This window comes from Amblyomma mixtum, chromosome 7, assembly GCF_055824585.1.
Source record: "Amblyomma mixtum isolate Tamu chromosome 7, ASM5582458v1, whole genome shotgun sequence".
Lineage (NCBI taxonomy): Eukaryota > Metazoa > Arthropoda > Arachnida > Ixodida > Ixodidae > Amblyomma > Amblyomma mixtum.
The window spans coordinates 40736437-40876484 of record NC_143018.1 but is presented as its reverse complement, the minus strand read 5'-3'; the positions used below and the strand labels follow the sequence as shown (position 1 = coordinate 40876484).

At 46.7% G+C, this 140048-nt stretch overlaps 1 protein-coding gene and 2 long non-coding RNA genes across 3 annotated transcripts; 2 read left to right on the top strand and 1 right to left on the bottom strand.

Moving 5' to 3' along the window:
• Window positions 1-40730: 40730 nt before the first annotated feature.
• On the bottom strand, window positions 40731-77522 carry LOC149335774 (uncharacterized). The gene is made up of 10 exons (XM_089554004.1): window positions 77517-77522; window positions 66753-67119; window positions 58801-59256; window positions 47669-47779; window positions 46524-46730; window positions 45529-46020; window positions 44708-45001; window positions 43695-44021; window positions 41992-42312; window positions 40731-41234 (listed from the first exon to the last, which is right to left on the bottom strand). The coding sequence occupies exons 1-10, from the start codon at window positions 77520-77522 to the stop codon at window positions 40987-40989; spliced, it is 2829 nt and encodes a 942-aa protein (XP_089410130.1). The 3' UTR covers window positions 40731-40986.
• A 1181-nt stretch (window positions 77523-78703) lies between these two features.
• Window positions 78704-81871, top strand: LOC149335773 (uncharacterized). The gene is made up of 2 exons (XR_016284102.1): window positions 78704-78842; window positions 81424-81871. It is a non-coding gene; the product is annotated as an uncharacterized LOC149335773 (long non-coding RNA).
• A 14770-nt stretch (window positions 81872-96641) lies between these two features.
• On the top strand, window positions 96642-129725 carry LOC149335772 (uncharacterized). Its single transcript, XR_016284540.1, has 3 exons — window positions 96642-96754; window positions 97546-97658; window positions 129354-129725. It is a non-coding gene; the product is annotated as an uncharacterized LOC149335772 (long non-coding RNA).
• The last annotated feature ends 10323 nt before the right edge of the window (window positions 129726-140048 follow it).

Genomic DNA, 140048 nt, shown 5'->3' with positions numbered 1-140048 from the left:
AGCGAAAAATACCCAGAGAAGCAACCTTGGAGTCAGGTGGGCCACCCAGGTCACGTGACCATGTGGCGTCAACACAACCTGCCCACCGGATAGTGAGCAAACTGCCCACCGTGGCAGGCGGCAGTTAACTAACGATTGGTCACTCGGGATGAGCAACCATGGGTCGACTGAGGTCCGCCGATCAAATCAAATCAAATCGTCTTTATTTCTTTCTCAAGGGGAAAAGGGGGTGACGGGTAAAAGCCTCATGACTGCGGCTTGACAAAGCCCGGCCCCCTCTATGTACAGTTCGGCAGTATTGCTCGTGCACATACAGAATTAAATTTCACACTTCCTCTCAGACCTAAAATTTTGCACCCTACAGAACAAAATCACTCCAAATGAAAGCACATGCAGTTTTAAATACATTCGAAACACACATTCTAGAACACATCAGGTTTTAAACATAAAAATTTCAAACACACTCAGATTAAAAACACGTTCAGTTCAATAATTTTCAATTTTTTAAAATTCTGGAAAAGACGTTACCTTTAGTGGTAGCAGAAATTAAGACATTTTACAGCAAAAAAGCACCAATAAAAAATAAAAGGCACCAAGAAAAACACAAAACGCAATCATACAAGAGAATCATGTGATGTTGGCTGCAAGGAAATGTGCATGTAGCTCTCGTAATGACAATTTTTCCGGGAAGGTATCGATGAGCGCAAGGCTATTTAGAAGAATAGCAGCATGATACGAAATGGACTGGCGACCGTACTCTGTACGACAGTGAGGCACCACCCATGCGTCACTATGACGTGTATTGTAAATGTAAGTGCGGGGGCAAAGGTTTAACAAATTCAGGATGCTGTGATTGCACGCCGATACGGATGAGCGATATGTACAAGATAGACGGTAAGGATAAATGCATTCCGTGGGAAGAAGCTTATAGCGCAAGAAGTAATCGGAAGTGTGTGCATGACAAGGGACATTAGCAATAGCACGCAAGGCACGTTTCTGGCAGATTTTAAGTTTCTGTATGTTTTCTTTCGTTGTAGTTGACCAGACTAAATGGCAGTAGTTAAGTGTCGACAAAAATAGTGCGTTATAAATTAAGCGTTTAACTGTTGTTGGCAAGAAGTTGCGGTGTCTGTTTAGTATCCCGCAAACCTTATTAAGTTTGTTACAAAGCCCATCAACATGATTGTTCCAAGTTAGAGTTTCCGATAATGTTACGCCAAGAGTCTTAATTTCATTAATAATGCTTACCTCTTCGCAGTCTAAAAGAATTTTGCCCTTGATGTTTACCTTTGTGTTCTTAGTACGGAAAAGAATAGCTTGAGTTTTTTTGGTATTCAACCGCAGGTAATTTGTTTGCGACCAGTCTCTAACTAATGATAAAGCGTGATTTGCCGAGCAGACTAGATCATCAGTATTTGCCCCTCTGAAAAACATAGCAGTATCATCCGCGTACCCAACCCATGTAGCTGTGTTTAGAAGAGAAAAAATGTCGTTAATATAAACAACAAATAGCAGAGGTCCTAGAATACTCCCTTGCGGTACGCCGGAAGTGATGGTTCTTATGTCGGAATTATGATTGTTATTGCTGACATACTGGCACCTGTTTTGAAGGTATGAGGAAAGGAGACGATTTGCACTACCGCGTATTCCGTAATGCTGCAGCTTAGATAATAAGGTTACATGATGTACGCAGTCAAATGCTTTCGTGAAATCAATATACAGTCCTAGTACAAGTTCTTTGTGTTCAAAAGCGTCAATAATGAATTCTTTTTCTGTTAATAGTGCCAATTCTGTGGATTTGCCTTTCAGGAAGCCATACTGGTGCGGCGAGATAAGTGAGAATTTGTTTAAAAAGCTGTAAAGGCGTGTGTGCATTATTTTCTCCAAGCCTTTTGAAAATATGGGTAGTACGGAGATGGGACGATAGTTATTTATGGCATTTTTATCACCCCCTTTATGTAGAGCTACCACTTTTGCAATCTGCATGTTCTTGGGAAAACTGCTGTACTCCAGAGCTAAGTTGTATATATTATTCAGAACAGGTGCGATCAGGTCTAGGATATATTTCACTGGGGCAATCTGCATGTCGTTCACATCATGTGATTTAGAATTTTTTATTGTCTGGAATGCAGCAATGATTTCAGTCTCAGTTGTGGGGAAAAACACCATACTGTTACTAACTGCACTTGGTCCAGGAAGTGGGACAGAGCTTATTGCTGGTTTACTGTTTGAGGTGCCAACACTAATAAAATGGTCATTAAGCATATCAGATAGCTGTTTGTCAGCCACAATGTTATTACCCACACTCAAACTGGTGAGTACAGCTGGGCTTTTACTTCGAAGAAGACTGTTTAACCGCTTCCATAATAAATCAGGGTTTTTAATTGCATCACTGAACTGCGCCATTAAGTACTGATCTTTAGCCTTCTTAAGCTTCTTTAGCCTTCTTTAGCCTTCTTAAGCTTATGGCAGCAGCTCCCATCGCAGGGCAGTGGCGCATCGCTTAACCTCTGCTCCACTATAACAGGAAAAGTATGCGGACTACCAATGATGCACGAATGCAAAGTAGAGAATGATAAGTTCTGCATATAAGGGAATTAACCTATTACGGTATTGCGTCATATCCTTAAGGCGAAGCTTACCTGTCCTCTACAGTTTTTTTCACAGAGTTGTCGACATAAAACTGAATTGAAAGGAGAATTTGAGTGTATCCACAAGATATCCTTACTTAAATGCGCAAGAAGCAACGTATGTGACAACATATTTTTGGGTGTTCTTGTTTGTTTCCGCGATTTCTGCATAAAATTCCGTAAAGGTGGAAAATGCCGCTTATTTTCAGACTTCACGTCTTTATTCTTGCGCCCACGTATTCATCTGCGGGAAAGGTAGCCTGCAACTTCTGTACGGAATGAAAGAGCGCTACTGCATCTGAACACTTTATGTATTCAACGCATATGCTGCCTCTAGGTGATAAGAAGCTTAACGTCATCTTTCAGCTACACGTTGTTGGTTGTCTTGCGAAACATACAGCCGCTTTCAACTAATGCTCTTTTGTAAAGAAGGCTTCAAGTCTTCGCATGTGTTTCGTTCCCTTTTCTGTCCGTCCGTGTTTCGTGTGCGCTGCAAACACCTACAGCATGAAAACCCAACTAGCCCAAGAAAAGACAATTCTTCGCATCTTCTCGGTGTTTGTTGTCCGAGGGCGCTATGCTGGTCTGCCAGGAAGCAGATTGCTTACTAGACTCGATTTTCCTTCTTTCGGGAATGCCGTTTTCCCACCAGCATTTTAAAATGTCGCGCGCGTGAGGCTTGTACACGTTGTTCGGCATGCTTTAAAGTTAAACTCTGTCGGATTTTGGTCTTCCTCTTTAGGTCTTACATCGGATTACCGTGCTCCGCTAAAGTGATTTCATGTTCTTGCGGCAACACCACAGCGCGTTCGGCTTGTCGCAATTTCGCAAACATTCCGCTGCGAAACCAGCGCGTATTGACTTTCCTTCCTCAACAGCGCACATGTTTTATATAACCACTGTGTGCAATATAGTGACGTTCGGATTGGCTTCGTTTCTTGATGGGGACATTATCACCAACAGTGCAAAAAGGAAGCGCGAGCGCAGTCGTTGATGGCGGTGGCAGTCCGGAAGTGACGAAGTATGCTGCAGCGGCAACAAAATCCGAAACTTAAAGATGTTGGCTCAAAGTTGGATGATTATGCACTTAATTCACTTAGAAATCCGTTTCTAGGTTGTTTTGAAGCATATAAATAAGCTTCCACAATTGTTTTTAACCAGCGTTACGATGCGGATTATTATTTCTTGAAAGGTGTTCAAAGCAGGCAGGCTAAATTACGACCGTTCTTGAAAAAAAAGTTCCAGCTGCAGTCACAGTTGTAAACTGTCAGCGCGCTGGCGTAGATTGCTTTTTGGACCCAGCTTTACCCTCCTGGTCAACGCGCAGCCCCCCCCCCCCCCCCCTTCCCCCCCAACTCTCCTCCCTTATCTCTCTCCTCCCCTCCTCCATGTTTGTATCAGCCGTGAACGGTATTGCCTTTCCGCAGCAGGCAGCCGACACTCACGGCTCGCTCCGCTGGCCCATCACCCGCCTAACGCAGCGTCCGCCGAAAGCAGGGCATTTAGGTTCTCGAGAGAAGCATGCGAAAACCGCAGGCAATGAATTTCCGGGGCTTCCGTTCCCGGAGGCAGACTCATCTGCTGAATACGGCTGCGAGAGCTGTACGCCGGGACCCGGCCGGCGATGGAATCATCCTAGTGCCGCAGTGCCGGCACCAATACGTAAAATAATTCTGAAATCATGCTTGTTAAAGAAGGATTCTTGCTTAAAAGCACCAAGAAAGTTCAAGTGCAAGTGCGCGCTAATACAGTTTCCGTTTCGATATTGTTACGGTGTTGATATCCGCCTTCCGTCTGTTCGCTGTTATCCGCGTTTTCACCCAAAGCTGTTCCCGTCGACTTCATTTGTGATGCGTTGTGCTTCCACTGCGGGAACTGTCTTGTCTCCTCCAGGTGCGCCCTGGGTGGTCTGGACGAATCCATCGACCGTAAGCTCTGTTGGCGTACTTGAGCGCGGACGGAGCACTCGGATCGTATCGATCGGCTTCGCTGGCGTCGCACGCCCACTGGAAAGCTTCTCAGGCCTATCGCACTCCTCACACGCGAGCGGATCCTTTGGTAAGCGCGTCTCTTTGATGGATAATCTCGTCACACTGAAAGCGTCCATAGTATCCTCACGCTGTTGGTAGGGCTGTATTGCACTTGAAGAGTGCCGCGGGTCAAGTAATTTTTTTTTTGTTGTTTTGCGTGGAGAAATGAAAAAACTTCGTATCCACCAGCTTTCATTTTGCCAGCGCAGTACAGTGTAAACTTTTGGTATAAGTACCGATTATATTACTTATACATTTTTAACACGGCAAGAGGCACAACAGGCTGCTGAAGAGTCATCAACAGCATTCGCTTACAGCGGCAGTTTCTACACAGTACTAGATTAACCGTCGACAAATGTTTTGCTGGATATGCTTAGCGATTAGTAGTGAGCGCTCTTGTCCTTGGCGTTGTTTTCGCAACGAAAAGCGTTCGTTTTCCAACTAGATTCATTGGTATGTAATTGTTACATGTGTGCTTCGATAAGTGGCAACTGTAGCGGCTTTGTTGGTGACTTCCACTTAACGGTGACTTTGTTTTCAACTGCGGTTCTTCACCTTTTCGTAGTGTGTAGCTTATTTCCCAAAAGATGAATATACATGGGGGGTTTGGCCCATCATAACTTTGGTTGAACTAAAGACGAGACGCTGCATTATTAGAGAAAGAGCAGCCACTTATTAACTTCCGTGCGAAGTGTTTCAGGCCTTTCTGTAATGGCTGTGCGCGTTAAAGTTTTCACAGGCAGGACACCGCTAACAGAAAAACACGCCGCCATATATAGAATAGCGGTAGGCGATCACTTCGTTTCTAATTCGCAACTACGGAAAACGTGACGTGTCTGGCAACACCACACATCATAATAAAGCATGGAAGTCGTATCCGGGTCCTTGTCGGCAGTTTCACCTGGTACTGTGCTTCGATTTTGAGGTTGTGCTATGGAATCTCGTTGCCTTGGCGACTGCTAGCGGATTATAGCGGCCAAACCCCTTGTGCCTAATTGGAATGGAGAACCATGCTGCTGACGGCGCCGAAATCAACGCCCTGCACAGATCTGTACGTAGAGAAGTCAGGATCGCACTGACAGCAGCACAGGATCGCAGTCAAGTTAGAATGCCTCTCCAGAGAGCCCGATGTGTTCGGAGGCCAGTGTAGAATCCCCATCGGTTTTTGTTAAGGTTGCAAAGCTCTCTATGCAGCATTCCGTCACTGCTGTAGGCAAGTAGCTTTGCTGTTTTCACCTAACTGACTCCGCATAGATAGACAGGCACTTTCATTTTTCTTCAAAGGTTGCTCAACTACTTAAACTACACTCTAAACACCAATACACCCATGTGGGAGTAAAAAAAAAGAAAGGGTTCTTCTAGCCCACTCCTTTCTTTAATTGGGACAGCGCTATAGGACAGCTTACTTTATTTTTACTCCTTTCCGTTAAGTTTGTACTTAAAGAGAGAAGCAAGAGAAGATTGTGAACAAGAATGCCACGGTCTTTCGTTGAGATTTAAAGCGACACTGAAATCAAATAGAAGTTAACCTGTATCGTAAGATTGCGATTTTCTAAGTACAAAGAGAGGTCTTTAACTAAAAACAGGCCTTTTCGCTAGAAAAAATAAAAAATTTGAAAGGCTGGTGTCGCCACCCCCGGCCCTTTTTGCAACCATGCTGTTATGAGCCTAGAAATATTTTTAGTGCGGATTCTTGAGCCTAGGCAGCAGCAGAATATCTAAATTTAATTTTAACGGACATGGCTGCGCGTTCTGCACCCAGAAAAACATCCACATTGAGAGTAAGAGCCACAGTATAGATTTTTACAGAAAAAAAAAAGTAAAATAAAGTTTCCACTTGAGTCCGTTTCGAAGCTAACGTTTAGGGCAGTATCAAAACAAACCTCCCTTCAGAGGCCGGTAAATGAGCTCGATTCACATCCAGGCACGCGCCTCCTTTATATTCCGCAAACATTTTTTTCTCTGCTGTCAATGCGAATGGTCCATTAAAATATTCTTTGCTGTTTTTACCAAAACTTTATTTTCAGCGTAGTTATTCTTCTCACAAATCATCCTCGGACAGAGACAGCCTTTCGAATGTGGGTTTTAGAAGCCAGTGACATAGGTAATTTAGCTAGCAATGAACTCGAAGGGGAGCCTTGGTTTAAGGGAAATCTAATTAAGTGTGGTTAACGATGATGGGAATTAGGCAAAATCATTGAAAATGCATTTATTTATCAATTTATTTCCTTACCGTGCTTTAAGTGCGGGATGTTGCAAATTGTTTTTTTTTATTTCCCTATGACAGACAAAATTCAGTCGATAGGCACAGAAATTTTGAAATAGACCCTAGTTCAATACAGCTCACGTATCTATTACACCGGTACACAGTAGGCAGGAACGCTGGAAACTGCTCACGGGTTGCGTTTGTGTTCGAGGTATTTGCAGAGGTCCCGTAGGGCAATATAACGGCTTACTTCAGGCTGGGATACTCCGCCGACATAGAGAACGGCACCAAGTCAAGGAAGAATCAACTTTTGGCCGCCAATGCAAGAGCGGGGGCTAGTTGGTGCTTCATACTCATCAATTCGCGCTACACACGGAAACACAAACGGACGAAGCGCAGTTATTTCCTCGGCACCCAAAGGAATCTATGATGCGACGGAGAGGAAGTAGAGTCACTGTACTGAATATTTCCCGCATTTGTTGTCCAGTGCAGTTTTAAGAACTGAAGCGAGTTGTCTGGTGTCCTTTTTGTGGATGCCGAAAATGTACTGCAGGAGTTCGAACGATGGTCATCTCAGCGAATGGGGCAAAAGAAAAAAATAAGTCATAAGCATGAGGAAAACTTCACAAAAGCCATAAAGGTCTTGGGCTGTGAAAGACTACCAGAAAAATGCTTTTTTTTTCTTATCAACGTTGTCTTGCACCTCAAAGAAAAGCGTGAGAAGCCAATTTTTTTATCGGTTGCGTCGACGTTCTACTGCCATGACATTAAAGCCTCATAAAGCATGTCCCATTGGTTATAGAGAAGTGGCATCACCAGACCGAATAATTCACAGCGGCAGAAGAAAAGTGACGGAACCGGAGCGGATAATCACATTCGCTGGAGGAAAGTGACGTCACCAGACAAGAAGTCGCGTCACTTCCGGTAATGGCATCAACAGCTTATAATGCTATTACTTTGCTAACACGTAAAGTAATAGGGTGACACTGGTAATTTTTTATCTTTTTATATTTTTCTTGCGGTCAGTTGGTTATATTTCAGAAGCATGGTTACCCCATCTTCGAAACAAGTGCGGCCGATTCTCACCCTATTCTCCATTCATATTGCCACGTATCATTGTAATGTCCGTTCGTTCGCGCAAGGCCGCACGAAAGGGGTGTTATCATTTTTGTTTGTGACGCGAGAAGCGACCGGACTAATCTCGATTGATCACAGCCACGAAGAGCGGCATCCACGTGTTTCCAGATTACTCTAGATGATCTCGACCTGTTATCTCGAAGTTTCCTTGCCGGCTTTAAATTGAACGATACCGCGAACAGCGGGCATTCTTAGTTCGACGACTGACGAGCACGTTTGTTGCTTACGCCGCCGCCGAGTGATTCAGTTCTTTTGCGGGCGCAAGTCAGCCCAAATAAAGAGCTTCGTTTGCAAGGCTTGCTGCTGTTTTCCTGACTGCTGGATTGCCGTCACTACAACGTGACAATATATCCACCACTGTATCTGGTATGAACGACCACTAACTCGCTCAGTTTTGCTTATTGGTCTTCATAATATTTATATCTTGCCAATTTTAGCGCCTTTAGAACGACCACGCCGACGAACAAAAGCGAGCGCGGACGACCGTGAACAGTCGGTCGATTATTATCGAATGCAGAGTTTAATGGTTCCTCTTTTTTCCCTTTTTCTTCTTCTGACAACCTTGGGTTTTGTACCATTTTTTGCATTGTTTTAGAGTCTGGCTGCTTGCTTTGTCCTTCTCAGGTTTGCAATGTTGTTCACCGGCCTCCCCACGTGGCAGTCGGCTTCTTTGCAGCAAGACTCAATGTGCGGTGGTGCATACTTTACAGGCAAAGGCGAGGTTGTATTGAGGTTCTGGCATCGTCTTTTCCTACCGTTCTGTTTTGTTATCAGCTAACCACTAATAGTGATTTTCCTCCTGGTACCTAAAGCACAGTTAGGTACCGTGAGTTAGTGCAGGTGTTATTGCATTTAGTATTAGTAATACTGGTAGTAGCAACAGCAGCAAAATTCCTCCCAGTAACTTCCGCAGCCTCGAGATCTAAACCCTCACCGTTATTTTAGACAACCTGGAATGCACCGCTATCTGTATTTCGACGTTGTGTTTTCTTCTGTTTTCTAGAGAGTTTTATTTCAGGAATAAATAATTACATTATTATGATCCAATTTATCAACGCCACAAATAAAACAAAAACTAGAAACATTCCCTTGTGCTCCTTGGTTTCGGAGGCACTTGGCTGCCTTCAAGATATATGCATATCATAACCAGCCCCTCGCCTCCCTTCACTCGTCTACTCAGTAGAACTCGGTTCAGTGCGCTGCAGACATAAAAAAAAAACATCTAATAGCCTCGAGAAAAGGCTTTGCTGACAAAACCGTCGTAACTAAAGAATGCTTTTGAATACGCGTTCTCCTTGAACGAACCATACTTCGCTATATAGCTTTTGTATATTGCACATTTATAATTCCGCCCAAAAATGGCCCGTTTTCATAGTTCTTGTTGAAGTTTTTCTCGTCCGTGTGCTCTGTGATCCTTTTTTATTCAGAAGACGCAGCAAAGAAGTTCTCTTTTTTCGCCATAGGTTGCGATGGCATCGCTCTTACAGCAAAGATGGTTCGGCATTTCTGAAGCATTTGAAATGCAAACTGTTATTACTCCCCTGAGGCTCGTCGTACGGTTACCGTGCATCACAGATTGCTTGACGCGAAAAATCTTTGTTCGTCGCATATAGTGGCGTGCGCTGGAGATTGCGCCAGGATGATAGGTGAAAAGAGACTTACGCTAGTTGGCCAGAAACGAAGGAATGCATGTTGAAAACATGCATTCCCCGTCCCAGCATGCTTTCATGCGGATGGAGGCGCAAAGCCGCAGCTTTCATCACCTAGCTTGTGCGCAGAGGAACTATAGCTATGGACAACACTACAGGAGAGAATATATAGTAAATGCATGGAAAATAGAATAAAGTCTGAAAGTCTTAAACAATCGCTGCAACAAGGAAGAAATTTATTATGTGGTTAATTATTAGAGCGCTGGCAGACAAAATAATATTACTTCAAGCCTGGGTTCAAAGTGCTCCATATACAGGAATTTACGGTAAACTTATATCAATTAAATCTCTCCCTGACTTTTTTTAGGGGGTTGTAAAACGTGCTACTATAGCTTAACTGGAAGTGTAGTGTCTTTAGCTTCGATTATAAATAGAATATGAATATTTTATACCCATCGCCCTATTTCGCCTTTGTTCACGGAGGTGACATTGTACGCGATAAAGCCGTTAAAGGCTCAGTGCAAGGAAAGAGCGAGCACCGCTTTCATCCTTGTATCGGACGTCAAATGCAGTAGTTTTTATCTCTCTGTTCACTCATTTAAGGCCCTCTGAGTTACTTTATATAACAAAAAAAAAGAGGTCTAAAAAGCAAACAAAGAAAAGATAATAAAAAATGACTACTACATTCCTTCGGCATGAGTCTCCTTACCTAATGTGACCTGTGACCGGACAGCCCAGAAGCACGTACGAGCCAACCACTGAACATGTTTTCCTTCTCTTACTAACCGCAGAGAACAAATGTTTCTGGCGACAGATGTGAACGACGCTTTGCTTTTGGTAAGACTTCGCATAAATTAGTGCAAAAGGATGTTAAGAAACAGGTGATGTTGATACGTTTGAAAAGGAAATTGTGTGCATTATTCAAGTCGAAGTTTCGCATTTAGGAAGACGATTCTGGCTGAAAAAAATAAATGAGAGAACACACACGCCATGAGCACACAGCCTCTCATCCCACGTCATTGACAAGCCCCCCAAAAAACTCTTATAACAAGGTTTTGAAAACAGGCAATAACGTCACCCACCGTAGGGTCTGGTCCTAAAGCTTCCGCACTGTCTACTATTGGAAAGTTGACTGTTTAGGAAACGAGTTAAACGATTACAAACGTTTCGAAATAGTTCTATGTCGAGAGGCGCATAATCTTAAGGGTTCGTTTCAAGTGCAGCTTTACTGTGTACTCTTTTTTTTTCTGTCATACCCATGCTCGAGATCGATTGTTTCGTGTTGTTTAGTTAACTTTTACAGAAACTGCGTCTTCGTGTGTTGTGGGAGTGTCCTGCTTTTCGAATTCAAGTCGCTTCGTTGCAAACGAAAATCACAGCGTGTTCACAAGAGAGCATATAACGCTGTAAGACGATCTAAATAGCGCAAGAGAAATTTAATAAACAGCACTGTGACTTATTACGGTCTTTTTTGCTGCTGCTATAGTTTGCTCAGGGCCTCTGAAATATACAAAAAATTTATTTTCATTTGAATGCTGTCTTCTAGCTGACATTGTTTGCGAGGTTGATACCGCAAGGGTTAAGAACAACCATCGGTGATTATCGCGAGTATCAGTTGTTAAAAAAAGTGTTAAGAAAGCTAGAAGCTTTGTCGTCTAAAAAAAATTGCGTTGCGCTTCCCTACAAGTCCGTCTTTGTGGCCGACGTGTGTGTGTGTGAACCCGCAATGATGTATGTCGAAAAATAAGCAGGAAATAATTTATAACGCAGTTTCGTACCTTTTCTCGTTTCCTAAATTCTCTTTGCTATACAACCCTATGTAATATTATATATGATGATATGGGTAGTAGGCAGCGAATGCGTCTCATGCTGCGTGCAGAATAGAAGAGCTAAGAGCTCGCCTTAATAAAGTCCTGAGGACAACTAAAGGAGACGCACAAGCATAGCTTTTTTTCTCTTGAACGTCGTTTTTTATTGCGGTTTATATTATAATCATGAAAAATAAATACGTCACCATTACTTGAAATTTCAATCTTTTTATTTCTCTTCTTTCTAATCCCCCACCGTAGGGAAGCCAGCCGAAATACTTTGCCTTTCTCTGCCTTTCTCTGTGTAAAAATGAAAAACCTTCGTTGCTTCCAAACAGCACACAATTTGCACTCTGTTAGTGCAGTTTCATGGTCTTCATACAAACAAATAATCCCTTTCATCGCACTTTTTTTTTTACCTTAAACTTGCAAAATTTCATTTGTTTTAATGCCAGACGGCTTTTGCGGAAAAAAAGACAAAAACATTAACTGGAAATGGATCAGAGGGTTCTATTACAACAGTATTTTAAAATGATCTCGGGCTCATCATACTTTATACAGGAATGATTCTTGATACACTACATAAGGTCGTTGGTAGAATATTGACGTATGAAGAACAGGTACATTAGCATGTATTATACAGCTTGAATGCCTTAAGATCGCCCGATATTGCCTTTTATTATGCAGTGCATAACAAATTTAATTTATTTCGGGTTCGTGTTTTCGCCGACAAGTACATGACAGGCTCTCCTCCAGTCCAAAGTAATCCCCTCCTACGCAGGTTGTATAATGCAGAGCTGTCCTTATCATGAACCTTTCTTTTCAATACAAAGGGCCTACTCCCATCCCGCCCTGTCGAGCCTCATGATTAATCAATGAGGGTACACCGAATGACTGGAGGTCCGCGTTTAACATGCACATTTAGCCGTTCCGCAAAACGTCCTCTTTAGCGTAAAACGCAGTCGTCCTTGTCGCTCAGGGTCAAAATACATCGGGGATAAATAATACTCCTTCCTTTCTATTTCTTCTTCCGTTATTTATTTATTGAGCGCTGTTATTCACACGCACTTCTGTCTCATAGTGGCCTGCTCCAGAAGTGGGTACAGTATTCACAGAATATTGTATACAAAAGACGGTTGTTCTCTTGCTTACTTATCGAGAAGCTTTCATAAATGTTTGAGAAATTGAAGGCATTTGCAAGTCCACAAATGCTTGTGCAGGTCAAGGAAGGAAATATCCAAGGAAAGGAGCGAAGAGCGACGCGGAGGCTGTATTTGAGTGTTTGTGGTAGAGAGGGGCGAATTTTTTCTGCGGAAAAAAGTTTCATCCAGTGAATCCCTTTTAAATTTATTTTACAAAGACAAAAATACGAACTTGCCTCTGGTAGATAAGGGCAGACAGATGGTTTGAAGCATCACGAGATATTGATGTGCTGCATCTAAAACCAAGCATTTTACTTATCTTCTCCTTGTGTTCTTCGCGATATTCAATTCATCAGTGCGGTTTTCGGAGCTGCTGCTTTGATCCCTGTGTGGGCTAGCTCATTCTGGTTCCTACACTCGCCATAGTCTTGGCTGAAGGCGTCAATTGCACCATCATCATGAGGTCGACGTGTTCATGTGACAAGCATAATTAACACGCATGCGTCATTGAAATCGATTACACGTGGCATTTTGATCAAGGCATCCAGTATCGACGATAGATTACAGCGGTGGCATAGCTGTTTGATCATCCGCCTTGTAGGCTGCAGTTATGGTGTTCGATTCTCTTAGCTGCCGGGAAACTATCCATTGAGTTTATGCGTTACCTTTGCTTCACACTGGGGAAAATGAATATCTGCCCTCACCGTGTACACGTCAGAAACAGGTTTGCTGTTGCACTGTTTGGCCGGATGCGCGAAAATCATATTATTATCATGAGCATCGAAAACAGGTATAGCCTGTTCTACGTTCTGCCTGACGCTCCATGGTGGCTCAGTGGCTATGCTACTTGGTCACCAAGACCGAAGCCACGGCTTATATCGCCATGACGGCGACCGCGTTTCGGTAAAGAAAAAGCGCCTTTGCACCCGGAACCAGTAGTGGTTCCGTATATTCACAAGGTTGCCCATCATGTGAAGAAAGTGGCAAGCCGACACGGCGTTCCTGTGGTGTTCTCCGCACCGAAGAAACTCGCCCAACTTTGCTCACGCATTTCGTGCGCGGAAAAGAAGAGTGGCTGCAGGAAGAAGCACTCAAAGAAGTATGTCGACTGCTGTTCCGGTGTCGTTTACGAGATACCTTTGACCTGCGGTAGGGCTTACATAGGCCAGACTGGGCGGTGTGTCAATGACCGGGCGGGGGAACATTTGCGGGCGTTAAGAGGTGGAGGGACACATTTGGCAGACCATTGTGCGAACTGCAGAGCGTGCGAGCCGCGGCTTAAGGAGATAAAGATACTTGGCAGTGGTGGTGATAAGACGGCACGCGAATTATTAGAAGCCTTTCACATCAGGAAGAGGGGGCATGACTGTGTGAGTGACACGTCAGTTAATCTTGTGCAGGCAGAATACAGATATCTTGAGCATACATTGTGAAATGACGATGTGTTTCTTTACTGCGCATGTCTCGTTTTATATATATATTTTCGCTCTCTTACCTGGGAATAAATCAGATGAAGTTAGCGCCTGTCCTGTGTGTTTCCTCCTCTTGTGTGCGTGTTCTTGGGCGCTTAAATTCATTTTAATATAAGATATTATTATATATATTACAAAAACTGCACAAAAGCGCCAGTAAAACCTCATACATTCAGATGATGGGAGAAAAAACAAAGTAGGAAAACTGAGCAAATGCTGCACGAAGCAGTTTCTGTCTCATTTCCTGTACCTTAGAAACGCATTAGCGAAGACGTGGAATTATGCTCGTTATTTCGGCCACACTAACTTCGAACCGCGTGGTGAAAACATAAACCGTGGTGTCTTTTTTTCTCGGCACATTTTGGTTTCATTAGAGGTAGCGATAGATGAGAGCTGAATTTCTTGCTCGTTATCGCTCGCCTGACATTCTCCTCTTTAGAGAAACAGCTGCACAGAGTAAAAACATTGAAACGTGGATGCCGCTCATATTTCATGGTAAGGGATGGAAGTTCCAGCGGATCGCGGATTTTATGAGTTCGGGTAAGAACGAGGGCATTCGCTACACTACAAGGATAGAAATGGCGCTGTGATCGGCTCATCCACTGCGGAAATGCCGGCAAATACGAACTATCTATTTGGCTTCGCCAATAATTACAGTGCAACGTGGATCCGCTCCATAAATACGGCTTTTTCTTGATGAAAACCTTGAAAACTAGACTTTTAATTCTAAACATGCAATTTATACAGTATATTTTGCATGCATGAGATATTCCACAGGAAGAAATTGCTCAAAAATAAATGTTTATATCACGTACATTGGGGAGCACACAGTTTTGATGAAACCTTTCAAGAAAACTCAAGAGAGCTGCACATACCCGTGACTGTCTCGGAGTACGGGTGTTTTTCATTGTAGTTTGTATCGCGACCAACTAGTCATGATATGTAACAGCTATTGTGCTCTATATTTAACAAACATTAATTTCGCCGAAGCAGTGATCTCGAGGTCAATTCTATGTTTTCAGCCAAAAGTTAGCCAAGGCAAAGCATGAAGTTTATACGTACTAGCTTCGCCGTGGCGCATACTGTGCTGTTTGAGAAGCTCGCATAAAAAGTGGTGCTCCGTTTTCACCTATCTAATTTCATTAACTTCAAGCTATAAGTATGTGCTATCCTCGAGCTTTTTTTCGCCTTAAAATATCTGGCCAGGAACGAAAAGAAAAGTTGTACACCTGAAGCCCCTCTATTCTAAAAGCGCGAAAAAAATCTGCACTCTTCAGTTTAGGGCCATCTAAGACATGAATAAAACTAATACATATTTAAGCCTAATAGAGGTAGTAAATACTGAAAAATGGTCTAGACAAGCTTTTATCTCGACGAGTTTGTGAGGAATGAAGAAAGGCGTCTGTGGACTCTTCTCAAACGTTGGAACACGGCCCACTTATAAGAACAACTGGCGCTTAAATTCATCAATATTTCATGGGAATGGAGACGAGGAAAATGAATTATTTTCAGATGTGCGCCCCACGTGGAAAAAACTTTTCGGGACTCATACATTTCAATGCCCACGTGGCAACCTACTTCCGTGCAAGTTTTTATTTTTTTTTTTGCAGTAACGCGAAACCGGCGATAAAACCCCTTGCATGCCTCTTTATTCTGCGAACTGCGGTCGTGACGAAAGTAGAGCCGTAATAACGGCAGCGGTGGGCTTTCAATCCCCATTCTACAAAAACATTTTGCACGAATTCAGGAGATGTTATTCTGCCTACTCCACGCTCAGAATCTAAATATAGAAACTGCAGTGGTCGTCACGCGACCTTTATAAATATTTTGTTCCTTTCTTCTTGCCACATTCTTGGAGGTGGTCGAATTGTGTTCGGTGTTTCTTTTCTTAATTTTCACTAAATTATTCTGTTTATGCATTTTTTTCGTTTTTGTCCTTTCGCCTCATCATGACGCTTGACGGCTAATCAATTTGATCGGTATGTTCGATTTATATGAGTCTGCGGAAGCAACAGGTATCATAAATTGGCGCTGCACATCAGCGTCAAGTAGCAACACACACACACACACACACACACACACACACACACACACACACACACACACACACACACACACACACACACACACACACACACACACACACACACACACACACACATATATATATATATATGTATATATATATATATATATATATATATATATAAGGAAGACGAGGGGCTCGTTATGTATATTAGAGAAGCCAACAACCACAGAAACCAAGATATTCTACTGAAAGATCTGACAGCCGTCGCCCTAGCTCATTTGGTAGAGCACTGGACGCGTAATTCAGAGGTAGTGGGTTCGGTTCCCACCGGCGGTATGTGGTTGTTTTTTCTTCTCCTTTTCTAATAAATCATCTTTAAAAAATGATTACACTATTATTCTCCCATTGATGAACATCACAAATGAAAAAAAAAATTAAAGCCACCAACTATGCTCCATGGTTTCGCTGACTTGGCTTCCGTCATAAACGAGGGGATGGGAAAAGGTGCTCATCATGACAAACATGACGGAAGCCAACCACCACCCAAGTCAAGCAGCGCAGAGGATGTCCTTTGCTTTAGTTTCCATTTTCAATGGAGATAAATACAAGCAGAAAAAAACAATTACATGCCACCAGTGGGATCCGAATACACATTTTACACACGAACACATTTTACTATTATCATTCCGTCCAGATAAGAAAGAAATAGCTATCGGTCAGCCAATCACAATTGGCCATTCATTGCTTAATATTCATAAACCCCTGAGAGTCCTCATGCACATCCTGGCGCATTGTTACAGCGGTTAAGCGATGCACCCCGGACGTTTTCATTTCCGCTTCTCCACGCGAACACGTGTCCTACGGGACGGGGCGACTGAGCAGGCACGACGTGCTTATGCGGGTTGTATGCCTTGCAAATAGAACGAGGAATGTCGAACGTACAGCCCTCGAATCTGCATTCGGAACCACGGAAGAACCGTTTGTTATGCAGGAGCGGAGGGCCAGTCCGGGACAGTAATCGTGACAGTGCAATGCCAGCTTGCACGTTTGCCTCGTTCTGTTCTTCTTTTCTGCGCCGAATTCCGCGTCTCTGCCTTGGGCTGCTGTGTTACTACTGCCGGTGGCCTTGCTTCGAAATTCGCTGAGCTCAGCCTATAATTAAAGCTGTGTTTACACGCAGGCTTGTGCAATTACATTTATATTGTATTATTCTAAATAGTGTAAAAAATTTCTGGTGCTTTAGCTGCTGTTAAACCTAGTAAGACGCGATAGCTTCATATGTTAAGCTTGGTAAATCTCTTTATTCACCAGAATTATTTGTTCAGCGCTACGCACTACTCCTTATATTCACAAGTTATGACGTCATCAGTCACGTGGATCACGTCATGTCACGCATGCGATGACGACATGACCACCCTCTTTCTCTTTTGACCGTGCCCTTGGGTACCATGGGGTAGCACACTATAGTAACACCTTCAGCTCTTCATGGTTTGACTTTTGACTCGCTTCAAGGTCAAAACTGAGAGCCCGACGACCTTGGCCTAGTGAAGCTGTCGCTTCAAAAAAGAGATAACCACCTCAATATTTCTGGAACGCACCTCGAAACAGGGCATGAGACAAAAGTACTGCGAAGTCGGTCTCTTGCCTTCGGCTTGGGGTCTGTCTCGCTGCACTACAGAAACGTCATCACCCCATAACAACTATACTAACTGCCCGCTCTGCTACAGGTTCTTTCATTTTTAACGGAACCTATTTTGTTTGTTCTGGCGTTTACTGTCTCTTGCTTTCTACTTGTGTTCTCTCTTGTTCAGTTGCAGGAAAAGTGTGACACCTTGCCAATGATTCCAGCTCGGCGCTTGCACCCTCTGGGCACTAGTCCACCACAGGGGGTTAGTTATTCTTGTCTGGAGGTTGTTTCTCGCGGTGACCCTATGTTTTCTGCTTCGTGACTTTCAGATTTAAAAAAGCAGGACACAAAACCGGGTGATAGTTCTGACTTAGGAAAAACGAAGATTACGTCAGTTTATGACAGAAAGTAGCAAGTGGAAAACAGAAAGAAACAACGTTTCGATTTATACTTGCTGGCAAGGGGATGTGCAAACAGCGACTTTGTTTTGTATGTGCATACTTATTAAGAACCTATGCCGCCACCTTGTCGGCATGTTTTTCAACAAACCACACAGAGACATGCACAGACGCATGAGCAGAAACGGCAGTACTTGCTTTAGACGAACCCGTGATGTTTCCGGCCTGGGTCATTTTTGTGCTGGGACTTACCGCCGAGTTGTGGCGCTGATCGATTCCTGCTTCAAGCAGGAAGGAACAAAAACCGGTGGCGTGCTACCGTGCCATTCTGGCCAACACAAGATGAATTGATGTTCCAGAGGTAGGGAGGCCAGGATGGCGGGAAATTTGTTTCTTGCGCCTGAATTCCTGCCCTTACCACATTCTTGCGTCCGCAGGAGAGACACAATTCGGCACAGTAGCAAATATTTCCCTACCTCACTCCGCCTCCCTCCCCCGCCCTCCCCTCTTCTGTTCATCATCGATCGCACACCCTCTTGCACAACTCTCCAGGCAGGGTAGCTTCTTGTTTCGGACAGAGCCTTGGGAGGCAGCAAAACCTTAGACCTTATTCAGTCACAGTCATCAGTCAAGTTGGGCGCTCTGCATGAGAAAGCTAGGAACCCTCTAAATACTCCCAACTTTAGCCGCGTCCTTCTTATTCATGAAAATATTTTTAATCTGTTTATTTCATGCCATTTGATTTTGCCTTATAATACAATTTTTGTTCACTTAGAGCTCTCTCCGTGAGTTTAAAGAGTGTCGTTTGCCAGTTCTTCATATCGTATTTCTTGTCATCAATGGCTAGGTTCTTTTGAAATGTCATGTAGATTATCAACTCGCCTTAGTTCTGTTATCAAGACCACTTTAATTCTGATTTCTTGCGCGAAGTAAGGAAGACTTCTAAATTAATTTCTAAAGTTTGAGAAAAAACTTCTGGCGCTTCATGGTTTCTTCTCCTCAAATATTGCTCTATATTTTATTGGGCTATCGTATAGCAGATAGTCCTGCGTCTTATTTTCTTTTAGATATTAGCTCGAGCTGTGTAAACGCAAAATACAGTCTCAGTATATTTACGCTTCTCTTTATTCTGCTTACGACTCCTATTTCTTGTGCCGCGTATAGAATTTTTAGATGTCTCATTGACATCCACAGGTAACGTTGGTAATTTCTAAATATTGGCTTTCATTTTTACATATTACTTGCGGCGGCCTCTTTCGAGGAAGCTTAAGTTGTCAAGCGTTAATAAAAACCACTGCATCTTAGAAGAGTTAGATTGATTGTTATAACGGAGGTCTTCTATGCAGAATTTGTAATCAGGCACCACAGCAAGAGCAGCCGCATGGTCGCTAGATTTATTTTTTTTTCTTCTTCTTTTTTTTATGCCGCCTCTGGAATCTGGTCGCCATGTTGCTATGTCAAATCCGAGACATTGCTTTCGGAAGCACGCTGCTACAGGCACAGAGATGCTGCGACGGGAAACAAAGGGATAGAAATAGGGATAGGGAATCGAATATAGAAATTTGCCCCTTTTTCTGCTATACGAGAGCACTTCGGGGGACAAATTTTGGAATGTGAATTTTCTCAATTTTTTCCCCTTGCTCCTCTGCCATTGACCCTCACCGCCTTTTACATTTCATGCAGCGCCGTATATTAGCTTGCTGGTTATCAGTGTTCACATTAAAGTCAATAGCGACCAGCGGAGGAAGAGCGGAAAATTGAAGCAGGAAAAGGAATCGTGGTCCAAGATACGACCGCCCAGGGATGCTCTGACAAAAAAAAAAAGAAAAGATTCTTGGCCTTTTAGAGCACTCCCGATTGAGTGTACAACCGGCGCACTCTCGGCAGCACGAGTGAACCCAGCATGCTCCATGAACGCGTTCAGTGAGCATCGAGCGCCGGAGCGCTGCGGAACTACAACGATACAGGACAGAAACCCAAGGGACCTAACACGTGCTTCGGGACTTGCGGCGCTAATTAGGGCACCGCGAGCGATTTGGAGCGACGAATTAGAGCGAGGTTTCGACCTTCCTAATCAGGTTTGCGTGTTTCGAGAGGGACTCAGTCGTTGGATGATGCAACGAGGTACGCGCAGGCACGCCTGGTTGAATTACCGAAAGATAAACCTTTGTCTCCCTGGAAATTTAGTTGTTTGGATTGGAACATGAAAATTTTTAACGTTTTGGCTTACACTATATGCTCTTCCTCTCCATTATTAATACTCCTATTTGGGTTAAATAGTATGCGTCACTAAAGAAAAACTAACTGGCTCGTTATCAGAGCCATCCGGTGTCCTCATACAAGTTGCAACTGCTGTCTCTACCGCTTACGCATTAGCAAGGCCGAGATTATCGTCGAGTGACGGGACCTGATCACGACACAGAGAACAATTAAGGCTTTGTAGTGCTGAAGCACCTCCAACGAAGCTGATAGAAACGACGGCTAGCAGGCAGAAAAATAAAAGTATCTGCTTGCTTCGTTTCTTGCTAGTTGATTTAATTGTCGGCGTTAGGCCTTCGACACGCGAGGTGGGCGCGCTTAATTTAATCTTTGTGAAGGTTTGCAGGTGCGGAAAAAGAAATATGCATACAAGGTTCCCCAAAGTGTGGAAGCTACTTGCAGCGCTGCGGTGCTCAGAAAGGAATAGGAATAGCGCTCCTTTATTGCGCAACCAGCCACTTGGCCACTGTCGAGGGAAATTTTATGCTCCCGAAAAACGTGCGAGAAAGCTAACTCGGCAAAGCAGCCTCACTACAGCTGTAACTTCCATCCTACGGAGGTAGAGTGACATGTGGGGGCCTTTCTTTTTTTGGTAACTTTTAAACCGTTTATGGCACATAGTGGGTTGAAAATAAATGATTCATTGATATTTGGCGCATCCATGCTTGCTTACTTGTAAGTTGTCTGTATTTTTCGAATGCCTGTGTGTTGTATAAAGAAAGAAAGCTTTGCAAATGTATACCAACTCCCTTGTTTCATATATGTTGCCAATGTTCTCCTTCAAACGCTCGTGCAGTTCTAACTTTGCTTATGTCATGGAGTACTTCCAAACTCCGCACTAAAATTTTACTGTCGTCGCGGCTGCTCACCCAAGTGCTGCCCTTAGAAGCAGTGTTTGGAGATGAAAACTGCGCGTGCCACGCAGCAGCCGCTGCAGTTCTAAGCAGCAATGAGTTATTCGAAGGCGGCTATGTACTGGCTGGGTTCATTCTCTTGTATGGTTAGGCTGAATACGCTTTCTAATTGCGCTTCTGCATCAGCAGCATAACACCAGCACCTTTTGTCGAAAGTGCGAAACTCCAGCACTTTTTCCCCTTAAAGTGACGTCCTCTTCAAAGGAGTTTTTCTTTTCGAAGCTCGCACTTCACGCTGCCGCCACAACAAAGGCAGCGCTGTCAGTGTGGTGAGACCTTTGTCCCACGCTTCATTCCGGCTAAAAATGTCTCTAATGATTGTATTCTTTGAATTTCCCTGCTTTTTAAGGAGCTCCTCCCCAACAGTGTACTCAGAGAAGATGATGTCGCGTCCGGTTTAACTTCAAACGCACCTGTGCAGGCTTTTGTGAGATTTGCGTTATGTAGCAAGTGCATGAAGGGAAAGATGTACCTCCAGACTTCAATGCCACACTGATCTACGGCAGCGGCTGTCCAATAGCCTCCTTTCGGGGAGGGGGTACTTAAGTCACGCTATGGATGGGAGTGGAGTTGGCGAACTCTCTAAAGGTTCAATTACGCGCAACATAAATACCACCGAGAGTAGAAGATTAGACAGCCGCCTCCGTCACTCAGTTGGCAGAGCACCGGACGCGAATTTCACAGGATGCGAGTTCGGATTCCATAGGTAATATGTGGTTGTTTTTTCTGCTATTTTCAAATCATTTATCTTTCAGCGATATTCGGCCGCCGCGGCCGAGATCCAGCCCGCGTCTTTCGGGTCAGCAGCCGAGCGCCGTAAGCACTGAGCCATCGCGGCGAGAAATAGCGATATCGTGCTTCATGCTTTTTTGGATTTTGCTTGGCCGGCCCTGCGTTTGGTGCAGAGCTGGCAAATGACTGAGTTGCATGGCTCTCAGCCCTGATGCCAAAGGCGACAGCTAGCAACGGTATACGGCATAGTATGTGTCAGGAGTGGACTTTTTGCACAGCAGGGCTCGGGACACTTTGCTGTCCCATTTTAGTTTCCGTCTTCCGCTTCTGTGCATTTATTGTGTCGCCTGCGGTCTCACGTGTAGCCACTTTTTGGAAAGCATGTCGTGTTTTGAGACCAGTGCGTGCTACAGTCAACGCACCGACAGACCTGCCCTGACAACCAAGAGAAACCACACCACATAACTAGAAACTGAACATGCGCAAAGGGTTTTACGAGGAACCATGAGTTAGTATTCTATGATTTAGGGGCTGGGCCTGCGCTGCGGGATATGCGGGAATAGGCGGAAGCGCCTATTTAGCGTCAGTGTTAATGCCTTCGCTTGCCTGTGCCAGAATTGTCATTAAGTATATTGTGGCGAGAATCGTGAATCCTCGTAAACTTGGAGTAGGAACTCAAAGCACGCTAGAGATTTTGCTCGCGTCTTTGCCTCAAGGAACAGACACGGAATCTAGAATTTCTGGCATCGATATTTCTTTCCAGCACTCAGCAACACATAATATTCTGTACGACAATCGCCTTCTTTTTATTTACGACAAAATTAACGCCTTGATAAGTGCGCTGTACTAGCCTCGTGTCAGAAGATTCAAGGAGGCGTAGTGTCTTATACGACCAAGAAAAGGAATCCGAGCAACGCATGACGCAGTCTCTCTCACTGCGCATAAAGGAAGAGGGCGAAACAGGGCCACCTTGAGCAACTCTATTAGACTCTAGAAGTCAGGAATATCACTGCAAGAGCTTCGCTGCTGCTACTTGTGTCCATGCCTTAACTATTCCAGCACGTGCATTTCGTTATGCAAATGTGCTAAAGGCGCTCACCGCCGACGCCGAGCAAGAAATGTCAGTAACTGGAGAAGACATCCATTACTTTACTAATACACATAACACTTTACTAATACTTTCACCACACGTTACACGTCATGATTAGAGCGTAGGAGGATATTTGCATACCCGAATGATGAGCAACACCCTGTATGCAAATATACAGCCCAACATGCCGACGTGAGCAATAGCGGCTGGAGGATGTTGCAATCCCTGCACTCATGGAACAAAATTCGTTACGAGCCATGACGGCTGCAAGACTGGTACCTGGGTTAACAAAGAATGTTCCGGCAACTCTTTTCCCTAAAGTAGACGTAAATTATTGAAGAGATTATGGTTCTTCGTCTAGTGCCTACCAAAGAGCAGTGGCCGGGAGCAGCACGTGAAATGTGCCGAATCAGTTCTTCTGTTACAAAACCAATTCCCACTACTTCTTGCCAGTCATGATTATGGCGTGAGCATTGGTGTTACGAATGTGTTTTAATGCGGCTGCAACAGGGGAATGCAAATGTTGTAGAAAAAAAGTATAAAATAACTGTGCTACGTAAGCGAAGTAAACATAGCAGCAAGGAATGCTTCTTCTTTTTGTCGCGAGCATTTCACGCCGTGTTTTTTTTTTGTGCTGTGAATTCTATTTCGAATGTTATAGAAAATTACACCACGCTAAGAGTATATTACGGCAGCAAAATATTGTGAAAGCTGACGTACGTTTAATTTTTGATGACGCGACATGCGTCATTAAGCTAATGAAATGATATACCGGGCGTTTCAGCGAACACGTTCAAAAATTTTGATGAATAGAATTGTTTGGGTGAAAATACAACTTTTCCGGTAGAGTATTACTGGTGTTGGCGGACACCAGAAAACTGGTGAATCGTATTAAGTAGTAAGCTAGTTAACTAATTTGTAATAATAAACTTTCTAATTATTTGAGTTACGCGCATAGCATCAATTAAGTATTTGTAGCCAGTTGTTAGTAACAGCCATATCAGTTTTAGAATTTCGAAGACTCGATTATCCTTGGCTCGAGAAAATTTGGCTTTTTCGACTTGTTACGTGCACTTTTGGGGTTGCTTTTCCTGCATGCTTTCGATGGCGCATGCACTTTTCGCACGGTGTAGCCGAGTTTTTTCGAGCCACGCAGCGAGGGTTATCGCGTTTTCCAAATTTAAAAACTGATATGGCTATTACTAGCGACCGGCTACACATATATAATTGAATCTAGGCACCTAACCTAAGAGTTAAAATGTTAATTAAGAAAAATTTGTTAACCAGCTTGCTACTTAAGGCGATTCACCGGCTTTCTGGTGTCCGCCAACACTGGTAATACAATGCCGCAAAAGCTGTATTTTTACCTCAAAAAAACCTATTTTTAAAGTGTTCACTGAAACACCCGGTATATCTACTCAACATTATGCTTTCTCACTTTCTTCCGTATCAATGTATCTGTGATGTACCTTCTTTGGTTACATTTCTATAGGTGTGCTTGTCGGTGAACTTTCATGGTGCTGAAGGTGAGCGCTGAGTGAAGCTCTTATTTTATTTTGGTGTTCTAGAAAAACCTTGGTTTACATGTTAAAATAGCAATAAAACCTTGGTAGCGGACGCTGATTTTTACAGCAGCTCAGAAAAAGAAAGTAAAGCACAAGTTGAGGCGAGCACTGCCCACGTTTAGACACGAAGCACTCTGCCTCTTACTCAGGCTGCCCCGGGAAACGGGAACAGGAAACCAGCGCGAACTTGCGACGAGACAGCGTAGTGGGGAAACCCCATAGTGCATAACAATGAGCGGCCTGCATTGCATTCTGATCAGCCGGGAAGAGTTCTGAGCCAGCTGTCCAAGTCGATACGGACCCAACTTTCGCGTGACAACCATATGTGGACAAGGCCTCAGTTGTCGACCAGTTGATAATGCGAAGAATAAAAACAACAACATTGCACAACGTTGATGTTTCACTGTGGTTGTCCGAATCGAAGTTTTTGTGGCTCCCTTTTGCGCCACTGAAACGGGAAGTTCTTGCGGTTCTTCTCTTGCTGGTGGAGACTTGACATCCACAAACGCATTCTCACCCACGCCCACGCAAGCCGACACGCACGAGCGCAAGATTGTCACAGTGACCAGGGTTGCTTCGCCGATGCGGACGGACCTCGAATACTATCGCGGACGAAGTTCGAGCTGGGAAGGACGCGCGGCAATAAGAGAGCAGGAAGCGCTAAGAAGCGGTCCCCTCCGCGTTAGATTAGTGGCCAATGAAAGCCGCAGCCTAGTTTAGTCGATAACTTTTTTATTGGTTCCTGTATCACCTGTCGCTCGTCGAAACAGCAGCTTCTTCGCAGTGAAAACGGTACGAGCGGATGCTAACTAGTTTCCCAACGACTTCAATACTTAAGCCTGCATCAATGTCGTATATGAGGAAAGAAATTTAAAGACGTAATATAATGATAAGCTGGTTGCAGCTTCAAGCCCGAAACGGTGTCTTGGTGGAAGCAATAAAGCAGCATTAACTCAACGGACGCGCGCTGATAAAAATTTTCTTTCCTCCTGGGTTCTTGCGATGACTCCGTTTTTTCTCTTCGGTACTGACTAGCAAAACAACTATTTCTTAGATACCATAATTTCCTTTCCCATAACAATTATTGCTGGGCTTTAGCCATAATTTCCGCCATCGACCACGGCTGTAAAAATCGGCTTCACATATTACGGCGGCTACTAGTGCTGATGTCACACAATTTAAGCGCGTTGAGAGACATTCATGATTTGAAAGTGCAGTAGTCCGGTGACGATGCCGACAGAGAAACAAGCACGGAGGTGACATAAAATAGAAAACTGTTTCTTCCCTGGCTTCTCTTCAGTGGTGATAGTGACACAGACGCATGCATTATAAGGACTCCAGGTTTCATCGCGGCTTTCGCTTCTCCACGTCATTTATCCGAAAGACAGGACCTTCCAGATTATTCCTGTGCACCTCCGGTAAGGGCCTGGAGATTTTTGTTAATATGCACGCAAGAAGATGAACCTGCTTTGAAATATCTGAAAGAGGCGTTACTGCACATGCACTACACAAACGAGCAGAAAGTTGAGAATGTTGCTTACCTTCAGTTTGTAAACTGCGCTAATACAAAGACAAAAAGCAGCTACGAAGATAAATTGGCGCCACTATGGATAGGTTTCAGTACGCTCTACACTTTTGTATGACTCCTTTTGAGTGCTTTGCCCCCTTTCAGTATTGTAAATGTTTATTGACCTCAACTTATGCTTTATAGATAAATCGACTGATCACCAATGTCTTAAGCTGAGTATACTAGAGTCTTTATACTATAAAGAAACGAATATCTGAATTCACGTGGAGTATATAGAGATTGTTGCGCCTCTGGCTCGCCATTTAGAAGTGATATTCGTAGTGTCTCGAATCCACAACTAGCCTAGAGAGACGTATGGGACTGAATGCGTAGCGGGTAGAAAATCTAATAAACTAGAAGTGTTTTCCTTCTTAGGTTCTTCGACAAAAAGAACAAATGACTACGACCAAGGCGAAGAACCCGTGTCTGACAATCGATGTAACCAGACAATTACTCGACGTAATGAGTTTTCTGAGAGAGCGCTGATGTCTGGAACAAATGAGGCGAAACCGCCAACCCTACGAAGACAAGCCGTCCGCAGAGTCGAGACCACAAGATCGATGGCGTCATCGGCTCCCGGGCTCCTTCGTGACAGACTTAAATAATGGCCGGATGGTGAGCTTTAATCCAGCTCTCTGGAGAAAGGGACCCTTTCCCAACAGTGTGACTCACTAGTAGAGCACAAAAACGAAAGAAACAAAAATCAAAAGTGCGCCGAAATCCTTATCGTTACGCCTGGTTTTCCAGCTGCGATTTGATCAGCTTCGGATTGATATCAGTGCTGAAGGTATCACTCCTTCGGAACTTATATGCTAATTCAGTGTAGTCGCGTTTACCGCGCTTTCATCGAAGCGATGCAGTGCAATGGAACTTGCCGCCAACTGATCAAGCTTCACATTCACAAATATCCCTTGTCGACGGGTGTGTAGTGGTCCTTTGGATCCTGTTGCGCATTGGTTGTATTTGCCATGCCGAGCGTAATCAGTTTGCTCATGCGCATGAGATGGTCGCGAAGAGCCCTCATACGAACAAGAATGTTTGGTAACTCACTGTCCCCGTCCAATGCTTGATGAACACTGAAACTTGGTATAGATTTTTTTTTAGTTGCCCGAGGAGCACCGTGGGCTATGAGGGTGCCGCAGGGGAGGGCTCTTAATTTTATTTTTACCACTTGTAGTTTTTTAAATGCATTGACGTCGCAGAGCACATGGGCTCTTGTATGCTTTGTTTTCTTCTAGATACGTTAACTGGGGCAGCAAACAAACCTGTGAACTCATTTTTAACAAGCTATAACGTCGTAACGACTGAACCACGAAAACACCTCGTCGTAAAGCTTCTTGAGAACAGAGAAGGCTTAAGAGGCTGCGTTGCAGGCTTAAATCGTAGAGAAGGCGGCGCTGCATGTGTAATCATGCAACGCCGCCAAATGCGAGATAAACAAGACCGAGCTAGTAGGCCTAAGTACTACGCACAGCAAAGAAAGTATACAGTCCCTTTAATTGCGATTATGAGCTTGTTTCCTACATTTTAATAGCAGCGAAAAAATAAAGACCACTTGATCCTCTTAAAACTTCTGTGGATGTTTACTTTACGATTTGAAGGATTCGAAGTTTCAGACCAAGTACCTCGACTTTTGTTCCATGCTCCTATTTATAGCGCTCCAAGTATGCAATTAGGCAACAAGAGTACTGCAACGTGGGAGTTGTGCGACTTAACCGCTGAAAGCACCAAGAACAGACTCACCGCGTCCGCAGTAAAGTGCTATATTCCTCTCGCTATGCACGCTTTTGAACTGCTATTTTGGTAAAAACGTACGGGCTGAAAATTCTGATTATTAGCGTTTTCCGCTTTTGCTAATCTTCGGGTTATCAAGAAGACGTTTGTTTTCTCTTCGAACGCTCTTATAGTGCCACTCACTTGCATTATTATGTCTTCAGTAGTGGTTGAGATGTCGGGACCGGAACGAAAAGCACACTAATCCAACTCGTCTGCGCAATTATGGGCTTCCATTTGACAGCTCACGGCAATTCAAGAAAGGAAAAGAAATTGTCACCCCAAATTTGATTAAAAGGTTGCACTTTTAATAACAAAATATTGGCTGATGCACCTCGTCAAAAAAAAAAAAAATGTCATTGGTCCTGGATTTTTGTCTTTTTTTTTACTCTTCACCTCGAGACAACCATTTGTGTCGTTCTTTGTACTCTCCCTCTTAATGAGACAAATGGTTGTCTCGAGATGAAATGGAAAAAAAGACAAAAATCACGATCCAATTTTTCAATTCTCTCAAACTAAATGAACGGCTTTTGCCCTAAGCGGAAAGTAAAATCAAGCGTGCAAACGGCACCGCCTAGTTTCGAGGATTATGTACTCCTGTACTCAGCGACAGCAATTCGCTTCCTGTTTTGTGCAATAAAAAAGGCAACTCCTACGAAGTCTACGCCCAGACCATGAGCAGTTCTTGTAGTTGCGGTGTGACCTACTGAAACTTATAGGATGAGATAACCACTACAACAAGAAGTAGCGAACTACTTAAAAGTGCCCCTGGAATCAATTGGAGTTGACGAAGGCCTCAGCGCATTCGCTTAATCTGAGCAGAACACTCAGGCGTGCGGAGCTTCTGCGATGAGCACTCGCCGCGTTTGCATAAGCTGCGCGGAGCTCTAAGCGTCTCGGATTTGCGAGATGGTTGCGTTGCTGGGTTATAATTAAGAGTGACGTTGGCTCGACAAGAGGAAGTTAAACTTAGAATGGAGGACGGGTTAGCTAACTGCACGTCACGAGAAGTGTCTTACGGCAATTTCCTTGAGCTCCTGAAACTTTCGCCTAATCTCGTGGGAGAGGATTTGGGTCGTCGTCGCGTTGCTAATGGCCGCATTCCGGTGCCGCTTCTCAGAGAGGGCCGCTGTTTAGTACACATTAGACATCGAAAACAGGCGCGTTAGTGTTTACCTGGGGAACATGCGCAAACGCATCACGGAAGCTCAGACGTTCTAACGTGCACCCTTTTCCTCATAAAAACAAACGAACTGTGTTTGTTAACTACATTTCACCCTACCCTTAATGTTATTAAACTAGACCTTTCTTAACGGCACTCGGAACTCGGCAACCCCACTGAGTTTTATAGCGTTATTTCATAGAAGAACAAAAGCTTGCTGCCCTGCAGTCAATGCTGGCGGTTCTTGTTGTGACACATTTTGTTCGTGCACAATGTTTGAAGGGATTTTTCGTGATCAGTTGACCTACACGAATGAACCGACACAGCTCCAGAGTTGCATCCTTGACACGCCGGTCATGAGCGATATGACCGATTCAGTCATTGTTACCGGTGGACATCTGGTCCATGCGGCGGAAGAGCTGCTTTACCTGCTCAGTGTGCACCGTCACGCTCTCTTTCGGACTCTGTATGCAGTATGGCTATCTGGTGAAATGGGTCCAGGCAATCCTTGGTCTCTTCACGGAGCAGACCGCTGAAACGTGCCGGACCCCGCGGGTTGGGGAGCAGTACTGGATCGGATGATGCCGGAGCATCGACTATGACCCTCCCTACCCTTCCTGTTGAACCATTAAATAGGATTCTCCAGCAGTCCTCTGCGCTGGACGTGGTGCGCGCGCGAATATCGGGAATACTTGGTCTGTAGCGATCGTAATTTTACAGCATACTGCAGAACACTGAAAACTGCTTTGTGTGTCCGACAGCACAGTTCCCTGTGCCTGGTGAACGTTCTTTGTAGCTTGCCGGACGCAGCTTCTGTGTCAAGTGCAACATGAACATTGTTTAAGTTTCTGAAGTACACGGCTCTGATACGAACCCTCTGAAAGTACAGAGCCTGTTTGTGATAGCGCCAGAGTTTCTGCGCACATATATCGATTAATTTCCCACCGTAGTCTGGAGTAGCGTGCCTCGTTGACTGCCAAGCAAACATCTCCAGTTGTTACGAGAAAGTGTGAAGCTGACGGTGCGTGTGTGCGCGTGTGCGTGTGCGTGCGTGCGCGTGCGTGTGCGTGCATGTGTGTGCGTGCGTGTGTGTGCGTGTGTGTGTGCGTGCGTGTGTGCGCGTGCGTGTGTGCGTGTGTGCGTGTGTGCGTGCGTGTGTGCGTGTGTGTGTGTGTGTGCGCGCGTGTGTGTGTGTGTGTGTGTGTGTGTGTTTGGTTTGGTTTATGGGGTTTAACGTCCCAAAGCGACTAAGGCTATGAGAGACGCCGTAGTGGAGGGCTCAGGAAATTTCGACCACCTGGGGTTCTTTAACGTGCACTGACATCGCACAGTACACGGGCCTCGAATTTCTCCTCCAAAGAAATTCAGCCGCCGCGGCCGGGATCGAACCCGCGTCTTTCGGGCCAGCAGCCGAGCACCATAGCCACTGAGCCACCGCGGCGGCTGTGTGTGTGTGTGTGTGTGTGTGTGTGTGTGTGTGTGTGTGTGTGTGTGTGTGTGTGTGTGTGTGTGTGTGTGTGTGTGTGTGTGTGTGTGTGTGTGTGTGTGTGTGTGTGTGTGTGTGTGTGTGTGTGTGTGTGTGTGTGTGTGTGTGTGTGTGTGTGTGTGTGTGTGTGTGTGTGTGTGTGTGTGTGTGTGTGTGTGTGTGTGTGTGTGTGTGTGTGTGTGTGTGTGTGTGTGTGTGTGTGTGTGTGTGTGTGTGTGTGTGTGTGTGTGTGTGTGTGTGTGTGTGTGTGTGTGTGTGTGTGTGTGTGTGTGTGTGTGTGTGTGTGTGTGTGTGTGTGTGTGTGTGTGTGTGTGTGTGTGTGTGTGTGTGTGTGTGTGTGTGTGTGTGTGTGTGTGTGTGTGTGTGTGTGTGTGTGTGTGTGTGTGTGTGTGTGTGTGTGTGTGTGTGTGTGTGTGTGTGTGTGTGTGTGTGTGTGTGTGTGTGTGTGTGTGTGTGTGTGTGTGTGTGTGTGTGTGTGTGTGTGTGTGTGTGTGTGTGTGTGTGTGTGTGTGTGTGTGTGTGTGTGTGTGTGTGTGTGTGTGTGTGTGTGTGTGTGTGTGTGTGTGTGTGTGTGTGTGTGTGTGTGTGTGTGTGTGTGTGTGTGTGTGTGTGTGTGTGTGTGTGTGTGTGTGTGTGTGTGTGTGTGTGTGTGTGTGTGTGTGTGTGTGTGTGTGTGTGTGTGTGTGTGTGTGTGTGTGTGTGTGTGTGTGTGTGTGTGTGTGTGTGTGTGTGTGTGTGTGTGTGTGTGTGTGTGTGTGTGTGTGTGTGTGTGTGTGTGTGTGTGTGTGTGTGTGTGTGTGTGTGTGTGTGTGTGTGTGTGTGTGTGTGTGTGTGTGTGTGTGTGTGTGTGTGTGTGTGTGTTGACTCTATTTTCCTGGCGAATGCTAACTAGCGAAAATTGACCTGGAATTGGGCGTAGTCGCCATTTACTCGACGACAGCATTGCATAGTGGGCTCTGCCAAAGACATCCTATAAATTTCCAATAGTTTTCGATTTCAGGAGCACTTAAGACCTGTGGGCGGTATATGATCAACAAGTCTACAGGTTGTGCCTTACCTTGACAGCCATCCTGAAATGCTATACTAGGTGCCACAACTTTCTTCATTATAGTGCAAGCTAAAGCTGTCGAGCTAATTAGGAGGACCATTATATTTAGGCCCTACATACCTATGAGGTTCATCCCCGAAAACCAAATCGGTTTAAGACAATAAAACGAATCGGGCTTTGCAATATTTTATGCTGAGGCATGTTTTATTGAATGGCGGGACAATCAAAAGCGAACAATATAAGGTATTTTAATCTACGACAGTATTTATGTGCAAAATAACTGACGAATGATAGTGCTCACTGCAGCGCCGATAATACATTTTAGGTGAGCATAGTGAACTACCGTTAGTTCAGAAATGGCAAAAAAACTGACTTAGAACTTATATGTTTAACTTAGAGGCATGAAATATTTAACAGTATCGAAAATTGGGAAGAGGAGGAAACGTTAGAAAGCACTGTTGAAGAACAACCTAACCCCTCTCATGAAGAATTGTACTGAATAAAGTGCCAAGCAGGCCATGAAGTGCAAACATTTTGGCGCTTCAGAAAAACCGTCAAGATCTTGGATATAAACATCACAAACAATATATAGATAAAAATATTTTTAGTCTCAAAACATATACCTGAATTTCAACAAACAAGGGGCTCAGAATGCAGAATTACTTTAATTTTTTTTCCTTCGCAATAATTGAGGAATTAAAGTTGAAGTTCGACTACAGAATTGATGCCTGCTGTCGTTAGAGAAAAGGTAAGATAAAAAATTAAGCGTTTTACTTTTTATTACACTTCATTTGAATCACGAATAGGTCCCATAAATGTATTTTTCAATTAAGCGTGCCTCGGTACAGAGATGGAACCCATTTACCGGATATTACTTTAATACTTTAGTGATTACAATCCCTGTTACGATCCCAGTTACGATCCTTGATGGGATTGACAGTATCGAATAAATAAAAATAAATAAATTGTTTTAGATCGGATCTAAAGCCGAGTAAATATTCCCGCTGATACGCTCAGCAGGGTGATATCCACTGCGGAACAGCTATTACAGGATTAGGTTAAATACTGTCGGAAATGAGCACTGAGTTCCCGAGTACCACATAGTTTCATACTATCACCATAGAATAGCTGCTTTAACAAGTCTCCCCTAGACGCAGGGACCAAACTTTTTATTTCTCGCTAAAAACGCAGATACGGAAGTAGTCATGGGCCATCACGTCGACAGCAGGAAATAACGCATGCTGCGAGGTTGACACCTGCGTCCACTTTTACCCGCCCGACGAAAGAAGGTGGCAGTCTTTCGCCTTTGAAAATGGTCTAGTCTTCCTATTAAAAACTACCTAAGACACTTTGGATATTCTAAAGTGTGCTTGGCGAAAGCCTTGTGGTCAACCCACTACATACAACATGTTGTGCATGATGCCCCAGTGGAATGGCCACAGTGTTCGCCGATATCCCTTTGAGTTACCCAAAGGTGCTTGTAGTAAACGAGGGACTCTCTGGGCCGCTCCGGACCCATGCGTCTCCCTCACTCGACTGCAAGGAGACGTCTGGCGAAGGAGCGGCGGTGCAGCTGCCACCACCGACGCGCGCGAGCTCGTTCTACCGCTACTGTGTGATGTCACGGTTGTTATGCGCAGCTGTTCACCCCATCGGCGCGCTGGTTGCTAAGGAGGGGAGGAGGTTGCGCCGCTGCGCGGAGGAGGGGCCACAGTTGGCACGATTCCAGCCCACGGATGGACACCACGAGCATGAGCCGCTTTCGAAGAGTAAACCAGGAGCACAGGTCACAAGGAACTTGTCCTTAAAAGAAAGAGTTCGGTGAACTTTCGGCGGAAGGGCAAATTTGCCCTGCGATAGTCATAGCAGTAATGAGATGTTTTTGTTCTACAAAGCGTATTGGTTGGCAGGAAAGCATTTACACATCAGTCAAGACAAAGCTTCAGGAGGGCATGTGGCTCGGTATGGTGGTGCAATCTTAACGAAGTTTTCACGCGTAGTAGTAGTAGTAAAAACATTTATTTTTACAAAAGGAAGAGTTAGGGAGTAGGGGGTTGGGGATAGGTAGCTGTGGAGCTCCAGTGGTCGGTCTTCCCTATTCGACGATCCCGTTGGCCTCCGCAGCTGCCTTGGCCCTCGTCACCAGCATAAGCTGTGTGCTCGGGTCGGAGTCATTCAGGAGGTCCTCCCACTGCTCTAGACTAGGGCTATTTATCTTTGGTAATAAAGGGCTTTTTTCACAGCACCAGGTGGCGTGGTACGTTGTGGCGTAGCCCCCACACCACACGCACTCTTTCGCGTATCTGTTCGGCCACATTTTATGATACATGGCTCTGCTTGGGTAGGTGTCTGTTTGTAGTCGTCTGAGCGTGGTGGCCTGCTCTCTGTCGAGGGTATCCGCCGGAGCCGAGTACTTCTTGCGCGCTCCCAACAACGCCTTCGTTGCCTCCCCGCAAGATTCTGGCGTGCTGAAGGGTTCCACCGGCAAACCCGCCCTCCGGTTTGTGAACCATCGGACAACGGTGTCTGCCATGAAATTTCCCTTAACCCCAGTGTCAGGGACCCAAATGATGGTGTGTTGAATGTTTGTGTTGTTTGATCCATGTCTGTGTTAATAAGGGAGTAATTACTCATTGACGTCCACCCGAGCGCAGCCATACGGCTACAAAGGAAAGCTATACAGCTTTCTCAGGAACTTCGTAGTTAAAGAAAAATTCGTCCTGGTCCGGGGTTCGAACCTGGGACCACCGCTACACCGGAGCAGTCGCTCTACCAATTGAGCTAACCGGGACGGCAAGCTTATGGTAGGGCGAGAGCGAATTGATCAATAACTCGAAGTGGGAACATTGTTGACCAAATGTTTTTAGGGGAATCCCCCAAGGTGGAGTAGATTTCTAATAAGGGAGTAATTACTCATTGACGTCCACCCGAGCGCAGCCATACGGCTACAAAGGAAAGCTATACAGCTTTCTCAGGAACTTCGTAGTTAAAGAAAAATTCGTCCTGGTCCGGGGTTCGAGCCCGGGACCACCGGTGGTCCCGGGTTCGAACCCCGGACCAGGACGAATTTTTCTTTAACTACGAAGTTCCTGAGAAAGCTGTATAGCTTTCCTTTGTAGCCGTATGGCTGCGCTCGGGTGGACGTCAATGAGTACCGGTGGTCCCGGGTTCGAACCCCGGACCAGGACGAATTTTTCTTTAACTACGAAGTTCCTGAGAAAGCTGTATAGCTTTCCTTTGTAGCCGTATGGCTGCGCTCGGGTGGACGTCAATGAGTAATTACTCCCTTATTAGAAATCTACTCCACCTTGGGGGATTCCCCTAAAAACATTTGGTCAACCATGTCTGTGTTGTTTTTGCTCGAAGAGGATCCTCGCGGCTTTTCGGCCGATCCTTCCATCTCTGTATGCCCTCGCTGCAGCCTGAGAATCCGTCGCTATCCAATAACTCAGTCCCTGCCGATTGGCTTCAGTCAGGGCTAGAGCTATGGCGATCTCTTCCGCTGCTTGTGTTGTCCTTGTGCGCACTGATGCACCAGTAATTATATTCCCATTGGCGTTAACTACTGCTACCGCCCTAGCGTTTTCCTTCGTTCTGTACTTGGACGCGTCAACATACAGAACCGTCTGTTTCTTCTTTAGGAACCTGTCCAACTCCAATGATCTCACCGCCCGTCTTCCTTCGTGGTTCTTTGGGTCCATGTTTCTGGGCATTGGTTTAACCAAGAAAGTGCTCCTAATTTGGCTGTCAATGTCTGTCTTGTCTTCGCCCTCTGCCGGGTATCCTAGCTTTAGCAGTAGTGCGCGGCCAGCGGCTGCTCTTTTAAGTCCTTCCAGTTGAAATCTGAGCATGGTTTCGCTGTGCTCCTCATAGGTGCCGTACACCCCCATGTTCATCAGCTTCTCTGTCGAGGCGCAGGTCATGACGCCTAAGGCTTGCTTATACGCCTCTCTGATGCATGTTTCCATTTTGTTCTTTTTCCCTTTGTTAGGTTCTAGGTACGTAAGCGCGTACGTCATCCTCGGTATGATGAGCGCAGAAGTGATCCGTAACGCATCTCGCTCCTTCACCCCTTTTCGCTTGTTCGTAATCCGGCTTAACATCCTGTATATCTGTTTCGTGGAGTGTTCCAAGAGCTGGATGGTACGGTCCCGTTTGCCTTTCTCCTCCCAAGATGCGAAGCTTATTTGTCCTTCTTACGGGTTGTCCATCTATCTCTAATTCTATCGTTCCCCTGTCCTCTTTGTTTTTGTGAAGTCTAATAGATTCTGATTTTTCTGGGGAGCACTGAATCCCGCTAAATAAAGCAAATTAACCGATCTCATCCGCCGCTCTTTGCAGTATTTCTTGCTTGTTTCCCGTCGATCCTTTCGTCGTCCATACTGTTCTGTCGTCCTCATTGAAATGTTAAAGAGCAAAGGAGTGCGAAAAAGACAATAAAATGGAAGCACAGCCTGTGCACGTCAACCAAAGTATGAAGGAGTACTTAGTCAACTGTATTTGCCGCCTCAGTCACAAAGCGCTATAATCAAAAGTCTAAGGACAGAAAAGCGCTCACTGTTGTGCCGGTTGGCAAGCACTGGATGAACAAAAAATTGCGGTTGTTTAACATCGCTAAACCACAGGCAGGTATGTGGCGGTAGGGGTGGTGGTGCTGCTGGAAACATTTATTACGAAGGGACAGGAGGTACGCTTGGACCACCACCGCTTGGACCATTGCTTGGACCAACACCATCACTACTAGCACTAGTGACCACCACCGCCATGACCTGAAAGCGCGATTTTGTATCCGCTTATAGGAGCTAGTTATGAGCCTTTCCTTTTCTGAAATTTAACGTGGTGTAGAACGTTGTCAACGCCGACGCCAATGAAGCAAATGAACGCTGGCGGCCTATTGAACCAAAAATTGATTTGGGGGAAAGGAAAGCGCAGTATCTGTCTCACACATCTCGGTGGACACCCGAACAGCGCCGTAAGAGAAGAGATAAAGGAGGCAGTAAAAGAAGGAACGAAGAGGTGCCGTAGTGGAGGTCTCCGGAATTATTTCGACCACCTGGGGATCTTTAACGTGCACTGACATCGCACAGCACACGGGCCTCTAGAATTTCGCCTTCATCGAAATTCGGCCGCCGCAGCCGGGATGGAGACCTCGTCTTTCGGGTCAGCAGCCGAGCGCCGTAACCACTGAGCCGCCGCGGCGGGGTGATTTTTTATAGTCGTGACGTCACAGTGCGCAAATTTCAAACGGGGCCAATTGTACTTTGGCTAGTAACCATGCAACCAATTAAAGGGATGGTATAGTGATGCCCCAAGTAAAAGAAATAAATAAAGAAAAGTGAGTAGCAAAGAGGTCTAGTTGGGTAATCGAACCAGGGTCTCCGGAATGCGAGACGACCACTCTAACCACTCCGCCATGCCAGCTCTTGTTTTTTTCTGTCATGGTATTAAGGCGAAAGCCTTTAATGGCTCATGCTCGCGGCGTCCGCCCTTGCGCTGAAATCGTGCCAACTGTGGCCTCTCCTCCGCGCAGCGGCGCAACCTCCTCCGTAATTTCCTTTCCTCAAATTTATTTTCTTCACTACGAGCCCTCTTTCTGTTCCTTCTTTCACTCCCAAAGCTTCCTCCCTTCCTCTGCGAACGGATGACGGGTGTCCACCGAGAGATGCGAGACAGTTACTGCGTAATTTCCTTTCCTCAAATAGAATTTTCATTTTCTTCACTACGGCTCCTCTTTGTCTTTCTTCTTGCACTTCCGCTGCCTCCCTTCCTGTACGGTGCGGTTCGGGTGTCCACCGCAACGGTTGCTACGCAACGGCTCTTGCAGCCTCTACAACTACTAGTATTAGTGGCAAGAAATTACAAAGCCATTCATTGTGCTGCGATAAATAGAAAAAAAGAAACAAACTTGAATAAAAGCACCTTGACGAAACAATAACTCACCTCTTCGCTTGTACGTGAAATATATTTACCGTGACCACACTGGCAGACTGATGACTGGAAAAGGCGGTAACAATGGCTGAAAGAGCAAAACTCTAAAGAAGTTTGAATAAACTAAGACATCGAATGTTTTAACTGCTAACTGGTTCCACGGCCTCTTTTCTTACTTTTCTGGATCTCTGCAGTAATATGGGAACTAGTTGTTTGAGCTGTTGCTCGAATTGAATTTTCCGTGAGTATGCAGTAAACGGGACTGTAGGAAAACAAAACAATGGTTAAGCTATACGGCGCTACGTTAACATAATTTCTGGGGGAGTTACGCAGAAGGACGATGTTCCTGAAACAGGAACAGCTGGAGCTTATAGGAAAGTTCCTGACGATGAACTCTGTAAATGTGACGTAAGCTGTGCAGGTAGCTGGCGGACAGGGCGCGTTGCCTTACTGTGACACCGCAGACGTGATTTCCAACCAAACTGCAACGATAAATAACGCCGTATTCAGGAAATATATCATTAAAACTTGCTAATAGAAGGGGTGCTGGTGTTTCTGTGCATAATTTTGAATTTGAAGGTGTCAGTGAATTTTAGTCGGAAATAAACGCTTTTCTCTTCGTAAATGCCATATTCTGCTTTCAATGAGAGGTGCATTCAGCTGTGAAGTTCCCAAACGAAATAGGAAAGATTTCGATGATGCCCTTTTGAGGCAGAGGGGACACTGTGACCAATGTGCACGAAGAGCACTTAGTTTGCAAGATGAGAAATTACTGAAGTGCTTCAGTCTTTCCTTAAGTGCCCCTTAGTCGAGTGTGGAAGGTACTAAACAGCAGGGTTTCCTACTTTCCATTGTATCATCCCTCTCTCTGTCTTTCAGAAAAAAAAAAGTTTTAAGAGAAAGAGAAGCAAAGAAAGAGAAGAGAAGTCAGCAGTAGAGCGAGATAGAGAGAAATAAATAAAAGTTTGTATTCACAGTAAGAACTATGTCGGACAACCACGCCCCAACATCCATGCGAAGTTGAATGGACGCTTTTCCGTAGAGCATACAGACACACCTTGACGTGAACCATACGCTTGACGTCACATAGTGACATCAAAAGTAGCGTTATGGGAGCAATCCTCTAAAACAGAAGCCCATAGCTCTCCCCATCCACACCCCGAACTGTTTGCAGAACCCGGCCACTTTAACTCTGGCCGTACTGAGCCTAAAAAATCCTCCTCACACCCTCCCGTACGACGCATGTCACACCGGACGCCTGCCATAAATGAGTGGATGAGCGACCACAGGGGCCATACTTGATACGCGGTCGCACCCCAACTGAAATGTTTCGTATGAGCCACTCGTATGGAATTATGGCAATATGGAGTCCATAAAGTATGGAAATATCTATGCAAATTCATATCTTTTCTAGGTGGAGTCTGTAAACATTTCACGTAACTTCTTTACAATTTGCATACAGCGCACTTGACCTCATATGGATTCTCGATGTGCTTCCATACAGGCCATACCGACTCCATATGCTCCATACCGACTCCATATGCTCCATACTGACTCCATAAAATTTCTTATGGAAACATATGGAATTACGGAACTTATGTTATGGAAACTTTCTGTAGGAATGCGTAGCGCGCGCCGTGCGTGGCCTAAAATACATACACCCCGATTGCACAAAGTCCTTACCTAGGTTTACTACAGAATCTGACTATGATTCTGTTTTCGCACCACGTTAGCTATCACTGAAATTCGGATTACCGAAAGAATAAATGACTTGTGAATATTTCCTGATTCTGGCTTATTAGTGGCTGATTCTGTTCGATGCGTCCATCGCAAGCTCGCCAATCGGTTTTGTTGTCCATCAACCAATTTTTATCGGCATAACCGATCTACCTGACCATTTGCTTCTTCTTACACTTTCACAACAGCATTGCCATGCCTTTCATGTCCAAGCCTTTTGTGCTGTCGTAGCCGGCATTCTATCGCTCGTCCGGACGGCCACCTCGTTTTAAGCTGGAGTGATTTAAACACAATCTCAGCCCGTGCACAGCCCAAGAGCAGAATTAAAATAAGACCAAAACCTGCCAAAGAGGGCGAGTTGCGTCTAGATAAAAAGTCAGTTTCTCATCGAAGTAAAGCAACGGAAGAGAGGGAAAGAGTCGGTCCTATTGAGGAGGTAAAGAAAGATCAGAAAAGGCAGTGAGCCCCTGTGTCTGGTATTGACACGCGGAAAGTTCTGCCGTCGGCCCAAGGCCAAATACAAAGCAAAGGCTGAAAACCTCACAAAACTTCCTAATGCTGCACCAACAGCAGGAACACGTTTAGGACAATCGACCTCACGAAGCCTTTGAAGGGTCAGAAATGCTCGGTGCCTGCGACCTGAGGCGTTGTGGCTGGGTCGAAGATGCTCTCAGTGATGCTGGTTGTTTCGTTAAGGCAAAATGCATTGATCGGGGAGTTTTTCTGAAAGCGGTCTAGCACAAACATTTTGCCCAATTTCACGCAGAAATTTATAAATTTCAGAAAATGAAAGGATAGTTGCTTTACAGCGCCGATTGTAGCAGAACCAATGAAAAAGGTGAGGGCGGCTCTGGCATGCTCTTAGCTCGAAGGCCAAGTCTGGCTCTTCTACCGAGCAACGCCAGCAACATCAACTGACTGACTCCTAAACTAGGCACCCCGAAAACACCAATCTCTTGCTCGAAAACGTGTCAATAAAACATTTTCGTCACAACCAGCTTACTATGCCTAAGCTGTTGATTCCATGTTGGGGCCCACGGGACCCAACTATTGGTGATTTTTCTGAAAGTGCTAAATCTATCGGTCAGACTTCCACGGAATTGTAACGCGGGACATTGCTTCATCGTTCTAAATATGGACTGTCATTGCACCAGTAGCAGTCGGCACACATAGCCTGTCGTTCACTCACTATTATAGTTCCGCAGTCCATTAAAGGGTATTGTTGGTTTTAATAAATACAGGTTTAAACAACATTTCCAACCACACTCGCTGTCCTTTGTTTATTGCGTCCTGGAGAGCCCGACTTAAGCGGCGGCCCAGAATCAGTAAGGTTGTTATCGATGTCGACGTGGTCTGTAGAGGCGAAACAGTCGGCATCCTTGAAAATGCACAATGCTTGGTCATGTAAAAGAGCTGGGCCTGTTGTTTGGAAGAGAACACAAGACACGGCAGAGAGGAAGTAGACAGTACGGAGGGCAGTCCTGGCCACTTGCTGGCCTCTGAAAACGGTGAGAGTCCAGAGGAGGGTGATGAGCCCTTTTATATCGGCGTATCTTTGTCGGCCTTTGTAGAGCCCACGTATCCTCTTAATTCACACTCAGCTGATTCCAATAGAAGAGAGGTAAAGCTTATGGTCTCGCACTGGCTCCGACTTCTCGTCTTTGCACGAGGCAACAGGGCCGTCGGTCTTGTCAGGCGGCCGTCGCGGTTTTCTGTGCCGTCTCCTGTGGGCGCATGCGCAGTACACACTCACGAGAATCACCAGAGTGGCCGCGAGGCAGCAAACTAAGACGACCATACTCGTGGTCAGCGTCCAGCGTCCGTGCTGCGTGGTTCTTTTGCGATCTGCAAACAAATGGAGCCGCGCTCATTAGTAATAGAGCCTCGGACGGCTCTGTAGGGGCCTTCGAACCCGCTTCTCATATTTTGTTGAATTTTGCAGTTAAATCTCAGATAGCTTCGAGAACGTTAACAAAAAAATAAAACCACTCTTAAGCTTTTTGCAAGCTATTTGACGCATTATGTCCTTCCTGCAAAATCAAATCGATGCAATATCTTTGCATTAGACATGCTGTCAATATGAATGGTGGCGCTTGGGCAACAAGTGGCAGTATGAGATAAACGCAAATAACTAAGTAAGACAGTGTTAATAACTGGATTATAACAGGTGGTTATTTAAAAGCAGAGTGGCTAGCGTGGTGTAATTGTGGCTATCTATTACGTTATATGATGTGTTCTTCCACTGACACTAGAATGCCCTTAAGTTGCAAGAGTGCTGAGGGTTCACTGAATCTCAACAACCATAATTTAAGCATGTGGAAGCGGTTAAATAGAATTTTGTAGGCAAGATGTATGCTTTTGCAATTTTTGTTTGTTTTTTGGTGAAACATGTGCCAGCGTTTAAGACCCTGCATACTCTTAAGACAGTAGGAACCCTGCGCAGGAGAGCAGTCAGCAGCCAGGTAGTTCTGGAATTTTTTGCTGCAGCCTATGTGGCATCATTTAAGTCATAATAGCAAGCGTCTGGGCTCTTGGTATTAGTCGAGCGTTAAGCAAAACAAAACCAAAACAAATAAAAACGAACGCTTAGCCAAAGGCTCACCTCCACGTTCTATGAGGGTCTGTGCTGAACTGAGGGTTCGGACGTATGTGCGGTATCTTGCATCTGGAGGCATCCGAACCACGACCAGGTATTCGGTGGAAGCGCGAAGTCTGTTGACAAACATGGGACCCATTCCTCGGCTCCAGAAGCTGCGCTCAGAGCGGTTGCCTCTCCCTGCATCGAACACTTCTACGCGTAGCCGCTGTTGCTCCCGGAACGTCGTAGTCCTCGTGTCGTTGACAACAGGCGTCCAGCAGGTCAGGGAGAAAGACGAGTCCGTGTAGTTGCCCACGCTGCATGTCAGGCCCGAGAAGCCGTCGCCTGCAAGGGAACCATCATGCGCCATCCCTCCTACTGTGATACTAGGAAGTAATCGCCGGTGTCGCGTTCAAAGCTTGCTGAGTCAGGTGGGTGCGACGTACCCTAAAGAGTGCGAACCTAATATTCGTCTTAAATCTTCCTTTGCCCTTAACGGAAACTCGGCGCCTTTCTTGCCGCATAGCCCTCTTCTCGAACCAAAACCTTCTCTCAATACAATCTTCGCATAGCGCTAAAGAGGGCTTTTATTGTTGGGACTCAGTTGCTTGAGTATTGTCTTCAAGACAGCTTCATATAGTGCTTCGCAGTGCTCTTACAACACAGGAGCATAACGCTAGTACTTGAATTTCAGTTTTCTTTTCGTGTATCAATGCTTCTAGACGAGGCCATAGATATGCTGTAGTGTATTTGTTGGGAACAAAGGTGGGAAGCAATGAGCATGAGCAGGACAATATGAGATAGAAAGGGAGCGAATAGCAGATCGTTTACGAGTGATCGGTGTTGGCGGCATGGTCTCTACGCAAAGAGCTACCGAAATGGTTGTCTTTTTGTTTTAAAATGACGTTGCCTTGGATGGAATATAAACTCAGCAAGCGCGCCTAGCGATACTTCACAACACGCCAACATTGCCATCCCCATCGCTAGGGCCAATGATGTACTAAAATGTGTACATGGCGTCCGTTGTTACTGACTTTACTGCCTTGCGCTCCTGTCTGTACTTATAAAATGCGAGCAAAAGTCCGGTGGAGCTCCAGAAGGATGAAGCGGATTGCGTCCACTCATGATAAAATATGCGGCTTCTCTTGTAAATATTTTGTAATAATATGCTTGTTAAAGTGCCCTGTTCTATAGACTTTCAAAATATATTCTTTTTTTACGCCATATGCATGCTCCTTCTACTGGCCAACTACGTTTGACACAACAGCCGCGGAACGTCATTGGTTGGAAGCGTGACGTCATAGTCCGTCGCCATTAATCACACTGGACCTGGCGAAAGAATCGATCAGAAAACAACTCTTTGCTAAATATGAACTCTCTGGCGTACATTCTCACAAGAAAATCTTAATATTATTTTGTTTGTAGTTACCAGTGCACGGTTTTTGGCACATATGTACGTTGCGATCAGTTGCGTTCGTATGAGAAAAGAATGGTATAGGAGTGCACATTGGCAGCTGGTGTTTATACAACGTTTCCTGTGAGGTTCGCTCATGCAACTCTGTCCAACGCGGCCTTAAAAATCACTTGGATAAGTATCCAGTATTACCTGCGTCTTATTTTTTCATTTTTTGTTTTGCGAAACTACTGTATGTCGTACCACTGAGTGCTTTCCCTGACAAGAAGTGAAGTATGCGATTAAGGGGAACGCACAAAGGAAAGAAACTTACTCCTGTGAGCGAACTTGAAACGACATCTCTTCCTCTGCATTCCCACGGCGTTTTCAGCCCAGCATGCGACAGTGGCGTTGAATAAAGAGGCATTGAAGATTATCTCCAGGCTGTCAACATGTGTCACAAGGGGTCTGCGAAATTGCTTCCCGTGTGGCAGCTGTCCTTGGTCGCTTGACGCTGCGGGGGTCTCCGTGCCGTTCTCGCTCAGCCAGAAGAAACGGAGACCTTCCTTGGGGTCGGCACGGACGTTGCAGGTGAGGTTGACGGGCGTGCCTGCCTCCGCACTTATAAGGGGCACCTCTGTCCTGTCACATCGGGGCGAATCTGCGCGTCGGGGAAGAAACATTGTATGCCGCACCGCATGGCCCGTTGTCTCCGCAAAGCTAGCGAAATTTTGGAAATTTAAAGCAATCATTGGACAAAATGTTGTAACATCTTGAGTTGATCTTTAGAGAAGGCCTGTACTTCGCGTGAGAATGACGAGAGGAAAAGAAACCAATGGAAGGAAATGAGAGAAAATACAAAAATAACAGCAATGTATACATGATTACAATACACATAAAGTTTATAATTAGAATCAATAAGTGGGCAAAATGTTTTAACATCTTGATATGACCTTTAGATAAGGCGTGTACTTCGCGTGAGATTGACGAGAGGAAAATTAACGAATGAAAGGAAACAAAAGGAAAATATAAAGATAAGAGCAGTATATACATGATTACACTGCACATAGAGTTTATAATTTAAATTAATCATTGGACAAAATGTTTTAACATCTTGAGTTTATCTTTAGAAAAGGCCTGTACTGCGCGTGAGAATGACGAAATGAAGAGAAACAAATCAATAGAAATAAAAGGAAATATAAAAAAGGACCAATATATACATTATTACACCGCAAATATAGTTTATAATTTGGTAACAATGCGCGACGAATGCACGAAAGAACAAAATAGAAGCTTTTAAAGTCACTACGCATGCTTTATGCTTACAGCTCTTCTTTCACTACATACATCGCACGCGGATGGGGAGCGGCTTGCTTTCGACCTTCTCGCCGCCACTTCCAGTCGCAGTGCACGTGTAGTTTCCGCTGTGTCTGGGATCTACCCGGCGGATCACGAGGTAGCGTGACGTCACCACTGTGTCTTCGGCTGTTTCTGTGCCGAGCTGGCGTCCGTCTTGACTCCAGGTGACATCGCTGACTCGGGAAGGCGTGACGACTGAGCACTCCATGTACACATCGGCGCCCTCGGCGATGCGATTGGCGTTGATACCGGTACCTAGTCTGATATTCACTCCAGGCTTATCTGCGTAATGAACAAGCATGTGCAACGCAAAGTGTATCAGGAGTGGTCAATGAACTGTTGCTCTTTAACATACGCGCACTGGAGCAAAAAGAAACTTTGTCCGGGTAATGTACTTCAAGGAGCGACTAAATATGTATATCTAGCCGCCATTGTAACATAGCTGATTTTTTTTTTTTTTACGCGGCGTCCGGAAGAAAAAATGATTTCTTGGTTTCGTAGTGACGGTGTCGGTATGCCATTTCAACAGTCACAAGTCCAATGTTCGGCTTTTGCCTGTGGTTTTTTTTTTAGATTATTAGAACACCTCATGCACGCCTTAGTTTATGCATCACTTGTACATGAAGCATTTTTCCTTCCTTTTTTTCACTGCTTCGTCCCATCTCTCAAGGAGGAGTTCAAGTACAAAAAGTAGGGTGGTTACCACACCTTTACAGTCCTCTTAAACTTCTACTTTTCCTCGGGCCTCATTGTTTCTCACAGTCTGCGTCAACCTTTATAAACGTTGTGACCAGGGGCTGAAAACTTACTTGAGATATTCAGAGTAAGGTAGCGACGGACCGCACCCCTGTCTTCACGCAGGTAGCCATTGGTTGCAAGACACTCAAGCTGTTTTCCCGAGTTCTTCAAAGCCGGCAGGAGAAGCACGCTGGTCGTGACGCGGCCTTCTGTTCGTGTGTGGCTGAGGCTCTCGTCCAATAACCGTCCGTCCAGGAACCACGTGACGTTAGCTTGGGGCCGACTTCCGTTCACTTTGCATTCGAAACTGCTGGGAGCGGGAAAACCCGCATCCCAGTTGTCTTTAGAATGTTTATTATTTGGTCGGGAAGTCGTAGAAAGGTCGTGTGACAAGGCTGTTCCTGAAGTCTCCGCTGTTATTACGGGTAGAAGTGTCGAAGCCTTTGTCGGAGACACAACCCCCTTCTCGAAACCGGCCGTTGCAGAAGCAGCCAGCATCACCCATCCGGAAGCGTCGTTCTTGACCTGAGGCCAACTCCAGAGCACAACGTCCCTGGGCGCTACTGGGAAGGGCGTGTCAGAAAGAAAATGCGTAGATGTTGATGCTCAATCACTTGGCCAGAAGCTTTGAGCCTTTTGTTGCCTTTTAGTTTTTGGTATTAAGATAAGCGCGCGAAAATCATCCACAACTAGATAAGCTAACCCACCAGCACGGTATCTTTATCCACGATGGAGCAATAGAAATGGTGTCACTCGATAAATGTACAACTGGAGAAAAGCTCACCTAATACAACCGCTTGTTAACTGAAGCGACATGAAATTCAGGCATTTGATGATCACGTAAAATTTTATGTACAAATCACGTCAGCGGTAGGCTTAACTACGTTCTGTCACAGAAGTGTAGTGAAGCTGGGTGTTTTAAAATATTTGAAGTCGGGCACTGTTCAAGCATACTATGACGATAGTTTTCAAAACACCGGACGCCCGCGTTATTCTTTTAAAGAGTCGTGTTTCGTCTACGCTGCTCCAGAGTGTCACAATGGGAAAGCCGTTTGCACGTACTTACGGAACATGTCGAGCAGTACCGAACTCTCCGCGGGCCGGGAGGCTTCGCTGGTAGCCACGCAGCTGATGTTAGCAAACAAGTGCTCTCTCTGCAAAGGGCCCAACTCGAGGATGATTTCGAGCCCACCACCAGACGACTCCATAGTAGGTAATGACCGGTTCAATGTCTTGCCATTTAGCCGCCATTGCAATGTCACCTTGTGATCGGCTGCAGGAGCAAACATCGAGCTAGTTACACAAGGTTCTTTTCCATAATATGCGGCACTGATAACATCTAATACTTTTCTCTGAAGAGCTGAAAGTATGACTTCGTGTTTCCGAGCTTACAGTAATCTAAATCTTCGCCACAGACTTGACCGATACAATGACATTGGGACTTAGAATATTGATGATGAAAGGAATTTCGTAATCGTCGCAGTCCTTAAATAGCTCAGTGCGTTGCCTACGTTAAATGTACTTTATGTAGGTCAGGAACAGTGGCATAGCACAGCTGCCTAGTTATGAGACCGGCTGAGAATACTGCCAGGTGAGAGTAAAGCTTTTTTACTCTTAGCCGTTGGATGTGTTTGTGGGAGTTGAGTAAATTTGGATTTGAGATCATTCTGTTCTTTGAGAAATCAATGTTAATAGGCGTGATACTATAGTCCAAAGTGATTTCGCAATTTTCTCTATCAAATGACGCATTTTAGATTCTATGCTATTCCGCTTAGAGGCAGGAAAGGTCAACCCACTGAAAAGTATTTAAACTAAACCCCGTTTTCCGGCTTACTCCGCTGCGTCCCAGCAAGGTCAGGTATGGAAAAAGTCGGTAAGTATAGCACAAAATGCATGCAATGCTACAGACCTGCAATTCTAAGACGTGTTAGGGGAACAAATCTTTGTCTCCAAATTTATCGATAATTTTTGAGGTCTTACTCGCTACCTTTTCTTAACTGGCACATGCTACGGACTTTGCTTTGAATAAATCCCAAGGCGACTCAAGATGTCACGGCCTCAAATATAGCCGTTATGATTGGGTGAACTAGGTTTACCACGCTTGCACAATGGGTCTCAAGTAAATTACAGCTAACATATGCTGAATAAAGTTTCAAAACGCACTGTCAAGCGAAGAGGTGTTTATAATAAAGATAAGGACTTCCGTCTCACCTGAACGCGCAATACACTTCAGTTTCAAGGTGTCTCCTTCAGCGTACGGCCCAGCCGTTTGGTTTAATACAGTGCCATCTTGTTCCATGATTACTGGGGGAGGCAACGGAACTGCAAATGAGAAACAACAAACCTAAATGCCAAACCTCTTTTTTAGTGGTCTGGTTTTGGTGTTCTAGCACTAAATGGGTCAATAGCGAAAAAGCCGTGGTGTGCGGGTGAAGCCTCGGAGTGACTCGGGTATGCTCGGGTAAGTTCGGAGGAGCGTCGCGCCAGCTGCAGTCAAGTGTAGACCGGGTATGAACATGAAGAGGGAGAAACGCGGTTGCGTCTACGTGAAGATTCAAGAATGAAGACGCGAAGGATGAATTCGCCGGTGGAACGTACAGCGCAGCGAACGCTAAATCACTGACGAATCCGGTCCTTTGACAGATACCGAATCCGAGAGAAGTGCACGGTGAGCTCTAAGGGCAACGCAAAAGAAGAGAGCGCCAACGTGAGTCAACCGTACCAGCGGATAGAGCGAGGCGGCAAGCCGAAGTACAGTGAAGAAGAAAGCATAACCGTACTAAACAGGTTGGGGAGACAGATGAATCGCGAGCAACGCGAAACAGACTGAGAAAGAAGTGGTAATGATTAAGTTGACGGTGGAACGTGCAGTCTCTGCCCCCCGATTCTTGGCCGATCCCCCAGTATAGGTATGTGCCATCTCTTTAATGGCTAACAACAACGACAGCAACGTGCAGTCGAGAGGCGTGTACAAGTGGCTTCAGAGATCACCCCAAAAAAAAGGAACGGCGACTCAAATCGCAACGAGCAGCTTAGGCAGCTTTTCTCAAGAGGAAAGCCCCAAGAACATTTCAGTGCAGCACGAAGTTTTAAGCTTATAAAGAGATAAAGAAAGGTTAATAAAGCGGAACAAAAGCAAACACGCTATCTCACATTAATCCTATTTAGATTATCTACGTAAATCTGGCGCCAATTTTCTTCATCCTCGAAGCCAATAAACTCTGGCGGTCTCTACACAATGCATCAAACCCATGAGTACGGAGGATGGAGCCCTGCGCCCGCCTCCTATTCAGGCAGCTGAAGAGCGAGTAGAAAAAAGAAAGGGGGGGGGGGAGGTAGGGGGAGAATTTTATGCCTTAGAACAACGTCGATAGCATGCTCGTCTACTGAAAGTCTTTCATGCACGTGCCGCAAAGTTTAGCGATATCTTCGCCATTTATGCCTTCCAGCACTGCTTCCGGCTTGTCCGTCGTGGTGCCTATGAAATAATGGAGCCACGACGCACGCTTTCTTTCTAGCCATCATAAAATAATGGCTTTTTAATAGCCCAGTTTCAGCGTGCTGCTGGCGTGAAATCTCCCTGGCGTGAAATCTCGGCAAAAACTTGCAACTGCTATTAAAGTTTTATGCCTTCTACAACCATTAGAGATCAATCTCGAGGTTGTTTGGCCCGTTAGCGATCAATCATGGGTGTGTTATTATATGCGAATAGAAAGAACAGCACACAATCTATCAATCTCAGGTTCTGGGTTAAAAAATTTAACAGGCTTCCGACGCGTAGGCGGGTGTTTGCGTTGTACCAGAGAAGCGGTCGTGAGAAAATATCTGCACTGGAAGGAAAACGACGCTGTGTGTTAGCGTCCGCCACCGAAGCAGTTTATTGCGCACGGTTACTCAGAGGTGGCTGCGCTGGCAGCGTGTGATTATTTGAAATGACCTAAAACTTTCAACCTGTATCGTAGTACAGTTTGCATGATGCACACGATCGCAAGCAAAAAATACAAATGTTTTTCTCCTCCGGAAAGACTCGGCCGTTACGCTTCCAATGTTGTTTTTTTCGATTAATCGTTTTCAGCTCTTCCTAGTACCTAATCCTGCGCATAGTACAAGAGCCAGCAGAAAATTTTATTTGCTTATTTTTCTGCCTTGATGCCAAAATAGCGGCTACCGATTGCCTCAGATATATGCCGCAAATAAAAAAATAGAAGGAAAGAAATCATTGACATCAATACAGTTTGCTAGTGAGAGCGGCCGGTGGTGGTGGTACTTACACCTCTTTTTTTTTTCAGCGAATACAGTAAGCAGGGTCTCCAGTGCAGGTAGCCTCTTTTTCACTAGAGCGTTTCTTCGAATCAATGAATGCGTCCGTTTATTTAAAAAGGACGAATCCTTTTCCGCATTCAGTAGTTTTCCTTCAACATGCGAGTGTTCCTCCTTGAAAGTGCTAATCCTTCATTGGAGAAGGATTGACAGCTGGCCGAGTTGATAGTTGGGCGAGTTGGAATTGGTAGACGACGGACAAAAGCAGGAAGACAAGCTCGTCTGTGTTGTCTTCTTGCTTCTTTTCCGTCGTCCAGTTCGCGCTATACCACGTACAATGAATTATTCCTGCATATATGCAGGAGGAAACAAAAGGAAGAAATTTTGCCAAAGTATGGTAGCTCCGTGAAAGAAGTGCGTCATGGAGCATGCATTAATGTGCCGTAGCGCCGTGCCTGTCCAAACTTTAGGTGATCTGTCATTATTTAGACGGAGAGGCACGGGCTAGTAATTCCCAGTACTAGCACTTCCCAGTGGTTATCAGACCGTTAAAGTTAAATATGTTCTTTTTTCCTTAACGTTTTTTTCTCTGTTGGGCCAAGTAGCACTCAATTATTACGCTCCTGGGCATTGCTTAAGTTCTTGAGACCAGAACATAAGCAGGATGATTCAAACTCCACGGCGCAACACATGCTTCCAAGCGCAGACACACACAAACTTATGAAAAATCCAGACAATTATGAACCTTAGTCTGGTTGAAAGGTGATATTCTTAGGAAGGCAGATATGGTCTCTTGCGTTTCAACCAGCGAAAATCGATAGTGGTTCCTTTTTTTTTTCAGTTCCTTTGCATCGCGCCTTGAGACGGCGGACGAAACAACACTCTCAATATTCTGTGGGGCCTGGTTCTTAATACCTTGATCCGCTTACGTATTTCCCGGATGCTTGGTATTTTGTCACGTCAGTCTGTGCACCGGGAAAACGAAGTTCACATGCTCTGCCGCTTCCCTTCGACGCGCATTAACTTGGATTTGACGCGACCGTCATGCAGCTTAAGGCTTCCGCTGTCCGCTTACAGGGCCCTGTAGAGTCAGTCCCCTTCTCCTTGAGTAGTGCGTTATCAAACACGTAGTTTAAAGTAAAGTCCGCTGCAACCAAATTGAACGCAAAGCGCTTTATTTTGTTGAAGTTTCATGCAGACCTACCTTGGTTTACTTCAAGCGAGAAGAAAGGTGGTGCTATGAAAACTTTTTAGCGGCAATCTTCGTTGACTTCAGGGAATACGCTCAGGACGTGCATGATTCAGCTGCGCCATTCTTTTTTTTTCTAACAAATCTCATTTAGAGAAGCTCGAAGTAAAAATGCTGATCCAACTTCTTTCGTCCATTTTATTTTGTGGAGCCCACATTTGGAGACCAAAGCGAACGGTTAAAATAAGACTGGGGAAGTTGGGGCAAAGACAATGAATGGGTACAAAACAAAACAACTGCATCAGCTAAGGTGCTGCTTGCCACGAACAATTCAGGGAAAAGTTTTCCCCGCCGTGGCTTTCCAACTGCCACTTGACTTTACAGCATGCTCTTTCATCCGCCGTTAGCATATGATCCCCAGGCTGCTGCTCCGTCGATGGTCCCAGCATGGTCAAAGGGACAGGTAAGCCAGATGCTTCCCTCTTGGGATACTCCCCAACATATTGCGGGATGATCTGGCGACTATGTTCGGTTGGACCACATAGCCTAGCGGCTTCGTGCGCCGCCTTACGTATGGCTGGGTTTAGCCGCTGTCGACGTTTCTTCTCTCACTCATAAGCACATCGCATCTCGGCTGCTTACTGCGGCTGATCCAGCGTATGCGCACTGCCGTACCGAAAGAGTTGCTTGTCCCACGCGACCTGCGCTCTGAGCCTCAAAACGACGAAGCGGTCGCGGGCGCCTGAGAAGTGCGAGACCTTGTCACGTGGTGTTCCTGCAGCACCACCGCCAGCACCGACGCTTAACCGGTAAACGATCCATTAACATCTTAGGCCCGTGCCAACTCCTCTCTAAGCTGCAGAAGTAGAAGCAGCTGCAAACCGTGAGTAATGCTAGTACTGCGCTGTAGCTGTGCTGTGACAGATGGCGTGATAGCTATCGCGGGTGACTTACGTATAAAAGCTTTCTTTCTTAAATGTAGCATGGAGCTAAGGCGAAGCGAGAGTTAGTATTGGGCGCGCAGAAATCAAAATGGAAAGAACGACCGTGGGTGAAATGTAATATGCGCAGAAGAGATCGGGGGAGCTGTTTAAGGTTAGCAGAGTGGGTTCCAAAGGAACAAATATAACACAAACCGACGAATCGCAGGTTGACCGGTCAGAAAGGAAAAAAATAGCTTGATAGAGTTGACGCATCTGAAGCAAATACGAGATAGTTTGATAACAGTCAGGAAGATCTATGCCTCGTTGTGGGCTTCAGCTGGCTAGTTATGATCACTGAACTCACAAAGTTGAGATCAAGCCAAACGCGCTTATCCTAATATTAACCAGAATAGTTTCGGCGCATACCATCTAAGAGAAATATTTCATATATGCCATGTTCACCAATACACCGGTTCACATTACTCAGCATATAGATCCCTGCCAGGTGCGACCAAAACTTCAATTAACAATTTTAACTCTTGCATACATCTTTTCTGAAGATGGTAGTGTTTGTACAAACTGTTCTTAAACCCAAGCTGCCAGCTGAAACCGTGGAAAATTAAAACCTTCAATGTCGCTGTCCTTGTTTTCAAAAATCGATGTTGCTGAAATCTACGGCCATTCATGTCAAAATGATAACAAATTGTTCCGGTAAGAAGTGTTGAAGTTGCAAAGATAAAGAAAAGGGGCCGCCAATAAAGCCATAAAATGCTTTTGCGAGCACTACGTGCTTCCGCATAAAAAAAAAAAGAATATTTCGTACATGTACATTTAGAAAATATAAAAGTATAAAAGTCGGACAAGTGCTTCCGCTGGTGTCATTCGCAGTTACGAGAAACATTTAAACCGGGCTCAAGTCACGAGGGCCGCAGATTGTAGAGAATAGCCTTTTTCGTTACGCTTTGAAAATTAGGTCAGACATCGGCTGTCCCCAGGGCCAGCTACCAAGTGCATACCGGCACCTCGTCAGAGGCTTAATTAGACCCGCTTTTAAGGTGCAGTGCTGGAAGAAGTAGAGGTGCGTTGCGCATTGGTTCACTAGAAGAATAAAGCCGCTAATGCGACCCGGCGTAAAAGATATATTACTGCTGCGGCGATTTTTGCCCAGCTGTGACGCTAGACGGATATTGAAACTCGTATACTCAGACCATCTGTTATTTCTTTTTTTTTACCTTTCAGAGGAAACACGGGCTTGGCAGTGAGAGGTCATATTCAAAATTACTTTCAGGGTAGGGGGCGGAAGGTAGTTTGAAGAAGCTGAACGCCTTTATTTATCTGTATATAAGGTAAAGGTCCATGACAAGAAATACCCCGTAACGTCAGAGAATAAATACCAGCAAATTTAGTGAGAAAAGTGTGTTTTCTGATCCGTTCATGTATAAGGAAACTTCCATGTCTCCGAATAGTGAATAACGTGTAATTCGCGACCAGGTAAGCTCACAAAACCGAGGCCAGCAACACATCACCGACGGAACAAGTTGCGGTGGATTATATGAGACAGGGCTCTTGACAGAAAAGGCGATGTCTCGTCGCGCTCCCTTAATCCCAGAAGAGCCTCTGCGCGTGAAGCAGTTCTGCGATGCCGGCTAGATGCGCTGTATTAACCTTTCGGGAACGTTAAGCTCCCCGCATATATGACGTAAGACCTTTCCCGGAATAATTCCGAGGAACGTTAATTTACGCAAATGTGTATACGCTGTGGATTGCCCCTAAGCTGCCTTGGCAACCGGAAGTTTTGTGCACTTGAACCTGACATATAACATGGGATGCGAGTTATACAATCTCTCTGCACGCCAAAGCCAGCGCGCTTTTTATCCTGAAAATGTGTTTTATGGGCTAAAACCACTTGAAAAATTTTGCCACTTCGCAAAGGGAATAAATTTGAAGAAAATAATACAACGAGAAAATTCATATTGATGGATATATGGACTTGCTTGGCCCTTTTCCGAAATCAACATCTGGAAATAAGTGGATCATTATAGCGACCGACTACCTGACCCGCTACGCCGAGGCAAAAGCTCTACCGAACGGAACAGCAGCAGAAGTCGCCAAATTTTTCGTGGCGAAGATTCTTCTGCGACACGGCGCCCCCGATGTGCTCATCACTGACAGAGGAACAGCATTCACGGCGGAACTGACGCAAGCCATCCTCCATTACAGCCAAACCAGCCACCGGAGAACAACTGCATACCACCCGCAGACCAACGGACTGACTGAGCGCCTCAACAAGACCATCGCCGATATGCTCGCCATGTATGTCGATGCCGAACACACGACCTGGGACGTCCTCTTGCCTTACGTAGTCTTCGCCTACAACACCGCAGTGCAGGAGACCACCCAGGTGACGCCTTTTAGGCTCATCCATGGCAGAGAGGCCACGACCACGCTGGACGCCATTCTGCCGAACGTTACCGAGGAAGATAACGTCGACGTCGCCGCCTATCTTCAACGCGCAGAAGAAGCCCGAAGACTTGCCCGATTAAGGATCAAAGATCAGCAGCGGACCGACGCCAGACGCTACAACCTACGAAGACGCAACGCGGAATACAAGGCAGAAGACCGAGTCTGGGTTTGGACGCCCATTCGCCGGCGAGGATTGAGTGAAAAGCTTTTGCGCCGCTATTTCGGCCCGTACGAGGTTCTTCGTCGGCTAGGTGAATTGGACTGTGAAGTCGTCCCTGACCAAATGACTGCATCCCAGCGACGCCGCGTACAACCAGAAGTAGTCCATGTCGTACGCCTAAAACCCTATAATGCACGCTAAAGGACGCCGTGTTTCCACATTTTGCGTTTATTTTTGCACAATCCGTTTTTCATTGTTTTTAGCCGCATTATGCTCTAAAGCATCGAGTCGATGTTTATTTGAGAGGGGAGTAATGCCGCGAATCTTTGTAATATTTTGTAGCGTTTGTTTATTCATGCTTCAAGGCTGCCGACTCGCCGCTTTATCACTTCGTTTGTGACGCAAGACGCGCCTATATTTATCTAGATTGATCGCATCCAGGCGGAGCCGATTCTACTGTGTGCCAGAATGTTCTTGTACCTTTCCAAGCTTTAACTCGAATGTTCGCTATCAGCTTTAAAAAGAGCATGGCCGACAGCGGCGGGGATTCTGTTCGACGACCGCTGAGCACGCTTGCTGCTACGCCGCCGCCGAGTGATTCAGTTGTTTGCGGGCGCAAGTCAGCCCAAATAAAGAGTTTTCGTTTCGAAGACGTTCTCGCTGTTTTCCTGTTCGCCGTACTGCAGTCACCACCAACGTTACTAGATTACTTTTTCAGTTTGCAAACTGCGACGGCGCTGATGTCGTCCTTGCCTGTACCGCCGAGCGGGGGCGCTCTCGTTGCTGTTTGACCGGCTTCTCGATAGAGTAGCCGCGCTGACCACGTCAGCGAAGTCTACAGCGAAGGGTTTTTGTGCCAGGCGTTTCTTTGTTGGCTTAAACTGCGCTGCAAGTTGATCGCTGCTCCTGTGTCCTTGCCAGATTTATATAAGTGCGTTTCGAGCGACGAAGCCCGTGCGGCGTTGGCTCCGGCTGCAACTCAACACAGAAGCGCAACAGCGTCGGTGCACCCGAGCTATGCGTCCGTGAGTCGGTGCGGCCGAGCTGTCGACCTGTCTGCTCCCAAACCAAGGCAAGATAAGCGTTCTACGCAATTTGCGACCGCAATTCACACTGACCATCGCCAAGGCTGTAAACATTTTCTGGAAAGTGCTGGAAGAGCAAGAGAAGTGCAGCCTTGCTCGATTGGGTTGTGCTGAGTACGTGTCGGTATTCACTTGCCAGATACTGAATTTTGTTATTGCTACAAGAATGCACTTTTTCTCTAACACGTCTTTTGCCACTTGTAAAAGCGTGTCTCTTGTAACTGTTTGGCCCATTAAAAGTGGCTCCCATTAAGATATGTTTTTTTCCTATATGTATTGAATAAACTGCTTTCAATCTGACCTGTGCTATTACCATCATTTTTCGCGTTTTATGACCTTAATAACGTCGAAGTTTCACGGTGGTAGTCCTGCATCTCCCTTTAAAAAGCACGTATGCATCGTTGACTGTCTTGCTTAAAACCGATGGTACTTGGCCTTAGGTGTCGATATTTTCGGCAACCTGCGACTCATTTACCGTGTCGTGGCTCGCCGTAAGCAAAGAGTCATTCAGTTTGTAGGGAAGTAAATGAAACAAAAAACTATACCCGACCAAGAACCAGATGTCTCATCGAAATAGCTAATGATTCAGACATCCCTATCGTACCCCTGTCGCCCAGGACCGTTCGCGCTGCCTTAATGCCACTGTAGTTGCACATTCAGAATAATATTTGTGCCCTATCTTGGAAATATCTTCGTTAAACAGGAATTACCGGCGTAAAGTGGCGTGAAACACGGCGCGCTAGTCTCATAGCGATAGTTCGTGTGACGAGAGACCGGCCGGACCGGGCCAACAGCGTCGATAACGCCACCTCACGAAAGGGAGCCGAATGGGGCCACGTTTGGCCGCCGAGCTGCAGCGGAGTTTGCAAACTGACCAGGTAATCTAGTAACGTTGGTCACCACTACGTGACAATATGATCAAGCTAAAGAGCAATGCGACGCTGTCAAACTACGGAAGAGGTTATAAAGAAAGTGAAATACTCGCTTATTTAAAATTTCTTGAATATACAGAAATGGACTGATCAACACGTTTTCCTGAATCAGGAATTTATGTCTATCACTTGGTGGAGATAAAATTGATGTAATAAGTTCGTGTTTTTGCCGTTCGTTTATTTCTGATGTAAAAATAGGACTTCGATTTGACTTGAATGGTGAAGTGAAGCAGCGGGCGGCAGAATATTTTATAATGCAGAGAATAAGCAATTTTAGCGCCGTTCGAAAGTCATGCCAAGTTCAGGTAATCGCTCAGCGAGGAAGCACTTTGTTCGCGAGCAACTCTGACAAGTTTTGGGTATTAACGCTTCTACTTGAGTCCCGCGTAGGCTAAAATGCAGCACACTTGTATTAAAAATCGAGCATAGCGTAGCAACTTGTACAAGTCGCCCTCAAAACGAAGACAGGAAAAAACCCGAGGAATAAAGAAAAGTGATAAAGGAGTTATCACTTCGGGAGCCACAAAGAACTGATCTTGCTCATAGGTTCCCAACATTCTACGTCCCCTTATTGCTCCGATGAGAGGCGACGGCTAGCTTCTTGTTTAGAACATGGTTCTTTTTTTTCCCTAATAGCTGTAGGAGCATTCAGGAAGTGACATCAAAAAGAAGGTCTCAGGAAAGACAGGAGAATCTTTTGTCCAGAAAAAGTTGTCTATTTGTAAAACCTACTGTTGAACAAGGCCTTTCGTATTCTGCTGAACCGTTGTCCCAGTGTGCAGACATTTTCACAAGAAAAGGTACGCTTTTTCTTAAAGTAACGGGCGTTCTTTATTTTTTCCACCGGAAACAAAAAAATTCACCGTGAAGTCTAGATGAAGTTCCAAACCTATTTGCTCATCGACTGCGTTTCTCTTTTCAAGGATATCAATTTCCTTTCACGAAACTTCGGTACGGGGAAGAGGAATTGCGAACGCCGTTGTATGTCTTTCTCTTGGGACTACAAAGTCACGGAACTGCCAGAAGGCAAATCAGTCATCTTGATTTTTAGTTTGTGAACAGCTGAGTACATCGGCACTATCCAGTTGGCCATGGTTTGTTTGAGCTGCTTCGAATGGCAGGCGCCTAGTTCGAGCAACGCTTGCGTGGTCCAAAGCTACTAGTTTACCATTACACATGTCGCTACCAGCCCTGAAGCCACGTAACTTGCCGTCACGCACGACATGCGGGTTCAGATTTCTGATGAAGACTCGGTATGGTACGTGTCTAGGGCTTAACGACCGAGAGCTTCATATGGAATATATGAGATATGAGAGACGGCATAGTGGAGGCGTTTACATTAACTTACGCCACCTGAGGTTCCTTAATCATCACTGTCATCGCACAGCAAACGGGTATTTTTGCAATTCACCTCAGTAAAAATGCAGTTGCTACGCTCAGGATTCAATCACGCGGACTTGGGCTTTGCAGGTGAACACCACAACTATAAAGCCACTGAGCCTATAAGCATAAAAAGACAGAGCCTAAGCTATATATTGCCAGTGCTATGGCTTTTAAGGCAGATTTTTATACTTGACTTTTTTTTTTTATTTGCGGTCTTCAGCATATTTTTTTTTGTACATTACCTCTAGAAGAGCGCAACCCTTCTTCGGGCTGAGCAGAAGGTCGTGATACTTAGCTTTGAATTGATTGTTTAGGACCGCGATATTTAAAAAAATGCGGAAGTCAACCAGAAGCCTATATGGGCCAAACAGGGCGGTGAGTTAGTGACCGCGCGGCTAAGTACGCACGATCGCTAACAAATCTAGGAGGCGCACATCTTTCGCAGCACTGCGCTGAGTGCTTCGTGTGTAATCGTGCGGCAGAACATAGGCCGGGGCAAAAAAGATGCCTGCAATGCAAGAAATGTGAGCCACGTACGGCTTCGGGGAATTAAAGATTCTGGGCAGGAGTGGAGATATAAAGGCGCGGGAGCTTTTGGAAACATTCCACATTAGGAAGAGGGGATTAGATTGCGTGAGTGATACGTCGGTCCGCCTTTTCAAGACTGACATATCATATCTTGAACTGTTTTGTTGATGCTTGCTGTACCGTTTTTTTTTGCGCCTGCCTTAAATTTTTTATATATTTGCTGGCTTTTAAGTAAATAAACTCAGATGAAGTTAGCGAACGTCCTGTGTCAGTCGTGTGTACGTTTTGCTGTAGTGCTATTACCATTTCTGTCTCATAGTCAACCAGAACGCACGCGGATTTCCTAAAATTATTTAAACACTTTTAAGTGTGGTTATAGCTGGCTACGTTTGTTGTCCTGATTGATAAAACGCCACTCACCAGTGACGAACAGCTCCACGCGACCCTTGGTGACTGGCACGCCAGAAGTTGCATTGTCGTCGTCATCGCGGTAGGTGACGTTGCACACGTAACTTCCGGTGTCGCTACGCTCCAGCCGGTTGAGAAGCAGCGCGGGTGGGTCGCTGAGCAGCGAAAAGAACGCCCTGCCCGACCATGACGGCTGCTTCCAGTGGGTGCCGTCCACTAGTCCGGCACTTCCGGCCAGCACCGGGGTGGCGGGCGTAGCTGGGGCTTCGAGTGCGTAGACTTGCTTCGCGTGCCGGTGGACATTTGAATTGAGAGACGAGTATTCGCTGTGGTTATTCTGGTCCGTGGCTGCAAAGTGATACCAGACAGCTGAGACAGGTTGTCGCGAGGCCGGGTCGACGCGGCAAGGTAGAGATGTCTGGTCGCCCTCCAGGACGTCGAGTCGCAGCAGCGCCGAGGAAGACTTGTCTGCGTAATGAAACACCGAACAATTAAATCTCTCGGCACATCATGTGTAGGGCGACTGGATAATGATTCTTATTCCACGGCAGTTAAACAAAATATTCCCGCTTACTCAGCACAAGTGTCAGTACACTGGATGCAATCACACACCCGGATGCGGTTGTGATAATCTGGATTTCGTAAGTCCTAAAATTCGTGGGGTCTTATCTTTGGGTTAGAGGAGTAGGGGAAACTCGGGCCATAATGCACCAAACACAAGATGACATGAACTTGTGATGGTTAATATCACTACGATCTAAAACAATAGAATTGAAATAAGCTGTTACAAGTCGCAGGCAAAAACACTCCCCACCCTTTGGTCACTAAGGGAGACCTGTATGCCTGTGAACACAGTGTATCGGTACCATTAAGTTCTAGGCTGTGAAAAAAAGCAAACTCCGCTCATATGTTGCCCCATGCAGCCTTTTGGTACCTGCCGTGGGATCCACGGGTCGCAATGCGATCCAATGATGCTCTCATGGGGTACGCTGCGAACCGTCACGTTCAGTATTTCGGCCTGCCCAGCAGAAGAATGTCTCGAGGAAGTCTTCTTTTTTATCAATAAATTGGTTGAAATATTTAGAACTAACACGTTGCTAGAACCGAGCAGAATTGGTGATGACGATAATGATTGCTTTATTTGGAACGACTCAAGAGCAGTCTGGCCTGAGAGTGCCATGGCAAATGTGTTTGGTCTGCAAAAGGATAGCATAGAAGCCCTTTTCCCATGCATTTAAATCCCGAGATAGTTCGCACCAGATCGGGGGAACCTTGATAACACTGTGAGCTCGTTTATGTCCAGAGACAGAAGATCGAGCTGGCCCCCTCCCACATACGAGGCGGATGCTGGAACCACTAGTTCATCGCAGCGGTAACTAAGCGGCACTCTACTGACCCAGCGTTTAACCATTCTTTGTCAACAAATCGCCATAATGGATTCTCCGATTGTTTAATGAAATGAAAGCGCTACACCACTCAACCTGCGCGTATTTGTCCACACAGCGTTCGTTGCAAATTACATCGTCATACACTTGGGCTGAATTGTTCAAGGGGAAATAGGCAGCCCGCGTTTATATTCCTAGGCACAACCCCATTAAGTGAGACACTCCGAGACGAACCCCGCTCATTTATTACACACGGTGCAGCGCTTAGGTAATTATCGCGGAAGGAATAATTAAAACTGTCAGGCTCGTATGTCAGTACTGCACGTGCTCTTAGAAGGAATGAAAATTTCGATGTGCGGAAATTTCAACTCCTTCCAATATTTTAACCTCCCGAGGTACTCCGGCAGTAATGAGAACATAATACTTTCAGGACGCAGTACGCAATACATAGCAATTCTCGAATAATTGCGTGTCTTGAGATCTTTCTTAAAAGCGGAAAAGGGAGCCGAGTTAGTTGAACATTGTTTCTTGTTGCACGCTGCGGACGTTGTGAAAAGAGCCAGGAAAATGGATAACACTTGCACTCAGAGCGGAAGCAGAGAACTGTTCCTTTAATCATGAATACCCTTTTTAAAGAAGACAAAAGTCGAAAGGAATAAAGAGAAAACGAAGTTAAGAGGATGAAACTAAAAGGGAAGAAAAGAGACTTCGCAACATAAACATACTCATCGCAATACTGTCACCATATCTTGTTTGCTTTCTCAAAGTGCAACAGGAGAGCTGGCACTATTTTTCTTTTATTTGTTTTGTTTCTTTGAATTTTTGTGTTTTGGCGCAGCTATGCATGCTGTTGCTTTAATCGCTTTGCATGTTCTTCTCCTTGTACGAAACACTTTTCAAGCCATTGTCAAGTCGGTGAATTTGTTCCATTTCGGCTTTTAATAGCATGTGCCTGCTTAAAAAGCAGCCGTTTCTTAAAGTTCTACAAAAAGTTAATGCAAAAAAGTTAGCATTGCAGTTATGTATTCTTAGCAAGAGAACCTCAATTTACCAGTTTATACGGCGACGATCACAAAAAGAAAATAGTTATTTTTGTTCTGAAATTTCTATAATTTATTTATGGAGTTATTTCTTTTTCCCTTTACTTCATTCGTTCATGCATGGAATGCGCCAAGTGAGTGCAATGCACAGAAAAGTTTCTCAAGGCCGTACCTCCATAGGTGTCCTTCTTGACCGGCAGTTTTGTGGGTTGGTCACATGGTATTGTCTATCTTTACAACGACTAAACTTTATTCTCAACCTTTCGTTTCTTTTTGTTCTCGTCTTTCCGCGGCAGAAGATTAAAAAATGCATGCAGTTTGAATATATCGAAAAATCTCCGCTCATTCAAGACAGCCAGATCAACGCTATAAAGTGCTTGCCAATATAATGACGACCCTACGCCCCGCTATCTCGACGAGTGCTCTCCCATCACAACCAACCTGTTATCGCTAAGGTAAAAGTTTGGGCGAGTTGCTGGTTGTTCATTCTGGAACAGCGCAAAAAAGACACGGACAACAGGAAGAGACGTACAAACAGGCGCTGTTATCGCTAGTTAGGAGTGCCGTGCATGTTTCGCTTACCGTGTGACCACTTTTGTCTAGTTAGTCAGTATCGAGGCGCCAGACGTCTTCTCTAATAGGTCTGCGCTATAGCAAATATTTTGGCATTTTCGCGAAAATTGCTTCGATATTTTCTTATGGATAAAGTATTTTCGCTACCTATGGTCGCAGAAGATACTACGTCACCTGGTTCAAATGCGCTTTTCTACTGTGGGGTGAAAATATTCATTTAAGAACACTATAGAACCACAAATACTAGTGAGAGCTCGAAGATAATACGCAAGTTTATTGAGTTCGCCAATAGTAAAGCGCCAGTGCTTTGTGTCCATTTCACGCACTAAAACGTTTATTTTTCTGAACAGTTTCTTTTTCTCGCAGAATACAGACGCACCTTTCCATTGCTCATACAGCTATCTCGTAAAAGTTTATGAAATAAATGGTGCCTGTTGAGCAAAATCAGTTAATTCTAACCGTTAACATTGAAGGAACTGTGTTCTGTGAAATTAATGCACTTTTATCTTTCACCTCTTTCATACTCTGTTGTACCTTATGTGCCTGACAATGAACAAGAAAGAAATGACGACAGGTGTCACGGTCACCGCTTTACAGCATTATTCCTCGTTTGTAAATTTTGACATTCAAGAAACAATGAAAGTAGAGCTCACAAATCAACCAATAAACAAACATACAATATCAGTTCAGTACCTTCATGTCGGTCCTCTTCGTCATCGGTGCTCCCACTTGTCTTGCATAACATGATCGTCATCACAGTCACCATGCATCGAATTAAAAGTACTTCCACCAGACGAGCCTTCAACTTCATCTCTTTGTAATCCTAGGAAATTGTCGCTCAGGCAAATTAAAAAGTCACGCACAGCAATGTCCCCAAGCTGAAAACACCAGAATCCACTCGCACAAAGACAAACTCGCCAACACTCTCACGCGCTGAAAAGAAAATCTAAGAGCAGAAGCTTGCGCCGAGTTCATTCGCACGCGCACCGCCGGTAAGTATCCGATCAGTCTGGGCATCCGAAACACGAGTGAGGAAACGAGAGCGCCGTAGGGATGCACCACGGAAAGCGAAGGGAAATAGGGAGCGACCGAACGGGGGATGGGGAGAAAGGACTACGCCACGTCAGCGCCCTCTCTCGCGAATGCGCCGAACACCAACCCCCGAGACGGCTAACCGTTCGCGTCCCGCCACACCGCAATACCATGGTACAAAACTGTGGGTAGTCGATAGTATCATGTCTCGGAGGCGCAGATGCTGAAGATGTTAAGTTGGGCAGAAACCACTAGGAGTTAGAGAGAGCGTAGTGGTGTAGCATAAACAAAGATGATTAAGAATACTGGACTCAACTTGTTCCAGTGACACTACACGCAGCTAGCACACTTATGGGTTTTGCAGTTACAACGTCTATTGAAAATTAACATGGGTCGCGGATTTGGCTTTTGAACCAGCTTCAAAATGTGTTGGATTTGGAAGGGTGCGCCCAACAGTTCCTCTCAAGTGGATATATTTGCAGGGTCGCAGAGAGAGAGAGATACAGAGAAGGTGAAGACAGGGATGTTAACCAGCAGGGTCGCAGAATCAAAAAGACAGTGGGTTGGTTGGTTTACGATGTTTGTTGTCTGAAAGCGACCCAAGCTATTAGGGAAGCTGTAGTGGAGGGCGCCGGTTAATTTCGACCACGTATAATTTTTGAATGTGCACTGACATAGCGCAGTACGCGGGCCTCTAGCATTTCGCCTCCACCAAACTGCGACCGTCGCGGCCGATACAACCCGCGTCTTTCGGGTCAGAAGCTGAGCACCACAACCTCTGAGCCTCCGCGGCGGCAGACCCCAAAAAGGAACGTGCTGCAAGGTCAAAGCGTAAAATTAGTCGCTTGCGTTTTTGGTAAAGGTTGTTCTTGCGAGAACTCTCCTAGCTTGCGCGTGGTTCTCCCAGATTCTTAGATCTTCGTTATTGTACTGCGAAAATACATTGCCAAAATGGAAATGCTGGCCAGTTAGCCTGGAGGTGCGCGAAGAATGTTTGTCTGTTTGCATGGTATATTATATAGCTTTCTTGAGCAGAGTGACGACTCGAGGTGACCCCTAAAGGAGCACTCAAGCTGCAGATTGCGACTTATCCTCATTGCTTCATCCAGAGAAAAGTGCTGTGAGCAGATCGGGATAGAAATGTTTTTTTTTTTCTCAAGTGGTATCGTTCGAGTCATACGGTTCTTCCAAAGAAATTTATAGCTTGAAAGCTTTATTTAGAAGCTCCTAAGGATTTTATGCAATTATTTTGTGCTTCCTTAGTAAGGCTGCTGAATCTTCCGCCAAAATGCCGGACTGATTCTCGCTTTACTGATTGCGCAATAGCTTTGTGTTGGAGGACAATCTCAGTTTGAAATTTTTGTTAGCTACAAGACTTGCTTTGCTATTCGAATGCCAATACGAAGGTTGGAAACGTGCTCAAAAATAAAAATCTATAGCATGGATAATAAGATTTGTCCAAACAACGTAAGCGTGTCGTTCTTTCTCAAAGGTCAAGTGTAAAAAGTGTAATGCCACTCTTTGTGCACATAAGAAAACCTTTTTGTGGGAGAGGATTGAGAATGTTGTCTTGCAAAAGCCACCTGGTTTCACCGTAACCAAGCTTCTCCAAACTTCTGGGTGGTAGAGGGGCTCCTGGTTTCTCAGCACCGGGAAATTTGAAACTCTGATGATCTGAGGACTAGAAGGTCGAGTACCTTCCATTGAGTTATCATATGGGATTTCTTGGTTGAAGAGGAATCAGGATAAAGGAAAGGACATTCTATTATTTACTAAACCAATTATCAAAACTGTTCTAACTGCCGCCGCGGTGGCTCAGTGGCTATGGTGCTCGGCTGCTGACCCAAAAGACGCGGGTTCGATCCCGGCCGCGGCGGTTGGAATTTCTTTGGAGGAGAAATTCTAGAGGCCCGTGTACTGTGCGATGTCAGTGCACGTTAAAGAACCCCAGGTGGTCGAAATTTCCGGAGCCCTTCACTACGGCGTCTCTCATAGCCTTAGTCGCTTTGGGACGTTAAACCCCATAAACCAAACCAAACCAAAACTGTTCTAACTCTTGAATGAATGACCTTATAAACCATTAATCAGTACGCGTAAGTATGCCTGTTCTTACTGCTCAAGTGACGTGCAGAGCATATTTGAAAGCATCCTTTCTAAATAAAACAGCGTACCTGCTTGCTGTATCCTCGCAGACTTCTTCATCTCATTCGCCCGCCTAACGTTCTGGCGTCTCCTGATACGCTTGCCTTCTCTTGCAACCCACTCGGATCCGTTACCCATAAGAACTAGCGGTTATCTTGCCTTCGCATTACATTCCATGCCTAAGCCCATTTCTTCTTCTTGGTTTCGACTAGGATGTAGTGGGCGTAGGCAGACTGATGATGACCTGTTTTCTGAACCACACAAGCGGTGTGAACTGTGATAGGCGGTGGGTAAGTGAGAACCAAAATCCAACGGTGCTTTGTCAGGGTGTAATTGACGTCTAAAAGCTTGCTATGAGCTGCCTTTCTCGCTGCAACCTCATCGCAGTGCATCCCGGTATTTTAAAATACCAAAAATTTATAATGGCAACAAAAAACGTTGCGGCCGGAACGTGTGCCACCTGATAGAGAGCTCTCAGTACTGATACCAAGTTGTCGGCCGGTTTTTATCAGTGTTTGTGAATTGAGAGTTCTTCGGTGGATCAGTGTCGAGGGTGCTTAACTACTGAGCCGCAGGACCTGGGTCTGATCCTTGCCCTATTTTGATGCTGGCAAAACTAAAAAGGTGCCCTTGCAATGTCAGAGCATGGGGGTTGGAATTATTCTTCCGCCCATCACTATGGCGGCTCTTCTCTTTTTTCTTTCACTCGCTATTTCATCGATTTCTTAGCTGTACGGTTGAGGTGCCCATCGGAATATGAAACTGTCACAGCGCCCGCCGTTTACTCAAAAACAATTTTTTTAGAACTAGCGCGAACACACAGAAGCAAGTCGTCTATCAAAGCGCTGGCGTCCTTTTCCATTTACATAATGGTTTCTATCAACCACGCAATAAAAAAATGGGACGGGGACTGTGATGAATACAGAACGGCAAGACGAGGTTTCTAATGTTTAATCTGAAACCAGGCAACTTCTCTCTTTTGTTTTACACTTTTTATTGATGCTTATGGGTACTGCAATTTGTTGCAGGGCAAAGCGCTATTTACTTGTATGTAGCGGGCCTGAAGGAGCGTGACGCTAACGTCACAGACGCAGACACCAAATATTCACATTGCTGTGCACACTGTGGTGGTGGTTGCCTTAACAGACTCGAATCATAAAATCCACATAAGGGATTTAGCCTCAATTTATTAAAGAAGCAATTTGTTGTGTAAGTCAAACCTGTTTGGGCAGTTAGCGAGTGATGAAGGAAGCTAAAAGTTTTCAAGAAAGAACAAAGATTCAACATAAATGAGCGCTGTTCCACGTGCATTTACTGCTTATTTTTGCGATGCGCGAAGATTTTTGGGCAGCTGTCAGAATGCTGGCCCATTGGCCCACCGAGCTGTGTGATTGCGGAGCCTGACCACACGTTAGCTAGGGAGCATTTGGGCTGCTTACGTGGAATTTAACGCCAAAGATTTCTGGCGTCGCTGTCAGTAACATTTAAAAGTGGTAATAGGATCAGTCATTTGCGCGGTGAACAGCATTCGACAATGACGCTGCCAATGGTACTTGATCATGCCACTTTCCATAGCACAGCATTTCATATGTAAGAGGGTCTAGGGTTTCCTCACTGCAATGCGAAATAGCAGCTATAACCTGGGCCCCCTCGATTTGGTTGCAAGCGTGTCCAAATAAATGAAATGAAATAATTCGGCTGGCCAGCAGCACTTGATGATGGTGCTGCTGGTGATAAGCATTTGATAGTGCAGTTGGTGGTAAACATTAGATAGCGTCGAATTATCGCTCACCGGGGAAGCCGACGTACATGATCTGTCGGCTGGTCCAGGGGTTGTCTGTGGCGCGGATGGCGAACCCAAGTGCTGCTCCGCCTACCAGGCCAGCAGCCATGAGCAGAGGAAGCAGCCGGCTGGACACGCCCTCCACCACCTGCTGTGGGCGTTCCTCTTCCACCTCCACCGGCAACGGACCGCTGCCGCCCGATTGGACACCACTCGACGACGACGGGCCTTTCTGCTGCTGCTGCTGTAGCTGTTGCTGCTGCAGCTGTTGCTGGCGCTGCTGCACGAGCGAGGTGCCCGAATTCTGGACTACGGAGTTCCACGGAGAATTTTCGGCGCTGGGGCCACCGCCGTCCGCTCCGCCGTACCCGCGTTTCTGTGGGTTGGTAACCCGCGGAAAGGCAATGGACAAAACGGAACGTTTTAAAAAATTTCAAGGGACACGCTTAAAGTCCGCCTTAAAGGGAGACTGAAGTACTTTTTCTGAAAATCGGGCTGGCAGCGGCATCCTATAGTTTTCCATACTGTATGCTGGAATATCGCATCCAAATAAGGCAAAAACAAGCGCGAATTGCCTTTTTTAGCCGAAATATGCGGCCTGTGCCGCGGGGCACGCCGCGCGGCGCGCCGCCGCCCGTGATTGGTCAAGAGAGGTCGTGACGTCACTTTGAGGACTGGAGAAGCTGCCGATGCGGATCTGGCGCTGCGTTGGGGGCAGATCGCAGCTTTCCGTGTCGTTGTAACAGCGAATACGGCGACTATTTTTTTTTACTGACCACCGAAGAAAAGGATACTACAGTTTGCTCATTCCACGTATCGCCTGAAACCAAAAAAGACACAAGCAAAAAATTCTATGCCTAGCACAAGCATACGCCAGCGTCAAAGACGCGCTACAGCACAACATCGGCTCGTATTCTCGGAAAGGAGGGAGGGCGCCACCAGCGCCACCGTGATCGGGTGTGCGCACACCCAGCTCCAGCAAAATCACGTCTACGTCCAGGTTCCTGACCTCGGATCGCCACCAACCGGTCTATAGGAGTGCTACTTCATCGCCTGTACGCCTGGTAATCAAAATTCCAAGCGTTCTGCGCCGTTTTCTGGCACATCAGCATCTGGCTGGCCGCCCACGCCGGGCGCGCTAAGCCAAGCCTACATCTGCACCGCCGGGGCAACGCCCCCGCGCTCGCCAGCATGCTCGCAGCCGGAACGGCGGGGAGCTCGCCTAGCCAGTCAGCAGCCCAGGCGCTGAATCACAAGCACTGTGCTCCCGCGGCGCCCCGGCAAGCCACCGCAGCCACGATCGTCATGAAATTTGCGAACCACCTCAACCTCGGCAACACTTTATTCCCTGTGCTCTGTCGGTCCGTCATGGATTCCGCCCGCCTAACCAAGACTGAACGTGACAATACCTACATCAAACTCCGCACCTCGCAAAACATCCTGGCCATCGATACCCACCGCCCAGCCGCTGCTGACAAGCTGCTCCAACTCAAGCAAGTTTCACTGAACAACACCCAGTACGAAGTCACCTCGTACGTAGCTAACGACCCCCTTAACGCCCGTGGTGTTATACACGGCATCACCATGGACTTTACCGAAGACGACTTTGCCGCTAACCTTCGTGTTGACGGCACCCGACTACTAAGCGCCCGCCGTCTCGGTCGTACCAACACACTTCTGCTCACCGTCGAAGGGCCCCGTCTACCACGCTATGCCGTCTTCTACAGCGGAGTGTACCGCGTCTACCCGCAAAAGCCCCACAGCAAACAATGCACGCATTGTCACGCCATAGCGCACCGTGCCGACGTCTGTCCTAACAAGCCTAGCCTTGTTCGGTGCTCGATTTGCAGCCAACCGTTTCCTCCTGACCAAGACCCAACGACTACCCCACATGAATGTGAACCACACTGCTGGAACTGCAAGGGAGACCACACACCGTCTCATCCTGAGTGCCCCGCAAGGAAAGACGCCGACGCTGCAGTCCTAAAGTGGCACCGCGCCCAACGACGTCATCGCGCCCGCGCCGCCCCTCCACCACCTAAAGCCGACGCGACCATCTGGCCGCCCCTGCCTACCTCGAACCGCTACGAGGCCCTTCAGCTCTCCTGCAGCAGCAACAGCAGCAGCAACAGCAGCAGCAACAGCCCGGGGCACGAGACCGCGCAAAGAAGTCAATCTCGAACCAAGCCCTCTGCCAAGCGGCCACCGTCCACCACTTGTGGTGCGGCAATCAGCACCTCCACCTCCTCTACTAAACCGCAAGCTTCCGTGATGCAGTCACAGACTGCACCAAGTCACCAGGTGAGCGGTCCATCTCCCACATCCATCGCACCCCCTCCCCCGTCCTTCCAACACCGGTTTTACTCACGTCCCTCCACACCTACTCCTCTTTCACCCCTCCCTACCGACAACGCTATTGCTCTCATACAGCAATCCCTTGCTCCCGTCCTATTGGCCTTACAACAACTGACGGCTCGCGTCGAGCAACTACAGCACCATCTCCTCTCCCTCGCGTCCTCTGCCCCATGCTCTCCCGACACAGACTCCAATGCTTCCCCTCGAAAGCGCGCAAGCGCCCCTCCTGTGCCTAACCTCGACACCATGGAGGAAGACCCGCATGATGAGTGATATCATGCGACACACATCTCCACCCCAAAACCCTCTAATTATTTGGCAGTGGAACTGCCGCGGTTTTCGTCGCAAGAAAAATGCCCTCTTGCAACACATGCGGATTACTGGCGTTAACCCAGACGTCATCGCACTGCAAGAAACGCACGGTGCCTTTTCTCTTCCAGGTTACGACCATTTTACTCAGCCAAGTATAGTCATGAAGAGAAAAGGACATCAAACGCCCCCTCCTCCGCCGATTTTGACGGTTACATACATACGGCGCACGATACCCGCTATTCAGGAAGATACATCCCACCTCAACTCCGGGACGAAAGAGCATGTCCTGACACACTCCACCTATCAGGGTCACCGTATCACGATTTTAAACTGCTACTGGACTCCCTCCGACTCTAAAACCAGCATCCCACCTTTGCATACGGCCCTCCCTGCCTCTAATGTCCCTACTACTTTCGTCCTTCTTGGTGACTTCAACTGCCCACACCCTGCATGGGGATACGACCGTACTTCAGCCTCGGGACGAAAACTCGACCGCTTCGCCAGTATTCATCACCTCACCCTCCTGAATGACACGTTCATGCCTACACGTCTAGGATGTGGAGCACAATCCGACACAAACCCCGACCTTGCATGGATTCGCAGCGATCTCCGCGCTTCTTGGAGTAATACGGGTGACACGATGGGGAGTGATCACTGTATTCTTCAGATAACGCTCACGTCCCAGCGACCCTCCAGACCACCCGGAACACATCTACCTCCCACTATGCTCGTAGACTGGCCAAAGGCTCGGCCGGCCCTCGACTCCTTATCAGTCTCACTCGAGGACCCCGAAAAATGGTGTAGCGCCATTATGGAGACCGTCTCCCAACACACCAAACATACCCACCGATCTCCCGACTATCCATACATTGACACACACCTACTTGGGCTATGGAAACAACGTCGCCGGGCCATAAAAGCTTGGCGCAACTGTAGAGCTAGCCACGCACTGAAAAGAAAAGTTGCTGAACTAACGCAAGCAGCCCAAGAATACGCTGACCAACTAGCCACGAACAACTGGCTTCAGCTCTGCGATGACATGGTCGAGAGACTCCACACTCCAAAAGTCTGGCACATTATGCGCACTCTACTTGGACAGGGTAAACCTCGTAACACACTTCAAAAGCTACAGTTGGCCCTCTCCGTCTCACAAGAAGAGCTGGCTGAGCAAATCCGAAATCAATTTTACCCATCCTCTACTTCTCCTGCCAGCTCCCCGTCATACCCTTACACCGAAGAAGAAGCAGACGAGCAAGGAATGAATTCTGACTTCACATTCGCCGAACTTCAGGCTGCTCTACGCTCCCTTAAGCGAAACACAGCACCCGGCCCAGATAAAATTACCTATGGTATACTCCGTAACCTCCCCGATTCAAAACTAGACGAACTTATTCAGATCATTAATACTGTTTGGCGCTCCGGGAAAATTCCCGCTGCGTGGAAAGAGGCACACGTAATTATGATTCCGAAACCAGGAAAATCCTCTGCGCTCATCACTAACCTCCGACCTATATCCATGACTTCTTGCCTAGGGAAGCTGATGGAGAAGATGGCCCTTACCCGCCTCGAATCGCACCTGCATACCAATCGCTGTCTTGCTCCCACTATGGTCAGATTCCGCGCCCACGTATGCACACAAGACATTGGACGGCAAATCTATGAGGATTTGTACGCCTTCCCAAGCAGCGCGCAGCTTCGAGTTTTGACCGGCGTGGATATCAAAAAGGCTTTTGATAATGTCGCCCACTCCGCAATTCTCACCAACCTGGCAGACACTCGTCCTGGGGTCCGCATGTTCAACTACATCAAAGACTTTCTTACAGACAGGAACCTCCGAATCATTGGCCCCGACGGCACACCTTCCGCCCCCTTTCCCTTCACCGCAGGTACACCACAGGGATCCATTCTTTCACCTATGCTTTTCAACTTGGCAATGAAAGAACTGCCCCGAAAACTCGCTGAAATTCCTGCCTACGCCACGCTATATATGCGGATGATATCTCACTCTAGTCTACCACAGGAAACGCTGGGGAACTAGAATCCACTTTGCAGCAAGGCCTCGACGTCGTTCAGGAGCATGCACGCCGCATAGTTATGAGTTGTTCCGCCGAAAAGTCGGAATACATTGTGGTTTCTAACGCTCCTCAAAAAACCGCTTCTTCCTACCGCGAACTCATTCAACTCTCTCTCGCGCAAACCCCTACTCCCCGACGGAGCCACATCAAGATCCTTGGCTTCACTTTTCAACAAGATGGCAAGTGCAACGTGTGGCTTAGCCAACTCCTGCAACAACTGAACCAAATTCGCCACATGCTGTCCCGTATATCTCGTCAAAAGCATGGACTCAGAGAACACGAACTCCGTCGAGTTATAGAAGCACTCGTTTATTCGAGGGTCATGTACGCCTATCCCTATCAACGCCTCACATCCTCTCAAGTAAGCAAACTGGAAGCGTCTCTGCGTCGCTTCACTCGATTAGCCATGGGAGTTCCCATCTACGCCGCAAATGCTCTGATCGCAGACGCCGCCATTTTCAACTCCCTCGAAGAACGCGCAGCAGCACACCACCGAGCCCAGATACACCGTCTCTCTACCTCCGAGCAAGGCAGAGACCTCCTCAGCCTTTTCGGACACACCATTTCCCAACTACCCTCGCTTCAACCATCTGCTCCCCCGTGGAAAAGCCTACCGCGTCTTACTGTAAAACCCATTCCACGCCACATGTCTCCAACGATAAATCCCGGGCGGCGTGAAGCACTGGCGAACCATTTACCCGCACTGGGCCACGACACTTACTATACCGATGCCCATATCCTCGAGCACCAAGTAGTTACTGCAGTAGTCGGCCCTCGAAGCACCTCCACGCATCTCCACACAGGAGTGCCCTCCTCAACCGACGCAGAAACGCTGGCCATAGCAGAGGCGATTACGCTTCACGACCACCTTTCCTCCACCATCACCATACGTGCAGACTCTCAGGCTGCCATACGCTCATTCGAATCTCAAAAACTCCCTCCCCATATCCTAGACACTTTGCTGCAATACCTAACAGCCCACCCTACGCTCCATGTCCGCCTTGACTGGATTCCTGGTCATCAAGGTATACCGGAGAATGAGCTTGCTCATGCTCTGGCCCGTGAAAAAATACCACCGGGCCCTCCGACTGCCTGGCCAGCCCATTATAATCCCAAGGCAGACCGCGCTACACACCGACAGGACCGCCGCGAACACCTTCGCAATTTGCGCCACATGCGACGAACCCTTCCGTCACCCTCCCATTTCCTTTGCCGTGCTGACGCCACTCTAATTCGACAGGCACAGACTAACTCCCTTCCCTGCGAACTGTATTCCCACTACATCCTTCATAAACCGGGCAAACCCGCCTGTCTCGTGTGCGGAGAGCACCCCTCAAACATTCATACATATTGGTTATGCCCCCGCGCCACTAACTCTCCCACCATACCTTCCTCGCATACCTTGCCTCCCCCCTTTCACCTCACGTGGGCCCGATGGACCGCTCCACCAACCTCTCTGCAGCCCACCCTCTGGCCGCTCCTCGCCGCCCAAATCCGACGCATCCAAGGGACACGTGGCCCCACTCCGCCACCGCCGATAAATAACGCCCACCAAACGGGCAGATAAGAAGGCTCGGACTTGAGCTGAAAAATAAAAGTTATCTCTCTCTCTCTCTCTCTCTCTCTCCTCTCGGAAAGGAAGGGGTGCGAACAATACTCAAGTCAATTACCACCACCGGACGCCTCCTGGCTCGCCCGGAAGAGCGTCATCCTAAAGAAAAGGCCCAAAGCACTGTGTAAATCCTGTTCTCAGTACCCGGCGTTGCAGGTTGGGGCAAGAAAGTATTTCAAGTGAACGATGAAGGAGCACAAAGTTGGTGTCAAAATTAGCGAAGCGCAGTGGCCAAGCACTGCGAGGCATGCGACCACAAGATAGTGACGCAATCATGGTGCGCTGGAAACCAAGCCAAATACGCGCACAAATACGCTTCACTCCTGGCGCGTTCTGCAGATGCCAGAAAATATTAATCGCTGCCTCGGAAACGTTCGCCCTTCCTAGATTTGCAGTTTAGGTTCAGTGAAGTAGTTGCCAACTATATGCGTGTTTAAAAGCCAAGCTAGCTGCAACTCGACCGCTGCCACAACTTGATGAAGAAACCGAGTAAGGTTGCGGTGTTTTTTTGCAAAAACTCGGTTGGCATTCATTTCTCTCATAAATTTGCATCCGAAATCAACGTCGAACGCTTTCATTTTAATTGCTTAGCTAGGATTAAACGAGATGCCGCATATGAAGAGCTTCGATGCTTGCTTGCTTTGCTTTATTGTGATTTGCTCTGCTTGCTTGCTTGCTTGCTTGCTTGGACACGTCGAACCGAGTATAAAATCACTAACCGAGCCTTGCTGAGCACGTCTCAGGTGGTCTGGCCGCACCTAAGCTGAGGAGAGCGACACATGCTTAAGCCTCTATAAGGTTTCTTCAGGGGCTAAGTCAGCATGTTTCTACTTTTAAAAGAGGCGCTTCTTCAGAATGGTGACACGCCTCTTATGCGCGAGGAAATCGATGGAACTGTGTCATGGTTCAGCCGCGCCTTTTCGACAGAAATCTCCAGAGATCACACTAGGACAAGCTCTGCCTGTAGCCGCTCTTACGAAAGTGTTTCGAGCAGAGTAAGCTTGCTTTAGTCGGCTTGAACTCTTCGTCACAGCAGCGAGCGGTTGCGCTGCGAGCTTGTGGTCTTGCGGAAAACAGTGGAAGACGACACAGTCGCGGTCGTAGTTGTTCGTGGACATGAACGCAGAGTAGCACCTGATGAATCTGATTCTCAAGGTCGGCTGACACGCTTTGTACGTCGCAACGCACGTAGTACGAGGAACAACGCATGTAGCACGAGAAACAACGCGCGCTGAAAGCGCGCTCGGGTGCGCCGAAGCATCCCCGGCTCCTCAACATGACGTCACGCAGGCCGACATGGACGAGGTTTCCCTCTCCGCTGTTCCCCTCTCCTGCGCTCGCGCGGGGCGCGGGAAATTTAAACATCGCGTTTTAATTGGTGATTGCGCCACTGTTTTAGCCAAAATCGAAAAAATAATTTCACAGACGTGATCAGCAATGACACTACTTCAAAACCCTAGAAGGTTAGCCGGTTCGAAAACCGCCTCAGTATCCCTTTAAGGGTATGATGCGACAGCGTTAATGAGTGAATGCCCGTATATGCGGAATTGGTCACTCTGGATTTTCACCACTCCTGGTGCAGTGGTGCAACGGTTAAGCGATGCGCCACACTCTAAAAAAAAAAGGTAGTTGAGGTTACTACATTTTGGGCTAGCAACAACCGTCACATATATGACTACCTATGTAGTAACTGTGCGTAGTAACTGGAAGGTAGTAACATTTACTACCTCTGGAGAGGTAGCAACAGTAACTACCTGCAGTAACATTTGCTAGATTGTTAGATTTGCTGCCATTCAGGAAACCCTTTTCATTATATAAAAACATGGGGCACTGAGTAGCAATGTCACCAGGAATGTTAGTGTACATACGTGTGCATATTCCTATCATCTATTTCCAGATCAACGTAGTAATGGATACTACCAGGGTTATAATGAGGTAGTACAAGTGTAATGACTGCCAAAAAACGTAGTAACAGCAGAAGTCTCTACCTTGTTACTACTTAATTTTCTTTTGAGGTAGGAACAAGGTCGTAGGAACATAGTACACAGGTGGTTAAAAAAAAGGCTGCAACAGCAGCCGTTACTACGTTTCCACTACCTTTTATTTCACTGCCCTGCCATGGCATGTGCTGCCACCGGTGGGGCAATCGTGCGACCCAGGTTGCTCTTCCCGAGCAACCTCTCGCAAACTATCATTAATTTAACTGCCACCTACCACTGTGGTCCGCCTGCTCATAATCCGGTGGGCAGATTGGGATGACGACACACGGTCACGTGACCTAGTCGGCCCACCTAGGCTGCTTCTCTTGGGATTCTTCGCTCATAACGCCGACGACGGCGGCGAATTATCTGGGGAACGGGAGCCTTAAAGCTATCGCGTTAAAATTAGGGACCCACTACGGGACACGTGGGATGCTCTGAAGCGATACTGGGGAATTCGTTTGACGCTCTAGGGTAGCTGCTGTGTATGGTATTCCGCAGGGAGCTTCTTTGAGGGACCACTTTTGGAGCCGCTGCGGAACCACTCGTTTTGGTTTGGTTTGGTTTATGGCGTTTAACGTCCCAAAGCGACTCAGGCTATTAGGGACGCCGTAGTGAAGGGCTCCGGAAATTTCGACCACCTGCGGTAATGTCAGTGCACGTTAAAGAACCCCACTCGTTTTGGGATAGCTAATCGAATGTAAGGTTAGACTCCTGAGAAAAGAAAATGCGCGGGAACTTCCGCAATAAGATCGCACAGCGACTGGTTGTAGCTAAGCGCCGCTGTAAGGGGTCTGGTATTTCGATGGTTGCAGATGTCGAGAAGTCAGCCCCGCTCGTTCGGTGGAGTTCGCGGAGATCTCTGGGGTTCACGTTTGGGAAAGGGGTGGAAACGCGTCTCTTCTTTTGTCCTGTTTAATCACGGTAGCTATGCGAGGGGCTAAAAAGCACGTTAATTTTTCACGCTCCCCAAGTTACGGTCCTGCATCTTCGACTCCTTCCAGATTGTGGACCGAACACCAAGGAGGACAGACCGTGAAGACGAAAGCTCGCGCTTGCCGCATCCGTGATCGTTTTCGCTGCAGTGGAATAAGTTTTCTGTCGCGACATAATGCCTCGACCAAATGCGGCCCCAATGATGTTTGCGCAGAGGAAAAAAAATCCTACTGTCGTAAATTAAAGAGGTGGTTAGAGCCAAACAAAGATTGCTGTTTTTCTGTAGATAGGCCCCCTACTTCTGCATTAAGAAGAGGAAGACGAGAAGCCATGCTCGCGGCTGCGCCCATTTTTTTTTTTCTGTGCCTTGGCCACTCCCCCGTAGTGGGTATGTGCCATTTTGTTTGAGGCCGTCCAACCAACTCATGGTTCCATGACGCACGAGCCAGCAGTCCACGTCGCCATCTACAAGACTGGTCGCTTTCCCTAGCAGCCATCTTTCTCGGATCTGGACTAACTGGGCGTTGCTCTAAGTGTACAGCATCACCATCATCATCATCATCAGCCTGACTACGCCCACTGCAGGGCAAAAGCCTCTCCCATGTCTCTCCAATAACCCTGTCCTGCGCTAGCCGCGGCCACCATATTCCCGCAAACTTTTTTATCTCACCGACCCACCTAATTTTCTGCCGCCCCCTGCTAAGTTTGCCTTCTCTTGGAATCCACTCCGTTACCCTTAAGGACCAGCGGTTGTCTTCCCTTCGCATTACATGCCCTGCCCAAGCCCACTTCTTGCTCTTGTTTTCAACCTCTTGCCATATTTGCATTCGGGCTGGAAGCACTGTACGTCACGGGGGTATAACTCAGGTCGATCTGCACTGAGCGGCCGTAATTGACCTAAATCTGGAGCTGGACTACGAAGTGCGCACGCATTCAAACCGCTTTCAACTCTCGGTCCCGCCTTGGGGAAACCGTCCGTGACGGGTAATGTGCAGCTGGGTTTATCAACGTTGATGAAATCTTGCGCAAGGACCGCCGTTCATATGAGATGCGGTGCGATAAACCACAGGTGCAGTGAATAGGAAACCTCACAGCGGAAGTACCATATGGTCCTTTTTTTTTCCTTTCTATTCCTGGCTTGTCTCGTTGTATATCACAGTGAATTGACCAACTTGCCCAGCTTTATAACCTTTCTAATCGGGGTGCAGGATGGACGCTGGTGGTTAGGCTAGCGATCTTCAGGACGGCGGTTTGTTATAGCTCTTCCGTAAATGCACGGGTAATTGCCATTGGCCGGTGCTCCAGAGAGAAGTTTATAGGCTGCTGAATAGTTCTCACCCATAGGCAGGATAGTTCTTACCCATAGGCAGGCCCATGAAAATCCTACTTTTGTAGGGGAGAATTTCTGGGCAGAATTAACGGCCTAGTTCCATCCCCAAACGTTGGTTGAAAGTATACATTATAAAGCTCATAATCCAAAGGCTCAACTTCGAAGAAACCTTACCGGCATTCCTCAGCTCTAAATAGATGGCGAGAGCGTTGTGCACGTAGGCGATGGCCACAGTACTTCGACCATTTCTTTCCTATTGTAGCCTGCTGAGAAATAAATTCCAACGTTTAAGTTGATTACGAATGGAGGTATACCCTTAGATCACGGTACTCGGTTGACAACTCTACATTAAAACGGTAACGCATGGACACCACAGCCCGTGGTGTCCATGCGAGGTGGGCGCATGGTTACCACAGGCACTTACTACAGTCCATGTACTTGGGGTTTACGTGCCCTTCTGTGCACTCCTTCCTCTTATAGAGAGACCTGCCTTATAGAGACCTGCATTTTCGGTTTGCGAAATTTAGTGCGTGCGAAATAATCTAACGGCGAAATCATTAGCAAGACTTTGAGGTATAGAATAATAAGTTTGCAGTATTCGCCGCAAAAGTAATGTGGGTGGTCCGTTACGGTGAAGTGATAGCACTCGACACCCCGCACTTCCGTTTATATACTCGCACAGTCAGATGTTGTCACGAAGGCAAAAAATGCACAGGAACACCTAATTACATTGACTTTTAATTCGATTGCATTAGAAGCTGTTGAGGGCCGCCGCGGTGGCTCAGCGGTTATGGTGTTCGGCTGCTGACCCAAGACGCTTGTTCGATTCCGGCCGCGGGGATTGAATTTCGATGGAGGCTAAATACCAGAGGCCCGTGTGCTGTGCGATGTCAGTGCACGTTAAAGAACCCCAGGTGGTCGAAATTTCCGGAGCCCTTCACTACGGCCTCCCTCATAGCCTGAGTTGCTTTGGGACGTTAAACCCCAATAAACCAAACCAAGCTGTTGATATATTTAGGGATGTGACGTCACTTCCGGTCTAGTGATGTCCCTGCCCTCCAGCCAATGGGAATTATCAGGTGTGGTGACGTCACCTTCCATCAGCCAATGACCCGGTCTGGTGAGGTCTCTTACCACCAGCTAACGAGAATGACCAGGTCTGGTGACGTCATTTCCCCCAGCCAACGGGAATTATTCGCTCTGGTGACGTCGTTTTCCTGCGGCCAGCGGTATAATTTTATGACCGATGGCACAATTTTTTTTTCCCCGATGACACTTTTATTGCCATCGCAATAACACTCCAGGCTTACTCGTGGGGAGCCGGGTAAAATTATCCTTCATGGTGCCGTGAATGACGCAGGCGTGATCGGTGCCCTGGTGGCCAGCGCGGTGGACCTGCTGGTGTTCTCGGCGAGCCCGCCCACCCTGCAGGTGTAGATTGAGATCCTCATGACGGTGTCCATCCTCTGGCTTCCTACATACATCGTCACCCGCGGACTGGTAAGCTCCATGTTCTCGATGCGCTGTTAGAGCCCCGCGGGAGTAGGTCAAGAGCAAATTCAGGCACTCCTTAGAGCTGTCAGATCTTGATACTCGTTGGTGAACACCGGGCAGGGCCGGATTAAGAAAAGTGGGGGCCCTGGGCTAATGCGCATCTAGGCCCCCTCTCCCTTTTCCTCCACTGATCCCCGTGCCCCCTCCTGCACTACTCGAGCCGCCGCGGTGGCTCAGTGGTTATGGCGCTCGGCTGCTGCCCCGAAAGACGCCGGTTCGATCCCGGCCGCGGCGGTTGAATTTCTTTGTGGGAGAAATTCTAGAGACTCGTGTACTGTGCGATGTCAGTGCACGTTAAAGAACCCCGGTGGTCGAAATTTCCGGAGCCCTTCACTACGGCGTCTCTCATAGCCTGAGTCGCTTTGGGACGTTAAATCCCCATAAACCAAACCACTACTGGAATGTATCCCATGTTTCATTGTAATTCCACCTAATTAAAATGAACGAAGTGCGATCAATGGGATTCGTGTAACAGTAGCGCAGTAGCATTAGTTTTGCGCACAAAACACTACGGGACTCTTGGCACGCGCGACACGTGTCCGTCGGTGCCCGAGCGCCGAACGCCACAGAAGAGCCGCGTGAACCGACCGACATCATGCGAGGCTGCATTGCAGCTAAATTGCAGCGCGCTGCGTGCGCCGCCTACTCTCCTTTTTCACTGACACCGTGCACAAGCCGACAGACAGGTTTTTGTTCGCAGCACTGTTTTAATGCTAACGCATTAAAGAAAAGCAGGCTGAGCTAGCTACGAAATAGAAACACTCGTTAATTAGTGCCCCGAGAGGGTAATATTAAAAGTTGTTAAAATTAATTTGACTACACGATGAACGTTTACTACTGCCCTCACGAGGCGCATTTGAATAGCAGAATTAAAGTCCTGGATGAGTGGTGAGCGTGCTCGGCGCTGAGCCGAGTATCCGGGTTCAAATCCAGCCGCACGGCGGCCGCGTTTTGATGGAGGCGAAATGCAAAAATGCGCCCATATGCTGTGCGATTTCAGAGCACGTTAAAGATCCCCAGGTGGTCGAAATTATTCCCGAGAGCTCCAAAACGGCACCTCTTTTTTTTTTTTTTTTGCTGCCGCGGTGAATCAGTGGTCATGGCGCTCGGCTGCTGACCCGAAAGATGCGGATTCGATCCCGGCCACGGCGGTCGAATTTCGATGGAGGCGAAATTCTAGAGGCCCATGTACGGTGCGATGTCAGTGCACGTTAAAGAACCCCAGGTGGTCGAAATTTATTGGCAGTCTGCTATCATTTTCTTGTACTAATGAATTATTTTTTGGGGCAAAACGTAATGCTCTTGCTTCACTGTCGGGCGATGTCCTTTGCAAATTTGTAGCTTGACACAGTAGAAAGAAAGACTGTGCATCCATCAAGGCGTTACAAATGCAAACTGTGGTCTTTGCACCAGATCTCCTTATTTGTTATTCAAAGAAAAGTCGTGGGAAAGTACATAATACTTGCCAATTAATGCTCCAAAGCTAGACAGAGGACATTGAAGGATGCCCTGCTGGATGCCCACTTTTGACCACCGGCAGTTTTGTAATGTGTACTGGCATTCATGCATTTTAACAAAATATTGTTAAAATGCATAAATGCTGCTGTAAGTGTAGTCGGCATTAAGAGAAAAAATTGCGGTGGCCCTCCTGTCACTAAGTCACGTGACCTTGTGACGCTATCACAACCTGGATCTCAGAAACCCCCCCAGTGGCTGTGTTTGAAACAGCCGCTGTTCCAAACATAGCCACCTTCTGTGGCAGTGGCACATCACTTAACCGCTCCTCCACTGTGCCAGGATCGGTAGGAGGACTTCCTCCGTTCAATAAATGTAAAGTAGGGAATGGCCAATATTGCATACTTGGGCATGTAGGTAGAACCTAGGCGACAGAGAAGGACTACTTGTGCGAGAGGTATCAGTAATGCTATTGCACTGTATCCTTAAGTGTGGGTTAAGCGTTACGTGATGGCGAAGTAATTCTTAAGTTCAGGTTAAGCTTTACATGATGGCGTAGGAATTCTTAAGTGTAGGTTAAGCTTTACATGATGGCGAAGGAACGAATAGTTTCCATGGCTGTGAAGTGATATGCCAAGAAAACCCTAGGCCACTGAAGGGACCATTTACGCTATCACATCATACCCTGAAGGCGGGGCTTAAATGCTCCATCAGGTTTTTGTCCCTAGCTAAATGCATATGAGCATTGAAACCGTGGTGTGGTGCTCGTCAGCTAAGTGCCTAAGCCACTGAGTTTTTGTGTAAACATTGGATTAGGGCGCTTAGCTTGTACTAGCTAAGTATAATAAGCCTCTTAGTAATCAACTTGCCTAACTTTGTTTTCTGGTGGCAAGATGTATTAGGCTGTTTCATTTCGACCAAGTTGTCTATCCACTGGAGAGAGAACTTAGAGCAGTCAGAATAATGAACACAACAGGAAGGGCACTTCTCACTGTACTTCCAGTGGTTGACCCTCTTGTCTGTCCTGGCTTCACTTGTTGCATCAAGTTGCTGATTGTATGGTTCTACACAGGGCGCGTGGCTATTGAATACTTGGATCCAAACCCCGAAGTGCAGAAGAAGTACGCCTTCAAGTGTCACCGTGCCAAAGACAGCAATGGCATCGAGCTCATCTACCCTGTGAACGCAACTGTGAACGCATTCCACAACTTGTACAACACATTTGCGGCGGGAGACAGTGACGGCCACGTGAACATCTGGGTCGGCTTCAACAAGAAGAGTCTCTGTCAGTTCCACAAGTACCCATCGAGCATTGCAACCCTGGCCTTTAGCCATGATGGCTCGCTGTTGGTTATTCATTCCTCTGCGAACAGGGCGAGATTCATAAAAAACCGCACGACGCCATCTTTGTGCGTCGTGTCACTGATCAGGAGACAAAGCCGAAACAACTCCATTATCACTGACTTGTTTTTGTTTTATTTCTTTATTTTATTCAATAAACATGAATGTTTAACTCTGAACACCTGTACTGTCTCCACTTCAGCACCCCTTTTGAAGTGACCTGTTGAATTGTTCTTTTTCCGTTTGCATTTTGCTGGATGACTTTTGAGCTTATAAGCTTTTAAGCAACAGGCATTAGCTGCATATGGAAAGTGTACAGCTTGGTTGATTTCAAGAAGCAAAATTGGTTGTTAGTAAGTGGAGCTCAATGCTCACAGTACTTTCATCCAATATTTTCCTTGAACTCAAATTAGAACTCAAATTAGAATATAGAGCTGAACTCAAATTAGAATATCGAAAATTCGAACTCGCCAGAATCGAGCTTTTGGTTCATTCGAACTGACGAATTGGCCGCGTCTGAATTACGTGTATCTCAGTAAGAAAAAATGCCCACTAATTTGAATGCACGAGCGAGTGCCACTGTTAATTCGCTCAGTCTGAGCTGAGATTTGCCATCGGGCATCCGCAGGCCAGAAGTTGAGTGGTCGCACGGCGAACGAGTAACCACGGCGAACCACGGCGAACGATTGCATAAGCTGCCACGCGCAGTCTGCTGCGCTGAAATTGGCCATGGTTTCTTTGCGGCAACCGAAAGTTCCTCGCGAACATAAACGTAAGCCCAGCTGTGCTGCTGAGAAACGTAGCAAAACATTTTAAAATTCTATGTTTTGGGCATAGGAACGTTTCTTTCCGCTTGGTAAGCGGCTTTGGGCAGAGTTTCGTGAGAATAGTATGGCAACACTGGGATAGCAGACGGCGAGTACGTCTCACGAAACTCTGCGGCGGCTTTTGTGGAAACCCTCGCACATTGACTTACATTAGAGGAGTGAAGACTGTCACCAGCGCTGAAATCACATACAGAGCCAGTTTAAACCACTAGAGTGGTTTATCACTGAAACAATGTTATTTATTTCTGTCACCAATATCGGCAACTGTTATTTTGCTGGTCCTGGACTAGGATGACTTGTATCCCCATCGAGGCGCCCAGTTGTGGACGTGATGTCACTGCGTTGTTACCGTGGTGGCAGTCGTAACTTAAAAAAAAATATATATATAGAAAATCAGAGCTAAATATAACGATTTACTTGTAGTGGCAAACAAAAAAGTCAGTGGTGGGAATGCTGCGGCGATTGCGCAAACTTGCGCCTTTATATTAAATCTGATACATGCTGCTACAAAGTGCCGAGGGGTTGCACATGCGCGGGAAGGCTTAGCGCGGTTTACGTGTCCGCTGTTTGGAACGCCTTTGTCGGTGACTGCTTTGCACCCGCCGCGGTGACTCAATTGTTAGGCGCTCGGCTACTGTGCCGCAGTACCTGGGTGCGAACCCGACCGCGGCGGCCGCGTCTCAATGGAGGCGAAATGCGGAAGGCGCCCGTATTCTGCGATGTTATTGCATGTTAAAAATCCTCAGGTGGTCGAAATTATTCCGGAGACCTCCACTGCGGCACCGCGGGTGCACAGTACCATGTAGTAACTGAGCTGACGTCGCATGAACAGAGGCTTCGGACGACGTAGGCGGGACTCGTCTCAGGATATTAGGGACGGAAACTACCTCGACCGGGTAGTTTTGCCGGTAGAAATCCGTCAATGCATTAGAGTCGGAGCGCTCCCTACCCAATGGGCATTGGAAGTCCCATGGATGTCCTGCGGATGTTTAGGATGTCTGCAGGACGTCCATGGGAGGTTCAGTGCCCATCGGGTAAGAATGTGCTGGTGGGTCGTCACGATGGACGGAGAGGGCCAAGGCGCAGCTTTTTAGAGAAAAATACTCGGGGGATGGAAGCACCGTGGAGTCTCCGTTGGGAGCATTTCCCGCAAGGTAGTAGCCTCGGCAGTTTCGCGAGCAGAGTTGGGATGGCTGAAGAGGATACTACAACGCTAGGAATTACTCAGGAAGGCGCCAGCACCATTCTTTGCGATTACAAGACGGTCCTCCGCAACATTGCGCGAGGGCGAATCTCCGCCACCGAGTACCACGATGCCAAAAGGCAGGAAAGTTATTGGCCTGGTTTGGGTCCCGGCTCATGAAGGGGCCGCTCACCAGTACGCTCGAGGTTTTGTCAGCCGTGCTGGTGAGGAAGACTCCGACGCGGGGACCTTGCGAATTGAGACGCTGGACAGCTGCCAGGCCATTGCGAGTTATTACAGAGATCTTAGGGGCGAGTCTGCCTCCCCCGAATACGTCGCTGAGCCGAGATCAAGCCACCACGGGGAGGCGACTGCAGACACGGTCGCTGCCAAATTCATGGATCAGTGCGAATATATTTCTGATCTAGTAAATCCTTACTGCCAGCGTTGCGGTGAACTAGCAACGCTGGATCACATAATTTGGGATTGCGCGGAGGATCTGTCTCCAGCAGGCCTGGTTATAGCTCCCTCAAAAGCATGGGAAGCGTAAAGTCCAAGGCCGTGGCAAGAGTGCAAGAGGTAGCCAGAAATATTTTTCGAGGGTGTCATTCGCCGCCGGTAGAAAAGTAAAAGAAAGCCTGCGCCCAAACAGTATCGTAGTTATCGTAGTCCATAGAGTTAAAATACTTTTAATTGGTTTCATAAAGCCGAAGGGTCCGTCGTTTCGTTCACTCTAATCTCTACATAAAATACTTGTGCACACAGGATTGCGTGAACTTGATTCGCAGAGAACATACGTAAAAAACGAAAAGTCGCGGCAGTTTCAACTATTTTCATGTGATTTACAACAACACAAGAGCTTCTGCTCAATAGCAAAGTCAGCAACTGCGAACGAATGGTATTTGTCAAAATTTAAACTTCATGCATGTAAACCTGCGCCCGGCCGCAGAGGCGCTTAAAAAAGCACTTTTTATTTTCGTAATAGTTTATGATCATTTGAGGACAACGCAAAGGATGAAAAAGTAGGCTGACGTGAAAAGGTATGTTTAATCGGGTGAACTGTGCCTACTGTTAAAAGGAGTGCCATATTTCGTGCGGTAGCGAAGAGGTGTGATTCTTCTCAGCAATAAGTTCCGCTTCCTATTCTAGAGCCACGACAACGTAGTACATACATCGATCTTTTCAGGAATAAACCGACACTCTTCTTATTTTTGCTTTTACATTTTAATATATCGATGCGGTGTGTAAAAAGTATCGGCGAAATAAAAAGGCCGAAAGGTGTGTGAGAGAGAGGAGATGCGGCACTCAGAAAATTTCGGGGGGGGGGGGGGGGGGAAGGGGTGCTCTGGCACTGACCCCGCAATGTGCAATATTCGCAACATTCGCAACATTCGCAATATCCACAATATTCGCAATGTGCTTTCCTTCACTGTTTATGCTCTAGTGATATAATGGTAACGTTCCAAGGCGCCCGTTCAAGTGAGCGCGGTTTCATCGATAACCTGCCTTATTCCGTTGCCGTCTCTCCTATCGGGGTGAATAGGTGACGTTGCACTTGCATGAAGCAGCCTGAAAAAAGTCAGTCGAGCGCGGTAGGGCGAGAGCCTAAAACTTAGGTGAAACAATGCGATCGCCGCCTAAAAAAAAAAGAAACAAAGGTTTTTGCTGTAGCCTCAGATGGAACACGTGCGAAGTAAGGCAAAAGATAAGGTCACACCCGCTTGTTCTCGGCACGGCGGGCGAGAATTCGCGAGATTAGGCCTAAGTCTACCGGGCAGTAGCGATGCGGCGGCAGCATGGCCGCGCCCTTTCAGTGGTGCTCGGGTGTAATTATCTTAATTATTGGTGACGTTGTTGGAAACTGACCTTGACTGAGTGAACTAATGAAACCCTTCCTGCCTCGCTCGTCGAACTGTGATGTCTCCTGAAGCCCTGCATTAATTGGGGCCTTGAAACTATTGTCAAGTTAGAGTCGGACCAGAATTGAAGAACCCAGCTATTACCGCGGCGCCTGACAACGTCGTGTTTGTGCCACCTGTTCGCCTGTCCTTCGCTAAACACGGCGGATAACCTCTTCAATCACGAAACAACGAACTTCAGCAAAGGTACCACTGCTGCCAGCCTGTCAACGAAGTGCGGTGTTTTCGGCGTCGCCCCTTCAAAGGGGGAACTCGGCTTGCATGGACGATGCCTTCCCAAAGCTTCATCCGCGGCAGCGAGAACGGTAAGTGCGATTACAATCGGTCCGTTCTGCTACTCGCACTGCTGGATTCGCGAGTTTTGCAATACTCGAGCTTCTGTTAGCGTAGAAAATGCGCTGAACGCACTTACGAAGATAGCGTAACAACTTTTATCCGGAGTGATTTCTGGCGCCAGTCGCAGAAGCACAGCTAGCTGTAAGCAGGGATAGGCAACATGCCATCATGTGTAGCTGAGGGGTGATCGCGTGTCTGTTGTTGGTCTAGAAGTTAGGGCACAGCTGCAAGCAACGATAGGCAGCACGCAGTGATGTGTAGCTTAGAGGTGATCGCTGATCTAGAAGTCAAAGGCACGCCCTGAGACGAGCGTCTCTTCTAGAAAGCTGGGAGGGAAGTAAGCACCGAAGTTGTCGCTCAGCGATTACTGCAGATTAAGGAATTAGAAGCACTGTTTTTCCCGGTACCGCAGGGATGGAACTTTCGTACCAGTGGGTTTAAGCATTCTCCTTTAGGAGAGAAAAGGAAATGTGGGGAGGTTAGCTGGAAGAGGACACCGGATCGATACCCTGCACTGGGGGAAATGGATGAGAGGATGTCAAGGTGCACGAGAAACGGTAAAGCGCTGTTCTCTAAAGAATGAAAGAGCCGTTCCACTTCGTAACACCTTAGAAGCCTTCATTTTTTAGGTGATAGAAAGGCACGAGATTGGCTAGCATCGGCCCGAATGCTCCGTCTTTTGCATCGATTGCACTGGCACGCATATATTGACGAGGGGGCCCGAAGTTTCGCCGAGACTTCAGCCCACTCAAGTTGCACTACTATGAACTATGTCGAGGGCATTTTGTTGGCACTGTGTGGAGGGGGGTGGGCATTTTGTTGAACTGCGTGGAGGGCATTGTGCTGCCGGCTGCCTGCCTCAGCTTGATGTGCCGCTCTGCGTTCGAACAACAGAGTACGCGGCCCTGTAATTAGCCACAATGTGTACGCAGAAGCAGAAAACCTTCGCAACGTTGTCGCAAAAAAGCCCCTGGCGTGAAATTCCTAACTATTCGGCTCCGGCATACATGATCGTATCGCACAGATCTTCATTAACTCGTCGCGTTCTTTTATTTCTGATACCTTTTGATCGGCCACAACAAGAAGTAGGACCAGATTCATGCCAAGCTGTCGCAGACACGATGCGCTGCCAAGTTCCAATGCTATCGGGATTTGTTCGCCTATCTACGTAGCGGTTTGTTGCGATTATCTTTACAGTCACCATTCAGGTTCATCACCGCCGACGCGCGGCCTTAGCAATCGTCTTTCGTCAGGACTCGCGTATGCGCGCCAGACGTGATTAGAAGGCTGGCGAAATATCGCAGTTTTGAAGCGAAAAGCTTCACTACCCGCACTACAGCCGCGCTTAGCGTGAGCCTTCGGAGCCAAGATTTGCCGCAGCTGCGCATGCGCGAAACCGAGCGACGTCACGCGCGGCGCAGGTGGCCGCAGCCGCCGCCGCGCCGACTCCGCCGCCTGACCGTTCGGCGCAGCCGCGCGCTACTGCGCATGTGCGCCGCCTCCTCACCGCCGCTACTACTGCGCGCTCGCCTCCTCGACACCGTTTGACCTTTCGCTGCAGCCGCGTGTTCACCACAGTTACTACGTATGCGCAAGGAGGGCTATATAACGCGCTTGCCTACACCGTTATCGTGGTGCTCCCAGTGCATTGTGCGCGAACTGCGACAGCCATGACGTCAAGCAAAGCATAACTGCAGCTTTTCGCTTGTATATCCAGGCTTAACCAGAGCTAAGCCACTGCCATTTTTTTTCACTTATGATTTCGCAATGTTAGAAACTGTTCGCAGAGAAGTATGTATACGGGCTTTGTCAAAAACACCATATATGTTTCACCTAAGATGTTCAGCAATTTTTTAATATGGGCTTTTTCAGTTAGAAGAGTGCTTTTTATCTGCATAGCACTGTCAGCGGTATAGCTCATCAGAGTACTGCTAAAACATGCTAACTTGTAGGCTGGTTAACTAAACTTTGCAGTTGTTGCTCAGTTTTATTTAGTGAGATGCGTGAAATCCTTCGTGAGTAATATCCATGCCAGTTTTTAGAATTTCGAAAACGCATTTACTTTCGCCCCGCCACGGTGGCTCAGTGGTTGCGGCGCTCGGCTGCTGACCCGAAAGACGCGGGTTCGATCCCGGCCGCGGAGGCCGAATTTCGATGAAGGCGAAATTCTAGAGGTCCGTGTGCTGTGCGATGTCAGTGCACGTTAAAGAACCCCAGGTGGTCGAAATTTCCGGAGCCCTTCACTAAGGCGTCCCTCATAGCCTAAGTTTCTTCGGGACGTTAAACCCCAATAAACCAAACCAAAAGCATTTACTTTCGGTGCCAACAATTTTGCCTACGTCGCGTCAAAATACACGCGCTCTCGAAAAGCTTGCAGGCGAAGCAACCCCTGCAGTGCTCGTCCAAATAGCCAAAATATGTTGGGCCATAGCGCGGAGAGCAGCTGCGTTTCAATTCTAAAAACTGATATTCATATTATTTGCACTGGGCCACATGCCTATCAGTAAATAAGGAGACTAACAGTAATAATTAAAAGTTCACTATTTTATATCAGTTACCATCCTACTAGTTAGTAGTTCTTAACTGTATTCTGATGCGCTACACTGCGGACAATGCTGTGCTGAAAAAGCGCTCGTGTAGCTCAAAAAGCCCATTTTCAAAACTCGCAGGTCTTCTTAAGTGAAAAACTCGGTATGTAGTACAGCCTGCCTAGTTCGAATCCGGGCCATGCACCGTGGCTCGCTTTGGCGGTCCAAATCTGTCGGCTGTGAGGCGAACTGTTGCTCACCTGTCCGGGACTTCCCAGAGTGCTATAGACAGCCCCAGTACATGACATATAAACAAACTTTTTTTGGCTGTTTTCCTACAGCGGTTGCATAGTCCAGCGCAACATGAAGGTTCACTGTCGCTTAGGCCGAAAGGCACCAACAACTTTTTACTGGTGTAAGGTTCGTTTACTCGCCAGCCAATAATAAAAATGGCGGTACAGTGTTGAGAAACCTAATGACTAGCTGTGCTGATGTGTGCTGTACTCAGCCTTCTTGAGGCATTGCACAGCGTTAGAGTACTTTATTTTAGGTGAATTAGGCCCGAAGGGATCGCCTGCAAATCGCCAGACTACGTATTATCGTGCTCAGCATGCAGTTCAGCGCCTGCATTCGACGTCGACCATGCAGCGGTATGCGCTACGCTGTCGCAAGGTTAGTTGGTGGAGCGTTGTCTAGGAAAAAGTAAATATAGCTGTAATTTAAACGTACACTGAATAGTAACCTGAACTCGTCTTTTTACCGCGGGAACTCAAATTCAAATTCAAATTCAAATTCAAATTCAAATTCAAATTTATTTTAGCTTCAACAATGATGTTACAGAACTCGTGATGCAACGGGGTGCTAGCAAAAAGCCTGTAACGGCTTGACAAACGTGTGACTCGATCTACACGTTCTAGGAATTCTTAGAAATTTCGAATTATAGTCCTGTGCGACCGATTTCCTCAATTTAAATCGAATTAAACTTCCGTCTCCCGCCTTTTTTTGAACTCGCCGCAGACGGTAGGAGGAGTCAACCGATATTTCAACCAGTTCCGTGGAGGCTTGCCGCTCTGCCATCGGCGGAATGATACGTACCGGTCGGCGAAAGCAAAGAGTCCGCGCGTATTTTTATTTCTGTGGGCCTAATTTGCGGCTATGTAGCCTCTGGCTGGAGTAATTTATTCACGGCAACCTAAAAAACAAAATACAAGCGAAAGCGAAGCCGCCACACGACCGCCTGAAAGGCACTTCGCGCGTTAGTTGACTCCTCCTACCGTCTGCGGCGAGTTCAAAAAAAGGTGGGAGCCGGGACGTTTAATCCGATTTAAATTACGGAAATCGGTCGCACAGGACAATAATTCGAAGTTTCCATGAATGCTCGGAACGTGTAGATCGAGTTCCCGCGCTAAAAAGACTAGCTTCGATTACTCTTCGGTGCATCTTTAACACACACCACACAGAAAGACTGACGGGACGGGACGGGCTCCGAACGACAGCGCCCGTCCTGTCCGCCTTTCTGTGTGCTGTGCGTTAAATTAGCCCTGTTTTTACCTTTTGTTAGATAGACACCGCTTGAATGTGTCGTGATGGACACTGCAGAAGACCATGCACTTTCTAGTACCAGCTGCGTGTATAACTTTCCGACACCGCCGGGCGACCTCTGCTTTGTGATTGGAGCTCCGCCTATAACTTGAGTATTTCAAGACATAGTGAGCGCCATGGTGTCCGTTCATGGCGTCTGTGGCAACAGTGTTCAGAGTTTCGCTTGAACAGCGTGGGATCCCCACGACTGTATGGTACACGAGTCACTGTCGCTGCTATGTCGACTTTCTTTCGATGATCCCAGGCAAAAGTTAATTCACCCAAGAAATGGTTTGCTTTGGAAGTCACATTTACAGACCTGCCTGCATTTTGTAACCGTTACGTAACTCTATGCTGAGCCACGTTGCAAACTTTACTACGTTTTCTGGCGTGCAGGGGCTTGTCAGTTCTGGTGAATGACCGTGACGTTTTCTCTTTACCACAAAGTCAGTTTTTTTTTAGTGCTTCGGCAGTAGACGGATCAGTACCGAGGCACTTGATCGTAATTACCTATGGCGTCCTAAAAATCACCCTCAGTTCCCTCTGCCTGCCAGGTAGCACCGAAGCATTAGACCAATGTGACATTTTTCTTTTGGTCAAACGTTAATTAAGTTTTCTTAATGACCTTTTTTAATAATTTCTTTACGTTACAGATGAACATCCTAGTAAACTTTTTCTAACATTAATTAAACATTATAACAACGTAAATGTAATATTGTCGAAAATAATGAAGCAACCCTGCACTAGTATGCAGGCCCACCATTGTGACAATTTAATCAACGCTTTGCAAAGACCAGCAACGAAGGCGACACTTCGTCTCCACAGTAGAGCACAACATGCGACTAGAATGTACTTACCTCCGAAAGCATGCAGTGGAGTCAAGCTTACACGCCCATTACTGAGAGGTGTCCCATGAGTGGTAGCAGCGAAAGGATAATAAGCAGTTTAACAAAATAATCTGCTTGAGCATGTTACCTATGGCGGGCACAATCTAAGAGATTTAGTTGCGCGAAGCACTGCTAGTTGAAAAACATGTTTACTGTAAAATTAGTGGAGAGTGTTCTGGGACTCGGTGCTAGAAATATATCTGCAGTGTTTTATAGTTATGATTAAAATATAATAATGTTTAATAAACAATAAGGAGACATTGCTGACTTGGAACGTTAAATATATGTTTATGCTGCAGCGTTTACCATCATTTGTTCATTTTTAACATTATAACAAGAGTTGAAAGCCAGGATTGGAATAATATTTATGTTCAGTGTTAAACTAATTTTTATGTGTAACATATAAACTTAAATATTAATTTCTAACAGTTAATGCAACGTTTCAATGTAACAATGTTACTGAACTTGCATAAATTTTTCATAAGATTGTTCTAATTTTCCGTGCTACCTGGGCGTGGCCAGCATATCGCCTTTGACACGTGTGGGGATGTGGGAGGGACAGCTTTATTTTAACAAAAAGGATCCTTTGTTCTTGACCAAGAGTCCAGGCGTCTGTGCTTCACTGAGAACTCTGTACACTTGCCATGATTGGCTAGCTGGTTGAGCAACTAGCAGAATGTCATTCCATGAGGAGGCGGACCGGTTGGGTATGGGGGACCTGCCATCGGTTGGGGGCATTCCCACACCGTGTACTGTGCGATTTCAGTGCACGTTAAAGAAGCCCAGGTGATCGAAATTTCCGGAGCCCTCCACTACGGCGTCTCTCATAGCCTTAGTCGCTTTGGGACGTTGAACCCCATAAACCAACCAACCAACGAACGGGACAAGCGCTCCCGTTCTTGTCCCGTTCGTCTTCTGTCCCTTGTCTGTTTTTGTCGCGCTACAAGCATCCACTCAAGCAAAATGAACCAACTCGCCCAGCAAAAAGTGTTATTGAACTTTATTGCCATAGAGTGGCGGGATTTAGGGCAGGTGGGCTTGGTGTGGCCCCCAGGTGGGGGCGACTTCCTGGGCCCACGAAATGAGTGCCAGTTGGATGCTCTTGTCTGGCCTTCTGAGGAGTTGGTTCCATCCTTCCTCGGAGGGAGCTGGCAGTAATGTTCTAGGGGGCGGATTTCGAGCGCAACCCCAGAGGATGTGCGCCTGGGTGGCGATTTCTCCCTGGTAACAATTTTGGCAGACGGGGTCGTATTCCCCGTCTGTGATGAGTGAAAGCCTAGAATGGCTAAGGATGGAGTGTGTCTGCAACCTGCGGAGCAAGGTGGCTTGCGCTCGATTCAAGTCGGGGTGTGGAGGCGGGAACTGGCGTCTCATCTCTCTGTGGAGGTTGGTAATTTCGGCAAAGGTCTGGGGAGCCTCGGCAAGAGCGTCTGGGTCCGTGGGGCCGGCCGCCCGGTTGGTTAGTCCTCGGGCTAGTCGGTCGACCCCTTCGTTTCCAGAGTTTCCCGCGTGGGCGGGTGCCCAGACCAGGTTGGTCTTATGGTCGGGAGTGCAGCCGCGAAGGATGCGTGCAGCGGGGTGGCAGATAACACCTGCCGAGTAATTTTGTATTGCTCTTTTGGAGTCGCTGAGGACTGTGCGGGTACGTGGGTCAGCGATGGCCAGCGCGATGGCGGTTTCTTCTGCCGCTGTCGGAGAGTGAGCTACTACTGTGGCGGCGGTGACGAGAGTAGATTGTGGCGTGGTTGCACAAGCCACGTATGTGTTTGCACTTTGCCGTGCAGCATCTACGTATATTGCGTGTTCGTCGGCAAGGTATGTGGCATCTAGTGCTTGGGCTTTCAGCTGACGGCGCGTATCATGGCGGCCAGGTAGCATGTTTTTGGGGATTGGTTTTATAACTAGGCGGCTATAGAACCCTATCGGAATGGGCGTCGTGGGGTGGACGTCGCCTATGGGGTTGATGTTGAGACGGTCAAGTATGAGCCGCCCGTGTTTAGTGCGGGAGAGGCGGTGGATTTGGGCGGTCTTGTGTGCCTCTATGAGTTCTGTGAGCGTGTTGTAGATGCCGAGTTGGAGGAGGTGCTGTGTGCTGGCGTACTGAGGTAGCCCCAGTGCCGCTTTGTACGCTGAACGTATAATGCTGTTCACAGCTTCCTCGTCCTTCCGGCGGAGGTGATAGTAGGGGTAGGAGTAGACTATCCTGCTAATGAGGAAAGCTTGCGTGAGCCGACAGAGGTCATCCTCCTTCATACCTCTGCGGCGGGTGCTGATGCGGCGGATAAGTACAGCGTTATGAACGCCGCTGTGAGGTTCTTAGCTTTGTTATTCCATTGCCCAAAGTTTGTTTTCATGCAAAGAAGACGTAAACACACTGAGAAAGTTAGGTCCTTGCGAAAATTCTCCACGTATACATAACGAAGTCCGTACTAACGAGGTACGACTATATATAATTCCGAACCACGATGAGGGTGAAACGCCGTGCCATGTTTGATGAATACATAGTAAAGCGTTGTGCTAAAATAGGCTAGTGGGAAAACAACTCAAATGAATAAAGAAGGAATGAAGGGACGGTCTAGCCAATACCATGCGACTGACATACACGTCGAATGCATAAGCTTTGACTGATTCGGTTGCTTCGTAAGCAGCGTCACTTTTTCCCGGACCATTTGCGTTGGGAACTATTATTTAGACGCTGAACAAATATATTCCAGATGCTACATCACGAATAGTTCACCTACCACGTGTTTTTTTCGCCACATTTTGCATTGGGCTGATCATGGTGAAAAATTCGTGGTCGGTGTCGCACAAATCTATTCACTCAATTTATTCTTTTCATTCACAGTTAGTGAATTGAATCGATTACAAAGAGGCGTTATGGAGTGCATAGGCGCGCAGTTGTCCTCTCCTTTTTAATTTCTCCGGCACCAGTCCTGTTTTTAGTTTGCGATTCTCGTGGGCATGGCTTCGTCATCATTCTTTTCTTTCCCTTTCCTTCTATCATAGGACATAAGTTAGGTTGGCGAGCTGTTTTCGTAAGGATCGGCAGCACACTACACTTTTCTTCAGGCGTTTTGCAGGGGCTTCAGATGCCTTGCAGAGAAGCGAGAGGTTTCGCTCAGGTGGACTTTGACGGGCGAGCCGATGTAAAAAACGCGCATTCCAACCTATGCGCCGTTGTGGCCTACCTGTTTTCACGAGTGTAATTTAAAGAAAGTGGACATTTGTGATAAATAATAAAAAATGACAGCCAAATATACAACGAAGCCGCTTACAAATACATATAAATGAATACAACTTGGTTCTGTCGTGCCTTAATGAGCGTTATTCCTGTCGCGTGTGTCCTGCAAAATTTGTATGTTTGCTCATGATTGTGTTTTTTATCAAACCGGTAATATAACACGTATCATCAAATATCCCTCAAAAGCGACCTTAAAAAGCGGTATTAGTTGCTGTCGACATAGAAGCCATACATAAACGCTCCGAGCTCTCATGCCAGAATACCGGCTTTTCTTCTTGCGTATACTTTGTATAGTGTATGCAATGTCGGGTGCAAAAAGTGGTACGCAACATTAGAGGTTGTATGGCTTGCTGCTTTTGCGGCCATTTTCGGCATTTAGGCCAAGCTGGAGCGCCACTCATCGAAACGAGCAAAATGACTTGCCTCTGGATCAAAACGGTCTCCTTCGATCACAGTACACCACATATCTAAGGTGCCGTAACTAGTTGTTACCAAGCTTCTCACATGATTCTCGGTCGATAGATTTTTATTTGCCTACTCAAATTTGTTCTATTTATTTTTGATTTTTTTGAAGCCGGTATCCGACCTTGAGGTCGCTAATGGAAACCTCAACCTCAGATGCTTAGAAACACTTCTAGAAAAGCTACCAGAGCCATATCTGTTAGTCGGAGAACTCCTCTTTCTGGGGAAGTGGAGAAACTAATCCCAGAGGTCGCATTTTAGAAGATTTTATTCTGTGCAGTAATGTGTGCCTACTGAATTCAGGAAAGCCCATGTACTGCTCCCTAAAAACTGCAAAAGTTAGCAGTTTAGATTTATCGTTTAGTTCACCATCACCTTTTAATGATGTTAAATGAGATCTTCTGGACAACCCACGCGGAATGGATCATTTTCCACCCATTATTATACCTGAAGAGATAACTGTACAGCAGCTGTATCCCACCAGTAGTCACATACGAGGCAGAAACGAGGAGGCTAACGAAAAGGGTTCTGCTTATGTTAAGGACGACACAGCGAGCACTCAGGACCAATGCCACTCCGCTAGCCCCGATTACACTGTGGAGGTCGACAGGACCAACACACCGAGGTATAGCCCGCAGGCAAATCGTTTATTTGGGGTGATTCCAAAATACGATAACCGCCCTCGGTAGCGCAGGCAGCAGGAAACGGGCACGGGGAAAGCTCGATGTCACCTGGAAAAGCCGCGTTTGTCTCATGGCTCCGTCCATCCCGTCCATCCCGTCACGCGTTGTCTCATGGCTCCTTCAACTCTCTCCCCGTGGTGGGCTGCCCGTGCGGCCACCGAATACACGAGGGGGAAAGGAGGGTCGCCCACGTGACGATGTGGATGCTGCTTCCCAGCTTTCTTCTCTGCGAACCCCGAGAGAGCCGGGAGGGTAAGGGTCGCTGTAGGCCACTTGAGAGAGTTCGGCAGGATATGCGCCGCCTAGGGCGGTCGAAGGGTAGACTGGATGCTCGCAACTGTTATCCCCAACCGTTCCCAATCTAGGTCTCCGAATACCTCCAGCAACTAGGCGGTGAATAGCATTGGAAATATAGTGCCTCCCTGTCTGACATTCTTCCGTACTGCAATTTTATTGCGGTGGTTATGGAGGACACCTGCGATCCTCTAGTCAAGTGCACCCTCGGAGGGCGAAGCCCTCCTCTAAAATAAGCAAATCACGGAACATGTGCTACTCTCGCTTGCACACACTTCCTTCTCTCGACCTCATCCCCTCCGTTACTCGCATCCCCATCCCCCGAAAAATTAATTTGGGCCCACTGCTCTCTGGAGTCCCGTTGTAGTTTTTTCGGGCGCGTTCCGACTTGTCCTATAGAAACTGCCCCCTTCCATACGCCTACCTAGGACAATGCCACTTCCATTGTCTTATTGCCCTCCCAATACCTATACTTCTCTCAAAATCCACCTAGCGTGCCTGGCTGGGATCGGCACAGCTGGCCGACTAAGTAGCCCTGGGCGCTCTCCCAATGTCGTGCTGCTCTACCCTCCACCATGCTTTTCCATCCGCCATCATGATTTTCATTACAATAATTCAGCAATATGATGGCTTCCAATATTCCCTTCATAATCTGTTCTAGTGTGAAGACAGTGGCATACTTCGGCATTGAACCCCAGTCCTCCGGCTCAGTAGCCGAACACCCTTACCACAGGGCTAAGGCAAAATGCAACAGCAGCCATGGGCTGTGCACTGTCCGGGCGCTTTAAAACGTCGGGTGGTCCAGATTATTGTAAAGATCTTCACTGCGGTGTCTTTCATAGCTCATGAGCAGTTTGGGGACGTTAAACTGAGCACATCATGTAGCACTGTCACCTTATAAAAGCTGAAGCTGATCCAGGGGTTGCCTGGATCTTTTCTTATCTTGCCCTTAATTCCCTTACTCCCCCCCCCCCCCCCCCCCCCCTGGTAACAAATTTGTGCAGGTCCGTGCTGTACCCGAGCGCGGGGCTGGATGACCGGAGGAACAGGAGAAGTTGTCCACGTTGCTGCGCCTGAAGCCTTGGGCGGCAGAGCTCACCGTCTCCGAGAACCTGCACACGGTGAGCACATCGCGCAATTCAGCCAAAGCTAAAATGCTGCGGAACCATCTAAATGCATAGTCCGCAGGAGCAGGACTAAGGAAAGCGAACTTTTTTTGGATGTCTAGAGTATATGAACTCCCCTTACTTTCACAGTTGTATTGTGGCCATGATGTTCATGAATTATAAAAGATCAGTTGCGTTTGGTATATTTGAAGGACTGGTCATGCTTGCAGTCTTGCTTTACATGTTGTTTGGCACCTGTGCACTGCTGCAAGCGCGCTATAGTAGAAGATATACGCGCAGTGCAAAAGCAAGGAGGTGACACATCAGGGAAAAAAAAAAGGCGAGGATCCGTGTGCGAAACTACATATACATGAACTACGCGGACGACTGGGTGCTGTGTGAGTATTTGGAACCCCGGGGCCTGCTGAACTAGTTGCAAGTGAAATTAGTGATGACACATTGGAATGATGCGTGAGTCACGGATACGCTGCGAAAATGCTGAGAATGATTGAGTAATTGGGTGCGATGTCAGGCGTCACTGCAATTCAGCAGTGATGCCGTATGGCTGCTATTTAGTAATTACTTCCTTATTATAAATTTACTTCAGCGTGGGGGATTTCCCTAAACATCGCACTACTCCTGTCTTCTAAGGTCCCTATAGTGGCATGTATAAAAAGAGAAAAAAATTCCAAAAACAGAAAAGAACAAAGAAAATACCTGAAGAGAACCGTAACAGGCACCGGGCTTACCGTGACGAAAGTTGACAATGGGCTACAGTTTCAAACCCCCATAACGAATTTGCGCAGGTCACGACTGTAGGCAGACACGTGGTTGGATGACTGGAGGTGCAGGACACGCTTTCTACGTACACGAGAATCTTTGGACGGCAGAGCTCACCGTCTCCGAGGACCGGCACACGGTGAGCACGTCACTTATTGCATTCCGTGCGACAATGCCGCAGCGTCAACGAGATGGTCCGTAGAAGCAGCAGGATTGTGGAAATTGCAAACTTGACTTGTCTGCACAAAGTACCTGCGCTCCCCACACTCCCACAGTTGTGTTGTAGCCAGGGTGTTTATAATATATCTCAAGGCAATGATGTTCGGTATAAGAACGGACCAATCATGCTCGTCAGTGGGAATTTCGAACTGCATTTTCTATGACTGCTCAACTGTGAGCATTATGGAGTAGTAGTATAAACTTCATTCCGCAAAATGGGACGGGGTTTAGGGGTTGGGGTCTTGAGCAGCAGGTGGTGTTCCTATAGGTACAGGGTCCCATTGGTTCTTGCTGCCTCCTCGGCCCGCTCAACCAGCGCAAGCTGATCTTGCGGGTCGGAGCTGGACAGAAGCTCCTCCCGCTGCTCGACTGACGGGTTTGTAATTTTGGGCTCTATCGGGCTCGCCCGACAGCCCAATGTGGAGTGGTAGAGGGTGGCTATCTCTCCGCACCACACGCATTCTGGAGTGTATTGCGAAACACAAGGCGCCATGATGTGAGGAGAAAGAGGCCTAGCTTCTCTTTCGAGGGTGACAGCGCCCGAGCAGTTACTTTTGTGAGACAGGATGAACATCATAATCAGAGAGGGGGGGGGGGGGGGAAAGGAACGCGGATTTCGCGCGGACTGTTGATGACGCGCAGAGACATTGCAGAATCGTTTGGAGATAGCGACGGTCCCACGGAAACGTTTTCCCTTACAATCAGGCTCATCCTTCCATTGATTCCGCGGAACAAGAATTCCTTGCTGCTGGAGGCTAAAAAAAATAATGTGGCTTGTAGCCGCTTATGAAGTGAATGAACGTAATGGCCTCATTATACGCGGAAAGCTTACAAGAAGGTTAGGCCCTAGCGTCCAATGGTGGCCATCAGGGTGGTTCCTGGTATCGTGTTCTCCCCGCCTTTTCGGTCGGGTTTTGCACGTTGTTCGGCGGCTGCCGGCATGGTTCACTGCAACAAATTATTCGCTTTGTCGCTTTGGGGACCATAGACGAAGACACGTACAAACTGCGAAAACGAAGTGCCCACAGTAATTTTTAACTGGCTAGCGAAGCAGCACTTACCACCATTTCGTTCTGCACTGTTTAGTTCACACGATTCTACTGCAAAATTACAAGACATCAACATGACGAAAGCCGGCGCTGTGGCCGCTGGGCCCAAAAGACGCTGGTTCGATCCCGCGGCGATCACGTTTCCACGGAGGCGACATGCTAGAGGCCCATGTGCTGTGCGATGTCAGTGCACGTTAAAGAACCTCAGGCGATTAAAACCTTCGGAGACATTAACTAAGGCATAGCCCATATCGTGAACATGAAGACAGGAGGGACTCCGACTTATAACTTTGTTTAATGAAGGTACAGTCGGGGACAAAAGTCTCCGGACCACGTGTTCCTCTAACGAAGCCGATAGCTTTGCTAATAGTCGGCGGCTGGGGACCACCCTTGTGGAGGCAAAAGTTAAATTTTTGTTCTTTCATCTCCACAAGTGCGGTCTCCAGCTGCTGTCTGATAGTAGAGCTATAAGCTTTGTTTGAGGAACACGTGGTCCGGAGACTTTTGTCCCCGACTGTACCTTTATATTTCTATATCGATCGGCACACTGCTGTAGGTACCGAGGAAGCCCACAGCAAGGACACGTGGACAAGACATCCGAAAGATACCACGCACGCTTTTTTTTTTTACTGGACGTTTTGTTTCATAAACGTTCATGAAACAAAACGTCCGGTATAAAAAAAAAAAGTGTGTGGTTGCTGCGGGCTTCTGCGCTACCTGCAGCAGCGTGCACCCTCCTCTTGCGCTTCGCTTTTTTTTTACCCAAACAACTTATATGGTTCCAAAATTTCCTTGGCCCACCTTTAGCTGCGCGATCAGGGGATTACTTTATTTTACTCTGGACGAGGACCTATACAAGCAGTTTCGATCATCGATAAGATTCCCATTTTCGGTCTATTCCTTCCTCTCTGTTTCCCTGAAGCCACCCGTAGTTGTTCAATGACCTCCTTAAATTCCTTACTGCGTCAGTCTCGTGGTTTCCTTTTCGTTCCCAGCGGTTTGTAACTTTGCTTGTTCCATTTCCATACTGCTGAGTAGTTCTAATTACAATCCCACTTTTCCATGGGGCGTTAATCTTATGCTTTCTCAACGCCTGCTGCTATTAGCGCTATTTGTTGGACGTTGAATTTTGCTTTCGTTTTTTTTGTGTTTTATACATTTCTCTTTTGATCAGGGCACGCATATGCAGAATAATACATCTATGATCACATCCTAGGCTATACTCTCCCTCCCCGTCTATTTACATTTTGGAAAGCTTGCTGTACAGGGTGTTTCACGTAACTTGAACCAGTGATTAAAAAAAGTGGTGAATCGGATTTGGGTGCAACCAAAGACATATTGTTTCCCGTCGTGGGGCGCTCCTCAGTGTATCTTTAAAATTCTGTTTAATTAGTTAAGCATCAAATTAAGCAAGTTTCCTAATACTCACTTTAGAGGCACGTGCGTTCTGTTAAGTGTGTAGAGGGGGTTTAGAACGAATCGATTCAGTTTTTTGTAGCAACGTACTTCCTCCTGATCATCATCAGCCTGACTACGCCAACTGCTGGGCAAAGACCTCTCCCGTGTCTCTCTATCTAATAACCCTTTCTTTTTGCCAGCTGCGGCACCCGTATCCCCGCAATCTTCTTAATCTCATCCTCTCACCCAACTTTATGCCCCCCCCCCCCTCCCCCCCTACTACGTTTGCCTTCTCTTGGAATCCGCTCCGTTACCCTGAAAGATCAGTGGTTATCTTGCCTTCTCATTACATTCCCTGAAAATGAAAATTGGTTTTGAGAAAAGGAAATGACGCAGTAATTGTCGCACATATCTCGGTGGACACCCTAACCGCGCCGTAGGGAAAGGGATAAAGGAGGGAGTGAAAAAAGAAAGGGGGTGGTGGTGGTGAAAAGCATTTATTCGGCTATATTGTAAGCAATTTATTCGCCTTCGTCGTCGTCGCCTCTCTGGCTGCGACTTCGTTCTCTTTCACCTGATGATTCCCATCGTCATCGCTTGAGGCTGTTCGCTTGGAAGACGTCTCTGGCGAAAGGGCTAGAATAAACGTCTTACGTGAAGTCTTCCCTTACAATATTTACAGAGAGCTGCATGCCCCTGAGAGGCCCCTAGTGGGTCTCGCCCCTTGCAATACTTGGCGGACTCCCTCATTCCGGGATCTCGTTGGTCATGACCACTGCGCACGTCCTCCGAACCAGGCCCTGTTGGGTGGATAATTCCTGGCAGCCGGGCAGGGCCGCCCCCCAGTCATCGCGGGTAGGGGAAGGGGTAATGGGGGGGAGAGAAGGATTTTTCATGCATGCCCAAACCATGTGGAAGGTGTCGGCCACCTCCTCACAAAATGAGCAGCGGCCTTCCAAAAAGGATTAAAGTGCTTGAGAACCGCCGGACACAGCAGGATGTTTTTAATGTTTGTAAAGAGCCTGAGGAGAGTTCGTTCGCCAGCTTTACCCAGTCCCTTCATAGGAACCGGGTAGCGCCGGCGTGCGGCACGTTAGTGCTCAGCAAAGTCTTGAGAAGAAATAAGAGGGCTGTGATCTGGGTTAAGGTCCTCCGAAGGAATGCCTGGTGCCCGGTGAGTGAGTGCGCGGGCTACCTCATGGGCGGCTTCGTTACATGGCATGCCTTGGTGGCCGGGGACCCATATGATTGAGCGATGAGTTGGATCGCCGTCGCGAGTACTATGGTGAAGAATTTGGTAGAAGAAAGGAAGAGGGGCCGTCGTGGCGGTGGCGAAAAACATTTATCAACAATTAAACAATTTCAGAGATGTGATTGGGGTAGGGCCCTATTGGCACCTTCCCCTCACAATACTAGGTGAAGCCCCTATTCCGTAATCGCATTGGCAAGCAACGCCATCCTCGTCCGTTCAACCGAGACCTTTTTTGGGTCTTGAGGTCTTGACAGCCGAACAGGACCGCCTCCCAGTCCTCTCTGGTGGGGTTGAGGCGGGGGGGGGGGGGGGGGGAATAGATGGGCACTCCCAAACCATGCGGGAGGTGTCAACCACCTCCCCACAGAGCTGGCACGCGCCGTCAAAGGATGTGTTGAAATACTTAAGCCCCGCCGGGCACAGTACAGTGTTAGAGTTTTGATGAGGAGGCGCTCGTCAGCGCGTCCAGTCTCTTATAAGGGGTCGGGTAGTGCCGGTGCTCCTCCTTGTAGTAATCGGTGATTTGTTTGAATGTAAGGGCCAGATTGTCTGATTCGGAGTAGGCTTCCAAGGACAGGGAGATAGCCCGGGGAGAGAGTGCGCGAGCGGCCTGATCGGCCTGTTCGTTTCCGTGGAGTCCCTGGTGACCGTATGCCCAAATCAGGTTGCGTGAAGCTGGATCTTCGCATCGGCAGCTAAATTGCAGTATGCGCCAGGCAAGGGAGGGCCACTGAGCCACTGCGGCTCCGCTTAGGCCCCATTTATTGCTCTTGATTTCATCTACGATGTCCTTTGCCAGTTGCGGCCACCGTATCCCCGCAAGCTTCTTAATCTCATCCGCCCACCTAACTTTCTGCCGCCCCCTGCTACGTTTGCCTTCTCTTGGAATCCACTCCGTTACCCTTAAAGGGCAGCCCGCAAGGGCACCTTGTGTAACGAGGTGTTGGTGCTTGGCGCCACCACGGACCCTTAGTCCCCATACCGAAGCTGTCATCCGTACCGTGGCGATAGGTTGAAAGGTGGAGGGAAGAAACCTTGAACGGTGGCGGTCGAGGAAGTGGTCAATCCTCGGCCGATGGGCTCCTCGTCTGTCTACCAGGCGGGGAGTCCCGGGACCTTCCTTTGTGTATAAGGGTGAATCAGAGGCGACAAAGTATCAGGAACCCTTAGTTTATACATGCCGTATGGAAAAATCTGCAAAAAAATCTGATCGACCCCCGAAAAGGGGTCGCACCGATGTGAAGAAACTGAGTCCACAGAAGCCAGAAACGTTTGCGAAGTTTTTTATGCTGCACTCAAACACTAATGTACCGGTAGCCAACCTATCTGCATTTGTCATCGCCAACACCCTAAAAAGTTGTGTAGGCAAAGACTACAAAGCAAAAAGCAACGAACCGGAGACCTCCTTGTAGAAATAAACACAAAAGAACAGAGCACCAAACTGATGTCATTACAGAATCTTGGAGAAATGAGCATACAGGTAACCCCGTACCGCACCCTGAACCACTCAAAGGGCGTCATATCTGAATATGAACTCCTACAGAGTACCGATGCGGAAATGGAAGAACTAGCCGAACAGGGAGTAATAGCAGCCCGACGAATAACCATCCGGAGAAACAATGCTGAAATCAAGACCAAACATATTGTACTAACTTTCAATAGCACAACTCTGCCTGACTCCATCCATGCCGCATACCTCCATTGTAAAGTCCGCCCATACATACCGAATCCGAGACGATGTTTCAAGTGCCAGCGCTTTGGACACAGCATGTTGGCCTGCCGAGGCAAACCCACTTGTGTCACATGCGCAGAAGACGCACATACAGAAGAAAGATGCGAACGCACACCAAAGTGCATCAACTGCAATGGCGCACATGGCGCGTACTCCAGGTCGTGCCCAGTCTGGAAAACAGAAAAACAAATCATAACTTTGAAGACCACAGAAAACCTGTCCTACCTTGAAGCAAAAAAACGCGTCTCTTTCCAACAAAAAGGGACATACTCTGAAGCGGTGACGCGGGGACCGCCGCCGCCTTCAGTTTCTGTCGGCACACAGGTCGATCCGAAGGACCTGGGGACGACAACCAAGTCCCCACCACAGAAGTCGGTGACACAGTCCACAGGGCTGAAAATTTCGCGGCAAGACCACGCGATCCTCGCCGGAGGCCCTCAGGCCCCACTTTCAGCAGCGGCATCCTCGGCGACAGACACCCAGAACAGCTCTGCTGAACTGGACCTGTTGCCCCACCCCTCTAAGAAGGCAACTGCTGACCCAAGAGACTCTGCCCCTGGAGCAGAGCATGATTCACTATTGCCAACAAAAAAGACGAATGCGAAGGCCACGGGTCATCGCAAACAAGAAACATCCTCCACGTCCACCGTGGAGGAGATGGATGTCAGCGAAAGTCCGCTGACATCTAAAACACACGTATCCGCGGATTCTCCGCGGAAATCCGGCGCCACGAAAGTGGCGATGGATACAACTCCTGGTTCGCCACCGCTGCAGCGGCGGCGAGACTCCCTAGAGAAAAAAGGGAAACCACGAATCACTGCCCCTGAGAATAAGTAACTTTCCCCAATCCCCAACTTATCACAATGGCGTATCTAATACAATGGAACTGTAGAGGTCTACACAGAAACTACACAGACATAACCGATACGCTCAAAACAATGGCACCTACAGCTGTGTGCCTGCAAGAAACGAACCTTGGGCCACAGCACACAAACATCTTAAAAAAATATAATATTTTCCGGAAAGACCGAGTACAAGCTAGCCGACTCTCAGGAGGCGTCGCTATCATAACGCAAAGCGATGTCCCTGCAAGAGAGGTATCATTAAAGACGAACTTAGAAGCGGTCGCAGTAAACATCATTAGCCATAAAACAATAACAATATGCTCTGTGTACATACCACCACACAACACAATAGCCATGCATGACATAGAAGAACTTCTGGAACAGTTGCCAGAGCCATATGTAATAATAGGGGATTTTAACGCACACTCCTCATTCTGGGGAAGTGAGCATACTGATTCCAGGGGTCAGCTCATCGAGGATTTTATTCTTTCGAATAACATTTGTTTAATGAATACGGTAAAAGCCACGTACTGCTGCCCCAGCTCTGGAAAAATGACCTGCCTCGATTTAGCATTTGCATCACCATCTGTTTTTAATGATTTTATTTGGGATGTTTTAGATGGCTCCCGGGGAAGTGATCACTTACCTACGGTTTTAAAACTAACATCAGCTACATTCGTCCTCCCTACGAAGCCACGGCGATGGAAAATTCACCTCGCCGATTGGGCACTTTTCAGAACGAAGGCCACACTAGAAAAAGAATATGCCGAAACCCTTACTATAGAAGAACTAAATGAAAAATTTGTCACATGCTTAATATCTGCAGCAATAGAAGCCATCCCACAAACATCTGAAATTTCACGAAAAACACATAAAGTTTGGTGGTCAATGAATGCTCAATGGCTAAAAAGCAGCAAAACAAGGCTTGGGGCAACCTTCGCAGATATCCCACTGCAGGAAACTTGCTCATCTTCAAAAGGGCTAGAGCCAAAGCACGATACATTAGACGCACCGCAGAAAGGGCATCATGGCAAGAGTACATATCCTCCATAAACAGCGCAATATCATCAAAGAAAATGTGGGAGCAGGTGCGGAAATTCACAGGAAATTTTACTCCGTTCACATTTCCAATGCTAACAACACCCGGTGCTCAAACAACATTAGAAGAGCAGGCCAACATATTGGGTGAGCATTTTTCCACAGTTTCAAGCGCATCCAACTACACACACACATTTCAAAAGCACAAAACAATAGTAGAAAAACAAAGCCTGCCCTTTGGAACATGCATACATGAAGACTACAATCAGCTTATTACCATGCAGGAACTAAACACAGTACTAACATCCGGTAAAATGACAGCACCAGGCCCAGAAAATATACATTATGCCATGCTTGCTCACCTCTCTGAGGCTGCCATAGAGGCTCTCCTAAAATTTTTCAATAAAATATGGATGAGTGGAGAAATCCCCCAAGCATGGAAAGAAGCAATCATAGTACCCTTTCTAAAACCTGGCAAACCACAAACTAGTCCCACCAGTTACAGGCCAATAGCACTAACTAGCTGTATAGCAAAATCATTCGAAAGCATTCTAAACATCAGACTAACCTTCATACTTCAGTCCCAGCAACTTTTAGATATACACCAGTGCGGTTTTAAAAAGACAGGTTCCACAACCGATCACCTTGTACGCTTTGAGAACACAGTCCGGGAAGCGTTCATCCACAGCCAACACTGTATCGGAGTCTTCTTTGATCTGGAGAAGGCTTACGATACCACGTGGAGGTTTGGTATCCTCCGTGACCTAGCGGACCTAGGTATCCGCGGCAGGATGCTGAGCTGTTTGAGCGATTTCCTGACCAATCGAACGTTCAGAGTCCGCCTAGGCGCAACCTTCTCCAAGACTTTTATCCAAGAAACTGGAGTGCCCCAAGGGTGCATCCTCAGCACGACCTTATTTGTCATCAAAAGGAACTCCATAGGAAAAGTAATCCCAAAATCGATAATGTACTCAGTTTACGTAGACGACCTCCAAATAGCATGCACGTCTTCCAGCATACCTACCTGTGAGCGGCAAATACAAATAACAATAAATAAACTGGCTACCTGGGCAGATAGAAACCGATTTAGATTTTCCCCTCAGAAAACAGTAGCGGTTCTGTTCTCTTTGAGACGAGGCCTACAGGCCGACCCCACACTATATTTAAACCAAACCCCACTACCTGTCAAACAAGAGCATAAATTCCTAGGGATAACTTTCGATAAAAAGCGCACTTTCTTGCCACATATAAACAGCTTCCCTGGCCCTCAATGTGCTGAAAATACTATCAAGAAAACGCTGGTGGTCTGATAGAGCTTCCCTGTTACATATATATCGTTCTCTGGTTCGCTCTAAGTTAGACTATGGGTCCGTAGTATATGGCTCAGCAAGACCGTCCTACATAAAACGACTGGATCCTGTCCACAATTTTGGTTTAAGGTTGTCTTCCGGTGCTTACAGAACTTCACCAATAGCAAGTCTGTATGTGGAAACTAATGAACCTTCCTTAGAAGATCGAAGAACAGCACTAACTTGTACATACATCTTCAAAATCCTTTCTCAGCCCAAACATCTCTGTTACCCAATTGTCACGAAATGCCCATCCCGAATACTCTTCAACAACAAGCCCCATGCGATTAAGCCGTTGCTCTTGCGCTTCGAAGAAAAATGTCAAACTCTGAACATACTAAACGAAATCAAAAATATTGCCCCAAGACACGAAGCGCTACCACCGCGGTACACTCTCCCCACAGTGTGTGACGTCACACTAACACGCCTCAGGAAAACCTGTACACCACACGACCATATAATACAAGAATATCTAGCACTACAAGATAAATACAGAAACTACACGTCATTTTATACTGACGGGTCAAAAACTCATGCTCATGTAGGAAGCGCAGTAATACAAGGAGAAAATAAAAATGCAGTACGACTGCCGTCTTGTGCTGCAGTTTTCACCGCTGAGTGTTATGCCATTTGTGTTGCGGTACAGAAAATAACAAATGAAAACATCAAAAACAGCATCATTTATACAGATTCACTGAGCGTTCTTACAGCATTAAAATCCAAAAATGCCACGGAGTCACTGATAGGAAGCATCATACACAACATAGTAAAGATCACAACACAAAAACATGTTATAAAATTCTGCTGGGTTCCCAGTCACGTTGGCATTAGGGATAATGAGAGAGCCGACATGTGTGCTGCACTAGCCGGAACCATGGAAATAAAACATGTGATTTTGCCTCCTAGGGATTACATGAAGTTAGTACGTAGCAAACTAAGAGCCAAATGGCAAGCCTCTTGGGAAAATGAAGGAAACAACAAGCTGCATACTGTAAAGCCCATTTTAAAAGAATGGAAATCATGCCGCCATGAAGATCGTTTTATCGAAGTAATTTTATGTCGTTTACGCATAGGTCACACACACATCACCCATAACTTCTTATTAACAAAAAAAGACAGACCTCTGTGTGAAATGTGTGGTGAGGAGCTCACAGTAAATCACATTTTAATTTCTTGTTCGCATCTCGAAGTACTTAGAAAAAAGTTTTTTAGGGCATTTTACAATGAACACATTCCATTTCATCCCGCATTGCTTTTAGGCGAGCAAACACTTGTCGAGTTTTCACTTGTTTGTAAGTTTCTAAAGAAAGCCAATGTTTTAAATCTATTATAATGTAACCTCTGTACACTTGACATAACATCATCTAACCTTGTGTTTGGCGCATGATAGCCATAGTTGCTTATGCGCCATAAAACCCCATATAACGTAACGTAAGCTTAAAGGGCAGCTGCACCACTTTTTGAGAATTTCGCGATGTTCAAGTATTCAAATCTATATAGGCTGTAGGTAAAGCATGCCAAGTTTTTTTGCACTAGCATTTAAAATGGTCACGTAATCGACGATTGAATTTTGCGCTTCTCCTCAAAGCACCAAAGGAGTGCGGGGAAGTTTAGCGTGACGTCACAGAAGGTATGATTTCAAGTTACCGCTGCCGTCAGCCACACACTAGCGTTCCTTGTTGAATGCTGCCTAACAACGATCGGAGGGCATTGCCTTTGTCGACGTTGGTTTTTCCTTCAAATTGGGCGTGTATGCATTGAAAATGTACCGATACCTTCGATGACGTCATCATGCCCCCCCCCCCCCCCCTTGGCGTTGTGCTCTGCGGAGAAGCCCGAAGGCCGTCGCGATTTTAATCGGCGATTACTTCACCATTTCAAATGCTAGCCCAAAAGGACTACGCATGCTTTACCTGCAAGTTTCACACATCCGACCCATTTAAGCTCATCAATTTCTGAAACCAATGCAGTTGCCCTTTAACGACAACCGGTTATTTTGCTTTCGTATTACATGCCGTGCCGAAGGCCATTTTCTCCTCTTGATTTCGACTGGGATGTCCTTAACCAGCGTTTGTTCTTTCACCCACTTCGCCCGCTTCCGATCTCTTAACGTTACATCTATGATTTTTCTTTCCATAGCTCGATTCGTCGTCCTTAGCTTAAGCTGAACCCTTTTCGTTAGCCTCCACGTTTCTGCCTCATAGGTGAGTACCTGTAATATACATCCGTTGTATACTTTTCTCTTGAGGGATATTGGTAAACTACCATTCATGATATCTGAGAGAGCCTGTCATATGCGGTCCACCCCATTCTTATTCTTTCAGTTAATTCATTTCATTTATTGTTTTCTTAAACGCCTGAAGGCATTACATAAGGGGGGACGTATTGTTGAAACGGCGTAAGGCGATGTGAACATGCATAACAAACAGGAAATCAAACGTGCACACTCACATGGCAAGGGCTCCAACCATGACAGGATTCGACAACAGGTGATACACCACTCTTGCAAGACAGATTAAACAATATTTGCTGCAAAGTGCGCTTATGCGACCAGGATCTGTATGAGATGAATTTTTATTTTCTCCCGGAATGTTTTGTGATCAGTGCATGAAACGATGTCGTTAGGCTGTGAATTCGAGTGTTCTCGCGTTGGCAAAGAATGGGTTGTTGTAAGCATTCGTGCGGGCACCCTATGCGTGCTATCGGGTTTCCGTGACTGAGCCGTAAGGACGTTCGTAGTGACGTGGTTAATAGAGTGTGTCGTGTTCTCGTGCTATGACAAATGTATTGAGTAATCATAGGCGGGAAACGACAGGGCGTGACTCGGAGGGACTGCTTGAGGGCGGTGACGCCGGTTTCTCTTGAGTAACATGAAGTAATGAACCGAGCTGCACGATTTTGGATCGATTCCAAATCGACGGTGAGATATGATTGCCATGGGTGCCAGATGGATGATGCACACTATAATTTTGGCCGTACAAATGTTTCGTACGCCAGCTGTTTTATGTTAGGGGATGCAGATTTCAGATTACTTCTCTGGCAGCCAAGTGTGAGTGAAGTATCGGAGCAAATAGTTGTGATGTGGTGGGTGACCCATGAAAATGATGGTGCGAGATGTACACCTAGGTGATTATAAGATATTGCAGCGGTGATCGGCACTGATGAGATACTGTTAGTGTGCACATGCGATATGGTGGGTTTGTGAGTGAAGGAAAATGATGTGCATTCAGATAGATGTAATGGCGCTCGCCATTTTTCGCACCATGATGCAATAACGTCAAGGTCCTGTTGCAAAACAAGGTTATCAGTCGGGATATTCATTGCATTATAAATGGCGAATCATGCGCGAAGACTCTTAATTTGCATTGAATGTTAGAGGGTAGGTCGTTAATGTATATTACGAAAAGTAATGGTGATAGGCCGGCCCCTTGAGGAACACGTGATGTTACATCTCGTAAGGGTGACTACAGGTTTTCTTACTGAATTCGATCCTAGTGCCAGTGGAAATAATCTACGCGCTGACTGATATAATCTGCGTGCCATGAATTTAATCTGAGTGCAAAACATTTAATCCACGCGCCAGCGTATTTAATCCAAGCGCCAACTCAAACAATGCGAGCGCCAACCAATTTAATCCCAATGCCAACGCAAATAATACGTGCGCCAGATGTTTTAATCCAGGTGCCAATCAATTTAATCCACACTCGAAAAACGAATGCTGTAGAAGACTCCAAAGCATAGAACACGAATACCAGGAATAAAGATTAGGTAATTTTTCAAACCATGCGATGCCTAAGCGAAGTGTCCACATATTGCATAGCTTTCATCAATATTATAACCAACACTACTTTGATACAAGTGTTTTAAAGCGCCGTTTAAAGCGCACAATATCAGCATTGAAAAGTTGCACAGGGGCTCAGTGCTATGGCTTACTGGCTCTTTATTACGACCATAGAACGGAGGACGGCACAAATGCACACACTGTTTATAATGTAACATTGAATCCACTGTCTTCAATAAAAGATGCGATTATTTTGTCAGATAGTCAAAGAAAGTGTTAATAAACCGTACTTTAGATTAGCCCTACGTAGTTTCGTGTGAAAAAAAGGTACACAGCCAATGATGGAAAGTTCCAAAGCAAAAGGCAAGTTTTGCGCCTCCATTTCTTGTGGATTGTCGTCTGCTTTTGCAAAATATGCTAGGACAACAGAAAAAGAAATAGATATGTGCACTCGTTATAGAAATCTGTGAACTTTCTTTTTCAAGAAATAAGATTTATTTCTCAGGCACGCAAAAAAGCATTGTTAAAAACACAGAAGAAAAGGAAGTTTCAAAGCAGACGGCTTTGTGTGTGCCGCATTGTGGCTACATTTGCACAACGGAGTAGAGCCGGACGGTGGTGGTACGCACTCGTATACTATAAGCAGGTGATAGTGTACCACTTTTCTTACATCTCGCATGGACATTAACGCGCAGTATTTTCTTCCATGGAAGCCGATGAGCCGTGCTCTTAGGTCCTACATTAACACTTCTTTTTGGGCAAGTTGGTTCATATTTGAAAACTTTAAAAGGGCGCAAACACACACGACCACAAAGTACAAGAGACGAGACACAAGCGCCGCTTGTGTCTCGTCTCTTGTACTTTGTGGTCGTGTGTGTTTGCGCCCTTTTAAAGTTTTCTTAGGTCCTAATTGGACACCGAAAACGAGGACCGCCATTCAAGCTCCCAGATGCACCAAGAAGAAAGAACAGCAAAGTCTCTGAACATGACAGGGCCAGAATTCTCGATGTGTCAAGGCGCGGAGGAGATGTGAAAAAAAATGGCAGACACGCTGGGCATCAATTTAAAGACAGCAAGATCAATTGCAGCTACCGATAGAGAGGTGTTGAAGAAAGGCGGAACGTCGAAGAAATTCGGAAATGAGGTTGTAGCGGCTCTCAAAATTATTATGGACAACCACCCTGCTTTCACTCTGAAGCAAATAAAGCAGGCGGCGGAAGAAGAATTGCCCGGAATTGCCATCAGCACAAGTAGCATCGATCGTCTACTGGATGCGCACGGCTACTCTACGAAGTTGGTGACTCAGAGGCCGATCGACCGCAACAGAGATGACGTGAAACGCACCCGCAAAACATATGCGCAGTGGCTGCAGTGTGAAGGACCCCGCTTGTGCAGGTTTTACGTTGATGAGACCAACTATAACATATGGTGTTCAAGGAGCTTCGGCCGTGCGATTAAGGGGCAACCTGCGGTGCAGACGACGACTGGCACCAGAGGCGCAAACCTTAACATTATCGCCTGTATGTCAGCAAATGGTGTCATACATTGGACGGCTGTCGACAAGGTTCACTGGGTCGTGTTTAACGAATTTTTGAGTTATATATCAGCCCGTGTCGAAAGTGAAGAGCCTGGTTCAGAAGCCGTTTTTATTTTTGATAATGCTCCCGCTCACAGCCAAGCGGAACAGGCAATCCTGGCCAGTCAGCTGCACTCAATCAAGAGGTTGCCTCCTTACAGCCCATTTTTTAACCCTATAGAGGAAGTGTTTTCGAAGTTCAAGTCTGAAGTCAAAGCTTTCCTCAGCGAGCGGAGAGACTTGGCGCTCACCACTCCGCCCGGACTGACTAAAAGGGAGCATCGGCGCAGTTTATTGCTCGACGCTGCTCCACACTGTATGCAGCAAGTACAGCGAGTAGAATGCGCTGCTTTCGACCGCCATAACTTTTCTTTTACACCAGCAGCTTTGCGTGAAGATGACATGTAAAATGTGAGATCACACTTTGCGCCACGTAATGTCCTACAGAAAATAAAACTGCATTTCAAAGACGGCCCCTTCTGTGCTTGTATAAACCTAGATTGTTAACACCGCTATAAGGCAGCCGCCAGTAGCTATTCTTGACCTAGGCTGTAAGCTCCGGTGTAGCTTCTCTCACTTTCCGTTCTAAAACTAAATAAACCTTGAAGTGAAGAACCGTTCCTCCGGTTCTGTGACTCGTCCCACCTAGAATAACTCTGCATTACACTGCTACCTTTGTTTCTGCTAGTGGTGTTGAATCTTTATCACAGCCTCCCGAAAAAATTCTGCACCGGTTGCATGAAAACAGTATAAAGGCCGGAATTGTAACTAGCATGCAGATTCAGCGCATAAGACAACCCATAATCAGCAGTGCTTACCCAACTAATTAATACACGACAATCACAAGCCTCAAGAGTTGCATAAAATACTGAGGTTTAACAGCTGCTAATGGCTCTTTGATGTTGCAAGGTATGCGAAGAAAACGAAATAGTGCATGAGAATGTGACTCACAGGCTTGCATGGTCTCAGAAATTATCTTAACTTCGCTTTATTTATTCTCTGTTCGCATTTATTCGCATGCGGATTAAATTGGTTGGCACCCGGATTAAAACAGCTGGCGCTTGTATTATTTGCGTTGGCACTGGGATTAAATTGGTTGGCGCTGGATTTGTTCGAGTTGGCGCTTGGATTAAATACGCTGGCGCTTAGATTAAGTGCATGACACTGAGATTAAATTACATAGCAGGCAGATTATATCTGTCGGCGCTCAGATTATTTCTGCTGGCACTAGGATTAAATTCAGTGGGAAAACCTGTAGATGTCATTTGCGGATTTGAACTTCGAGCGCTCTTTTAAAAAAATGTTCAAGCCAGCATAATTAGATTGGTAGGAATCCCGAGGCACGAAAGTTTCGCAAACAGACGATGATGAGATACGCATTCGAATGCCTTCGAAAAAGTCTAAAAAGATTGCATCTGTCTGGAAGTTATGGTCCATGTCCTTAAGTATGTGTTGGGTGAACACGGCCAGCTGTGTTTCACGTGAAAGCGATTTCCTGAAGCTATACTGATGCGGATAAAAGAGGTTAATTGAATCTAGGTGGGACATTGAGTTTGATGCTATAATGTTCCCTAGAAGTTTAGAATTTATGCTAGTAGGGGATATTATATGATAGCTGGGCATGCGCAATCACCTGTTTTGAAGATGGGAACAATTTGGGCTATCGTACGATCATCAGGAATACTTCCAGTGTGCAATGATGGGGTAGATATTAAACGTCTAATCTAATCTAATAAATCTAATCGAGCCGATTATATTTATGTCTATAGGGTAGAGGATACACCAGAATTTGATGGGATTTGTTCTGAGAATAGATATAACAAGCCAGGAGATAAAAATTTGTCTTCCCTTTCATGATCCGGAATAGCGGTCACTACGTGACCTAGGTAGACGTATTGCCTTACCATAGTACACGTTTCTTCCCTCCTTTATTACTTCTATTTCGGCGAGGTTCGGGTGTCTATCGAGACGTCAGGAAGTTAGAGCGGCATTTCCGTTCCTCAAAAACGAATGTTTTTATGCTGCGGAAAAGGTAACACTGGAAACTAGGCAGTTTTTTCGTGTAAGCTGGCCCTTGAGTCCGTGAAGTGTGCTGGGAAATCCGCGAGCGGCAGAAGGCCGAGTGTGCACTTGAGCACAAATCCGCTAATGCCAATCAGCTTTCGCAGATTAATGCGCTAAGCCGGCAAGCTTAGCGCGAGGAACCTTTCAATCGAAAGCCTTACTAGCTCAATTACGATAAAAACGGGCGGCGTATATTTTTTTATTCAGTTCTGATACTCCCATGGCCCACAGGGCATTATTGATTTGAGCGATACATAGAAACAAAAAATTCATTGGTTACAGGAGGGCATAACGCATACAGCAAAAAAAAAAAAACCACTACTGTGACACAATGAAAGATAATCAAGAGGAAGAAATGGGCTTGGGCAGGGCATGTAATGCGAAGGCAAGATAACCGCTGGTTCTTAAGGGTAACAGAGTGGATTCCAACAGAAAGCAAACGTAGCAGGGGACGGCAGAAAGTTAGGTGGGCGGATGAGATTAAGAAGTTTGCGGGGATACAGTGGCGCCAACTGACAAACGACAGGGTTAATTGGAGAGACATGGCAGAGGCCTTTGCCCTGCAGTGGGTGTAGTCAGGCTGATGATGAACTGGCGGAAATATGTCAGTCGATAAACCGAAGCACGAGAATGAATACATATGCCAAGAGGAAAAAATTCACACAAGGAGGCAAATTGATATGAGAAATATAATAACGCCATTTGTGCAAATGTTGAACACTCAGATGGGCACGTTATAGAAGGCTATAATGTAACAGAATGCATGGGTACAACCAAATGAAACGCAGAATAGAAAAATTCAAAAATGACTATGGTAAGCAATCATATACTGACATCTTCCTCTTGAACTCTTCAATCTCATTTCCGAGTAAAACTTGTGGTGGAAGGTGGTTCCACGCCGACGATGCATTTGGAATGAAAGAATTAATGCATATTGTTGTACAGCACCGGGGAACGCCAACTTTGCATGATCGATCAATGTGGGGTGAACCATATGTGCGTGGTCAGTGCATCTCGAAGAATTCAATTCATCCTGTAAATTTTGAAGAAACAGACACATGAGTGATACTGCCCTGCTAAGGAAAAGAGGGGTTAGGGACAATTATTTTTTTTATTTCATTGATCCTCGACAGCCCGTCATAGTTACGGGTGATAAGACGGGCAGCTCGGCTCTGTACTGCTTCCAGGTCATCAATAACATCATCAGCCTGACTACGGCCACTGCAGGGAAAAGGCCTCTCCCATGTCTCTCCAATTAATTCAAATAATCATAAATTACTTAGGCATTCTCCATTAACTCTTATCCCCAACTGCTCCCACTTCAGGCCCCAGAATACCTCCTGTAAACAGGCAGTGAATAGCAAAGGCGAGATCATGTCTCCCTGCCGGACACCCTTCCGTATTGGAATTTTATTGCTGACTTTATGGAGGACTATGGTAGATGTGCAATCGTTATAATTATCTTCCAATGTTTTCACATAAAACTCTTCTACACCCTTAATCCGCAATGCCTGAATGACAGCTGAGTTTTCTACCGAGTCGAATGCTTTCTCGTAATCGATGAACGCTATATATAGGGGCAGGTTATATTCTGCGCATTTCTCTATCACCTGATTGAGAGCGTGAATATGGTCTACCGTCCAGTATCCTTTACGAAAGCCTGCCTGATCATTTGGTTGATTGGCCCCGCCGCGGTGGCTCAGTGGTTACGGCGCTCGACTGCTGACCCGAAAGACGCGGGTTCGAATTTCGATGAAGGCGAAATTCTAGAGGCACGTGTACCGTGCGATGTCACAGCACATTAAAGAACCCCAGGTGATCGAGATCTCCGGAGCCCTTCACTACGGCGTCCCTCATAGCCTGAGTCGCTTTGGGACGTCAAACCCCAATAAACCAAACCAACAATTTGGTTGATGTAAGTCTATGGTTGTCCTGACCCTATTAGCATAACAGAGTTAACATATTCGAATTTAGCGCGGACACGTGACTTGTACACAAGAAGCTTGACAGGTGCCGGTGCTAAATAAAAATTAAATTTCAGATGTCCAAGCATGCGGTTAGAATGACGCCGAGATGTTTGTAGGATGTTAGGGGTGTCAGAATAGAAAAAGAAATAAAATAGGAAACGTAGCATGAATTTCTGCGACGCAAATGTGCATTACATTACACATAGCCGCGTTAAGCGTCATTTGCCATTGCGAACACCAATTAGAGATAGGTATTAGCTTTGCCTGGAGTGATGGAACGTCGTCTGCAAAGAGTCCTATTGAAGATGTTACATTTTTAGGGAAGTCGGTAATGTATAGAAATGCATTAGTGTGCGTGCAGTGGCACATGGTACGAAAACTCCCAACAATGGCAAGAAGAATAGGGTAGCGTCAAAACAGAAGCTTGAAAGAACGCGAACATTAATTCATAGCAAAGGAGACGTCAAGGACTTGAAAAATTACAGGCTGGTCAGTTTACTGTCCGTTGAATATAAGGTATTTACTGAAGTAATCGCTAATAGTAGGTATAACCTTAGATTTCAGTCAACTGAATGATCAAGCAGGCTTTTGAAAAGAACACTTCACACAGACCATATTCATACTATTGATCAGGTGATAGAGAAATGAGCAGAATATAACCAAACCCTATATATACCGGGTGTCCCAGCTAAATGTAACCAAACTTTTAAAAAAGGCGAAGTGTCATAGTCTAGTGAAACCAACTGAGAGTTGTTCATAAGTCGCGTGGCCTAGTCTTGAGCATTTCTTCGCCCTTCAAGGTTAATTAATTAGATAAGTTTAATTAGCTAACTTTTTAATTATTGACTTCAAGAAGAAAGTGTCAATACAAAAGTTTTAGATCACCTCGAAAAACCGCTAGTAGTGCTGTTTCTGTCAAGTTACGATTTACGTAGATTCATTTATTGGCATTAAAAGAAAGTTGTCACGTGACCAGCTGCTCGCTCACTTCTCTGCCCCAATGTGACCCAAAGTCTCATCGAGGAGAGGACTTCAGAAAAAATGGATTTTATTCTTTAAGGCGCGTCTTGGGACGTTGAAGTGGCACAGTTGTCATGTGGAAGCTTTTCCTTATTGTGCGGGTTATGGTTAAAGGCTGGTAAAAAAACTGCTTTACGTAAATATTACTTTGCTGCAAATGTCTCAGTAAGCTGTTTCTCAAAGCGATCTAGAACTTCTCCATTGACACCGTGTTCCTCAAGTCAATAATTAAAAAGTTAGTTAATTAAGCTTAACTAATTCGACAACCTTGAAGAACGAAAAAATACTGCAGACTAGGTCACGCGACTATAAACAACCCTCATTTGGTTTCAGACGGCTAGGCCACCGTGTGTTTTTTAAAAGCTTGGTTACATTTAGCTGGGACATCTGGTATATCGCGTTAATTGATTACGAGAAAGCGTTTGACTGAGTGGAAATCTCAGCTGTCGTGCAGCAATTGTGGATTAAGGGTGTAGAAGAGTGTTATGTGAAAATATTGGAAGATATCTATAACAACTGCACAGCTACCGCATTCCTCTATAAGGTCAGCAATAAAATTCCAATAAGGAAGTGTGTGAGGCAGGGAGACACGATTCAGCAAATGCTATTCACCGCCTGTTTGCACGAGGTATTCCGATGCCTGATTTGGGAACAGTTGGGGATAAGACAGGGTTAATTTGAGGCACATGGCAGAGGCCTTTGCCTTGCAGTAGGCGTAGTCAGGTTGATGATGAGGATGTATGAGACCAAAAATGGCTCAGAATACGGTTCTGTGAGCAGGAAGTTAAAATTCGAGAATCGTAAGTCATTAGCATACATAAATCAGGCGGTCATTCCAGGCGAACTCAGTGTCAAGTAAGGCATCCGAACATTTAAAAGATGAGCCATACGGAACCAGCGAGCGAGTGCAACAGTAGTGGAAGAGTTAAACTTTTTTCAAATGATTTTGGAAAGAGATAAGCTGTTTTAGAGACGTTCACACTAACTGCATTTTGCATTTGGGAGCTTGCGACTGAGAAGCGGTAACCTTGAGTGGAGTGTATGCAAGTAGTATCCGATCCACAGATGTCACTGCCTTCCTAAGTCACCCAGGAGATGAAGTGAAAAGCATGATCAATGAGTTAGACAGTCAGTGTAGAACGGGTCATGAGTGGATAATAACTAGAAGAATAAGAATGGGGTGGAGCGCTTATGGCAGGTTTTCTCAGATTATGAATGGCGGTTTACGAATATCCCAATTGGTACAAGGCGCAAGGGTGGACAGGACGAACGAAGAACGAACACGGACAAGGGGGGGGGGGGGATAAATGAAAAAAGAAAAAAATTACCGACGATTACGTTACTTCCTAATGCGAAATTTGAGCGCAGCAAATAAGCTGTTTCACCTTTTCGATAGATTGAGGCAAAGAAATCGAGCAACACATGTATGCGCTATCACAGAATTTTTTTTTTAGCAGACGGAGGACTTCCATCGGTCGTCTCGCTCATGGCCCAGAAAGAACTGGCAGATAAATTCGCAGTGGCGAACGGCAGCGGCAATTTCGGCTCGGGCGGTGCACATATACAGATCCGCCGCCACCGATCTGGCTCTCTGATTGCCACCGCACAGGGGTTGCATTGGAGGAGGAGCGAAGAAAGTAATTAAGTTCGAGCCGGCGCTTTGACAACCGGAGACTCGCAGGAAGAGGGGGGAGGGGGGCGGCGTGTACACCCAGCGGCAAACGATGGGGGCAGAAGCGCGCGCAGCAAGCGGACAACACGATAAAGGGAGGAGGGAAGAGATAGCAGCGACTGACTGATGCCGCTGACGCCGATAGTGAGTCAACCCCAGCTGCGGATGAAAGGGGGGCGGAGCTGGTTACGAGGCCGACGACAACGACAACACCGACGCCGACGCGAAACCCAGGAACGGACGCCAAAGAGCTGCGCTCTAAAAACTTTATTGTAAGAGAAATTCGGGGCACGACCCAGGGTCCCCGCACGACACCACTGCACTCAAGTGTTATGATCCTAAGGTCGATAACACTGGCAGCCCAGCCAGGTCTCCCAGTCCTCCCATGTCTTGAGGTTCTCTAGGTCCCACGAGGGAGGGTCCGCCGGGCAGAGGCGAATGGTTCTGAGCATAGGGAAGGAGTGAAGGGAGAGAGTGTGTAGTCTGTACCGGAGTGTTGCTTGTTTGTTATCTAGGGAGGGGTGGGGAGGGGGCAGAACTGGCGTGAGGCCCTGTAGGCCTACGTCAGCACGCTGAACGAGTGCATGCGCTTCTCTGTGAATTCCCGATCCGAGACCACCTGAGCCCGGTCTAAAGAACCTCCGGCTAAATGGTTGGCGGCCTCGTATCCGGGATTCCCGGAGTGCGCAGGCACCCATATCAGCTCCATTTGGCGGGGTGGGGGTGCATCGGGCGAGTCCAGTATGCCAAAAGCAGGGACTTAGACTCGGTATCGAGCAAAATTTACAATCGCAGTTTTCGAGTCACTTAAAATGTACCGGGCTTCCGTGCGGGTGATATCAAGCGCAGTGGCTGCTTCCTCTGCAGCCTCTGGGGAAGTGTCTGGAGGGAGAGGTAGTGTGAGGAGGCCACCACACCCGCTGTCGCTTCATCATCCGTGCAGGCAGCGTCCACCCATACGGCGTCTGGCTCGGAGCCGTACGCTCGATGGAGTGCCATCGCACGTGTTCTGCGGCGCTGGTCATAGTGGGACGAGTGCATATTCCTCGGAGCTTCTTTCGCTGTTACTTGAGACAATGGGACGGTCGGGACGGTTTGGTTTGTGAATTTTCGAGAGGAGGTAGAACCGTGCGGGGACTGGTCTGGCCGGTGTCATTGCTTTAAACATATCCTGGGACATCTTTTGTTTTTGAAGGAGAGATGTTATCTGATTGTTAACTTCGAAGTCTCCTATGGGGTCGCCAGTGAGTTCAGTGTAAAAGTGTTTATTTTGGAATTGTCAGAAACCTTCCTTTAAGTAATCGGTCTTGTCCTTAACAACGATAGCGTCGCCTTGGTCCACAGGCTTGAAGACTTAAGGGGTTGTTGTGGGCTGCTTTTGGTTTAGATTTTGAATATGATGATAGGAAATGCTATTGAATACCAGTGATGTATACATATGTAAATGTTTACCTCTGTGTTTGGCTGGAATCCATGATTTGCCGGGTGTCCCTGGTACGTTCATTTCACGGTCTGTTTCGCGGTTTTGGAAACACTCACGCAGGCGTAAGTTGCATGCGAACTTATCTGGATCCTGGTATAATTGGAACTGACTAAATTTCTCCCGTCATGGGGTAGAAGGTTAGACACGTAGAGAGGAACTCATTCCGATGATTTGAGTGCCAGGCTGGATACGTTCACCATGTTATCAGATCTAATGGAAGACTCGCTATTAATAGTCGCGCAGTTCTTCTCAGGGCTGACGTGTTTCTAGTAGGAGGCAGGGAACGGGGCACTGTTGTGACACCAGCCTGCCTGGGTTTCCTAAGTACTTTCGTTCTTCGAATTTCTTTTCCTTAATTATTTCTGTTGCCGTGAGATCCGGTTAGCGACGGGTATGCTCCAATTCGATTGTTTTTCGTTGACTGTGCCGTATAAGTAGGTCTGCAATGCATACTGAACGGTTGCGTAGAATACCTCTCCACTCAGGCTTCTCGTCGGCATTAAGAGCGGGGTTAGTTGCAACCGCAAACCGTTTGGTACGTTTCCCTCTCATCATCATCATCGCTCAATCTTGTCTTCGGAGGCGTGGCCGCCATTCTTGCAGATTGTGAATAAGGGTATTTCACCTAAGACTCTGCACAGTTTTAAGAATATGCTCTAAGCTAGAGGAGGGCTTCTACCCGACAGCACCTCGTGCCGGCAATAAGAGGGGGTTGCATAAAAAAAAAAGAAATCTTGTCATGCCAGCCGTTTGCCGCGGAATGTTCCGGATGGTGTCATAGGATTCAGCGCGTCGTGCAGCATAAACTCACTATTATTACTATCAGTATTGATCGATTAAGCAGTTGAAACAATTTTTAAAAAATGCAAAATCTGTTCAAAGGTGCCAAACTGACCAGAATGGAAAGCCTAACCAACTATACCGGGTGTTTCTTTTAGAAGGCCCAAAATTTAAAAAAAAGGTAAATTGCTTTAGATTTATTTTAGCACTGGGGCTATACTGGAGGCTACGGCGGGCGCCAGGCAAGAGGAAAACTGCTTTAATTAGTTAGCTGATTAACTAAATATGTTAATTAACATTTCTAATTTTTGTTGTAGGGGCTATGTTGTATTCGCAGAATTGGAGATCGTCCTCTGAACAGTCGAACCGAGAAAAAACAATTTCAATTAAAAATTTTACACGCACGTTAAGAGGCGCGAAAAATTCAGCCTGGTAGGCATCTTCACACCGTAACGCAGCGGCGGGAGCGCCTCTGACGTAGTTCACTGCGCCCTGCGCTATCGCTGCTTATCTCGCTTCGCTCCGCGGCCTCTCGGAATGCCGCATTTGTTTTTCAGTCCCGGACTGTCCGGGACTACTTGCGGACTCGAGTCCGGTATTTGTTTTTCTCGGGCAGCCCGAAAGCTCCGCCCACCTGCTTGCATCGCCATAGCAACGCGTTCGTTTTTAACCTATGGCAGTCCGCGGGCTGCTTGGGGCTGCTGAGAAGGCAGCAGACGATAGCTGCGCGCCGCGCTGGCAGCCATATTAAGTTAGACTCCGTGTGCATTTTGAGTGCTTTCGTGTCCCTGGAGGTCGATATCATGCGTTAAACCTTCACATGAGCTCCGTAGCTCCTCTCTGAGCCATCGCAAGACTTTTTGTTCTTGCATCTTCGTTTATTTTCTTGAAATCCACCGCACACGGACGCGCGTATTGTTTGCTCGTGTCGTCAAGAGGTTCTTGTTCGCTTGTTTTGCCACATGCTGTCTGTACGCTTACCTGAAAGCATCGCAGGTGAACCACTCGTTTACTGGAGCAGCTATAGAGCTTGTTGTCAACATTTTTGCGGAGGCTTTCGTCTATCCGCCTTTCCGCAACGAGTTGGGCTACTTTGTGCGAACTTCGCCGCAAGCAGTAGCGGCGAGCATACCTCCGAAGCTGAGTTCTGTAATGCACCTACGCTAAGCTGACAGTACAGTCTTTAAATCGACTCAGTATCATGATCGAGCGCACGGCGTTGCTTCGGCGTCGTAGTGGCCGTGGCTTGCATCGTCTGCTAGCAGATGACAGCGTCCTTGTACGGTAACCGAGGGGGAGCCCGACTCTGGCGCCGTGTTCGAAAGCAGCCTATGGCAAGTAGGTCATGTGACCATGACGCATTTCCTGTCCGAGCGGAAGCCGAGACCTGCCAGCAAGTAGTCCGGGACTGGAAAAACAAATGCGGCCATTGACACAAAGTGCAGGGCGGAGCGAGCTACGTCACAGGCGCTCACAGACGCTGTGTTACAGTGTGAAGCTGCCTACCAGGGTGACTTTTTCTCGCTTCGTTACGCGCGCAAAACATTTCTGCATGAAAACCTTTTTTCTTGGCTGGACTGTTTGGAAGACGATCTACAATTCTGCTAATACAACATATCCCCTAAAATAAAAGTTAATTAGCGTATTCAGTTAATCAGCGAACTAATTAAAGTAGCTTGCCTCTTACCTGCTGTCCGCCGTAGCCCTCGGTATAGCCCCAGGGTTAAAATAAATCTAAAGGAATTTACCTTTCTTTAAAAATTTTGAACCTCTAAAAAAAAAAACACCCGGTATGCTATCGCGCCACCTTCAAGATGGAGCTCAAGTGTCCTCTGCAATATTTTATTCGGCATCGGAGTGTTAGCTTTCAGTATCAACCAGCATGCTGCTGCAGGTACCGTAGAAGTCCGCAATAGCAACCAAACACTGACAAGAAATCCGAAAGGCACCACGAACACTTTTTTTTTATTGGACGTTTTGTTTATCATGAACGTTCATGGAACGAAACGTCCAGTAAAAAAAAAGAGCGTGTGTACGTGGTGTCTCTCGGACGTCTCATCAGTGTGTGGTTGCTGTGGACTTCTGCGGTGCCTGCAGCAGCGTGCGCACTCCTCCCGCGAATGCGGAATGATGAGAGGAAAAAAAAAAGAGAACCGTCCTCCCCCGGGGAAACCTCCGCAGGAGCAACGGGCATCCGCCCTCTGGATACCCGGGGGACAGCGAGAAGAAGAGCTGTGCTTTTAAGCACAGATCCTCCCCTTGTCCTCCACACACGGCGGCCGAGCTGTGACGCTGGTGGGACCACCAGGCACCGTTTTTTTTCTACAGCGATCTGCTGTGCCGGCGCTGGGAATCGAACCAACGTCGGTGGGGATATTCGCCCAAGCATTGCCAACTGGCGCGCTAACCACTCGGCTACCGTGCGGCTCTGGCTTTTGACGGCGTCGGCGAGTGCTGATAGAAGGGAAGCGAAGCAGGCCGAAACTGAGCATGCGCGGGGGGGGGGGGGGGGGATGCGGTTATCGCGAGATCGGGCGTGCCAGCAGAAACATGTACGCGTCGAACGTGGAGCGGCCGCACTAGTGTGGAAGTGCGATACCGCGTGGGGCACCAGCCCCGTCATGGTATTTCGTCCGTGCAGATGAAAGAGAGTTGGGAATGCGAAAGCCGCAACCTGAAACTCGATTGGTGCCATGTAAGCGTTGATGGGACCAACATGGCACGGAGTACATCGCTGTACACATTCAGCCAAAGCGTTGAAGCACTGTGTACTGTTTATTAAATATAATACAGATTTTTGGCCCTTGCAGCCGGACCGCAGCGGAAAAAATATCGCGAGAAATGAACGCTCACACGTAACCGTGTTGCACTAACCCAAAGAGGCAACAAAACAGGAAAAGGGCAAATTGGTCGAAAGAGACCAGTTACACTGTCCAGTGTCTGAAATGGAAAGTGAACAGTGTGTACTGAATATATGGGACACATCACACTGTCTAGTACCTCAAATGAAAAATGAACAGTGTATACTGAACGAAAGAGACCAGTTCCACAGTCTAGTGTCTGAAATGGAAAATGAACAGTGTATACTGAACGAAAGAGACCGGTTACACAGTCTAGTGTCTGAAATGGAAAATGAACAGTGTATACTGAATACATGAAACCCATCACACTGTCTAGTACCTCAAATGAAAAATGAACAGTGTATACTGAACGAAAGAGACCAGTTCCACAGTCTAGTGTCTGAAAAGGAAAATGAACAGTGTATACTGAACGAAAGAGACCGGTTACACAGTCTAGTGTCTGAAATGCAAAATGAACAGTGCATACTGAATACATGAAACCCATCACACTGTCTAGTGTCTGAAATGCAAAATGAACAGTGTATACTGAACGAAAGAGACCGGTTACACAGTCTAGTGTCTGAAATGCAAAATGAACAGTGTATACTGAACGAAAGAGACCGGTTATACAGTCTAGTGTCTGAAATGCAAAATGAACAGTGTATACTGAACGAAAGAGACCGGTTACACAGTCTAGTGTCTGAAATGCAAAATGAACAGTGTATCCTGAACGAAAGAGACCGGTTATACAGTCTAGTGTCTGAAATGCAAAATGAACAGTGTATACTGAACGAAAGAGACCGGTTACACAGTCTAGTGTCTGAAATGCAAAATGAACAGTGTATACTGAACGAAAGAGACCGGTTACACAGTCTAGTGTCTGAAATGCAAAATGAACAGTGTATACTGAACGAAAGAGACCGGTTACACAGTCTAGTGTCTGAAATGCAAAATGAATACATGAAACCCATCACACTGTCTAGTACCTCAAATGAAAAATGAACAGTGTATACTGAACGAAAGAGACCGGTTCCACAGTCTAGTGTCTGAAAAGGAAAATGAACCGTGTATACTGAACGAAAGAGACCGGTTCCACAGTCTAGTGTCTGAAAAGGAAATTGAACAGTGCGTACTGAACGAAAGAGACCGGTTCCACAGTCTAGTGTCTGAAAAGGAAAATGAACAGTGCATACTGAACGAAAGAGACCAGTTCCACAGTCTAGTGTCTGAAATGGAAAATGAACAGTGTATACTGAATACATGAAACCCATCACACTGTCTAGTACCTCAAATGAAAAATGAACAGTGTATACTGAATACATGAAACCCATCACACTGTCTAGTACCTCAAATGAAAAATGAACAGTGTATACTGAACGAAAGAGACCGGTTCCACAGTCTAGTGTCTGAAAAGGAAAATGAACAGTGTATACTGAACGAAAGAGACCGGTTCCACAGTCTAGTGTCTGAAAAGGAAAATGAACAGTGTATACTGAACGAAAGAGACCGGTTCCACAGTCTAGTGTCTGAAATGGAAAATGAACAGTGTATACTGAATACATGAAACCCATCACACTGTCTAGTACCTCAAATGAAAAATTAACAGTGTATACTTAACGCAAGAGACCGGTTACACAGTCTAGTGTCTGAAATGCAAAATGAACAGTGTATACTTAACGCAAGAGACCGGTTACACAGTCTAGTGTCTGAAATGCAAAATGAACAGTGTATACTGAACGAAAGAGACCGGTTACACAGTCTAGTGTCTGAAAATGAAAATGAACAGTGTATACTGAACGAAAGAGACCGGTTCCACAGTCTAGTGTCTGAAAAGGAAATTGAACAGTGCATACTGAACGAAAGAGACCGGTTCCACAGTCTAGTGTCTGAAATGGAAAATGAACAGCGTATACTGAACGAAAGAGACCAGTTCCACAGTCTAGTGTCTGAAATTAAAAATGAACAGTGTATACTGAACGAAAGAGACCGGATACACAGTCTAGTGTCTGAAATGCAAAATGAACAGTGTATACTTAACGAAAGAGACCGGTTACACAGTCTGGTGTCTGAAATGGAAAATGAACAGTGCATACTGAACGAAAGAGACCAGTTACACAGTCTGGTGTCTGAAATGGAAAATGAACAGTGCATACTGAACGAAAGAGACCAGTTACACTGTCTAGTGTCTGAAATGGAAAATGAACAGTGTATACTGAACGAAAGAGACCGGTTCCACAGTCTAGTGTCTGAAAAGGAAAATGAACAGTGTATACTGAACGAAAGAGACCAGTTCCACAGTCTAGTGTCTGAAATGGAAAATGAACAGTGTATACTGAATACATGAAACCCATCACACTGTCTAGTACCTCAAATGAAAAATGAACAGTGTATACTGCACGAAAGAGACCGGTTCCACAGTCTAGTGTCGGAAAAGGTAAATGAACAGTGTATACTGAACGAAACAGACCGGTTCCACAGTCTAGTGTCTGAAAAGGAAAATGAACAGTGTATACTGAACGAAAGAGACCGGTTCCACAGTCTAGTGTCTGAAAAGGAAATTGAACAGTGCATACTGAACGAAAGAGACCGGTTCCACAGTCTAGTGTCTGAAAAGGAAAATGAACAGTGCATACTGAACGAAAGAGACCAGTTCCACAGTCTAGTGTCTGAAATGGAAAATGAACAGTGTATACTGAATACATGAAACCCATCACACTGTCTAGTACCTCAAATGAAAAATGAACAGTGTATACTGAATACATGAAACCCATCACACTGTCTAGTACCTCAAATGAAAAATGAACAGTGTATACTGAACGAAAGAGACCGGTTCCACAGTCTAGTGTCTGAAAAGGAAAATGAACAGTGTATACTGAACGAAAGAGACCGGTTCCACAGTCTAGTGTCTGAAAAGGAAAATGAACAGTGTATACTGAACGAAAGAGACCGGTTCCACAGTCTAGTGTCTGAAAAGGAAAATGAACAGTGTATACTGAATACATGAAACCCATCACACTGTCTAGTACCTCAAATGAAAAATTAACAGTGTATACTGAACGAAAGAGACCGGTTCCACAGTCTAGTGTCTGAAATGCAAAATGAACAGTGTATACTTAACGCAAGAGACCGGTTACACAGTCTAGTGTCTGAAATGCAAAATGAACAGTGTATACTTAACGCAAGAGACCGGTTACACAGTCTAGTGTCTGAAATGCAAAATGAACAGTGTATACTGAACGAAAGAGACCGGTTCCACAGTCTAGTGTCTGAAAAGGAAATTGAACAGTGCATACTGAACGAAAGAGACCGGTTCCACAGTCTAGTGTCTGAAAAGGAAAATGAACAGTGTATACTGAACGAAAGAGACCAGTTCCACAGTCTAGTGTCTGAAATGGAAAATGAACAGTGTCTACTGAATACATGAAACCCATCACACTGTCTAGTACCTCAAATGAAAAATGAACAGTGTATACTGCACGAAAGAGACCGGTTCCACAGTCTAGTGTCGGAAAAGGTAAATGAACAGTGTATACTGAACGAAACAGACCGGTTCCACAGTCTAGTGTCTGAAAAGGAAAATGAACAGTGTATACTTTACGAAAGAGACCGGTTCCACAGTCTAGTGTCTGAAAAGGAAATTGAACAGTGCATACTGAACGAAAGAGACCGGTTCTACAGTCTAGTGTCTGAAAAGGAAAATGAACAGTGCATACTGAACGAAAGAGACCGGTTACACAGTCTAGTGTCTGAAATGCAAAATGAACAGTGTATACTGAACGAATGAGACCGGTTACACAGTCTAGTGTCTGAAAAGGAAAATGAACAGTGTATACTGAACGAAAGAGACCGGTTCCACAGTCTAGTGTCTGAAAATGAAAATGAACAGTGTATACTGAACGAAAGAGACCGGTTCCACAGTCTAGTGTCTGAAAAGGAAAATGAACAGTGCATACTGAACGAAAGAGACCGGTTCCACAGTCTAGTGTCTGAAATGGAAAATGAACAGCGTATACTGAACGAAAGAGACCGGTTCCACAGTCTAGTGTCTGAAAAGGAAATTGAACAGTGCATACTGAACGAAAGAGACCGGTTCCACAGTCTAGTGTCTGAAAAGGAAAATGAACAGTGTATACTGAACGAAAGAGACCAGTTCCACAGTCTAGTGTCTGAAATGGAAAATGAACAGTGTATACTGAATACATGAAACCCATCACACTGTCTAGTACCTCAAATGAAAAATGAACAGTGTATACTGCACGAAAGAGACCGGTTCCACAGTCTAGTGTCGGAAAAGGTAAATGAACAGTGTATACTGAACGAAACAGACCGGTTCCACAGTCTAGTGTCTGAAAAGGAAAATGAACAGTGTATACTTTACGAAAGAGACCGGTTCCACAGTCTAGTGTCTGAAAAGGAAATTGAACAGTGCATACTGAACGAAAGAGACCGGTTCCACAGTCTAGTGTCTGAAAAGGAAAATGAACAGTGCATACTGAACGAAAGAGACCAGTTCCACAGTCTAGTGTCTGAAATGGAAAATGAACAGTGTATACTGAATACATGAAACCCATCACACTGTCTAGTACCTCAAATGAACAGTGTATACTGAACGAAAGAGACCGGTTCCACAGTCTAGTGTCGGAAAAGGTAAATGAACAGTGTATACTGAACGAAAGAGACCGGTTCCACAGTCTAGTGTCTGAAAAGGAAAATGAACAGTGTATACTGAACGAAAGAGACCGGTTCCACAGTCTAGTGTCTGAAAATCAAAAGAACAGTGTATACTGAACGAAAGAGACCGGTTCCACAGTCTAGTGTCTGAAAAGGAAAATGAACAGTGCATACTGAACGAAAGAGACCGGTTCTACAGTCTAGTGTCTGAAAAGGAAAATGAACAGTGCATACTGAACGAAAGAGACCGGTTACACAGTCTAGTGTCTGAAATGCAAAATGAACAGTGTATACTGAACGAATGAGACCGGTTACACAGTCTAGTGTCTGAAAAGGAAAATGAACAGTGTATACTGAACGAAAGAGACCGGTTCCACAGTCTAGTGTCTGAAAATGAAAATGAACAGTGTATACTGAACGAAAGAGACCGGTTCCACAGTCTAGTGTCTGAAAAGGAAAATGAACAGTGTATACTGAATACATGAAACCCATCACACTGTCTAGTACCTCAAATGAAAAATGAACAGTGTATACTGAACGAAAGAGACCAGTTCCACAGTCTAGTGTCTGAAAAGGAAAATGAACAGTGTATACTGAACGAAAGAGACCGGTTACACAGTCTAGTGTCTGAAATGGAAAATGAACAGTGTATACTGAACGAAAGAGACCGGTTACACAGTCTAGTGTCTGAAATGGAAAATGAACAGTGTATACTAAACGCAAGAGACCGGTTACACAGTCTAGTGTCTGAAATGGAAAATGAACAGTGTATACTGAACGAAAGAGACCAGTTACACAGTCTATTTTCTGAAATGGAAAATTAAGAGGGTATACCGAATTCATGATATTCATTACACTGTCTAGTACCTGAAATGGAAAATGAAGAGTGTATACTGAACGAAAGAGACCAGTTACACAGTCTAGTGTCTCAAATGGAAAGTGAACAGTGTATAATGAATAAATGAAACGCATCACACTCTGTCTAGCACCTGAAATCCTACGAACTCCTGCGAATTTGAAGTGGTCTCTCGCGATGGCACTGCCGTTGCAACCTTGTGTTTCTTGCAGTAACTTATATCCTGCTGTCCCTTCGTGCAGGTGTGAAAGAGCACTCCACGCTGGGTAGTGGCCCCACCACGACCAATGTCCACGCACCTCCTTGTCCTCGGCCTGGGACTGAAATCTCCGCTCCTCATATCCGTGCCACTGCCTGCGAGGGTGGAGATTACATATGGTCGTTACAACTCCGATGACGCATTCCTCATTCAATGCACGTGACACTGCCATTATTAGTACGGCAGCATCTCTGTGCGGTAGGCCACGCACATGCCAGAAAATGTCTGCCATTCACGAATCATTAATTACCAGGAGGTTACATACGTTTCGCTCACAGAAACAACGCTCCTTTGCGCGCGCCATTACCGACAGGTCCCTTCCCGACCTGTCAATCTCACCGATACGGGGCACCAGGAATCCCAAATGTAACAACCCTCCAACGCTTTTGCGTGCTACTGTATATGTACAGGTGCGGCCAGAATAATACGGAGCACGCGAAAGGCGGCCAAGCTAGCAGAAACTGCATCTAAGCGCCACCTATCGGCACAACAAAGACACCCCTGGCTATCGGCGCGCAGCGAGAGTGCCTGCCGCCGAGCCCCCCTCTTTGCTGCAACCCTGCCGCTATCTCTGCGGTGGCCGCGCGGACTGAAGGGCCGAGATAACACGCAATGCCAAAACGGCCGTCTTGCGCCCGTTTGCAGCGCGCGCCGCTCCTCGATGCGAGAGACGGGACAACGAAGCGCATGGCGCTGTCAGCACAGTATCAGTCGATCATAGAGCAAGGGATTGCATGCTATATGCTGTGATGTTGATAGGCCTGCGGAAAAAGCGGGTCCGTGCTACCGGCGCCATCTCGCCGCGAGCAAATTAAGATAGTTCCTGTCGCCACTGCTAGGCAGCGCGCATAAGCACGTTTCCGCTGCTCCGCGACCCTTCCTGCGCTCCGTATTATTCTGGCCGCACCTGTACGCTAAAGCATCCCACAAGTTTTTGGCTTGCGCTTCTACACCTACAACAAAGCCATACCCGTTCAAAAGGTTCCCGGCCATCTTGCCTCGCCGCGCGGCTACCTTTTTCACCGCCGAACAATCGCACCGATCGTGTTTCAAGTTGCGGCTTTGGCATTCCGACCTTTCTTTTATCTGCACGGACGAACCACCATGACGGGGCTGGTGCCCCACGCGCTATCGCACTTCCGCCCTAGTGCGGCCGCTCCACGCCCGATGGCGAGATAACCGCATCCCCCGCGCATGCTCGCTTTCGGTCTTCTTCGCTTCCCTTCTTTCAGCACTCGCGGACGCCGACAAGAAACAGAGCCGCACGGTAGCCGAGTGGTTAGCGCGCCAGTTGGCAATGCTTGGGCGAATATCCCCACCGACCTTGGTTCGATTCCCAGCTCAGGCACAGCGGATCGCTGTCGAAAAAACTGCGGCTGGTGATCCCACCAGCGTCACAGCTCGGCCGCCGTGTGTGGAGGACAAGGGGAGGATCTGTGCTTTTTCGCACAGCTCTTCTTCTCGCTGTCCCCCGGGTATCCAGAGGGCGGATGCCCGTTGCTCCTGCGGAGGTTTCCCCGGGGGAGGAAGTTTCTTTTTTCCGTCCCCATCGTTCCGAATTCGAGGGAGGAGTGCGCACGCTGCTGCAGGCACCGCAGAAGTCCGCAGCAACCACACACTGACGAGACGTCCGAGAGACACCACGTACACACGCTCTTTTTTTTTTTTTACTGGACGTTTTGTTCCATGAACGTTCATGAAAAACAAAACGTCCAGCAAACAAAAAAAGAAGGGTACGTGATGCCTTTCGGATGTCTGGCCGGTGTTTGGTTGCTATTGCGGAGTTCTACGGTACCTGCAGCAGCATGTTGATACTGAAATGCATCCGAAAACGCTACGTACGGTTTTTTTTAATGCACTCATATCCTGATGTTGCATAAAAAAAAAGAGAAAAAGGGCGTACGCAGTGTGATTCGTATTTCTGCCCAGTGTGTGCTTGCTGCGGTCTTTCAGGCACCTGCTGCAGCGTGCCCTTTCGTATCATAATATCTAGCACATTCATGAAAGTACGCACAATACAGCGGCTGCACTCCTCATTGTCTCTCTCTGCACTGTCAACATCTTCGTGTCTTGTATTGTTGCTGTATTAGCGCGCGCACTGCACAACGTAAAATTCACTAGCTCTAGTTATTGCTTTGCCAGCTGGTCCATATCGCCTTGCTACAACTGAGCAACGTAAGGTGCAGGCTGCAGACAATCATTGGAATTTACTCTCCTTGTGCGAATGGCTCACCACTTCCAATTATCACAGTCCGTTGCAACTGCCGAATTGATGGCCACTTGCCACAAAAGTCTGCGAGAATCCGGTAAGTGGAACCGTTAACACTTAGCGAGTCTTCTCTAATTACTGGCCTCCGTCTTGAATGCGCTACGTAGTTCTACATTGTGCAGTTCACGCGGTGCTACAGCAATATTGCATGTCACAAACATGGGGAAAGTGCAGAGAGAGTCGATGAGCACCGCAGCCACTGTAAACAATTTCCTTTTATGATGATCATTTTATATCGTTGTACTAATAGGCATGCCGCTGCAAATACCATAATAGACCGCAGCGAGCACACATCAGAAAGACACTAGGCAGACCTTTTTTTTTTTTACGGGACATCAGGATATGAGAGCATACTAAACAATTATCCAGGAACAAAAAAACCAGACGCGTACGTCGCGTTTCCGGATGTCCGGTCGATGTACGCTCGCAGCTGTCCTCCACGGCACCTCCAGCACCGTGCCAATCAACGTCCTGCGGTCGCAATCAGTAGTTCCCCGCTGAATTTACTCATGCAGCGCAGTCGTCTCGCGTACACTGTATCTTTGGTTTGGCCCGTGGAAACCCGTTTTTCTCGCGCCGACATTCCGCCGCTTCGATTTTGCACTTTCTGCATGTTTTAACCTCCATAGCAACTCCTTCGCTCTAGAGAAGCCTGCAGGCAGTGGTGCGCAGCTGCCGGGAAACTAGCAAAACGCGACCGCGAAGGATGTACGAGGGGGTACCCAAAAGAAACCGGACTTATTTTTGTTTGAACTTATTTGTTCACATTTTAAGCACAGACCTTCAATCTCCTTCAAAGTATTCCCCACTTGCAATGATACGCTTGTCGAATCTTTCTTTCCATTTTTCAAAACATTCTTTAAATTCATCTTTTGTGATGCTTGACAGTGCCTCTGTCGTTTTTTTCTTCACCTCAGCAACATCAGCGAACCGCTTTCCATTCACCTATTTTTTCATTCTAGGAAACAAAGAAAGTTGCACGAGACAAGGTCGGGACAGTATGAGGGTTGAGGAATAGGGATCATGCCATTTTTGGTCCAAAATTGTCTTAGAAACAGGGCTGTGTGAGCAGGGGCATTGCCATGATGGAAAAACCAGTCACGCGACCGCCACAAATCTGGCCACTTCCACCGCACACTGTTGCCCAATCTTTTCAAAACATCCAAGTAGAAAGCCTGGCTAACTGTCTGACCCTGCGGAACAAATTCTCAATGGACGACTCCTCTCACGTCGAAAAAACAAATCACCATTGTTTTGAGCTTTGGTTTCACCTGACGAGCTTTCTTGAGGCGAGGTGAATTTGAAGTTTTCCATTGGCATGATTGTTGCTTTGATTCAGGATTCGATTCAGGAACACTTGAGTTGTCCCCATAGCATCGTCCTTGTACGTCTTTCTTAATATTTCAAGAGTTTCCATTCACCCTTTTCGGAGCAAAAATCAGAATTTCACCGGCGCACGCTGTTCACGAAAATCAGCCATTGCAAAAACGACATTCACACAAAACAGTCGTCACTCTAAAACTCTGCCTAAACTAGTCTGACCTCCTTCAACGACGGCACTCGGCTTACTGACTCTGGAATGTTCGTTCTGTGCGCTCCTAGTGGCAAAACGCCGTACCAATGAAGCTTTGCCGACCAAAAAATTTAGTCCGGTTTCTTTTGGGTACCCCCTCGTATATAGTGAGTGTTCACCCAGGCAGCACAAACCGTTGGCCCAATATTGGGAGTCTGTTGGCTATGTGTGGCCCTATACAGGACCAATGTTGCCTTCATTGTCCCCATATTGGCACTGCCACAATGTGCCATTTCCAACATTGGCCCTACTTGTCCGATGTTTTCCCCATATTGGCAATGCCGCTTAGTTACACCTCCAACGATGGCCCTAAATTTCTGCTGTCGTCCCCATATTGGCAGTGCCGCCTCATTACACCCGCTATGATGGCCCTACTTGTCCGCTGTTTTCCCTGTATTGGCAGTGCCGCTCCACGACACACCAAAGGATGTCCCTGTGATTATATGTGGTTATTTCTCTCAATCCGTTTTTTTTAATATTCGGACTTGTTTATTTATTTATTTTTTATGACCAACAACAGCGCTAGCGTCGAACTCTGACGCGAAATTACAATAAAAAGCGCGATGTAATTGATTGCGCGAAAGTGAGCAGAGGTCAGATTCATTCACGAAGGTATACGAATTTTGAAAAGCGGCGTCTTTTGTAATTATGGTATGCAAAAAAAAAAGAAAGAGAGAAAGAGGTGCCACAATCAAGAAAATGAAATTTCGATTCGAGGAATGGTATAATAACGCACTAATTAACGTACTGCCTCGCATATCTCTCGCATACCTCGCATACCACAGCCCCCGATTATAGGTTGCCGGTTCAAATTCGTGTCTCAAGATATAGGCTCAACTTAACTAATAAGTTTATGCTGCACGAAACGCTGAATCGTATTACACAATCCGGAATACAATGCCTCACCCACAGGATGCTCACCCTAGAAAAAAACAAATAAATCGCTTTTTCCACTAGGTCACAAATTATTGCGTGGCGCATTTTGAGAGAAGAAACGATGTGAGTAAAACGGGATTTTGGTTTTATCACAAATAAACAGTTGACATGAACAACTTGCTGCGCATTTACTGCGTGAAGAAGCAGCAGACGAGAAAGAAAATGTAGATGTATGTTAAATTAAAAAAAAAATAATAAGCGAACAAACGGCTCTGCTTCCTGAAGCCGCGAAGCTAAGGTGGCTAGGTTTTTTTAATGTCACAAATTGTTTTGTTATTCTGCTGTGATTTTTGGGTATTCTATAACGACGGCTCTAGCATACGTTTTTGCTTTAAATTATCACGTTTATCAAATTAAAGATCGGAACTTTTTCCCGGTCGCATTTCCACTAGTTTTTTTTTGCCTTTTCTTTGCGCGTATCCTTAATACCAATGAGCCATAACAGGTGCATTGCTGATTAGCGCGCCGCGTCATTTCGAGCTAGCGCAGACACGCACGGGTGGGCCGCATGACGGCTTAGACCGACCTGCCTACACTGGTGTGTATAAAATGTAGGGTATTCGTCGCTCTAGAAGCGAATCATTGGATTATATTGATGAATGGTGTTGCTTGGACGTATGTCATCCTACTTTGTCCGCCACAAGTATCATATATGAAACACTCAAAGAACACGCATTGTTCCCGCTAATTTTATTTATTGTTTTATATTTCCGGTATTTTCATAGTAACACGTTTATCTCAGCTTCAACCAAAGGGGCACACGACCGCAGAGATTACGCTAATGTTTGGAGCCGTTTTGACGAAATTCATGCCCAAGCTCCACGTTTCCACTTCCAACATCTCCGCATTGTCGTTTCCTTGCCGCTTTTCACGTGCTCAACGCCTAAGGCGCGCCCTCCGGACATTCCCGAATTCTTTCACTCATTTCACCCCCCCCCCCTTTCCACCCCCTTTTTGAAGTCCCATACAGCCGCCTTTTGCAGGGCCGAGCCTCTTTGTTGGAAGAGCGCTGGCCCTCACCATGCTAGGAGTTTTTTTTTTCTTTGTGATTTTAGGTACACTGACCTTCTCTAACCTGTTTTCCCCTCGCGCCCAACTAAGCGCAACGCCGCTCATCCACCCTCCCTAGATTTTCTTCTACCCCTTTTCCAGCTGCCGTTTCTCTTGCTGCAGCAAATTCTCCGAAAAATATAAGAAACCTGTCTCATCGTGGTCTCCTCCTTTCCCGAACACTCGCCCAACTAGTATCGCCTGTAGCTAGCAAGGCGGCGAAAAGCCACACAACCAGCGTGCCGACGAAGCATGCGCGCTCAAGCTGACGCCGTTCGTTGTCGAGAATCCGCACCCGATACGATTTGACAATTATGACGGAATTCAGTAGCCTGGCCTGCAAGATTCTATTTGTGAGTACCACCATACTTTTATATTGAAATGTGTTCGGAAATGAATATGGTTCTTGGCGTAATTGCCGCTTTGAATCAGCGCCGACCTTTTTTTTCTCCGGCAGGAAACGAGAAAGCGACAAAGCACTGGCGCCAACTTCTGAATGGCAACTTTCACAGCGAAATGTCTAGCGCAAAGGCATGCATAGAATGGTGAGAACTTTATTTTTCAGCTTTGAAAAAAAATGGATTTACCGAACGTTGACTATCTCTTCAATCACAGTGGCGGAGTGTCGTGTGGCCCGACTCATGTTGCGTTCATTACGACATTGGTCGTCTATCGTTTGTGCAAGATGAGTACCAGAAGCGCTTATTCTTTCACTGCAGCAGTTTTCTGGCCGCGTGTAATATTCCCGTGCCGGGTGCCCTTGTCTTGGCCAGTTGCAGGCGTACGAGAAAAAGCGGAATTCCTGGTCCCAGCGAACTTTATCCATGTTGTCTCGGAATTAATCACCCATGGACTAACGGAAGAGTGATTTCATGTGGTTTTCAAGTAAGATTTCCGTCTGCCCCGTTACATGCATGCCAAGCGGCATCGATAATCTGCTTACTTTAAAAAAAGTGTATTCGGTCTCCTGCCTTCAGCGCATTTCGCAAAACTGTGCAAGCCGTCCTTGCATGGAATATTATAATTCATAGCGAAAAAAAATTGCTCACAGCTGTTCAATAGGGAGGAGCTGCTACCACCTGTGCCATACTTTGCTGGAACAAAAAGGCAAACAACCAGCTCGCAATAGACATATAATTTTGATAGGAAATATAAAAATAGATTGATTTGTATTAAACACTATATTTATCTCTTTTTGTGACTTTTAATATGCATTTGAGGGTGTGACACGGCAAATTGGGATTAGAAATTAGCAATACGGTGGGAAAAAATTGTTAAATTCAATTCAACATTTTGCTATTAGTGTGGGGATTTATATTAAGAGTCATTTAGAAATTATACTTTCAACATATGTTGCGAGTACCTTCTCGCACACTGCGCGCCACTAAGATCAATGTGTTATTTTATTTCTTGTCTTTTTTCTGCGATGGTTGTACTTACACTCAAGATCACATCATGCACCTCTTTGCAGCTGCGATGTACAGCCAGGTCATCGTGCAGGAGCTTGGCGAGGAATTTGTTTCAAGGCACTGCAAAAGTTCTCTTACAAGAGGAGTGCAACGATTAGTGCCGATATGACTCGTCGATTCAGCGGCTCCGGCACAATGCATTTCACGATGTACTGGCACCGTAGATGCAATAAATTTTGTTCTTTGAATCCGTTCTTTCTTTTTTGTATGTCTGCTGACTGCTCATATGTAAAATGTTACACATACAAGCTCCGGCTGGTGGAAAACAAGCGGTATATGTCTGCATTGTTGCTGGCCAGCAAGAGGTGTGGTACAAAACTAGGTGGGACCCCCGATCGCGTACAATTTCCCACTGGCCTTGCAATTGATATGCCACCTATAAAAGTTAGATCAAGGGTGGAAAAGTGGGCACAAGTCGGAGCAAACCTGGGGCTATTATTGATACTGGCGGAATGTGGGCATACTATTGGCGCGAATTTCGGGCCATTATTGACAGATCGACTGAATGTGGGCATACTATTGGCGTGAGATTGGCTGAATATGGGCATAGTATTGGCACCAATGTCGGGCCATAATTAATAGATTGGCTGAACATGGGCATAGTCTTGGCACGAACGTTGGCCATTTGTGGATAGACTGGCTGAATGTTGGGTCAATGCTGGCAGCTAGACTGGCTGAGTATAGGCACAATCTTGGCATGAATGAAGGGCCATTGTTGGAAAAAGTCTCGGATTGCTCAAATGCCAGTGTAGGACCAATATTCATGCCAATTTCCGCCACTCTTTTGCCACTGTTGGACCAATCAATTTGTGCTGCTTGGGCAACTTCAGACTTTACACATTCTTTTTTCTTCTAAAATAGGCTTTCTGTGTTCAAAAAGCACTTTTTTCGCACTGACGGCGGTGTAGTACATCAGAATGCAGCTACTACGTGCTATCTAGTAAGACGATAAACCAATATTCAATAGCTATCTTCTAAACTGTTACTGTTACGAACCTTGATTATTAAAGGTGCAGTGAAGAAAAATCTGAACACGTTCCGAGCATTGTTAGAAGCTGCGACTTATTGCCTTGTGTGGCCGATTTCTCTAAATCGAATTAACGTCCGGCTCCCGCCATTATTTTTTGACTTCTCCCCCGTACGGTGGGCGTAGTCGACCAATGCGTGGAGTGCCTTCAGCCAGTCCCGTGGAAGCTTTGCTTTCGCTTTATTTTGTCTTTTTGGTTTCCGCGAATAAATAGTTTCATTCGCAGATAATATAGTCGCAAAATACGCGCGGACTATTTGCTACTATACTCCGTCTCACTACATGCTTGCAGCACTACGAAAGGTTGAGCTCTCTCGTCCAATCAGGATGGCGCGCACTACATTAGTGTGTTCCTACGCGCCTGTTGCTCGATCCACCTGGCTGGACATCAGGTGGCTCGTTCCATATAAAAGAAGGCGTACTGCTAATTAGCTTCTTTCTACATCTAGCCGGGGACGCTTGATGTCTGTTTATTTTTGTACAGGCAGACGCCCGTTCCAGACGCACTGGCCCCACTTTTTCTTTTTTTTTCTGTTGTCACGTCACAGTTATTTTCAATGTTCCTGCTATGTTTAAATGAATTTATTTATTCCAGCATGGCCACTACACTATTAAGCAAATGCAAGGTTCAAATGCAGGCCGGGGCAGCCGAATGTCGATGTTGGCGAAATGCAAAACCCCATGCGCTGCGTTAAAGTCAACGCACAAGCGGTCACAATTAATCCGGAGCCGTCTGCTACGGTGTCTGCAATATCTCATGAGACAAACTGCGAGGGTACTCCGACTTTCGCGCGTACGTTAGCACATTAATGGGGCTCATCACAACTCCACTCAACTCTGCTGGTTTGTGTCGTCGTCCAGGTTGACAACAACAGATGGTCCTTGGTCAACAGCATCGTCAATGACATGGTCCAGTTTCCTCATCCCATCTTCCTCACTAATAGCATGCTGCACGTAATTCTTCCATTTCTCAGTAGTCACTTGCATGATGCCTTGCCAAACCAGAGGCTCCACGTCTTAGAGCTTAAGCGTCTTGTTTTGACTGGCGACGAAGCCCTTGACATCGCTCCAAACAAACTCTATCGGGTTCGATTGGCAGTGGTAGGGTGGCAGGCGCACATCGAGACGGCCAGCAGCTTCGGCGCTGCAGTCCACACGGTATCGGTCCCCACCTGTGTTCACGTTGTTGCCAAGCTTCATGAGCTCGGCCTTCACCATGTCGCTACTCCACGCGACCCGTTTTCCAGGTCTATGTCTTTTTTTGAGGCTACTCATCCGCCGCACTTTATCCTGCTTCACGGAATGATATGGCGCGTTGTCCATCGCTGTAACGCAGCCGGCTTCTTCAGGGACAACATTCGGCCCGCCTTCAACGTCTGCGTTGTCCACTGGTAAAGCGTTCGCTCGCTCACCTGAGTGAGTTTTACCCTCCTCTTAGTGAGCGCATTCGTACTTGAACTGCCCCCGTTCCCGACACGAAGCACTTCAAGAAGCCAACTGCGATGGTCTGCTTAGAAAAACAGCGCACTGTCGGTGTAGGGCACACTGACGACACAACCGACTCGGCCGGCGCCATGTTGGAAAATGGCGATGCATCACTATCTCGCAGCAAGCCTCCGCAGAGCTGTGTTCATACGCGCTTTGTTAATTTCACCAGTGATTGAAGCACTCTATACCACCTAAATCTACCAGTCCACATTATGGTTTGGTTTGGTTTATGGGGTTTAACGTCCCAAAGCGACTAAGGCTATGATAGACGCCGTAGTGGAGGGCTCCGGAAATTTCGACCACCTGGGGTTCTTTAACGTGCACTGACATAGCACAGTACACGGGCCTCGAATTTCTCCTCCAAAGAAATTCAGCCGCCGCGGCCGGGATCGAACCCACGTCTTTCGGGCCAGCAGCCGAGCACCATAGCCACTGAGCCACCGCGGCGGCTTAGTCCACATTATGCTTTCAATTGCTGTGCTCATTGTTTGATTAATAGTCCTACACTGCTCAAATATTCGAGGGACTAATTTAGAGCGCAGCTCTTTGGCGTCCGTTCCTGGGTTTCGCGTCGTCGTCGGCGTCGGCGTTGCCGTCGGCCTCGTAACCAGCTCCGCCCCCCTTTCATCCGCAGCTGGGGTTGACTCACTATCGGCGTCAGCGGCATCAGTCAGTCGCTGCTATCTCTTCCCTCCTCCCTTTATCGTGTTGTCCGCTTGCTGCGCGCGCTTCTGCCCCCATCGTTTGCCGCTGGGTGTACACGCCGCCCCCCTCCCCCCTTCTTCCTGCGAGTCTCCGGTTGTCAAAGCGCCGGCTCGAACTTAATTCCTTTCTTCGCTCCTCCTCTAATGCAACCCCTGTGCGGT

Bases quoted from the DNA above. Each gene is read 5' to 3' on its own strand.
- LOC149335774 (XM_089554004.1), bottom strand. The intron at 46,731-47,668 runs GTGAGACGGAAG...TTGCTCCTGCAG, and splicing joins GAAGTGTATTGCGCGTTCAG to CCGATCACAAGGTGACATTG. The intron at 41,235-41,991 runs GTGAGCCTTTGG...ATTTGTTTGCAG, and splicing joins GACCCTCATAGAACGTGGAG to ATCGCAAAAGAACCACGCAG.